We start from the raw sequence: 120,785 nt of genomic DNA, 5'->3' as shown, positions 1-120,785 counted from the left end.
TTCAGCCACCGTTATACTATCATTGACTAACAAAGCCATACCTTTCCTCTTTTATCACCTTGTCTGTTCTTAATGAAAGATCTAAACCCAGGGACCTGAAACATCCATTCCTGACCCTGCTCTGTCCATGTCTCAGTAATGGTCACAATATCAAAGTCCCAGGTACCTATCCATGCTGCAAGCTCACCTACCTTATTCAGGATACTCCTGACGTTGAAGTAGACACACTTCAAACCACACCGCCGTCTGCCAGCACATTCTTGTGACTGTGAAACCCTGTCCCTGCCTTCCCTACTCACATCCTCCTGTGCACTGGAACTACACAGGTTCTCATCCCCCTGCTGAGTTAGTTTAAACTCATCCGAATAGCTCTAGCAAATTTCCCACCCAGGATATTAGTACCCGTCTGGTTCAAGTGAAGACCGTCCTGTTTGTAGAGGTCGCACCTTCCCAGAATGAGCCCCAATTATCCATATACCTGAAAGCTTCCCTCCTGCACCATCCCTGCAGCCACATGTTCAGCTGATAGCTCTCCCTGTTCCTCACCTTGCTATCACATGGCATGACTAACAAAGCAGAGATAACAACTCTATTTGTTCTAGCTCTCTAGCTCCCTGAAATCCTGCCTTACATACCTATCCCTCTTTCTACCTATGTCGTTGGTACCTATATGGACCACAACTTTGGGCTAGTCACCCTCTCCCTTCAGGACCTCAAAGATATTATCCAAGACATCACGGACTCTGGCACCTGGGAGGCAACACACCAACCGTGAGTCTCTTTCGTTCCAACAAACCCTCTACCTGAGCCTCTACGTATTGAATCCCCAATGACTAACACTCTCCTCCTTTCCCCCCTTCCCTTTTGTGCAACAGGGACAGACTCTGTGCCAGAGACCTGCACCTCAATGTATGCCCCTGGTAAGTTGCTCCCCACCAACAGTATCCAAAACGGTAGCCAAATTCAGGCACAAAAGTGGACAATTTGATTCCCTTCGGTACTTCTCTGCAGAATTAAAGAGAATTTCACCAGGTTTACTTAATAAAGTCAAAATAATCAATTTATTCTCACACAAAATGTAAGAAAACTTAAAAGTGTGAAGACTGCTTAATATTGAAGTTGTAATCCAGAATGACAACTATATCCCTTTTCAATTCAAAATATATGCACACAAGACAAAACCCTGCAGATACCTCCATATTGTTGACTGTCCACTGTCTATCAAGCATCTGGTTGACCAAATCATATTGCTGATGGTATATACTATAGAACATAGAACATTACAGGAAAAGTATGAGGTGATTCATTTTGAAAGGAGTAACAGGAATGCAGAGTACAGGGCTAATGGTAAGATTCTTGGTAGTGTGGATGAGCAGAGGGTTCTCGATGTCCATGGACATAGATCCCTGAAAGTTGCCACCCAGGTTGATAGGGTTGTAAAGAAAGTGTACTGTGTGTTAGGTTTTATTGTTAGAGAGATTGAGTTTCAGAGCCATAAGGTCATATTGCAGCTGTACAAAACTCTGGTGCAACTGCACTTGGAGTATTGCATACAGTTCTGGTCACCGCATTATAGGAAGGATGTGGAAGCTTTGAACATAGAACATTACAGCGTAGTACAGGACCTTCAGCCCTCAATGTTGCATCGACCTGTCATACCAATCTGAAGCCCATCTAACCTACACTATTCCATGTACGTCCGTATGCTTGTCCAATGACAACTTAAATGTACTTAACATTGACAAATCTATTACGTTGCAGGCAAAGCATTCCATACCTTTACTACTCTCTCAACAAAGAAACTCCCTCTGACATCTGTCCTATATCTATCACCCCTCAATTTAAAGCTATGCTCCCTTGTGCTCGCCATCACCATTCTTGGAAAAAGACTCTCCCTGTCCACCCTATCTAACCCTCTGATTATCTTGTATGTCTCTATTAAGTCACCTCTCAATCTTCTTCTCTCTAATGAAAACAGCCTCAAGTCCCTCAGCCTTTCCTTGTAAGACCTTCCGTCCATACCAGGCAACATCTCCTCTGCACCCTTTCCAAAGCTTCCACATCCTTCTTATAATGCGGTGACCAGACTTGTACGCAATACTCCAAGTGCGGCAGTACCAGAGTTTTGTACAGCTGTAGCATAACCTCATGGTTCCGGAACTCGATCCCTCTATTAATAAAACCTAAAACATTGTATGCCTTCTTAACAAACCTCGAGGCGAAAGTGAGGACTGCAGATGCTGGAGATCAGAGCCGAAAATTTGTTGCTGCAAAAGCGCAGCAGGTCAGGCAGCATCCAAGGAACAGGAGAATCTATGTTTCGGGCATCAGCCATTCTTCAGGAATTGCTGAAGAAGGGCTCATGCCCGAAACGTCGATTATCCTGTTCCTTGGATGCTTCCTGACCTGCTGTGCTTTTCCAGAAACACATTTTCAGCTTCTTAACAACCCTGTCAACCTGAGTGGCAACTTTCAAGGATCTGTGTACCTGGACACCAAAATCTCTCTGCTCATCTACACTACAAGGATCTTACCATTAGCCCAGTACTTTGCATTCCGGTTACTCCGTCCAAAGTGAATCACCTCACACTTGTCCGCATTAAACTCCATTTGCCACCTCTCAGCCCCAGCTCTGCAGCTTATCTATGTCCCTCTGTAACCTACTACATCCTTCGTCAGTATCCACAACTCCACCGACCTTAGTGTCATCCGCAAATTTACTAACCCACCCTTCTACGCCCTCATTCAGGTCGTTTATAAAAATGATGAACAGCAGTGGGCCCAACACCGACCCTTGCAGTACACCACTGGTAACTGGACTCCAGGATGAACATTTCCCACCAACCACCACCCTCTGTCTTCTTTCAGCAAACCAATTACTGATCCAAACTGCTATATGTCCCACAATCCCATTCTTCCGCATTTTGTACAATAGCCTACTGTGGGGAACCTTATCGAATACCTTGCTGAAATCCATATACACCACATCAACCGGTTTACTCTCATCTACCTGTTTGTTCACCTTCTCAAAGAACTCAATAAGGTTTGTGAAGCACAACCTACCCTTCACTATCCCTAATCAAATTACTCTTTTCTAGATATTTATAAATCCTCTCTCTTATAACCTTTTCCAACACTTTACCAACAACTGAAGTAAGGCTCACTGGTCTATAATTACCAGGATTGTCTCTACTCCCCTTCTTGAATAGGGGAACCACATTTGCTATCCTCCAGTCTACTATTGGAAGGTCTCTGCAGGATTGTTCTACAATCTGTCGAATTTGGGAAGATAACAACCAACACATCTATTGTTTCCATGGAGACCTCCATTAGTACAATGAGATGTAGATTAACTGGCTCCAGGATTTACCTGTTTTCATTCCAGCAATTTTTCTCCTGTAATGATACTAATTTTCTTTAATTCCTCTTTCCTAATCCTAATGGGATTGACTAATGTATTTACTTCGCACATAGAGTCATAGAGTCACAAGGTTTTTGAAGAAGTAACAAAGAAGATTGATGAGGGCAAAGCAGTAGATGTGATCTATATGGACTTCAGTAAGGTGTTCGACAAGGTTCCCCATGGGAGACTGATTAGCAAGGTTAGATCTCATTGAATACAGGGAGAACTAGCCATTTGAATACAGAACTGGCTCAAAGGTAGAAGACAGAGGGTGGTGGTGGAGGGTTGTTTTTCAGACTGGAGGCCTGTGACCAGTGGAGTGCCACAAGGATCATTAGACAAAGGTCAATAGACAATAGGAGCAGGAGTAGGCCATTCTGCCCTTCGAGCCTGCACCACCATTCAATATGATCATGGCTGATCATCCTTAATCAGTATCCTGTTCCTGCCTTATCTCCATAACCCTTGATTCCACTATCCTTGAGAGCTCTATCCAACTCTTTCTTAAATAAATCCAGAGACTGGGCCTCCACTGCCCTCTGGGGCAGAGCATTCCACACAGCCACCACTCTCTGGGTGAAGAAGTTTCTCCTCATCTCTGTCCTAAATGGTCTACCCAGTATTTTTAAGATATGTCCTCTGGTTCGGCACTCACCCATCAGCGGAAACATGTTTCCTGCCTCCAGAGTGTCCAATCCTTTAATAATCTTATATGTCTCAATCAGATCCCCTCTCAGTCTTCTAAACTCAAGGGTGTACAAGCCCAGTCGCTCAAGTCTTTCAGCATAATGTAGTCCCGCCATTCCAGCAATTGACCTCGTGAACCTACGCTGCACTCCCTCAATAGCCAGAATGTCTTTCCTCAAATTTGGAGACCAGAACTGCACACAATACTCCAGGTGCGGTCTCACCAGGACCCTATACAGCTGCAGAAGAACCTCTTTGCTTCTATACTCAATCCCTCTTGTTATGAAGGTCAGCATGCTATTAGCCTTCTTCACTACCTGCTGTACCTGCAAGCTTACCTTCATTGACTGGTGTACAAGAACACCCAAATCTCTTTGTACTGCCCCTTTACCTAAATTGATTCCATTTAGATAGCAATCTGCCTTCTTGTTCTTGCCACCAAAGTGGATAACCATACATTTATCCATATTAAACTGCATCTGCCATGCATCTGACCACTCACCTAACCTCTCCAGGTCACCCTGTAATCTCCAAACATCCTCCTCACATTTCACCCTGCCACCCAGCTTAATATCATTAACAAATTTGCTAATGTTATTACTAATACCATCTTCTATATCATAAATATATATTGTAAAAAGCTGCAGTCCCAGCACTGATCCCTGTGGTACCCCACTGGTCACTGCCTGCCATTCTGAAATGGAGCCATTTATCACTATACTTTGTTTCCTGTCAGCCAAACAACTTTCAATCCAAGTTAGTACTTTGCCCCCAATACCATGCACCCTAATTTTGCTCACTAATCTCTTATGTGGGACTTTATCAAAAGCTTTCTGAAAGTCCAGGTTCACTACATCTACTGGATCTCCCCCGTCCATCTTCAGAGTTACATCCCAAAAAAATTCAAGAAGATTAGTCAAGCATGATTTCCCCTTCATAAATCCATGTTGACTCTGACCTATCCTGTTACTACTATCCAGATGTGTTGTAATTTCATCCTTTATAATAGACTCCAGCATCTTTCCCACCACTGAGGTCAGACCAACTGGTCTATAATTTCCTGCTTTCTCTCTCCCAACTTTCTTAAAAAAGTGGTACAACATTAGCCACCCTCCAATCCACAGGAATCGATTCCAAATCTATCGAACTCTGGAAAATAATCACCAACGCATCCACGATTTCTCGAGCCACCTCCTTCAGTACCCTGAGATGTAGACCATCAGGCCCTGGGCACTTATCAACCTTCAGACCTAACAGTCTCTCCAACACCAATTCCTGGCAAATATAAATTCCCTTAAGTTCAGGTCCTTCAGCCACTGTTACCTCAGGGAGATTGCTTGTGTCTTCCCCAGTGAACACAGATCTGAAATACCAATTCAGTTATTCTGCCATTTCTTTATTCCCCGTAATATATTCCCCTGTTTCTGTCTTCAAGGGCCCAATTTTAGTCTTAACCATTTTTTTGCCTTTCACATACCTAAAAAAAGCTTTTACTATCCTCATTTATATTTTTGGCCAGTTTACCTTCGTACCTCATTTTTTCTCTGCGTAGTTCCTTCTTAGCAATCCACTGTTGTTCTTTAAAAGCTTCCCAGTCCTCCATTTTCCCACTTATCTTTGCTATGTTATACTTTTTCTCTTTTAACTTTATATGTTTCTTAGCTTCCCTCATCAGCCATGGCCACCCATGCCTCCTCCTAGGATCTTTCTTCCTTTTTGGAATGAACTGATCCTGCATCTTCTGCATTGTACACAGAAATATCCGCCATTGTTCCTCCACTGTCATCCCTGCTAAGGTATTGCACATTGAACTTTGGCCAGCTCCTCCCTCATAGCTCCATAGCTCCCTTTATTCAACAGAAATATTGTCACTTCCGATTGTACCCTCTCCCTCTCAAATTGCAGATTGAAGCTTATTGTTTTATGGTCACTACTTCCCAATGGCTCCTTCACTTTGAGGTCCCTGATCAATTCTGGTTCGTTGCACAATACCAGATCCAGAATTGCCTTCTCCCTGGTAGGCTCCAGCACCAGCTGTTCTAAGAATCCATCTGTGAGGCACTCCACAAAGTGTCTTTCTTGAGGTCCAATACCATCCTGATTCTCCCAGTCTACCTGCATGTTGAAATCCCCCGTAACATCTTTCCAACAGGCCAATTTCAGCTCCTGATTCAACTTACATCCGACATCCAGACTACTGTTTGGGGGCCTGTAGATAACTCCCAAGAGGGTCTTTTTACCCTTAGAATTTCTCAGCTCTATCCACACTGACTCTACATCCCCTGATTCTATGTCCCCCCACGCAAGGCACTGAATATCATCCCTTACCAACATGGCCACCCCCTTTGCCCGTCAGTACTGGGTCTTCTACTTTTTGTTATTTACATAAATGTTTTGGATGCGAGCATAAGAGGTACAGTTCGTAAGTTTGCAGATGACACCAAAATTGGAGGTGTAGTGGACAGCGAAGAGGGTTACCTCATGTTACAACAGGATCTGGACCAGATGGGCCAATGGGCTGAGAAGTGTCAGATGGAGTTTAATTCAGATAAATACGAGGTGCTGCATTCTGGGAAAGCAAATCTTAGCAGGACTTATACATTTAATGGTAAGGTCCAAGGGAGCGTTGCTGAACAAAGAGACCTTGGAGTGCAGGTTCATAGCTCCTTGAAAGTGGAGTCGCAGGTTGATAGGATAGTGAAGAAGGTGTTTGGTCTGCTTTCCTTTATTGGTCAGAGTATTGAGTACAGGAGTTGGGAGGTCATGTTGCGGCTGTACAGGACATTGGTTAGGCCACTGTTGGAATATTGCGTGAAATTCTGGTCTCCTTCCTATCGGAAAGATGTTGTGAAACTTGGAAGGGTTCAGAAAAGATTTGCAAGGATGTTGCCAGTGTTGGAGGATTTGAGCTATAGGGAGAGGCTGAACAGGCTGGGGCTGTTTTCACTGGAGCGTCAGAGGCTGAGTGGTGACCTTATAGATGTTTACAAAATTATGAGGGGCATGGATAGGGTAAATAGGCAAAGTCTTTTCCCTGGGGTTGGGGAGTCCAGAACTAGAGGGCATAGGTTTAGGGTGTGAGGGGAAAGATATAAAAGAGACCCTAAGGGGCAACGTTTTCAAGCAGAGGGTGGTATATGCATGGAATGAGCTGCCAGAGGATGTGGTGGAGGCTGGTACAATTGCAACATTTAAGAGGCATTTGGATTGGTATATGAATAGGAAGGGTTTGGAGGGATATGGGCCGGGTGCTGGCAGGTGGGACTAGATTGGGTTGGGATATCTGGCCGGCATAGCAGGCCTGGTAGCATCTTTGGAGACAAGTCACAGTTAATGTTTTGGCTCAAGTGACCCTTCCTCAGAACCCTGGAAGGGTCACTCGACCCAAAATGTTAGTGTTAACAAGGTTCTGAGGAAGGGTCACTTGACCTCTAACATTGACTCTGATTCCTTTCCATAGATGTTACTAGGACTGCTGAGTTTTTCCAGCAATTTCTGTTTTTGATTCTGATTTATGGCATCCATAGTTTTAGAATATAGAACATAGAAAAGTACAACACAGAACAGGTCCTTTGGCCCATGATGTTGTGCTAAGGTTTAATCCTAATCTAAAACAAAATAACCTAACCTATGTACCCCTCAACTCACTGCTATCCATGTGCATGTCCAGCAGTCACTTAAATGTCCCTAATGATTCTGCTTCTACTACCACAGCTGGCAACGTATTCTATGCATTCACAGCTCTGCGTAAAGAACCTACCTCTGACATGTCCATTATAGCTTCCTTCTAACACCTTAAAACTATGACCCCCTCATGGCAGTCAATCCTGCCCTGGAGAAAAGTCTCTGGCTATCAACTCTATCCATGCTTCTGATTACCTTGTACACCTCGATCAGGTCACCTCTCTTCTTCCTCTCCTGAGAGAAAAGTCCAAGCTTAGTCAACCTCTCTTCGTAAGACAAGCCCTCCAGTCTAGGCAGCATCCTGGTAAACCTTCTTTGTACCCTCTCCAAAGCCTCCACATCTTTCCTATAATAGGGCAACCAGAACTGAACACTTTATTCCAAGTGTGGTCTCACCAGGGTTTTGTAGAGCTGCAGCAAAACCTTGTAGCTCTTAAACTCAATCCGCCTATTAATGAAAGACAAAACACCACATGTTTTCTTAACAACTTTGAGGGATCTATGTACTTGAACACCAAGATACCACTGTTCCTCCACACTACCAAGAATCCTGTCTTTAATCCTATATTCAGCATTCAAGTTTGACTTTCCAAAATGCATCACTTCACATTTATCCATTGTGAAAGATGAGATGTCTGAATATTTGGAAGTGTACGGTGAATAGGGCAAAGTCAATATGGTGTCATCAAAAGGAGGTCATGCCTGACAAACCTGCTAGAATTCTTTGAGCAAGTAATGAGCAGGTTAGACCAAGGAGAACCAATGGGTGTTATCTACCTAGACTTCAAAAAGGCCTTTGACAAGATGCCGCACAGGAAGCTACTGAGTAAGATAAGGGCTCATGGTGTCAGAGGCGAGGTGCTAGCATGGATAGAAGCTTGGCTGTCTGGCAGAAAGCAGAGAGTGGGGTTAAGAGGGTCCTTCTCAGGATTGCAAGTGGTGACAAGTGGTGTTCCACAAAGCTCGGTGTTGGGACCACAACTTTTCACTTTATAAAGTAATGATCCAGATGCATGGACTATTTTCTAAATGGGGAGAAAATTCTCAAGTGCAAAGAGACTTGGGAGTTCTAGTCCAGGATTCTCTCAAGGTAAACTTGCAGGTTGAGTCAGTTGATAGGAAGGCAAATGCAATGGTGGCATTTATTTTGAGAGGACTTGAATATAAAAGCAGGGAAGTACTTCTGAGGCTCTATAAGGCTGTGGTCAGACCACATTTGGAGTATTGTGTGCAGTTTTAGGCCCTGTATCTCAGGAAGGATGTACTGGCCCTGGAGCAGGTTCAGAGGAGGTTCATGAGAATAGTCCCAGGAATGAAAAGCATAATGTATGAGGAACGCTTGAGGACTCTGGGTTTATATACGATGGAGTTTAAAAGGGTGAGGGGGAATCTAATTGAAACATACAGAATACTGAAAGGCCTGGACAGAGTAGAAATTGGAAGATGTTTGTATTGGTAGTAGAAACTAGGACCTGGGGGTACAGCCTTAGAGTAAAGGGAAGATGCTTTAAAATGGAGATAAGGAGAAACTTCTTCAGTCAGAGTGGGGAATCTATGGATTTCATGACCACAAAAGGCTGTGGAGGCCAGGTCATTGAGTATATTCAAAACTGAGATAGATAGGTTCTTGAGTATCAAGGGGATCAAGGGTTACGGGGGGGAAAGTGGGAAAATGGGGTTGAGAAATTTATCAGCCATGATTGAATGGTGGAGCAGATTCAATGGGCTGAATGGCCTAATTTCTGCTCCTATGTCTTATGGTCTTAGAGAAAATGCACAGAGATAGATAAATCTACCTTTTGTTGCATTTTTGTAAGGCAAACCAGTCAAGGATTTATACAACTAATGGTAGGGCCATGGGGAATATTGCTGAATAAAGAGATCTAGGGGTGCAAGTGCATAGTTCCTCAAATGTGAAGTCACAGGTAGATATGGTGCTTTGGAAGAGGAGTTTGGCATGCTTGCCTTCATTGATCAGAACATTGCATTTTGGAGTTGAGACATCATGTTGCGGCTGTACAGGACATTGGTGAGGCCACCTTTAAAATACAGTTCTGGTCACCCTTCTATAGGAAGGATATTGCTAAACTTGAGAGGGGCAGAAAATATTTACAAGAATGTTGACAGGACTGGCAGGTTTGAGTTATTGGGAGAGGCTGAATAACCTGGCGCCTTTTTCCCTGGGGTGTCAGAGGGTGAGGGGTGACCTTACAGACATTTATAAAATCATGAGGGGCAGAGATAAGGTGTTTGTATTGGTAGTAGAAACTAGGACCTGGGGGTACAGCCTTAGAGTAAAGGGAAGATGCTTTAAAATGGAGATAAGGAGAAACTTCTTCAAACATCCAAGCTCTTCTTCCTAGGATGGGGGGAGTCCAAAGCTAGAGGGCATAGGTTTAAAGTGAGAGGGAAAAGATTTAAAAGGGACATGAGGGCCAACCTTTTCACATGGAGGATGTTGTGTCTATGGAATGAGCCTCCATAAGTAGTAGGGGAGGCTGATACGATTACAACATTTAAGAGGCATCTGGATGGGTACATGAATAGGAAAGCTTTAGAAGGATATGGGCCAAATGCTGATAAACTTGACTAGGTCAGATTGGCAAGGGTAAAAACAATGACTGCAGATGCTGGAAAGCAAATACTGGATTAGTGGTGCTGGAAGAGCACAGCAGTTCAGGCAGCATCCAACGAGCAGCGAAATCTACGTTTTGGTCAAAAGCCCTTCATTTTTATTTCTGATGAAGGGCTTTTGCCTGAAATGTAGATTTCGCTGCTTGTTGGATGCTGCCTGAACTGCTGTGCTCTTCCAGCACCACTAATCCAGTAGGTCAGATTGGCATGTCTGGTTAGTAGATGATTTGGTCTGTTTCCATGTTGTATGACTGTAATACTATCATGAATCTCTTTTATTGGATACGGTTGAGGTCACTTTTCCTGAGGGAGTGCAGGAGAGTTTTACCAAAACAATTCTGTTATGTTAAAGTTATAAATCACACAACACCAGGCTATAGTCCAACAGGTTTATTTGGAAGTACTAGCTTTCGAAGCACTGCTTCTTCATCAGGCAGCTGTGGAACATAGATCAAAAGATCACAGTGTCATGTAACGGTAATGATATTAGATTAGATTACTTACAGTGTGGAAACAGGCCCTTCGGCCCAACAAGTCCACACTGACCCACCGAAGCATATACCACCCAGACCCATACTCCTACATTTACCCCTTCACCCAACACTACAGACAATTTAGCATGGTCAATTCACCTAACCTGCACATTTTTGGATTGTGGGAGGAAACCCACGCAGACACGGGGAGAATGTGCAAACTCCACACAGAGAGTCACCTGAGGTGGGAATTGAACCCGGGTCTCTAGCGCTGTGAGGCAGCAGTGCTAACCACTGTGCCACCATGCGCCCACTGTATTGAACAAACCCCGATTGCTGTTAAGTCTTTAATCTTTGAGAATAGGTTGCAGGTTTCAGTTCATTGTTATGCAAATCCCAGAACTTCTTTTAAGTCACATTCTCAAGGTAAGGCATTTGATAAAGTTCCCCATGGTAGTAAGGTGTTTGATAAGGTTCCCCATGATAGACTAATGGAGAAAGTGAAGTCAAATGGTGTGCAGGGTGTTCTAGCTAAGCGGATAAAGAACTGGTTGAGCAACAGGAGACAGAGAGTAGTAGCTGAAGGGAGTTTCTTGAAGTGGTGTTCCACAGGGGTCAGTGTTGGGGCCACTGTTGTTTGTAATATACATAAATGATCAGGAAGAGGGCACTGTTGGTAAGATCAGCAAGTTTGCAGATGACACCAAGGTTGGTGGAGTAGCAGAAAGCATAAGGGACCATCAGAGAACACAGGAGGACATAGATAGACTGGAGAGTTGGGCGGAAAAGTGGCAGATGGATTTCAATCCAGACAAATGTGAGGTGATGCATTTAGGCAAGACTAATTCTAGAGCGAATTATACAATGAACTGAAGAGCCTTGGGAAAAGTTGATGAGCAGAGAGATCTGGGAGTGCAGGTCCATTGTACCTTGAAGGTTGCTGCACAGGTGGATAGACTGGTCAAGAGGGCATATAGTACGCTTGCCTTCATTGGACGGGGTATTGAGTATAAGAGCTGGCAAGTCATGTTAAAATTATACAAGACATTGGTTCAGCCGTATTTAGAATACTGTGTACAGTTCTCGTCGCCACATTACCAAAAGGATGCGGACGCTTTGGAGAGGGTGCAGAGAAGGTTTACAAGGATATTGCCTGGTATGGAAGGTGCTAGCTATGAAGAGAGATTGAGTAGGTTAGGTTTATTTTCATTAGAAAAAAGAAGATTGAGGGGGACCTGATTGAGGTTTACAAAATCCTGAAGGGTATAGACAGGGTGGATAGAGACAAGCTTTTTCCCAGGGTGAAGGATTCAATAACGAGAGGTCACGCTTTCAAGGTGAGAGGTGGAAAGTTTAAGGAGCATACATGCGGCAAGTACTTCACACAGAAGGTGGTGGGCGTTCGGAATACATTGCCAGCAGAGGTGATAGAGGCAGGCGCGGTAGATTCATTTAAGATGCGACTGGATAGATGCATGAATAGGTGGGGAGTAGAGGGATACAGATGCTTAGGAATTGGGCGACAGGTTTAGACAGTACATTTGGATCGGCTCAGGCTTGCAGGGCCGAAGGGCCTGTTCCTGAGCTGTAAACTTTCTTTGTTCTTTGTTCTTTGTAACTTCAGGTTTTATAAAAGAAAGGTAACATCTCAGCTCAGACAGTCCATTAAAGGTGTCTGTATCCCAGTCTGGTTCTATTTCCAAAGTAGAATTTAAAAGATATTACATGGACTGACTGCCTGCAGATTGTGCTTTTTGAGCAAAATAGAATGTATCTGCAAATATAATTCTGTAAATGCAAATTCACCCCATAGACTTATATGTATGTGTGCTTGCATGTGAGAGAGAAAGAGAGAGAGAGAGAGAAAGAAAGAGAGTGTGAGTGCACGAGTGTGTTTTTGCTTGTGTGCATGTTTGGTAATGTGTGTTTGTGTGTGTGTGTGAGAGAGAGAGAGAGAGAGATGGAGGACAAGCCAAGTTGATAGATGAAGGAAGGGCTGTAGATGTCATATACATGGACTTTAGTAAGGCGTTTGATAAGGTTCCCCATGGTAAACTAATAGAGAAAGTGAAGTCACATGGTGTGCAGGGTGTTCTAGCTAGGTGGATAAAGAACTGGTTGAGCATCAGGAGACAGACAGTAGTAGTTGAAGGGAGTTTCTTGAAATGGAGAAAGGTGCCCAGTGGTGATCCACAGGGGTCAGTGCTGGGGCCACTTGTTTGTGATGTACATAAATGATCTGGAAGAGGGCACTGTTGGTATGATCAGCAAGTTTGCAGATAACATGAAGATTGGTGGAGTAGCAGAAAACATAGGGGACTGTCAAAGAACACAGGAAAATATAGATAAACTGGAGAGTTGGGGGAAGAAATGGCAGGTGGAGTTCAATCCAGGCAAATGTGAGGTGATGCATTTTGGGAAGTCTAATTCTACAGTAAATTATACAGTAAACAGAAGAGCCTTGGGAAAAGTTGATGAGCAGAGAGATCTGGGAGTTCAGATCCATTGTATCCTGAAGGTTGCTGCACAGATGGATAGAGTGGTCAAGAAGACATAGGGCATGCTTGCCTTCTTCGGACGGGGTATTGAGTTTAAGAGCTGTCAGGTCATGTTAAAATTGTACACGATGTTGGTTCGGCTGCATTTAGAATACTGTGTACAGTTCTGGTCGCCACATTACCAAAGGGATGTGGACGCTTTGGAGAGGGTGAAGAGAAGGTTTACGAGGATGTTGCCTGGCATGGAAGGTACTAGCTATGAAGAGAGGTTGAGTAGGTTAGGTTTGTTTTCATTATAAAAGAGATTGAGGGGGGACCTGATTGAGGTCTACAAAATCATGAAGGGTATAGACAGGGTAGAAAGAGATAAGCTTTTTCCCAGGATGAGGGATTCAATAATGAGAGGTCACACTTTCAAGTTAAGAGGTAAAATGTTTAAGGGGGATACACGCGGCAAGTACTTTACACAGAGGATGGTGGGTGCCTGGAACGTGTTGCCAGCAGATGTAGTAGAGGCAGGCATGGTAGATTCATTTAGATTGCATCTGGATAGATGCATGAATAGTTGGGGAGGAGAGGGATACAGATGCTTAGGAATTGGGCGATAGGTTTAGACATTAGATTTGGATCGGCTCAGGCTTGGAGGGCTGTTCCTGAGCTGTAAATTTTCTTTATTCTTTGTAAGCCTGTGAGAGGGTGTGAGTGTGTGTGTGTGGGGGGGGGGGGGGGGGGGGAAAGGTGTATGTGTGTGTGTATGAGACAGTGTGTGTGCATGAGGGTCTGTGTGAGTGTATAGTATGTAAGAGTGTGTGAGTATATAGTGCAATGGGGTTATCTGTAGTGTGACATGAATCAAAGGTCCCAGTTGAGACCATGCTCATGGGTGCCAAACTTGGTCATCAGCCTCTACTCAGCCACTCTGCCTTGTCACGTCGGCTGAAGTCCGCCTTGGAGGTTGGTCACCCGAAGATCTGAGGCCAAATGTTCCTGACTGCTGAAGTGTTCCCTGACTGGGAGGGAACACCCCTATCTGGCAACTGTTGCACGGTGTCTGTTCATCCATTGTCATAGCGTCCGCCTGGTCTTGTCAATGTACCATGCCTCGCAACAACCTTGTCTGCAGCACGAGATAGACAATGTTAGCCACGTACATGGTGGATGCCTTCCCTGCATATAATGCTGGTATCCATGTCGACACTCTGAATTGTTTTGCAGTGGTTACCATGACAGGGCTGTATGGTGTTGTGGTTGATGTTGTCCTGAAGGCTGGGCAGTTTGCTGCAAACAATGGTCTGTTTCAGGTTTGGCAGTTGTTTAAAGGTGAGAAGTGGTGACGTAGGGAAGGTTTTGGCAAGGCACTCATCCTCATTGATAACGTGTTACAGGCTGTGAAGAATGTGGCATAGTTTCTCCACTCACAGGAAGTACTGGACAACAAAGTGTACCCTATCGGTTGCATCCATGTCTGTTTCCTGAGGAGGATCTTCAGATGACCATCCTCCAAGGTGGACTTCGGAATACGCAACAACCCAGAGTGGCCAAACATAGGCTGATAGCCAAGTTCAGCACCCATGATGGCCTCAACCAGGATCTTGGGTTCATGTCACACTACAGGTGACCCCACTACACTATACACACACTCTTACATACTCTCACACTCACGCACAGAACATAGAACATTACAGCACAGTGCAGGCTCTTCAGTCCTTGATGTTGCACCGACCTGTGAAACCAATCTGAAGCCCTTCTAATCTACGCTATTCCATTATCATCCGTATGTTATCCAATGACCATTTAAGTGCCCTTAAAGTTGGTTACACTACTGCTGTTGCAGGCAGGGCATTCCATGCCCTTACTGCTCTGAGTAAAGAAACTACCTCTGACATCTGTCCTATATATCGAAGGATATGGAAGATATAGACTGTAGGGAAATAGATGGTGACATCTTGCAAAACGTCCAGATTACAGAGGAGGAAGTGCTGGATGTCTTGAAATGGTTACAGGTGGATAAATCCCCAGGACCTGATCAGGTGTACCTGAGAACTCAATGGGAAGCTAGAGAAGTGATTGCTGGGCCTCTTGCTGAGATATTTGTATCATCAATAGTCACAGGTGAAGTGCAGGAAGACTGGAGTTTGGCAAACGTGGTGTCATTGTTTAAGAAGGGTGGTAAAGACAAGCCAGGGAACTATAGATCAGTGAGCCTGACCTCGGTGGTGGGCAAGTTGTTGGAGGGAATCCTGAGGGACAGGATGTACATGTATTTGGAAAGGCAAGGACTGATTCGGGATAGTCAACATGGCTTTGTGCATGGGAAATCATGTCGCACAAACTTGATTGAGTTTTTTGATGAAGTAACAAAGAATTTTGCTGAGGGAAGAGCAGTAGATGTGATCTTTATGGTCTTCAGTAAGGCGTTGGACAAGGTTCCCCATGGGAGACTGATTAGCAAGGTTATATCTCACGGAATACATGGAGAACTAGCCATTTGGATACAGAACTGGCTCAAAGGTAGAAGACAGAGGGTGGTGGTGGAGAGTTGTTTTTCAGACTGGCGGCCTGTGACCAGTGGAGTGCCACAAGGATCAGTGCTGGGCCCTCTACTTTTTGTCATTTACATAAATGATTTGGATGTGAGCTTAAGAGGTACAGTTAGTAAATAAGCAGATGACACCAAAATTGGAGGTGTAGTGGACAGTGAAGAGGGTTACCTCAGATTACAATAGGATCTGGACCAGATGGGCCAATGGGCTGAGAAGTGGCAGATGGAGTTTAATTCAGATAAATGCGAGGCGCTGCATTTTGGGAAAGCAAATCTTAGCAGGACTTATACACTTAATGGTAAGGTCCTAGGAAGCGTTGTTAAACAAAGGGACCTTGGAGTGCAGGTTCATAGCTCCTTGAAAGTGGAGTCGCAGGTTGATAGGATAGTGAAGGCGTTTGGTATACTTTCCTTTATTGGTCAGAGTATTCAGTACAGGAGTCGGGAGGTCATGTTGCGGCTGTATAGGACATTGGTCAGGCCACTGTTGGAATATTGTGTGCAATTCTGGTCTCCTTCATATCGGAAAGATGTTGTGAAACCTGAAAGTGTTCAGAATAGACTTACAAGAATGTTGCCAGGGTTGGAGGATCTGAGCTACAGGGAGAGGCTGAACAGGCTGGGGCTGTTTTCACTGGAGCGTCGGAGGCTGAGAGGTGACCTTATATAGGTTTACAAAATTATGAGGGGCATGGATAGGATAACTAGGCAAAGTCTTTTCCCTGGGGTCGGGGAGTCCAGAACTAGAGGGCATAGGTTTAGGGTGAGAGGGGAAAGATATAAAAGGGCAACATTTTCACGCAGAGGGTGGTACGTGTATAGAATGAGCTGCCAGAGGATGTGGTAGAGGCTGGTACAATTACAACATTTAAGAGGCATTTGGATGGGTATATGAATAGGAAGGGTTGGAGGGATATGGGCCGGGTACTGGCAGGTGGGACTAGATTGGATTGGGATATCTGGTCGGCGTGGACGGGTTGGACTGAAGGGTATATCTCTATGACTGACTATGACTATATCTATCACCCCTCAATTTAAAGCCATGTCCCCTCATGCTAACCATCACCATCCAAAAAAAAAAGGGCTCTCACTGCCCACCTTATCTAATCCTCTGATCATCTTGCATGTCTCTATTAAGTTGCCTCTCAATCTTCTTCTCTCTAACAAAAACAGCCTGAAGTCCCTCAGTCTTTCCTCATAAGACCTTCCCTCCATAAGAGGCAACATCCTGGTGAATCTCCTCTGAACTCTTTCCATATAGGTATTTCTATAGGTATTTAAGGAATAAAAGAATGACGAGTAAGATTAGGGCCAATCAAGGATAGTAGTGGGAAGTTGTGTGTGGAGTCAGAGGAGATAGGGGAAGCACTAAATGAATACTTTTTGACAGTATTCACTCTAGAAAATGACAATGTTGTCGAGGAGATTACTGAGATATAGACTACTAGACTAGGTGTGATTGAGGTTCACAAGGAAGAGGTATTAGAAATCCTGCAGAGTTTGAAAACAGATAAGTCCCCTGGGCCGGATGGGATTTATCCTAGGATACTCTGGGAAGCCAGGGAGGAGATTGCCGAGCCTTTGGCATTGATCTTTAAATTGTCATTGTCTACAGGAATAGTGCCAGAAGACAGGAGGATAGCAAATGTGGTTCCCCTGTTCAAGAAGGGGAGTAGAGACAATCCTGGTAATTATATACCAGAGAGCCTTACTTCAGTTGTTGGTAAAGTGTTGGAAAAGGTTATAAAAGAGAGAGTATTTATAATCATCTAGAAAAGAATAATTTGATTAGGGATAGTCAGCACAGTTTTGTGAAGGGTAGGTTGTGTCTCACAAACCTTATTGAGTTCTTTGAGAAGGTGACCAAACAGGGAGATGAGAGTAAACCGGTTGATGTGGTGTTTATGAATTTCAACAAGGTATTCGATAAGGCTTCCCCACATTAGGCTATTGTACAAATTGTGGAGGAATGGGATAGTGGGAGATATAGCAGTTTGGATCAGTAATTGGGTTGCTGAAAGAAGACAGAAGGTGGTGGTTGATGGGAAATGTTCATCCTGGAGTCCAGTTACTAGCAGCGTACCGCAAGGGTCGGTGTTGGGTCCACTGCTGTTCGTCATTTTTATAAACGACCTGGATGAGGGTATAGAAGGGCAGGTTAGTAAATTTACAGACGACACTAAGGTCGATGGAATTATGGATAGTGACGAAGGATGTTGTAGGTTACAGAGAGACATAGATAAGCTGCAGAGCTGGGCTAAGGGATGGCAAATGGAGTTTGATGCGGACAAGTGTGAGGTGATTCACTTTGGTCAGAGTAACTGGAATGCAAAGTACTGGGCTAATGGTAAGATTCTTGGTAGTGTAGATGAGCAGAGAGATCTTGATGTCCAGGTACAGAAAGTTGCCACTCAGATTGACAGGGTTGTTAAGAAGGCATACAGTGTTTTAGCTTTTATTAATAGAGGGATAGAGTTCCCAAACCATGAGGTTATGCTACAGCTGTACAAAACGCTGGTGCGGCCACACTTGGAGTATTGTGTAGAGTTCTGGTCACCGCATTATAAGGAGGATGTGGAAGCTTTGGAAAGGATGCAGAGGAAATTTACTAGGATGTTGATTGGTATGGAGGGAAGGTCTTACAAGGAAAGGCTGAGGGACTTGAGGCTGTTTTCATTCGAGAGGAGGTTGTTGAGAGGTGACTTAATTGAGACATAAAAGATAATCAGAGTGTTAGATAGGGTGGACAGGGAGAGCCTTTTTCCAAGAATGGTGATGGTGAGCACAAGGGGGCATGGCTTTAAATTGAGGGGTAATAGATATAGGGCAGATGTCAGTGGTAGTTGCTTTGCTCAGAGTAGTAAGGGTATGGAATGCTTTGCCTGCAACAGCAGAAGATTCGCCAACTTTAAGTACATTTAAGTTGTCATTGGACAAGCATATGGACGTACATGGAATAGCGTAGGTTAGATGGGCTTCAGATTGGTATGACAGGTCGATGCAACATTGAGGGCTGAAGAGCCTGTACTGCGCTGTAACGTTCTATGTTCAAAGCTTCCACATCCTTCCTATAATGCGGTGACCAGAACTGTATGCAATACTCCAAGTGCAGTTGCACCAGAGTTTTGTACAGTTGCAACATGACCTTATGCTTCTGAAACTCAATCCCTCTATCAATAAAACCTAACACACAGTACACTTTCTTTACAACCCTATCAGCCTGAGTGACAACTTTCAGGGATCTACGTCCATGGACATCGAGAACCCTCTGCTCATCCACACTACCAAGAATCTTACCATTAGCCCTGTACTCTGCATTCCTGTTACTACTTTCAAAATGAATCACCTCACACTTCTCCATATTAAACTCCATTTGTCACCTCTCAGCCCAGCTCTGCAGCTTATCTATGTCCCTCTGTAACCTGCAACATCCTTCCATACTGTCCCCAACTCCACCGACCTTAGTTTCAGCTGCAAATTTACTAACCCATCCTTGTACATCCTCATCCAGACCATTTATAAAAATGATAAACAGCAGTGGTCCCAAAACAGATCCTTGTGGTACCCCACTAGTAACTGAACTCCAGGATGAACATTTTCCATCAATCACCATCTTCCGTCTACTTACAGCTAGCCAATTTCTAATCCAAACCAATCACCCTCAATCCCATGCCTCTGTATTTTCTGCAATAGCCTACAGTGGGGAACCTTATCAAGTGCCTTACTGAAATCCATATACACATCAACCGCTTTATCCTCATTCACCTGTTTGGTCACCTTTGCAAAGAACTCAGTAAGGTTTGTGAGGCACAGACTATCCTTCCCAAAACCGTATTGACTGTCCCTAATCAAATTATTCCTTTCTAGATGCAGACCCTCTCTCATACATACACAATCAATTCAAGTCAATACACCCACACCCTCTCAGTCTTATACTCCATCACACTCTCACATTTTACCAAGCATGCGCACACTCTCTCTCACACAAGTCTAAAGGGTGAATTTGCATTTGCAGATATGTTCTATTTTGCTCAAAAAGCGCACAATCTGCAGGCAGTCGATCCATGTATTATACAAATTCCACTTTGGAAATAGAACTAGTCTAACTCCCGATTGGGATACAGACAGACTAGTCCCACACCTTTAATGCATGGTCTGAGCTGTCGCTTTGTTTTTATATAAAACCCTAAGTTATCGAGATTGCGACTTTGTAGTAGTTCGGGGATTTATATATTAATGAACCGAAAGCTGCAATACATTCTAAAAGGAAGAAAAACTTCACAGTAATCTAGGTTTGCTCAATATATCATTTCAGTTGTGTTACACTGTAAACTTTTGCTTAAATTCTGTCTCTCATGGTCCTGCCCCACAGCCACCTGGTGAAGGAGCAGCTAGTGAAAGCTAGTGCAGCTATAGACTATTACCTGATGTGTGATTTTTAACTTTGTCCACCCCAGTTCAACACTGGTTCCTCTACATCAATTCTGGTATGGTAAAACTATCCTGTAAGGACAGATTGAGTAAACTTGGACTGTGTTCTCTGGACTTTAGAAGACTGAGAAGTAATCTCTGTGACATGCTGCCCCTTTGACAAAGTTATTCGGTCCCTTTTTTTTTGAGAGGGGCTGTAAACACAGGAGTTCTGATGTGTCTGGTTTGTATGGGTTTTAGGGACCATTTGATTATAGCTAACAGATATTGCCTGAGGCAGTACTGATAGCATCAAGGGATAGTGGGATAGTACAGGAATACAACTTGGTGGTCATAGATCAGCCATGATTTCGAATTGGGGAGCCTACATAAGGAGCTGAATGACAAACCCCTACTTTTAAGACTCTCCCTGTTTTTTTGCACATTGCATAATCTATTGAATAGTGGAGCAGGCTTGTTAACCAAATATTCAACTTACGTCATAACATTCTAAAAGGCAACATAGTTTTGAGATTAAATAGCATGCAGGTAATTAGAATTACAGAAAAGTAACAGCATAAAAATAGGCCATTTAGCCCATCCTAAATGCAAAGATAGAGAAAAGAACAGCTCCTTTCAACCTATTTCCCTGGTCCATGACACCTCAGATTCCAGCATTTCAGGAGCAGATCCAGGTTCCTTTTAGATAATTTGAGAGTTTCTGCCGTAACTATCAAACAGGGGAGTGGATTCCAGAGACCACCTGCATTCCCTGCTGGTTTGAGGTTGGGGGGGGGGGGGGGGGGGGGGCGGGGGGGAAAGGGGGAGAGAAAAGAGTCCTCCCAGTTTGTCTACTAATCACCTTCAGTCTGTGCCCTCTGGTAACTGACCCCTCTGTTGTGGAAAACAGCTCTTCTCCATTCACTTTCTATCCAAGACCCTCAATTAAGTCAGAAGTCAGCCTCCTTCATTCTGAAGAAAACTCTAGTCTTCCAATCTTTACTCTTAGCTCCAATTTTCATGCCCTAGCAACATTCTTGTAAATCTCCTCTATACTCTCTCTAGACTAATTATATCCTTTCAATGATATGGTGACTAAAACTGTACACAAAGCTTCAGTATTGGCCTAACCAGTGTTTTGTAGTTCCAGCATCATATCCCTGCTTTTGTATTCGATATATTCATGAAGTAAAAAAAAAAGTCCCATATGCCTTCTTTGCTACTTTATCTACTCTGCCCTGCTACTTTCAGAGGCCAACAGAAAAGGTTATTTACTGCCTCTAGCCATGTTGTTAACATCTCATTTATGGTATCCTTACCTGTTTACCCTTCCTATTTGCATAACTTCATTTCTCCAGACTGAATTCCACTTACCACTTGTCCACCTAATCAACCAAAGCATATCAACAAAATCTCCCTAAATTGAGAGAAATCAGAGTTAGGAAGAAAATGCTGATTAGTAGACAGATGGTACTGCAATTGGTGATGGCACGCATTGCTTGCCATTTTTGGTGTAGGTTACAAAATCCAATGAAATGAATAATTTCAAATTAGTCATTCTGAATGGTCCTAGCAGATAAGTTAACAAATTCAAAAGGGGGAGAGAAACAGAGAATGAGGTCAGTTAGCGTGAAATTTGTAGTCAGGAAATTGTAGGAATGTATTAAGATAGCATTAATATCACACTTAAAAAGCATTGTATGGTTAGAACACGTCAATGCGGTTTTACAAAAGGAAATCCTATTTGACTTAGACTTTTGAAGATATAATGTTGGGATTTACAAAAGGCACTTTTTAAGCTCCCATCTATTGAAGATTATCAATGTACAATGCTAAGGGTTTTGACAGGAAGAACGTGGAAAGGATGTCTCCTTTCGGAGAATCAAGATCTATGAATCGTTGCCTTGAAATAAGGTGCCAGCCTTATTCAAGACATAGATAAGAATTAATTTGAGTGGTTGAGGCAGTGGAAGCAGATTCTTTGAATATTAAGGCAGTAGATAGTTTGATAGACTAGGACTGGGGTGAAAGATGATCAGGACTGAACAGAAATATGGAGTAATCAGGTCAGCCATGAGTATCTCGATAGGCAGAGCAGGCTTGAAGAGTCATGTTGCCAACTCCTGTTCCTAATTTATATGTTCATTTAAGGACTCTCACAAAATGTTAGTACGTAAGACAAGAGCTCACGGAGTTGGACATATTGGGCCAATTGACCTGTTTCTGTGCTGTAAGACTATTTACACAAATAGGAGATTGGACATGAAATGGGATATTTTCAAGTTGACAGGATGTAACTTGGGAGTATCATAACTATCAGTACTGGGACATCTGCATTACTCTTTTAAATGATCAATATTGATTGTAAATAGCCAAGTACAAAAAGATATTTGGAATTAATCTGAAAATGCTAAGAATACAGTTATTAAGTGTACTTAAATGGATACGATTTTTTCATCTAATGGAATCAATAGATATAAAGAGAGTAAGGAGGACAGTGCAGATTCAATCTCTCTGATTGGAGCAGATTCTTGGTTCCCAAGTTTATGACATGAGAAGTTCAGCTTCACAGGAATAGAAAATCAGTAATTCCACTGGAAAAAGGAAAAGCAAAACATACTTCATCTTCATTTATATCACTCTTATCGAAAGAAACACCAGAGACACCAAGTTCAAGCTGTGTCTTAACCAATAGCCTGGATGATAGAGGCTTTCCACCCAACTCTCCAATCAGAAGACATTCAAATTGTGCTTCCTCTCTTCCTGATATGACAACCCACCAGCTAAAAAACAACTCAGAGCTTCCCACCAGACCCAATGTTTGATCTGGAACCTGTCAAACAACTTTGTGGGATGTCAGTTACCACATGTTGCTATGCTGAGTGACATGGGGTTTTAGTATTTCCTATACTTTCCATATTTTTAATGCAAGCTGAAAATCAACATGTACAGAATTTGACCGATCTTTACACCAATAATGTGTGGAATATAGGTGGTTAACTTTTACATCACAAATAAGGATAACATTATTTTGAAACAATGCTGATTGAGGTATAGTGACATTTCAGGCAAATTGGTAAACAAATGCTTTGTAATTACTCCCAACTCTTGAAACATAATTCTCCAAATGATTTTATTGATCATTGAATCAGCTGTCACAGAATTAAGACTAAAACTAAAATGTCAATGAGGGAAATGGGAAAAGTGCAAGGTAGGAGCTTGTTGCTAAATACTTATTGAAGAGTTGATTGAAAATGGCAACTTTAAAAAGGATCAAATATTCTCACATAAAAGCCTAAAGCAATGCAAATTACATTTACATGCATCATTATTTAATATTTTACCAAGACAATTTCAAATGGTACAGAAACAGACATTCAAAAGCAATACAGCAAAGATAAGCTGCAGAACACAGCTTTCTGGCCCTAAACACTGATACTTTGGAGTCACCATTAAGACCAAGTGGCCTCGACATTATTTGACCTCTCACTAGCTTGAGGGGGGCAGTGTTACTTTCTAGTGCCACAAAGTGTTGTAGAATCAAGTTTACACATGTTTACTGCAGGTTAAGTTCTGTACAATCAAATTGTAAATACTGAGATTTGTAATTTTACATCAGGTCCTAACCACAGTACAGAAACTCACTGATTTGAGCTCATCAGTAATGCAACAGCAATTACATCATTTATGGGAACTTGCCTCCTGCAAAGCTTAAGACATTTTCACCTCAACAAATACATTACACAGTTAACTCAATAAAATACATTTGGATGAAAGAACTTGACCAATATTGATAGGATCAAGGCAAGTGCAGGTTATAGTCGTAACTCTGCCTCACTTAGAGCAGGTAGGCACCAACACATTCTAATTCCCTGGATAAGCAGCAAATAAAAACAGGAAGGGAAACAGAGGCCTGCTCAGGAAAGGATGTAGAATGTGTAAATAGCCTCTGTTTCAAAAACAAAGTTATCTAGTTCTGTGCACCAAAACAAAAATTCTTAAGTTTTGAAGTCTATCACAGAGTTAATTTATTAGAGAATGGCATGGTGTACAATTGTGAATGGCAGCAATAATTTTCAATCTATTTTCTCAATCTAAACATGGACTGTAATCAAATACTAGTGCTGGAATTTGCTTACGGGCACAATGAAAGAGAAATGTACTCGCACTATGAATGAAAATAGCCTGAACATGTGGCCACCTGGCTAGAAGAACTGACAGCAGTTAAACAGCTCACAGAGCATCTATCTTCTTCCTATTACTTAGAAGCAAGAGATCCCACTTCAGGTATTAAATCCAGTGATTGGGATTCCCTGCCCATGTTGTCCAGCAAGAGACTACCATCATAAGTGACAGCATCTTGCTGATCAATGAGTAATTCCTAATGTTTCATGAAAATCCATTTAGTGTAAAACTCATTACACGATCTGAAGCATCAGTATAGACCTCAGCACAAACATCACTGATGCAAACACTCCATAAAGATCAGTACATAGTGACTTCATTGGGCCCCATGCATTTTGAGGATAGGAGCAGAGATTTCATTCCACGTGGTCATAAGCAAATTGCGTGCTCTCTCAGTTAAGTCCGGCACATTGTCTGTTGTCATGCCTCGAGTTTCCATTGGAGGAAGAATCTGAACGATACACTTTCCTGGGAATAAAGAAAAGTCATAGAACATTCATTACTGCCACCCACTTCAGAGAGAGAGTGCGTGTGCGTGTTGGTGGGATAGAGAAGAGAAAGTGGGGTGCCCCATTTATAGTTGGGAGGAAATAGAGGGTCAATTTATCCCATAAATGTTTTTGTCTTTAAACATTAATCCAATTTTCTTCCAGGCAATGCATCCCAAATCATTGAACAAATTGCTATGTTTACACATTAGAACAAAGAAAAGTACAGCACAGATGGCCCATGATGTTGTGCCGAGGTTTAATCCTAATGTAAAATATAGTAACTTAACCTACGCACCCCTCAACTCACTGCTGTCCATGTGCATGTCCTACAGTCGCTTAAATGATCCCAAAGACTCTGCTTCCACCACCACAGCTGGCAATGCATTCCATGTATTCACAACTCTCTGCGGAAAGAACCGACCTCTGATGCCTCCTTTATACCTACATTACTCAATTCTACAATGCTAAGAACTCTTACTAAGCAGCCAGTTATTTTTAAACATGTCAAAAGACTACACTCAACAAAAGGGCTCAACTGTGGTTATTCAGTGATAAAAATAGATTGAAGAGTCAGGATGACCCAGCTCTTAAACAAAGAAACTTTGATACAAATAAACTGAATCATTTTTTTTACAAGGTTATGGAAGAAATCAAGGAAGTAGGATTGAAAATCATTAAGGCCACAACTCATTGGATGCATAAAACCATTTGTGAAAAATTAAGGGGAAGGAGTAAGAACATAGGCTAAATCAAAATAGTCGACTGCACCAACAGGGTGGTGCATGTTTCCAGTTAATGAGAAAGGCATATATGTAGACGACTTGACAAGAAGAGCACCATTCTACAGAAAAGTTGACAAGTTTAGAAACATACCGGAGGTAAATCTTTTCTCTGCCCTGTTGTAGAAGTCATTGTAAGAGGAGAACACCACTGGAATAATTGGAACCTGAAACACAACAAACCTGATTAAACAAAATTCAATAATTGTGGTCGGGATTGTTGTAAATCCCCATCAGGATCAACTTTTACAAGGCTAACAATCACCCAACTTTCCTGAAATGTAACATCTCCAAAGTAAAAGCTAAAGTAAAGAGTCACACTTGCAATTTTAAAAATCACCAAATGGCAGCAAGTTCTTTCGTTTCAAAGCGGTCTCTCAATTAAACTGGAAAGACAGAGCAATTGATTTCAGATTACAAGGCAAGTAACAGTTCGGAAGCATCATTTGGAGATGCCAGTGTTAGACTGGGGTGTACAAACTTAAAAATCTCACAACACCAGGTTCTAGTCCAACAGGTTTAATTGGAAGCACACCAGCTTTCTGAGCACTGCTCCTTCGTCAGGTGGTTGTGGAGTGCACAATTGTAAGACAGAATTTATAGCAAAAGTTTATAGTGTGATGTAACTGAAATTATACATTGAAAAATACCTTATTTGTTAATTCTCTCATCTGTTAGAATGACCATGTTAGTTTCACTTCTTTCATACGTAAATCACAAATTCTTTTTTTAAAAATTTACATTCTCAGGTGAACAATTGGTGTCAGCCCAGATAATGTATTGAAGGTGTTAGCCCCCTGTGTGCTGCTGTCTGTGCCATATTGTTTAGACTGATTCTAATCTAAAAAAATGAATTAATTGAATCTTCCATGGATTCATGCAGTTTTTGAGCAAAGTACAGTGTAACTCTGCAAGAGTTACATGCAGAGTAACTTGCAGTTATATTGTACTTTGCTCAAAAAACTGCACAAATCCATGCATGACTCCACCAACTCACCCCCTAGATCAGATTCGGTCTAAATACCACGGCACAGACAGCTGCACAGTGGGGACCAACATCCCCAACACACCATCCGGGCCAACACCAACTGCTAAAGTGCACCCAAGAATGCAACTTCCAAAAAAAGTTCTGTGATTTACACACGAAAGAAGTGAAACCAACATGGCCAGTCCAACAAACGAGAGAACCAACAAACAACCAAGATACCCCCTCAATGCATAACCTCAGCCACATCACACCACACAGCCCTGCTACAAGCTGCGTTCCACAACTGTGCTCTCCACAACCACCCGACGAAGGAGCAGCGCCACCAATCAAACCTGCTGGACCACAACCTGGTGTTGCGATTTTGTGAAAATAACCTTTACAAACCTAGAATTTCTATTTACCCATCCAAAAAAAATTATGCTTCTGTACAGAAGAGTAGTTTCAAATTAGCAGGATGCATTGAGTGGTGTGCCACAGCGATCAGTGTTGAAGTCTCAATTATTCACAATTTAACAATCCTTACTCAATGTGTAGGTAGGCTGACTCGAGGGGAGGCCATATTGGATTTGGTGCTTGGCAATGAACTATGCCAGGTGTCTGATTTCTTGGTGACAGCGCATTTCGATGATCATGATCACAACTCCCTGATCTTTACTATAACTCATGGAGAGGGATCGGAGTAGATGGTATGGGAAAGTATTTAATTGGGGCAGGGGGAATTACAATGCAGGAACTGGGGCATGTAAGTTGGGAACAGATGTTCTCAGGAAAATGCATGACAAATGTGGAGGCTGTTTGGGGGCACTTAGAGTCATAGAGATGTACAGCATGGAAACAGACCCTTTGGTCCAACCCGTCCATGCCGACCAGATATCCCAACCCAATCTAGTCCCACCTGCCAGCACCCGACCCATATCCCTCCAAACCCTTCCTATTCATATATCCATCCAAATGCCTCTTAAATGTTGCAATTGTACTTGCTGGATAGATTTGTCCCACTGAGATAGGGAGGGATGGTAGGCTGAAAGAACCTTGGATGACAAGGGATGTGGAACATATGGTCAAGAGGAAGGAGGAGGAAACTTAAGGTTGAGGAAGCAAGGATCATACAGGGCTCTAGAGGTATCCAGGAAGGAACTGAAGAATGGACTTAGGAAAGCCAGAAGGGGACATGAAAAAGCTTTAGTGGGTAGGATTAAGGAAAACCCTAAAGCATTCTACACTTGTAAGGAATAAGAGGATGGCCAGATGGAGGGTAGGGTTGATCAGAGATAGTAGAGGGAACTTGTGCCTGGAGTTGGAGGAGGGAGAGCAGGTCCTTAATGAATACTTTGCTTCAGTATTCACTAGTGAGGGGGACCTTGATGTTTGTGAAGACAGTGTGAAACTGGCTAATATGCTGGAACAGGTTGACGTTTAAGAGGAGGATGTGCTGAAAATTTTGAACAACAAAGACAGATAAGTGCCCTGGGCCAGACGAGACTTACCCAAGGTTACTACAGGAAGTGAGGGAAGAGATTGCTGCACCTTTGATGATGATTTTTGCGTCCTCACTGGAGTAGTGCCAGTTGATTGGAGGGTGGCAAATGTTACTCCCTTGTTCAAGAAAGGGAATGGGGACAATCCTGGGAATTACAGACCTATCAGTCTTACATCGGTGATGGGCAAATTATTGGAGAGGATTCTGAGACAGGGTGTATATTTACTTGGAAAACCAGAGCTTGATTAGAGATAGTCAGCATGGCTTTGAGAGAGGCAGGTCATGCGTCACAATCTTACTGAATTCTTTGAGGATGTGACAAAATACATTAATGAAGCAGTGGATGTGGTGTAAATGGATTTTAGCAAGGCGTTTGATAAGGTTCATTCAGAAAGTAAGGAAGCATAGGATACAGGAAAATTTCGCTGTCTGGATACAGAATTGGCTAGCTCATAGTAAACAGAGTGGTAGTAGATGGAAAGTATTCAGCTTGGAGCTTGTTGACTAGTGCTGTTCCGCAAGGATCTGTTCTTGGACCTCTGCTCTTTGCGATTTTTATAAATGACTGGATGACAAAGTGGAAGGGTGGGTTAGTAAGTTTGCCAATGACACAAAGGTTGGCGGAGTGGTGGATAGTGTGGAGGGTTGTTGGAGATTGCAACGGGACATTGACAGGATGCAGAACTGGGCTGAGAAGTGCCAGATGGAGTTCAACCTGGAAAAGTGCAAAGTGTTTCATTCTGGAAGGTCGAATTTGAATACAGAATACAGGGTTAAAGGCAGGATTCTTGGCAGTATGGAAGAACAACAAGATCTTGGGGTCCTTATCCATAGATCCCTCAAAGTTGCCACCCAAATTCATAGAGTTGTTAAGAAGGCGTATGGGGTGTTGACTTTCATTCGGGGGAAAGAGTTTAAGAATCGTGAGGTTATGCTGCAGCTCAATAGAGCCCTGGTTAGACCACACTGGGAATATTGTGTTCAGTTCTGGTCACCTCATTACAGGTGTGGAAGCTTTAGAGTATAGAACAGATTAAATTTACCAGGATGCTGACTGGACTGGAGTGCATGTTTTATGAAGAAAGGTTGAGGGAGCTAGGGCTTTTCTCATTGGAGTGAAAGAGGATGAGAGGTCACTTGACAGAGGTATACAAGATGATGAGAATCATAGAGAGTGGACAGCCAGAGACTTTTTTCCCAGGACAGAAGCGGTTATCACCAGGGGGCATAATTTTAAGATGTTTGGAGGGGGGGGGTTTAGGGGAAATGTCAGAGGTAGCTTCTTTCCACAAATGGTGGAATGCATTGCCAGCAGTGGTAGTGAGTCAGAGACATTAGGGATATTTAAGCGACTTTTGGATAAGCACATGGAAGATAGTACAATGAACGGTATGTAGCTTGGCTTGATCTTAGAGTAGGATAAAAGGTTGGCACAACATTGAGGGCCAAAGAGGCTATATTGTTCTATGCTCTAACAAGGGCCAACCTCTTGCGAAATTTTCATGACAATAAAGATAGGTTAGTAAGTTAACTAGCGAAAAGGACAGAGTTTGCAAATGGTTATATAGTTTGTTTAAATGAGGGAGCATAAATTTGGTACAGGGTCAAACACAGGAAAATGTGAACTCGCAAGAAAAATAGAAATGGGTGTCAGATCTTGCGGTTGGAGAGCATTTTTGTGATAGTGACTGCAACTGCCTCACATTCTACATAGCTATGGAGGAGAGAAGCAGGCACAATGGGAGGATATTTAATTGGGGAAAAGGAAACTATGATGCTATCAGACGTGAGTTGGGAAGCATGGACTGGGAGCATTTGTTCCATGGAAAAGGCAGGTGGAGACTGTTTAAGGAACAGTTGTTGCGAATGATGCATAAATGAGACAGGCAAGATGGGGTAAGATAAAGGAACCTTGGATGATGAGAGTGGAGGAGCTTCTTGTCAAAAGAAAGGAGGCAGCTTACATAAGGTGGAGGAAGCAAGGGTCTTGCTCAGCTCTAGAGGATTACAGGCAGGCGAGGAAGGAGCTCAAAAATGGTCTGAGGAGAGCCAGGAGAGGGCACAAAAAAGGCTTGACAGGAAGGATTAGGGAGAATCCAAAGGCGTTTTACACGTATGTGAGGAATAAGAGAATGATCAAAGAAAGAATAGGGCCGATCAGGGATAGCATAGGGAACTTGTGCATAGGGTCTGAGGTGGTAGGGGAAGCCCTAGATGAGTATTTTGCTTCTGTCTTTAGTAAAGAAAAGGACCTTGTCTTGTAGTGAATGAAACCACTGAGGAGCAGGTGTGCATGCTGGAATAGATAGAGATTGAGGAAGCTGATGTGCTGAAAATTCTGACAAACATTAAGATTGACAAGTCGCCAGGGCCAGACCAGATTTGTCCTCGGCTGCTTTGGGAAGCGAGAAATGTGACTGCTTCGCCACTTGTGACGATCTTTGCATCCTCGCTCTCCACCAGAGTCAAACCTGAGGACTGGAGGGAGGCAAATGTAATTCCTCCCTTCAAGAAAGGAAATAGGGAAATGCCCGGCATTTACAGACCAATCAGTCTCACGTCTGTCGTCTGCAAGGTGTTAGAAAGGATTCTGAGGGATAGGATTTATGACCATTGATTAAATGTAGTCAGCACAGCTTTGCGGGGGACAGGTCATGCCTCACAAATCTTATTGAGTTCTTTGAGGATGTTACTAGACAAGTTGATGAGGGTCAAGCGATGAACGTTTGTGTATATGGACTTCAGTAAGGCATTTGATAAGGTTCCCCATGGCAGGCTCATTCAGAAGGTTAGGAGGAATGAGATACAGGAAAATTTAGCTGTCTGGATCCAGAATTGGCTGGTCGACAGAAGACAGTGAGTGGTAGTGGAAGGAAAATATTCTGCCTGGAAGTCAGTGGTGAGTGGTGTTCCACAGGGCTCTGTTCTTGGGCCTCTACTCTTTGTAATTTTTATTAATGAATTGGATGAGGAGATTGAAGGATGGGTTAGCAAGTTTGCAGACGACACAAAGGTTGGAGGTGTCATTGACAGTATAGAGGACTGTTGTAGGCTGCAACGTGACATTGACAGGATGCGGAGATGGGCTGAGAGGTGGCAGATGGAGTTCAGCCTAGATAAATGTGAACTGATGCATTTTGGAAGGTCAAACTTGAACGTTGAGTACAGGATTAAAGACAGGATTCTTGGCAGTGTGGAGGAACAGCGGGATCTTGGTGTGCAGGTACATAGATCCCTTAAAATGGCCACCCAAGTGGACAGGGTTATTAAGAAAGCATATGGTATTTTGGCTTTCATTAACAGGGGAACTGAGTTTAAGAACCATGAGATCTTGTTGCAGCTCTATAAAACTTTGGTTAGACCGCATTTGGAATACTGTGTCTAGTTCTGGTCGTCCTATTATAGGAAAGATGTGGATGTTTTGGAGAGGGTTCAGAGGAGGTTTACCAGGATGCTGCCTGGAATGGAGGGCTTATCTTACGAAGAGAGGTTGACTGAGCTCGGACTTTTCTCATTGGAAAAAAGGAAGAAAGAGAGGGGACCTAATTGAGGTGTACAAGATAATGAGGGGCATAGATAAGAGTTGATAGCCAGAGAGTTTTTTCCCCAGGGCAGAAATTGTTAACACGAGGGATCATAGTTTTAACCTGTTTGGCGGAAAGTACAGAGGGGATGTCAGAGGCAGGTTCTTTACGCAGAGAGTTGAGAGAGCATGGAATGAGTTGTCAGCAGCAGTTGTGGAAGCGAGGTCATTGGGGATATTTAAGAGACTGCTGGACATGCATATGGTCACAGAAATTGGAGGGTTTGTACATGAAGTTTACCTTACATGAGGATCAATGGTCAGCACAACATCATGGGCTGAAGAGCCTATTCTGTGCTGTACTGTTCTATGTTCTAAAGCAGAAAGATTGTAGAATTCTAAGGTATACATGGTGCCCTAGTAGATGAATGACAAAAGATTACTTTGCTAGTACAGAAGGTGATTAGGAATACAAATGGAATGTTGCTGGTTATTGCAAGGGGAACGGTGTGTAGAAATATACATTTGAGAGTGTGGTGCTGGAAAAGCACAGCAGATCAGGCAGCATCCAAGGGACAGGAGAGTCGACGTTTCAAACAAAAGCCCTTCATCAAAAGTCGAGGTGGGGGAATAGGGTGGAATGATAGCTTTAGATGGAATAAATGTGATAACAAGAAATGATCTAGGATTGAAAGATGCAGTATCCATGAGTGGAGGTAAGAAATAACAAAGGGAAGATAACACTGGTTGGAGTGATCAATAGGGCCTCTAATAGTTACCATTCTGTAGAAAAGAGAATAAATCAGGGGATAACTGGTGGCACTAAAAAGAGTTAAATCTTCATATAGATTGGCAAAATTAAATTGACAGAGGCAGTGACAAGATTGTTTAAATGGTATCCCTAGAAAACAGTGACCATAGGCAGATTTTCAGTTTGCGAGTAAGAAACCTGGGTCAGAAACAACTGTTCTAAACTTAAATAAGGGATGAGGATAGAGTAACCTGGAATGGACTGGGGAAGGGGTTTCGCTCAAAAGACAGTTGAGGTTCAGCAGTTGACATTTTTAAAAGTTCATGACTCTCAAAGATATATAAACAACCATTGTTAACCAAGCAAGTTAAGGATAGCTTCAAACTGAAAGAGAAATCACAATGTGGCAACGGTTTGGATAAGCCAGAGTATTGGGCAATTTTTAAAAAACAAGATAACTACAAAAAGAGGGAAAATAAACTTGAGGGCAAACTTGCAAGTCATAGCAAGATGGGCAGCAAGAGCTTCTTCAAATATAATGGAGGGGAGTGAGGGGCCTAACTGAACATAGGCACCTAAGATAGAGGCTGGGGAAATCAAAGGGAATCAGGACACAGCAGAGCAACTGAATGAGCACTGTGCTGTTTCACAGTAGAAGACACTAGAGAGGAAATAAACAATTATCACTCAAGAAAGAGTACCAGAGAAATTAATTGGGCTAAAAACCAGTTGGTCTCTTGTACCTGATGGGCTGCATCTTAGAATTTTCAAGCAAGTAGCTACACAGACAGTGCTGCACTGACAGTAATCTTCCAGAATTCTTGGATTCTGGAGAAGTCCCAAGGGTTCAGAAAAGGTTTACAAGGATGTTGCCCGGGTTGGAGGATTTGAGCTATAGGGAGAGGCTGAACAGGCTGGGGCTGTTTTCTTTGGAGCGTCGGAGGCTGAAGGGTGACCTTTTAGAGGTTTACAAAATTATGAGGGGCATGGATAGGGTAAATAGGCAAAATCTTTTCCCTGGAGCCGGGGAGTCCAGAACTAGAAGGCATAGGTTTAGGGTGAGAGGGGAAAGATATAAGAGGGGCAACATTTTCACGCAGAGAGTGGTACATGTATGGAATGAGCTGCCAGAGGAAGTGGTGGAGGCTGGTACAATTGCCACATTTAAGAGGCATTTGGATGGGTATATGAATAGGAAGGGTTTGGAGGGATATGGGCCGGGTGCTAGCAGGTGGGATTAGATTGGGTTGGAGTATCTGGTCGCATTGGACGGGTTGGACTGAAGGGTCTGTTCCCATGCTGTAAATCTCTACAACTCTATGACTGAAAGAGCTGCCAATGTAAAACCCTTAACTCAAAGATGGAGGGAGCCAAGAAATATATAGGTAAACATAGGCTAGTAAGCTTAACATTAAAGAAAATGTTGCCGTCTACATAAAGAGTGTAATATAAGAGCATTTAGAAATATATAATATAACCAAACAGAGTCAGCATAGTTTTGTGAAGGGGAAATCATGCCCGACAAATTATGAGCATTCTGAGGAGTTAACAAGCAGTAAAGGTAAAGGGAATCAGAAGATTCAATATATTTGAATTTCCAAAAGGCATGCAAGGTATATATGTCAGTTATTTAATAATACCCTGTGGTGCTGGTGTAGTATATTAGCAAGACGACAGAGCTGGGAAAAGGGGGGATTCTCAGAATGGCAACCTGCTAGTGGAGTGTCACAGGGATCAGTATTGGGACCACAAACAACTTGGATGCAGAAAGCGAATGTACTATCACCAAGTTCGGGGATGACAAAAACCTGTGGGAAGACAAATGGTGAAGGTGACATGATGATCTTCACAGGGATATAGACAGATGAAAAGAGTGTGCAAAAACTTCACAAATAGAATGTAAGTGAAGAAGTGAGATTTTGAACTTTGACACAAACAACAGTGGAACTGAATATGAATTAAGTGAAGGAAGTCTAAGGAAGCTACTGCACAGAGGGATCTGGTAGTGCTCGAACACAAGCCACAAAACACTAGCACACAATTTGTGGGTAAAATGGAAGGTAAACAAAGTGTTGGCCTTTTTATTTCAAACAAATGGAGTATTTCTTTTTTTAAAATCGCAAAATCGTGATAAAACTGTATCAGGCACTAGTTCAACCATGTTGGAAATAAAAAAATCTGCAGATGCTGGAATCCAAAGTAGACAGGCAGGAAGCTGGAAGAACACAGCAAGCCATGCATCAGCTGTAACCTTTCTTCAGGACTGAGTATGGGTGTGAGGAGAGATGCAGAAAAAGGGGGAGGGGGGGGGGCAGGGTGGTGATGGGGAATAGGTGAAAACAGGTAGACGGTACGATCTGGTTGGTCAATGGGAGGAACAAATCCGGTTGGTGGCAGGGAGTAATGGAAGCGAGGGGGAGGGGCTGGGAAGGGAGTCAGGAGATGGGGAAGGAAGTTGTTTGAAATTGGAGAACTCTATGTTGAGTCCTCTGGGCTGTAGGGTGCCCAGGCGAAAGATAAGGTGTTATTCCTCCAATAGGAGCTCCCTCCCTCACCCTCCCTTCCAATGCTCACTGCCACCAACCTGATCCATTTCTCCCATTGACCAACCAGGTTGTACCCTCTACCTGTTTCACCACCCTGCCCCCACCTCCCCCTTTATCTGCAGCTCCACACCCCCCCCCACCCAGTCCTGAAGGTTTACACCTGAAACATCGACTTCTGCACTCCCTGATGCTGCTGGCTTACTATGTTCTTCTAGCCTCCTTCCTAACTACACTGGTTAGACCACAGCTGAAATACTATAAATTGTTTTTGCATTAGAGACAGTCCAGAGAAGGTTCATTGGCCTGTCCCAGATATAGAGGTATGATAAGAGGTTGAGCCTGTACTCATTGGACTATAAGATGTGACCTTAAGAAACAACAATTCTTAAGGGATGCTGCGGAGAGCTCACCTTCCCTTGTGGTACAGCCTAGGACCAGAATCTCAGAATAAGGAATTGCACACTTAAGACAGAGATGAGGAAGGATGACTTCTCTCATAGGGTAGTGAATTTTGGAAGTCTTTATTACAGGGGGATGTTGATGCTGGGTTATTATGTATATTCAAGGCTGAGATAGAAAGATTCATAATCAAAGGTTATGGAGAAAAGGCACATGAACAGCACTATTTGCTTGCTGAGAGAAGCACAGACTAAACCCAGAGAATACTCTATTGTAGCTGGGTGCTATAAGGTTACAGCATACAGACGAGGAGAGATTCTTGCACACTCCATAGATTTGCCCAACACTGCACCATCATCTGTAGACACTGCTTCTATTTGAGTTAATATAACATTTGCACATTTTAACTGATCTTACCTGTGCCTGTATGGCTAAGTGGAAAGCTCCTCGTTTAAATGGCAACATATTACCATCATGATTTCTGGTTCCTTCTGGAAACACCCACAATCTGATCTGTAGGGAAACAGGTGACATCAGAGTATTGTCAAGCTAAACATGAAAAGTATAACCTTAAAATAGGTTTATTAGCCAATAGTACCTACAAACAAGGTTAAAAATTCCATTAAATTCCCCAACCAGAATGCTGCATATATTGTTTCCTCTATTATAATTTCTGGAAAAAGATAATTGAACTAAAATATTAACTTTTCCTCACAGACAGCACAATCCATGTATTTTCAACACTGGCAATGCTTTTCTTTTGTACTTATCTAGAAATTTTCTTCAGTTACAGCACAAAACTAATATATGAAAGCCTGTACCAGGACTGTACTTTTCTTTTGAAACACAAAGAAAAACAGTTCCCAATGACAGCACAATGTCCCAAAGCACATTATAAATGAGAGGAAAACCCTCAAAAATTTGCTATTTGGAGGACAGTCAAGACATTGGGACAGCTTCCCTGGAGCAGAGATCAAAAAGGTATTTGAGATTTAAATGTAGCTTTATAAACCCCACAAGGAAAGGTAAATTCCATCATTTGGGATGCTAGTACTAAGTTTTATGAAGCAGAGAGATAATAAGAGTTACAAAACAGACATTGCTGGAAAAGCTCAGCAGGCCTGACAGCATCTGTGAAAGGAAGATAAAGTTAACATTTCAGGTCCAGTGACCCCTTCCTCAGAACTGATGGTAGCTAGGAAAATGTTGGTTTATATGCAGAAGAGAGGGGGGGGAGAGAGGAGGAGGTGGTGGTAAGGAGTAAATAATAGACCATAAGACATAGGAGCAGAAAATAGACTATTCAGCCCATCCACTCTGCTCCACCATTCAATCATGGCTGATATGTTTCTCAACTCTATTCTCCCACTATCTCCCCGTAACCTTTGATACTCAAGAACCTCAGTCTTAAATATACTCAATGACCTGGCCTCCACAGCCTTCTGTGGCAATGAATGCCATAGATTCCCCACTCTCTGGCTGAAGAAGTTTCTCCTTATCTCTGCTCTAAAAGGTCTTCCCTTTGCTTTAAAGGAAGGGAACATTCTGAATGGGAACATCTTTCCCAATTCTACTTTGTCCAGGTCTTTCAGGATTCTGTATGTTTGAATTAATTACCCCTTCATCCTTCTAAACTCCATTGAGTACATACCCAGAGTCTTCAAACGTTCCTCATATGTTAAGCTTTTCATTCCTGGGACCATTCTCATGAACCTCCTCTGAACACGCTCCAGGGCCAGTACATTCTTCCAGAGATATGGGGGTCCAAAACTGAGCACAAATCTCCAAATGTGGTCTGACCACAGCCTTATAAAGCCTCAGAAGTACATCCCTGCTTTTATATTTAAGTCCTCTCAAAATAAATGCCATCATTGCATTTGCCTTCCTAATTATTGACTCAACCTGCAAGTTTACCTTGACAGAATCCTGGATTAGAACTCCCAAGTCTCTTTGCACTTCACACTTGAGGATTTTCTCCCCATTTAGAAAATAGCCCATGCCTGTACGCTTCCTTTCAAAGTGCATGACTTTCTCACGTTGTATTCCATCTGCTACATCTTTGCCCACTCTCCTAACCTGTCCAAATCCTTCTGCAGCCTCCCCGGCATCTCAATGTTACCTCAACCTATCTTTGTATCATCTGCAAACTTAACCAGAATGCCTTAAGTTCCGTCATCCAGATTGTTAATGTATAAGTGAAAAGTTGTGGTCCCAACACTGAGCCTTGGAGAATTAGTCATTGGTTGCCATCCTGAGAAGGGCACTTTTATCCCCACTCTCTGCTGTCAGACAGCCAAGCTTCCATCCATGCTAGCACCCTGCCTCTATGGGTTCTTAGTTTACTCAGTAGCCTCTTGTGTGGCAATTTGTCAAAGGCCTTCTTGAAATCCAGGTAGATAACATCCACAGCCTGTCCTTGGTCTAACATGCTCGTTACTTCCTCAAAGAATTCTAGCAGATTCGTCAGGCATGACCCCCCCCTTGGCGAAACCATGCTGACTTTGCCCTATTCCAAATACTCAGACATCTCATCTTTCACAACGGATTCCACAATCTTACCCATGACTGAGGTTAGGCTAATCAGTCCATAATTTTCTGTCTTTTGCCTTACTCCCTTTTGAAATAGTGGTGTCACATTATCGATTTTCCAATCCTCTGGGACCCTCCCTGATTCAAGAGATTCCTGAAAGATCACTGCTAATGCCTCCATTATCTCTTCAGCTATCTCCCTTAGGTCTAGATTAGAATGGTGCTGGAAAAGCACAGCAGTTCAGACAGCATCCGAGCAGTAAAAATCGGTGTTTCGATAAAAGCCCTTCATCAGGAATCATTTTGGGCTTTTGCCCAAAACATCGGTGTTACTGCTCCTCAGATGCTGCCTGACCTGCTGTGCTTTTCCAACACCATTCTAATCTAGACTCTGGTTTCCAGCATCTACAGTCATTGTTTTTACCCATCTCCCTTAGGTAAAAACAATGACTGCAGATGCTGGAAACCAGATTCTGGATTAGTGGTGCTGGAAGAGCACAGCAGTTCAGGCAGCATCCGAGGAGCAGTAAAATCGACATTTCAGGCAAAAGCCCTTCATCAGGAATAAAGGCAGAGAGCCTGAAGCGTGGAGAGATAAGCTAAAGGAGGGTGGGGGTGGGGAGAAAGTAGCATAGAGTACAATGGGTGAGTGGGGGAGGGGATGAAGGTGATAGATCTGGGGCGGAGGGGGTGGAGGATGGAGTGGATAGGTAGGTGGAAAAGAGGATAGGCAGGTAGGACAAGTCATGGGGACAGTGGTGAGTTGGAAGCTTGGAACTAGGGTGAGTTGCAGGAAGGGGAAAATGAGGAAACTGCTGAAGTCCACATTGATGTCCTGGGGTTGAAGTGTTCCAAGGCGGAAGATGAGGCGTTCTTCCTCCAGGCGGTGGTGAGGGAGTGGCGACATTTCCGCCTTCGCATAAACCAAATCATCCACCGACATTTCTGCCACCTCCAAAAGGACCCCACCACCAGGGATATATTTCCCTTCCCACCCCTTTCCGCAAAGACTGTTCCCTCTGTGACTACCTGGTCAGGTCCACACTCCCCCTACAACCCACCCTCCCATCCTTGCACTTTCCCCTGCCACCGCAGGAACTGTAAAACCTGCGCCCACACCTCCTCCCTCACCTCCATCCAAGGCCCTAAAGGAGCCTTCCACATCCAAAGTTTTACCTGCACATCCACTAATATCATTTATTGTATCCGTTGCTCCCGATGTGGTCTCCGCTACATTGGGGAGACTGGACGCCTCCTAACAGAGCGCTTTAGGGAACATCTCCGGGACACCCACACCAATCAACCACACTGCCCTGTGGCCCAACATTTCAACTCCCCCTCCCACTCTGCCGAGGACACGGAGGTCCTGGGCCTCCTTCATCACCGCTCCCTTACCACCAGACGCCTGGAGGAAGAATGCCTCATCTTCCACCTCTGATGCCCTGGGTTTGAAGTGTTCAATGTGGACTTCAGCAGTTCCCACATTTCCCCTTCCCTCACCTCACCAGAGTTCCAAACTTCTAGCTCAGCACTGTCCCCTTGACTTGTCCTACCTACCTTCTTTTCGACCTATCCACTCCACCCTCCCCCCACCCCATCACCTTCATCCCCTCCCCCACTCACCTATTGTACTCTATGCTATTTTCTCCCCACCCCCACCCTCCTCTAGCTTATCTCTCCACGCTTCAGGCTCTCTGCCTTTATTCCTGAGAAGGGCTTTTGCCTGAAACATTGATTTTACTGCTCCTCGGATGCTGCCTGAACTGCTGTGCTCTTCCAGCACCACTAATCCAGATATCTCCCTTAGGTAAAAACAATGACTGCAGATGCTGAAAATCAAATACTGGATTAGTGGTGCTGGAAGAGCACAGCAGTTCAGGCAGCATCCAACGAGCAGCGAAATCAACGTTTCGGGCAAAAGCCCTTCATCAGGAATAAAGGCAGTGAGCCTGCAGCATGGAGAGATAAGCTAGAGGAGGGTGGGGGTGGGGAGAGAGTAGCATAGAGTACAATGGGTGAGTGGGGGAGGAGATGAAGGTGATAGGTCAAGGAGGAGAGGGTGGAGTGGATAGGTGGAAAAGAGGATAGGCAGGTTGGACAAGTCAAGGAGTCAGTAACTGAGCTGGAAGTTTGAAACTAGGATGAGGTGGGGGAAGGGGAAATGAGGAAGCTGTTGAAGTCCACATTGATGCCCTGGGGTTGAAGTGTTCCGAGGCGGAAGATGAGGCGTTCTTCCTCCAGGCGTCTGGTGGTGAGGGAGCGGCGGTGAAGGAGGCCCAGAACCTCCATGTCCTCGGCAGAGTGGGAGGGGGAGTTGAAATGTTGGGCCACGGGGCGGTTTGGTTGATTGGTGCGGGTGTCTCAGAGATGTTCCCTAAAGCGCTCTGCTAGGAGGCGCCCAGCCTCCCCAATATAGAGGAGACCACATCGGGAGCAACGGATACAATAAATGATATTGGTGGATGTGCAGGTGAAACTTTGATGGATGTGGAAGGCTCCTTTAGGGCCTTGGATAGAGGTGAGGGAGGAGGTGTGGGCACAGGTTTTACAGTGCCTAGTAAAAGGTCCAGGTAAAGTGCTACTTCAGCTGGAAGGTAAAGTTTGGGCCCTTGGATACTGGCCCTCAGCACCTTCCCCTGCAACCGCAGAAGGTGTAACATTTGCCCATTTGCCTCCTCCCTCCTCAGTAATCAAGGGGCCAAATATAACTTCCAGCTGAAGCAGCACTTTATCTGTACTTCTCACAATCCAGTCTACTGCTTGGGGAAACCCACAAAGACTACCCTGAGCTTCAGTTGCCTGCCACTTTAACGCCACCCTGTTTCCTGGGCAACATGCCTCTCTCAGGAGCTCTCTCAGCAAAGCTCAGCGCAAGCTGGGAGAACACCACCTTATTTTTCATGCGGGGACTCTGCAGCCCTCTGGTCTCAATATGGAGTTTAATAATTTTAGGGCCTGAACTCCCCCATGTCCTAGCCCCCTACCACATGCACCAGACCTTGTTATTACAGTCGGTTCTTACACACTACCCATTGTTAGCCACTAACAGCCTCCATTAACAGTTATTCACCCTCCCAGTATGATCATTTTTGTTTCTGATTTACAGCATCTGCAGTTCTTTGGTTTTTGTTTTTAGATAATAATGAGTTTTTTTTAAAAGATTCTGTCTTGTTGGACATGGTCATTGCCTGGCATTTGTGCAATGTGGATATTGTCCGTGCTTGATGCATGTCAACAAGCACTGCTTCAGTATCTGAGGAACTGCAAGTGGTACTGAATAAACACTCATAGAACATAGAACAATACAGCACAGAACAGGCCCTTCGGCCCACGATGTTGTGCCGAACTTCTATCCTAGATTAAGCACCCATCCATGTACCTATCCAAATGCCGCTTAAAGGTCGCCAATGAATCTGACTATACCACTCCCACGGGCAGCGCATTCCATGCCCCCACCACTCTCTGGGTAAAGAACCCACCCCTGACATCTCCCCTATACCTTCCACCCTTCACCTTAAATTTATGTCCCCTTGTAACACTCTGTTGTACCCGGGGAAAAAGTTTCTGACTGTCTACTCTATCTATTCCTCTGATCATCTTATAAACCTCTATCAAGTCACCCCTCATCCTTCGCCGTTCCAACGAGAAAAGGCCGAGAACTCTCAACCTATCCTCGTACGACCTACTCTCCATTCCAGGCAACATCCTGGTAAATCTTCTCTGCACCCTCTCCAAAGCTTCCACATCTTTCCTAAAGTGAGGCGACCAGAACTGCACACAGTACTCCAAATGTGGCCTAACCAAAGTCCTGTACAGCTGCAACATCACCTCACGACTCTTGAATTCAATCCCTCTGCTAATGAACGATAATACTCCATAGGCCTTCTTACAAACTCTATCCACCTGAGTGGCAACCTTCAAAGATCTATGTACATAGACCCCAAGATCCCTCTGTTCCTCCACCTGACCAAGAACCCTACCATTAACCCTGTATTCCGCATTCTTATTTGTTCTTCCAAAATGGACCACCTCACACTTGGCAGGGTTGAACTCCATCTGCCACTCCTCAGCCCAGCTCTGCATCATATCTAAGTCCCTCTGCAGCCGACAACAGCCCTCCTCACTGTCCACAACTCCACCTATCTTTGTATCATCTGCAAATTTACTGACCCACCCTTCGACTCCCTCATCTAAGTCATTAATAAAAATTACAAACAGCAGAGGACCCAGAACTGATCCCTGCGGAACTCCACTTGTAACTGGACTCTATGCTGAATATTTACCATCTACCACCACTCTCTGACTTCGACCGGTTAGCCAGTTTTCTATCCAATTGGCCAAATTTCCCTCTATCCCATGCCTCCTGACTTTCCGCATAAGCCTACCATGGGGAACCTTATCAAATGCCTTACTAAAATCCATGTACACTACATCCACTGCTCTACCCTCCTCCACATGCTTGGTCACCTCCTCGAAGAATTCAATAAGACTTGTAAGGCAAGACCTACCCTTCACAAATCCGTGCTGGCTGTCCCTAATCAAGCAGTGTCTTTCCAGATACTCGTAAATCCTATCCCTCAGTACCCTTTCCATTACTTTGCCTACCACAGAAGACTAACTGGCCTGTAATTCCCGGGGTTATCCCTATTCCCTTTTTTGAACAGGGGCACAACATTCGCTACTCTCCAGTCCCCTGGTACCACCCCAGTTGCCAGTGAAGACGAGAAGATCATTGCCAACGGTACTGCAATTTCCTCTCTTGCTTCCCACATAATCCTAGGATATATCCCGTCAGGCCCGGGGGACTTGTCTATCCTCAAGTTGTTCAAAATGTCCAACACATCTTCCTTCCTAACAGGTATCTCTTCTAGCTTATCAGTCCGTTTCACACTCTCCTCTTCAACAATACGGTCCCTCTCGTTCGTAAATACTGAAGAGAAGTACTTGTTCAAGACCTCTCCTATCTCTTCCGACTCAATACACAGTCTCCCACCACTGTCCTTGATCGGACCTACCCTCGTTCTCGTCATTCTCAGGTTTCTCACATACGCATAGAATGCCTTGGGGTTATCCTTGATCCTATCCGCCAGGGATTTTTCATGCCCTCTCTTAGCTCTCCTAATCCCTTTCTTCAGGTCCCTTCTCCAATGAACAAACATCCCCTTACAAACTTTTATGAAGAGGAGAACATCGATAAAGGAGTTGTAGGTAGGCCATGGTCAGCATCCTAAGAAACTCAGGGGCTCTTGCACAGTGTTCCTACTTCTGGGCCAGGAGGCCTGGGTACATGTCTCACCTGGTCCAGAGGAGATTCATTACATCTCTGAACAAGTTGATTAGAAAATATCTACTGTGATCATGTCCCATGTTGTACTAAAAAAAAATTATCAATGTAACCAAAACAGTTACATGGTCCTTCAACAATTTAATTGGTTAATCATTTGAATGTTGCTGGTGTGCTTTTCATCCCAAGTAGCAAGTCCAAGTAGTATGAAGAAAGACAATATTTCTTTGGCTCAAATAGTTAACAACATTGCCAATATTCTTTTATCAAATCAATTTTTGTGACAAATCATTCAATGTAGTGTGGCAGTCCCTCTATCGTGGTATAAGACATGAGTCCACATTGACATTGTGATAACACAGAATCTTTGGTTTTGCTATCACCATAAGAGGTGGCTTCCTGTTACTATGATTCAGTCCAATAAATCAATATCTAAATATAATCTGTTCCCTCATTTGAGCTAATCTCTCTGGACTGAATCTATACAGATATTGTTTTATAGGTAGCACATCTCTCCCCAATATCATAAATGGCTAAAATAGGTTTCCTGGCCTATTCCCACAAATTGATTTATAATTTCATAATAGCATTCTTAAGTCACCATGATGGTGTCACCTTCTAGAAACCCAAGTTATTAAGTACCTCGTTTTTCAATCTGATTGTTAAAGAGACAACTTTTGACTTATTTTCCAATTTGTTCTGATACACTGGTTGCATTTTCTACTTCATTAATTGCTGCAAGTACACTTTATTCCTGACTATCATATCATTTCAATGTTAACGCAACTAAAGTATTTACTACATAATTCATGTCTTTGAGTTTCTTTTCATTGTGAGAAGGACCAGTGAACCTTGATTTAATGGTTCTCCAGAGACAGATAACATCATCAATACTTTGTTTCCCGCAACAGAATTTAAAAATACTTTGTCCTTATATGCTCTAGTTTCCATTGTTTGTTAAGCACTCAATGCTTTTAACCAACTTCTCTGAAACTTTACGAGTTATTTGGAAGCATAGTCTCTAAGCTTTGGTTTATCAATTTTTCATCTCATGCTGTACTTCAGTTCAAAAGGACTAAATGCTGTGGACTTAATAAGAGAGCCCCTAACAAATAATAAAGGGATTCCTTTAGTTCAATAATTAGAACATGCTTAGCAATAAAATCATTGTCTTTGAAGTTTGATGCCATGTTTCCAGTTTCTATTATGATCAGCCTCATTCTCTTCACCTTCATTTTTAGTTCAAATTCCATAAACTCTATTTGATAACTGAATTTTCACAGCAACTCCCTTTTTCATTGGCACCTTTGCTTCCTATCCATTTCTACAGGCCTGAGATCTGGTCACAGAGTCAGGAAGCAATTCAGAATGTTCTTTTTTAAAGGTTTGTTTGTTTACAACCTCCACTGTTACTCTATTACTCTTATTGAGGCAAATATTCTTGAACGTGGCTGTCATATCCCAGAATTAAATAAATTCCTTCTATTGGCATTTGCTTCACTACTCCATTTACCAAGTCACTTTTCTCCAACTCTAATCACAAGGTTGGTTTGTAGCCTTTGTGAATACCTTTAATTAACATCTTTGTCTTCACTAATCACTCTGGAATAGAAATAGCGGTCAGAATCAGTGACTGACTTGCTGTAAAATGTCTTAAGATATTAATTTACCTTTGTTCAAAAGGGGAGGTATTTCGTTATGCTTTGAATTAAAATACTCAACTTCCAGCTGTCCGAGTCTCTATCATTATTTGTGTCACTATATAATACACATACATATAGTCACTAAGTATACACACATGACTGTCTTCAGCCATCTTTCCCTACTTAGTGCAGTTCAAGGAAATATGGTGTGTTTGTACTACTGTCTTATTATCCATTTCCTTCCCCAATGTCGTCTTTTCTAAAGATTCCTTAAACAATTCCTATTACTGAAGTCTTCCATTAACTTCCAGCCATTTAGTTTTATATAGCTCGTCTTATTACAATGAAGCATATTAATTTCAAAGTATTGTTGGTTCTGTCATTTCTCCTTTACTCTGGCACCGTTCTGCCTGTTCTCCAAACTAGTTCCTCTTCCATTGTCTGATTCTCTATTCCTTTATTTTGTAGGCTTCGTTTTCCTTTGCTCTAAGATGGCCCATTGCCAACTCGTTCTGTAATTTCCCCATCACTCTGGAGTTCAAGTATTTTTAATTCCATTTTACTTTTAATTTTTCTCTGCTTTTCTTTCCCTAATAATTCATCTTTATTTCTCTTCCATGAAATTCATTTTGTTTTTAGGTTTCTAAACAATTGTGACATCCCAACTATAGGTTTTCTTTCTTCTGACTCAATACTGGATGATCACTTGAAGCATCTCACCTTTGACATCCTCTTTTCACCTCTACCTTTAACTTACCTGCCAACCTCTGCTTAACTAGTGACAGAATCTTAAATATTCTTCCTCTTGGAGAAAATTCTTAGCAATGTTGAAAACCCTCCCCAAACTACCGTGCAATAAACTTCAAAACACTGTTTCCTTTATGCCGAGAACCATCATACACCCTTTATCTTACAAAGGCAGACAAATCTCTCAAAGTTTGTGAATCCAAAAACATCCCCATCAAGAGTCCCCAGTTGTTATGCTCCCAGTTGATGTCACTATTGGATAATTCAGACTTTGGACAGATGGTATTTGATGCTTTTCAGTGTTAATAAGATGGTCTTTTACAAACAAGCAGGTAATACTGCAGATTCAAGTTTAACATTAGAATTAGAACTGGCCATTCAGTTCCTCGAGCCTATTGCACTATTCAGTAAGATCGTGGCTGATCTGTAGCCATACACCTGCCTTTGACTCATATAGCCAAAACCCTCTGCTTAACAAAAATGTATCTATCTCCAATTTAAAATTAAGCATCAACTGCCATTATGAAAGACCGTTTCAAACCTCTGCACCTGAGAAGTCATTCCAAACATCTCTCCTGAACAGCCTGGCCCTGATCTTCATATTACTTCTACAATCCTCAGTTAGACATAAGCTTATCTTTTTCTACCCTGTCTTTTCCTGTTAATAATGTGAAGACTTTGATCAGATCATTACTTAACCTTTTAAATTAGGGATAAAATAGACCAAACCTTTTAAAATTTCTCTTCATAACTTAACCTCTGGAGTACAGGTATTGTATGTATAAAGCTCACTGCACTCCATTCAAAAAGATCAATATATTGCTTTCTATGATGTGGTGCTGAAAACTGTTTCCGGGCCAAAGTGGGGTCTAACTGGTGTTTTATATTACTATAGCACAATTTCTTCATTTTTGTACTCCAGTCCTTCTGTTATAAAGGTACGCATTCCATTAACTTTATTATTTTCTGCACCCGCTCATGACATTTTAAAGATCTATGCAGCTGAACTCATGTCTCTTTGAATATGCACTGTACTTAACTTTATATAATCTAGAAAGTACCACAATCTACCATTTTTCAATCCAAAATAGATAACCTCACACTTGCTTACATTGAGTTTCATCTGCCACAGTTTGGCTCATTCATCTCACCTATCAATATCCCTTTGTAATTTTATGCTATCATTTACATGATCTACACTGTTGCATAATTGTGTGCCAAACTTGGCTATGTCTTTCTATGCCATTATCCAAATCATTAATGAATAATGTGAATACTTGAAGCCCTAACATAGATCCTTATGAGACATCACTGGTCACATCTTACTAATTCAAGCACCTGCCCATTATCCCTATTTTGTCACCTACCACTGAACCAATTTTCCCAGCCTTGTCAACAATTGGCACACATTCATGGACTTCTCCCTTAGTTAATAGTGGTTCTTTATCAAATGCCTTCTGGGAATCCATATAAACAACATGTATAGACAGTCCACAAGAGGGCACATACGCCATAATCAAGTTACCTTCTATTTACACGTACATAGCACATGGATTCCGACTAGGTTGCTCAGAGCCAGTCCCTAGAATGAAGAGACTGAGACTCCGGTTTATCTCAGGTCAGCCAGGGCTCTCTGACTGGGGTTGTTAACCTGGGCCAATTAGGGATCTCTCACTCTGAGATCCACTTGGCCCTTGTTCCAATCACTACAACACAACCTTAATCATCTGTTCAAATAATTCAATGAGGTTAGTCATCTACAAGCTATCATAAACCCATGCTGGCTCTCCACGATGAACTAAAAATTTGCCAGATATTCAATTACCCCATCCTTGATTACAGATTCCAACGAACGATTTCCCAACCACAGATTTTAGGCTAACTGGTTTGCAATCTTTTGTGTTATGAAACTGAAGGCATGTACTGTACCTTTAAGAGAGAGTGAATGCTATTTTGCGCCAAGGGATTACTAGCACTCTCAGTCTCACAGTTTACTGGAAAATTGAAAATATGTAACATTTGGCTATGAACTAGATAGCCAAGTTATTTTGACAACAATTCAAATCTAACCAGTTTAAATTAGGACCCAGAATACTAAAACCCAACTGAGTTTGAGTTTGTTTTTTCCAAACTTAAACCAATGAGACAAATTGATGTTTGGAGTATAAAGCAGACATTTTGGAAGTTAGACAGAGAGACCAACTGCCATCGATAGAGTTTTGCTGGCAGTTACTCTATCAAAAGTACCTTTTTCATATGAAACATCTTTTCAGCAAAAGACCGAATACAACCCAGGGAAATCTTCAGCCAGAGGAAGACAGACACAGACAACGGCAGCTGCTGTGTGGTTTTGAAATTAAGTTGATGTAATTTTAATATGGGTTTTTATGGGAACAGTATATTGCTATAGAGTTGGTGGCAGATAACAAACATTTAAGAGAAATGATTTGGAGATGCTGGTGTTAGACTGGGGGTTACAAAGTTAAAAATCACAACACCAGGTTTAATTGGAAGCACTAGTTTGCGGAGTGCTGCTCCATCAGGTGGTTGTCATCTTTGATTGTCACCTGATGAAGGAGCAGCGCTCCAAAAGCTACTGCTTCCAATTAAACCTGTTGGACTATAACCTGTTGTGAGATTTTTAAATTTAAGAGAAAGGAGGTTTAGTATTGTAAATAGTTATTGTTTAATGTTCACTTTTAGAGTTAAAGAATAAATTGATGTTTTTTTCTTTAAATGTGGAATTTGGGAGTTCTCTGTCACTCATATTTTAATAGACTATAAAGGCAAAGTGAGCTTTTCTGGGTGTTTGGTTTAATTAGCAGAAGAGTTCACCACCATGTCGTAACATTTGCCATTCTTAGAAAACAGAGTGACATGCAATTTTCTAACCCAGATGGACGAGTCCTGCATTTAATAAATTGATATAGTTAGGACTTCCACTTCCTTTAACAGCCTTGGATGGGAACTGTCAGATCCTAGGAATTTGTCTCTTTTTAATTCCATTAATTTCCTCATTACTGCAATTTTATATATATGTTAATGTTGTACAGCCCCTGCCCCGATCCACTAATTCCTTGGACCTGCCAGCAAACCATCTCTTTTTCATTTGTAAATAGAGGCAAAATGATTATCCAACATGTCTGCCATTTTCCCACATTCACTGACAATATCCCCACTTTCAATCTGTAGTGGGCCAGCACTGCTCCTGACACATGCTTTCCTTTTACCATAACAGTTCTTATTGATTTTAATGTCCATTGCAAGTTTTTTTTGTCCATAATTACTTTTAAAAGCTTCCATAAATTGCTTTTCAGCCTTTGTTGGTTTATGAATTTGAATTCGAATCCCTACAGTGCCCTTCAGCCCAAACACACACTAACCCTCCTCAGAGTAACCCACCCAGATCCATTCCCCTACCACATGACCAATGCTCTTAACCCACACATCCCTGAACACTATGGGCAATTTAGCATGGCCAATTCACCTAACCCGCACATTTTGTCACATAACAAATGCCCACAGCTTCTCCAGGCTTCAGTTAAACACTTCTGTTCTGGAACACAAACTGAACTGAGGTAACCTATTTTTAACAATTCTAAATGATCCTCTCCTTTCTCAGGAGCAACAGCTGAAGTTGGATGTGCAAAGCAATGAACCCTGCAGAACTAACTTAAACAAAAAAGCTATTTTCCAAGCTTAAAACAAATTCACAATACTCTGAAAACTGAATGCAATGTACTTTTACTTTGAGCAATCAAATTTTCCCAATGTAAACAAACTTCTATCACTACCAAAACACTGACCAGTTTTCAAAAGAGATGAGGATGGGAGGAAAACTCATGCCAGTCAAAATGCTTGTAAATACTAACTTTAAAACTCTCCAACAAAATAGGAATTTTCCTTTGCAATTAATTTGGCAGCGTAGGAAAAGAGGAAGTATGTGAAAATGGGCATTAGAACAATTCCTTATAAGATTGTGGAAACTGCACTAGACAGCTATTATATTAATGGCAGTGAAACAAATTGTAGACAAGCAATTTTTTTTAATTTTAATGGCCGTTTTTTCTTTAAGTTATTTAATTCTTATTGTAATTGAGCTATTTATTTATTCTACTGCGATCATTGTGTTGACGGCCTGCTTGAAGTCCAAAATGTTAGATTATATCTTCAGACTGTTTGTAAAATATTGTTAACTGTTTAATATGCTTGTGCTGGTTCTCAAATCAGAAAAAAATGAATGCAAGATTGAAGCTCTTTAATAACAAGTGGTTTTATTTACTTACATTTTCTTTCAGCATGGTCTGAGCAGCCTCGGTCATCACACTTTTAGCATCTGTTTTTTTCTGTCGGTTGATGAAGATGATGCCAGCAAGCCAGCATACCAACCCTACAGTGCCAGCGTACATCAGCTCCTTCTTTGCAATCGCAACACAACGATCAGGAAGGATCTCCATCATGCCTGATGAACAAAACTTAGCACAATGATTTCCTTGCCTCAAGAGAATGACTATCAACAGATGCAAAAATAACATTTTATTGAACAGCAAGATCTAAATAAGCATTATAGAAGTTGCAACACAGTAGGCCATTCACATGTTATCAATACATGTTATCACCAGCTGCTACTCTATATTCTCACCCCATTCCCTGCTTTCTCTGCATTATTGCAAATTTCAGTGAAATTTTCAAAGCTGTGACCACAGCCACTTGTAATAAAATATTTAGGTGGTTCTTAGCTTTTGTAGGAAAATTACAACTCTCCCTTTTTTTTAATAATAATTCCCATAACCACTTGGTCCCGATTCACAAAAATTCTGATTCATTGAGGTTGACCTGACAACATGTTGTTCCAGGGCTTGTATTTATAGCCTTTTATTTGAACAAGGTTGTAACATTTGCAAATCTACAGTCCTCTGGCACCATCTGTGTCTAAGGAAGACTGAAAATTGTATCAATGTCTCCACAATGCCCACTCTTACTTTCCTTACTATTTTTGGGTATACCTTAGCAGCTCCTGGTGCTTTATCAATACCAAGTACCACAAACCTATCCAGGTCTCCTTTTCAATTGTAAACCTTGTGGTATCTGGACTGCATCCTTTTTACCAAGGCATGGGTAGCATCATCTGTGGGACAGACTAATGCTAATACCTCAGCTATGACCTCTCTTTCCTATAAGTATATTCAGCCATGATGGAAAGGTGCTGGTGTTGGACTGGGGTGGACATAGTTTAACATCACACCACACCAGGTTATAGACCGACAGTTTATTTAGAAGTACAAGCTTTTAGAGCTAGCAATCTGACAAAGCAGCAGCACTTCAAAAGCTTGTACTTTCGAATAAATCTGTTCGACTATAACCTGGTGTTGTTTGATTTTTAAGTAAATTTGGGGAAAGTGCTTTTTCACTGATCACTGTGTCCTGCCTGGAGGAGTGTGTCATCATTGGGTATTAGATAGTTTTTTTCTCTTTGCTTATTCACAAGGTGTGGACATCACTGACTAGACCAGCATTTATTGCCTATTCTTAACTGTTCAGAGGGCAGTTAAGCATCAATCAGACAGCTGTGATTCTGTTTTACCTGCACTTCCACATGTCATTTACATTATCTGTTGCTTCCAATGTGGTCTCCTCTACACTGGGGAGACAAGACGCCTACTTGCACAGCACTTCAGAGAACATTACCAGGACACCCGCACCAACCAACACCAACGCCCCATGATCGAACACTTCAACTCCCCCCCTCCCCCCCCCCCCCCAACTCCATCAAGAACGTGCAGTTCCTGGGCCTCCACCATTGCCACACCCTCATCACCCGATGCCTAGAGGAAGAATGTCTCATCATCTGCCTTGGGACACTCCAACCACACCATCAATGTGGATTTCACCAGTTTCTTCATTTCCCCTACCCCCACCTTACCCATGTTCCAACCTTCCAACTCGGCCGTCATGACCTGTCCATCTTTCTTCCCAACTATCTGCTTCATCCGCTTCTCTGAACTATCACCATTACACCCTGAAGAGAGGACATCAGATTCCTAAAACAGTGGGACCATTCCTTGAAGAGATCAGGCTATATCAGGACAGCAACAGGACAAACATCCTCACAGGAAAGTTTGCTAATGTTGGAGTGGATTTAAATTAGACTGGTGGAGGAGAGCTATAGATTATCGATCTGGACGAATGAACTGAGGGCAACTAAGTTTGAGTTGACAGACAGGTGGACAGACAGGTACTGTTGAGGAGTGGGTAGGCTGCAGAAGGACTTTGACAGACTAGCAAAGTGAACAAAGAAGTGACAGATGGAATACAGTGTAGGAACTTGAGGTTATGCGCTGTGATAGAAAGAATAGAGGCACGCACAAATTTTTTTCCAACAGCAGAAAGTCTTCGGAAATCTAAGTAACAAAGGGACTTGGAATTCTCTTAAGGTTAACATGCAGGTTCGATTGGCAGTTAGGAAGGTAAATACAATGTCAGCACTCATTTCAAAAGGGCTAAATTACAACAGCAGAGATGTACTGCTGAGGCTGATGAAGAGGTTATGTCTGAAAGGTCGATTCTCCTGCTCGACATGGTGTGCTTTTCCAATGCCACACTTTGACTCTGACTCCCCAGCAGCTGCAGTCCTCACTTTCTCCTAGTCAAGAAAGTAGTGAGGGATTTTAATGCAAGAAACCAGAGAAGACAGACAGATGAGCTGAGGGCACAAATAAACATGTGGGAGTACAACTACAGCCATACCCAAGACTTAGCTGAAATATGGGAAGGACTGGCAGCTCAACACCTCTGGTTATAGGGTATTCAGACAAAGATAGAGGGGGTTGATGGAGGAGTAGTGGAATTGTTGCAACATTGATCAAGGAATCAACTATAGCAGTGAAGAGGGATAGTAGCTTGGATGTATGTTTAGAGGCCATGATACAGCAAGAGCAAACATGCTACTGGACTCAAGTCTCGGTTAGGAAAAATACAGATCAACTAAAACCTATAACATGAAACAGTGCAGCACAGGAAAAAAGGCCCTGAGATCCACCATGATTTTATTGGCTATGATGTTACTCTAAACTAAACCCAACTGTCTGCACATGATCCATATCTCTTTATTCTCTGCCTGTTCATGTGTCTAAGTGCCTCTTAAACATTGCTTTCATATCTGCTTCTACCATCGCCCCTGGCAGCACGTTCCAGACACCTACCTCCCTATGTGTAAACAAAAGTCTTTCCTCACACAAATTTAAAATTCCCCCCCCCTCACCCTAAATCTATCCCCCTTAGTATTTGACATTCCCACCCTGGGGGGAAAAAAAAGACTCAGACTCCCCATCCTATACATGCCTCTCAATCTTATATACTATCAGGTCACCTCAGCCTCTGATGCTCACAAAAACAATCCAAGTTTGCCCAACCTGATAGCTACTATACTCCAATCCAGACATCATCCTGGTAAATCTCTTCTGCTCCCTCTTCAAAGCTTCCTAAACTGTGGTGACCAGAATAGCGCACACTACCAAATATGGTCTGACTAAGTCTTATACAGTTGCAAAATGACTTGCCAACTTTTATACTTAATGCTCCAACTGATGAAGGCAAGCATATCATATGTCTTCTTTACCACCTTAACGACTTGTGGTGCACTTTCAGGGAGGCATGGACTTGCATCCCAAGATCCCTCTGCATATATCAATATTCCTAAGGGTCCTCCATGTACTGTACACTTTCCTCTTGCTCTGCCTGGGGAGGTATGGCCCAGTGGTATTATTGGCGGATTATTAATCCAGAGACCTAGATAATGTTCTGGGGACATAGGTTCACATCCCACCATGGCAGATGGCGGAATTTGAATTATATTTTTAAAATTCTGAAATAAGAGTCTAATGACGATCATAAATCAATTGTCGATTGTCAGAAAAACCCATCTGGTTTATTAATATCCTGCCATCCTGACCTACATGTGATTCCAGACCTACAGTAATGTGATTGACTGTTAACTGCCTCTCTGGGCAATTAGGATTGAGAAAAAACGCTGGCCCAGCCAGTGACACCCTCATCCTGTGAATGGATAAAGAAAACAATTCTCCCAAATGCATTGTTCGACTTAAACTTCATCTATCATTTCCCTGTGCAACTTTCCAATCAACCTATATCCTGTGACAACTTCCTCACTACCCACAATTCAAGTTTTCATAAAAGCAAATTAGTACAGATGCTGGAATCAGAAACCAAAAGAGAAAATGCTGGAAAAATCTCAGCAGGTCTGGCAGCATCTCTAAGGAAAGAAAAGAGCTGACGTTTCGAGTCTAAATGACTCTTTGTCAAAGCTGCTTTGACAAAGGGTCAGTTAGACTCTAAACGTCAGCTCTATTCTCTCCTTACAGATGCTGCCAGACCTGCTGAGATTTTCCAGCATTTTCTCTTTTGATTCAAGTTTTCATGTCAGCTGCAAACTTACTAACATTTTCATCCAAATCATTTACATCTACCACAAACAGAGGCCCTGGCACTGATCTTGGCAGAACATTACTGGTCACAGATCTCCAGGTAGAAAAACCCCTCTCCACAACTACTGTTTTCTCTAACTGAGCCAATTTTGGGTCCAACTTGCCAACTCGCCATGGATTCCACACAATTTGATCTTCTGTGGCAGCCTACTTTGAAGGACCTTGTCAAATGTCTTACTAAAAGCTCTTGTACTTAAAATCCACTGCTTCACTCTTAATCATTGTCACGTCAAAAAGCTCAGTCACGTTAGTGAGACAAGATATCCCCTGCATAAAGTCTTACTGACTACCCCTGAAAAGTCTATTCTCCAAGTGCAAGTTAATCCTATCCTTAAGGATCTTCTCCAATAAATTTCTTACCACTAATGTAAGGCTCACCGATCTGTAATTTCCCAGATTATCTCCATTTCCTTTCTTCAACAAGAAAATAACATTGCCTGATCTTCCGTTTTTTGGGACCTCACCTGTGGCTAAAGAGAATATGAAGATCCAAGTGAAGATTTCTTCTGCAGCCTCCAAGCTTACTTTCACAATCAGGACTCCCGCCCACCTTCCGAGGACCCTTTCACCCAACACCAACACACTGCATCTACCTGGACACTCCATGCTGGCCTATTACCCGTCCCCGATCTCTTCATTTCCATCTGCCGCCGGGACATTAACCGCCTCAACCTGTCTACTCCCTCCCACACTCCAACCTCTCACCCTCAACGCGCAGCCCTCCAATCCCTCTGCTCCAATCCCAACCTCACCATCAAGCCAGCAGATAAAGGGGGCGCAGTGACCTTTGCACCGCTGAAGCCAAACGCCAACTCAAGGACACCTCTTCCCACTGTCCCCTCGACCATGACCCCACCCCCCCATCACCAAACCATCATCTCACAGACCATACAGAACCTCCCACCCTCAGCTTCTGACCTCAGTCCAGGAACCCCGCACTGCCCGGTTCGACCTCCTTCCGAAGATCCACAAGCCTGGCCACCCTGGCCGACCCATTGTCTCAGCATGCTCCTGCCCCACTGAACTCATTTCTACCTACCTCGACACTGTCCTATCCCCCCTAGTCCAGGAACTCCCCACATATGTCGAGACACTACCCATGCCATCCACCTCCTCCAAGACTTCCGTTTCCCCGGCCCCCAACGCCTCATCTTCACCATAGACATCCAATCCCTCTACACCCCCAACCGCCATGACCAGGGCCTCCAAGCGCTCAGTTTCTTCCTCTCCCAACATCCCCAACAGTACTCTTCCACCGACACACTCATTCGTCTAGCCGAACTGGTCCTCACCCTTAACAATTTCTCCTTCGAATCCTCCCACTTCCTCCAGACCAAAGGGGTAGCCATGGGCACCTGCATGGGCCCCAGCTATGCATGTCTGAGCCCCAGCTATGCCTGTCTCTTTGTTGGCTACATAGAACAGTCCATTTTCCGTAATTACACCGGCACCACTCCCCACCTCTTCCTCCGCTACATTGATGACTGCATTGGCGCCATTTCGTGCTCCCGCGAGGAGGTTGAGCAATTCATCAACTTCAACACATTCCACCCTGACCTTAAATTTACCTGGACCATCTCTGACACCTCCCTCCCCTTCCTGGATCTCTCCACCTCCATTAATGACGACCGACGTTTTTTACAAACCTACTGACTCCCACAGGTACCTGGATTACACCTCTTCCCACCTTACCTCCTGGAAAAATGCCACCCCGTATTCCCAATTCATCCGCCCCTGCCGTATCTGCTCCCAGGAGGACCAGTTCCACCACAGAACACACCAGATGTGTTTAGAGACCGCAATTTCCTTCTTTAGAGACCGCAATTTCCCTTCCCACGTGGTTAAAGATGCCCTCCAACACATCTCGTCCACATCCCGCACCTCCGCCCTCAGACCCCACCCCTCCAGCTGTAACAAGGACAGAACGCCCCTGGTGCTCACCTTCCACCCTACCAACCGTTGCATGAACCAAATCACCCGCCGACATTTCCACCACCTCCAAACAGACCCCACCACCAGGGATATATTTCCCTCTCCACCCCTTTCCGCCTTCCGCAAAGACCGTTCCTTCCGTGACTACCTGGTCAGGTCCACACCCCGCTACAACCCCACCCTCCCATCCTGGCACCTTCCCCTGCCACCACAGGAATTGCAAAACCTGCGCCCACACCTCCTCCCTCACCTCCATCTAAGGTCCTAAAGGAGCCTTCCACATCCAAAGTTTTACCTGCACATCCACCAATATTATTTATTTTATCCGTTGCTCCTGATGCGGTCTCCTCTACACTGGGGAGACTGGAAGCCTCCTACCAGAGTGCTTTAGGGAGTATCGCTGGGACACCCCGCACCAATCAACCACACCGCCCTGTGGCCCAACATTTCAACTCCCCTTCCCACTCTACCGAGGACATGGAGATCCTGGGCCTCCTTCACCGCCACTCCCTCACCACCAGACACCTGGAGGAAGAGCGCCTCATCTTCCGCCTCGGAACACGTCAACCCCAGGGTATCAATGTGAACTTTTTAAACAGTTTCCTAATTTCCCCTTCCCCCACCTCACCCCAGTACCAAACTTCCAGCTCAGCACTGTCCCAGTGACTTGTCCTACCTGCCTACCTTCTTTTCCACCTATCCACTCCACCCTCCCCCTAACCTATCACCTTCATCCCCTCCCCCACTCACCCATTGTACTCTATGCTACTTTCTCCCCACCCCCACCCTCCTCTCATTTATCTCTCCACCCTTCAGGCTCTCTGCCTGTATTCCTGATGAAGGGCTTTTGCCCGAAACGTCGATTTTACTGCGCCTCAGATGCTGCCTGAACTGCTGTGCTTTTCCAGTACCACTGTAATCTAGACTCTGGTTTCCAGCATCTGCAGCCATTGTTTTTACTTAGATCCCAGTCAAGGTCTCAGCAATCCCCTCCCTTGCCTCCTTCAGTATCCTAGAATAGATCCCATCAGGTCCTGAGGACTTCATTTTCTTTAAGGCACCAAATACAACTCCCACCTTCTTAATGCTGATATGCCTTAGAGAATCAACAAATCCCCAAAGTACCATCATTCATGCCTTCCTCCTTGGTCAAAACCAACATAAAACACTTATCAAGAACCTGACCCACTTCCTCTGTCTCCACACCAATTCCCTCCATTGACCTTGAGTGGATCTACCCTTTCTTTAGTTACCTTCTTGCTCCTAATATACATATGAAATGCCTTGAGATTCACCTTAATCCTATTTATCAAGAAAATTTTATGTCTCTTTCTAGCTGTCCTAATTTCTTAAAGCTATTTTCGACTTCCCCTACAGTCCTCAAGGGCCTTGTTTGATTTCTGGTTCCTAAACCTTGCATAAGCTTTCCCTTAACTAAACTCAGTATTTCTCTTCATCCAAGGTTCCTTAATTTTGCCATCCTTCTCTTTCATCCTCTCAGGAACACACTGGCCCTGAACTCTGGTCAACTGGGCTTTAAAAGCCTCCCAAAATGTCAGAAACAAAAAGAAACTGCTGGGAAAACTCAGCAGGACTGGAAGCATCAGTAGTCAGAAAGCAGAGTTAGCATTTCTGGTCCAGTGACCCTTCTCTAGATCTTTTTCAGATGTGGATTTACCTTTAAATACTGCCCCATTCCAATTTCTCCAACTACAAAATCAAATCTCAGAAGAAAGAAAAATAAGCTAGTATTAAGGGATTTTAAGTACTCAATATCAAATGGGATAGTTTCAGCGTGCAAGGAAGGAAACAAAATTCTTAAATTGCATTTGGGAAATATTTTTAGCCAGCATGTATAAAAAGCCCATCAAGGGAGGGGGATTTTGGACCTAATATTTGAAAATGAATCCAGGCAGATGGAGGAATATCTTTCAGTAGAGGAACATACTGGAGATAGTGACCATAACTCAGTTAGATTTAGGACAGCTGTGGAAAAGGATAAGGATGGACTGGGAATAAAAGTTCAAATCAAGAAAGGCTAATTTTATTAAGTCACAATCTGGCCCAGGTGTACTTGAAGCAGGTACTCCCAGGTAAAATCATGTCGAAGCAGAGGGAGGCATTCAGGAAGAAATAGTGTTACGGAAAATATGCTCCTATAAAGAAAAAGTGGAACAAAGAACAGAGAACCCTGGACATCAAGGGATATCATGATGGTTATCGAGGTCTAATATGGCAGAGTCCCTAGAGAAGTATAAAAAATGCAGGAGAATCTTGAAAAGGAAATTAGGAAAGCTAAGAGAGTGAATGAAAAAGCATTGACAAGTAGAATAAAAGGCAAATAAAAACCAAAGAGTTTTTAAAAGATATATTAAGAGCAAGAAAATAGTTAGAGAATGAGTAGGGCTCATTTGAGACCACAGAAGCATTGTGTGGAGGAAACTGGAAAATATGGGCAGAGTCTTCACAATGGGAAAAATGCTGAGGGAGGATAGGAAAAATTGCGACTGTCGGAGCTGCTCCTTTTGAGGTATTTTAGTGTTGGAAGTGATTTCCTCAAATTCCAGGAGCAGCAATACTGTCTTATATGTTGCTGCATTGTTTTGGAACTTTGGGGGGGGGGGGGGGGCCACAAAGGATCAAAACAACGGCACTTTAAAAGGAAGACAACAGAAAAAGACAGCGACCACTTGGTCAGTGAGGGAGAGAGACAACGATTTCAACACTGCCAACTGGCACAGCAGTGAATCTGTAGTTACTGCCTTTGCTGTTTGAGCTCATGTATCTCTGGACATCAGAGTGTGTCTAGGAAAATTAAACAGTGAAACGTACAACTGACCTTGGAGGAACCTGCATGGGAGAGCTCACAGCACAGAAACAGATAAGTGCATAGTTTTAAGTGTAACTTTGCTGTGAGTGGGTGGAGCAGGTTCTTCCTTGATTATGTTTTATTGGGATCTGTCTCATGGTTTATATTTTTAAAATTTAATCAAAAGTACTAAGTTAGCCTGAAGCACTGTTTAGGAGCAAAAAGACAGTACTATTTTCTGGGTCTGTAGATCATAAAGAAGCAAAGAGTTTTATATGCTCTTTCTGTAGGAGTTTACGGAGAGTTTCCACGTTACTGATGATTATGTCTGCAGGAAGTGTCTTCAGTTGAGAAGACTATCAGATCACATGGAATAGGAATTTACAAGAGGCAATAAGGAATTTACAAGAGCAAGGGGGTGTGATGGATGGCAGTTTTAGGAAGGGAGAAAGGCCATAGATACAGTTAGGTAAATGGGTTAACTCCAGAAAAAGTAGGAAGGGTAGGCAGGTAGTGCAGAAGTCTCCTGCAGCTACCCAGTTTCAAACAAGAATACTGTTTTGGAAAATGTAGGGGTGATAGACTCTTAGGGGAATGTAGCATGAACAGCCAAGTTTTTGGTATCGAGACTGGCTCTAATGTAATGAGGGGTACGTCAGGTTCAAAGCGACTGACTGTGAGAGAGGACTCTCTAGTCAGGTGCACAGACAGACTTTTCTGCAGTCAGCAGCCAAACACCAAAGTTGTGTGCTGCCTCCCTGGTGCCTAGATCAAGGATATCTCAGAGGGTGCAGAATGCTTTCAAGGGGGAAGAGGGACCAGCAGGAGGTCTTTGTACAATTGGAACTAACAACACAGGAAAGGAAAATGATGAGATTCTGAAGGGAGACTATAGAAAGTTAGGCATGAATTTAAAAAGGTCAGAGAGTAGAAACTTCCGGATTACTCCTGGTGCTACGAGCTAGTGAGGGTAGAAATAGGAGGATAGAGCAGATGAATGTGTGGCTGAGGAGCTGATGCAAGGGAGAAGGGCTCACATTTTTGGAATTTTGGAATCTCTTTTGGAGTAGAGGTGACCTGTACAAAAAGGACAGATAGCACCTAAATTGGAGGGGGACTAATACACTGGCAGAGGGATTTGCTAGAGCTGCTCAGAAGGATTTAAACTAGTACGATTGAGGATGGGACCCAGGGAGATAGTGAGGAAAGCGATTAATCTGAGACTGGTACATTTGGGAAAAAGGAGCGAGTCAAACAGTCAGGGCAGGTAGGAACAAAGCAGAGAACAAGGTAGGCCCGATAAATTAAATTGCATTTACTTCAATGCAAAAGGCCTAACACGGAGGGCAGATGAATTCAGGGCATGGTTAGGAACATGGGACTGGGATTATTGAAAAGTGGTTCAGTGATGGACAGAACTAGCAGCTTAATGTTCCAGGACACAAATGCTACAAGAAGAATAGAGAGGGGGGCAAGAGAGGAGGTGGAGTGGCGTTTTTGATAAGGGATAGCATTTCAGCTGTACTTACGGAGAATGTTCCTGGGAATACATCCAAGGAAGTTATTTGGGTGCAATTGAGAAATAAAGGGATAATCACTTTATTGTATTGTAGACCCCTAATAGTCAGTGGGAAATTGAGAAACAAATTTGTAAGGAGATTTCAGCTATCTGTAAGAATAATAGGGTGGTTATGATAGGGGATTTTAACTTTCCAAACACAGACTGGGTCTGCAGGAAAAGCACAGGATGGGTATCAGCATCCAAGGAGCAAGAGAATTGATGTTGTGGGCATAAACCCCTCATCAGTGATGCCACCATTTAAAAAAGGTGGTAAGGAAAAGCCAGGGAACTATAGGCCTGTGAGCCTGACCAAGGTGGTGGGCAAGTTGATGGAGGGAATCCTGAGGGACAGGATATACATTTATTTGGAAAGGAAAGGACTGATTAGGAATAGTCAGCATGGCTTTGTGTGTGGGAAATCATGTCTCACTAACTTGATTGAGTTTGTTGAAGTAACAGAGGATTGATGACGGCAGAGCGGTAGGCATGACCTATATGGACTTCAGTGTTAAGGGTTTAGCTGGAGAGGAATTTGTTGCGTATGTACAAGAATATCTTCTGATTCATTATGTGGATGTACTAACTGGAGAAGGAGCAAAACTTGATTTACTCTTGGGAAATAAGGCAGGTCAGGTGACTGAGGTGTCAGTGGGGCCAGTGACCATAATTATATTTGTTTTAAAATAGTCATGGAAAAGGATAGACCAGATCTAAAAGTTGCAATTCTAAATTGGAGGAAGGTCAATTTTGATGGTATTAGACAAGAACTTTCAAAAGCTGATTGGGGGCATGATCGCAGGCAAAGGAAATCTCCAGAAATGAGATAACAAGAGTCCAGAGACAGTATATTCCTGTTCAGGTGAAAGGAAAGGCTGGTAAGGTATATGGAAAACTGGATGATGAAAGAAATTGAGATTTGGTTAAGAAAAAGGAGGAAGCATATATTAGGTATAGACAAGAGAGATCGAATGAATCCCTAGAAGAGTATAAAGCAATAGGAGTGTACTTAAAAGGGAAATCAGGAGGGCAAAAAGGGGACATGAGATAGCTTTGGCAAATAGGATTAAAGAGAATCCAAAGGGATTTTTTCAATACATCAAGGACTAACAGAATAGGGTCTCACAAAGATCAGCAAGGCAGTCTATGTGCTGAACCACAACAGATGAGGGAGTTATTTAATAAGTATTTTGCATTAGTGTTTAATGTAGAGAAGGACATTGAAGATATAGAATGTGGGGAAATACAGAGGAACCTCTATTATCCGAATATTGGATTATCCGAAGGAGATCAAAGAGCTGTTTCAACCCTGATCATGTCTTTTGTTTACAGGTACAATGATTAAAAACGAACCCAGTTCACTGAGATGCTGCTGAGGACAGTCCTGGACAGTCCAGGCACCGTCGCCAAATGACTGCCCTCCCACCCACTCTTTCTCCCTCCACACTTTCTCTGGAGTTCTACACAGGGGTAAACTCTAAACCCCCTTTCCCCAGATAATCTCTCCAACACTGACCTGTACAGGGTAAAGGTGGAACCTCTCAAAACTTTGTGTGCATGCGCGTGTTATTTGGAGACTTACTCTACAAAGGCAGTAGCAGTCTTACTGTTGGTGTCCAGTCCAGCTGCCCCGGTTTGGGGGTTGGCGGTCAGGAGAAGGAGCAAAGCGGAGGCAGACGTGGTTGCGGGTACAGAGGATGGGGCTCACATGTGGTGTGCTGCTGCTTAGTCTCCTGAACAAGGAACAGACTTAACACAAAACTCTGAGCCCCAGAGAAAATCAATTAACCGAATAATCAATTATCTGAACAAAATAGTGCCCGCCCATCTCGTTTGGATAATCGAGGTTCCTCTATAGATGGTGACATCTTGAAAAATGTTCATATTACAGAGGCGGTGGTTCTGAATGACCTGAAATGCACATGTATGGATAAATCTCCAGGAGCTGATCAGATGTAACCTAGAACTCTGTGGGAAGCTAGGGGAGTGTGATTGCTGGGTTGCTTGCTGAGATATTGGTACCATCGATAGTTATAGGTGAGGTGTTGAAAGACTGGAGGCTGGCTAATGTGGTGCCACTATTTAAGGTGGTGAGGAAAAGCCAGGAAACTATAGACCAGTGAGCCTGACCAAGGTGGTGGGCAAGTTGGAGGGAATCCTGAGGGACAGGATATACATGTATTTGGAAAGAAAAGGACTGATGAGGAATAGTCAGCATGGCTTTGTGTGTGGGAAATCATGTCTCACAAACTTAATTGAGTTTTTTGAAGTAACAAAGAGGATTGATGATGGCAGAGTGGTAGGCATGACCTATATGGACTTCAGTAAGGCGTTTGACAAGGATCCTCATGAGATACTGGTTAGCAAGGTTAGATCTCATGGAATACAGGGAGAACTAGCCATTTGGATACAGAACTGGCTCAAAAGTAGAAAACAGAGGGTGGTGGTGGCAGGAATGCCACCAGGCTGGAGGCCTGTGACCAATGGTGTGCCGCAAGGATCGGTGCTGGTTCCACCGCTTTTCGTCATTTATATAAATGATTTGGATGTGAACATAGGAAGTCCAGTACGTAAGTTTGCAGATGACACCAAAATTGGAGTTGTAGTGGACAGCAAAGAAGGTTACCTCATATTACAATAGGATCTTGATCAGATGGGCTAATGGGCTGAGAAGTGGCAGATGGAGTTTAAATCAGATAATTGTGAGGTGCTGCATTTTGGGAAAGCAAATCTTAGCAGGACTTATACACTTAATGGTAAGGTCCTAGGGAGTGTTGCTGAACAAAGAGACCTTGGAGTGCAGGTTCATAGTTCCTTGAAAGTGGAGTCGCAGGTAGATATGATAGTGAAGGCGGCGTTTGATATCCTTTCCTTCATTGGTCAGAGTAGTGAGTACAGGAGTTGGGAGGTCATGTTGCGACTGTACAGGTCATTGATTCAGTCACTTTTAGACTATTGCGTGCAATTCTGGTCTCTTTCCTATCAGAAGGATGTTGTGAAACTTGAAAGGGTTCAGAAAAGATTTAGAAAGGATATTGCCAGGGTTAGAGTATTTGAGCTAAAGGGAGAGGCTGAATAGGCTGGGGCTGTTTTCCCTGGAACATCAGAGACTGAAGGGTGACTGTACAGAGGTTTATAAAATCATGAGGGGCATGGATATGATAAATAGACAAGGTCTTTTTCCTGGGGTAGGGGAGTCCAGAACTAGAGGGCATAGGTTTAGGATGGGGGGGGGAGGGGACGTGAGAGGCAACATTTTCACACATAGGAAGGTGTGTGCATGGAATGAGCTGCCAGAGAAAGTGGTGGAGACTGGTACAATTAAAATATTTAAATGGCATTTGGATGGGTATATGAACAGGAAGGGTTGAGGGGGATATGGGCCAAATGCTGGCAAACGGGACTAGATTACGTTAGGATATCCTGTCAGCATGGATGAGTTGTTTCCATGGTGGACATTTCTATATCGTCATCAGGGTGGAGGACTGAAATATTCAAATAAATTAAGAGTTCAGAGGTACTAACAGTTTTGCAGCCTAAAAGGGGATAGATAAATCTACAAGCTTGAAAGAAATGTATCCTAGACTATTGTGGAAGGATAGGGAGCAGATAAGAGGCCCTAATCGCAGTAATTGTCAAATCTGCTGGCCAAAGGGGAGGTGCTAGTGAACTGTAGAATGGTTAATGTTGTTCCATTATTCAAATAAAGAAAGAGATAGACTGAGCCCCAGAGGAAATCAATTAACCGAATAATCAATTATCTGAACAAAATAGTGCCCGTTTGGATAATCGAGGTTCCTCTGTAGATGGTGACATCTTGAATAATGTCCATATTACAGAGGCGGTGGTTCAAAGATGTTTCTACTGCCTATTTAAATACTTTCAGTAATCTACTTTCCACAAATCTCCAAGGCACAGAATTCTAGACATTTAATGCCCTCAGAAAAAAATTCAAAAACTGTATCATAAACATTGAAACACTTTACATTCCTACATCTGTAAATGAAATTTTATTTAAAACATCTTTACAAATATAAAAATGCATAATGTCAAACACTTATTTACTGTCTGGCTTTATCTAATGGCAGACATTACTTCAGTTGTTACCTGCACTGACCAGTTAGACTGGTACAGCACATGGCCCTTCAGCCTGGTGTCTGGGTTGGCACTACAAATGGGCATCTCACTCAGTACCATTACACTGCCTTTCCCCTTCACATGGTTTTATGAAAAGGAACAACCTAATTCTCTCTTGAATGTCAGGACTGAACCCACCTCTGGCAATGTCATTAACCGCTCACTTACATGGAAAAACTTTCGTGCATGTCACTTTGCTTCCTTTGTTAGTGTTACTAATTTCTTGGAAATCATGTTTCCAGATAATTGTTCATCTTGCTTGAACTCACTTCAGGGAATATTATTTATGACTGGTTTTATAGCTGTTCTGTTTTAACACTGTGGCGCTTGAAGAGTTAAGGAAAGCTTCTTACAGAATAATCTCCTCAGCATGTGCCTCAAACACCTTTGCTGAGACCTGCTAGTTCTTCTGGAAGATGGACTGAAAGAACATCTCAACATGGTATTTCCAGAGCAAACAACATCAACCAAAACTGCAGAAACAGCCAAGTGTTTAGTGACTTGCTTGCACGGGCAAGAACACCAGATTGACAGGCTTGACAACATTCAATCTTTGCCTTCAAGAATTACCACTGGCCAGCAGTGTTTTTTAAAAAAGTGCATCTCTACAGAGAGAAATCCATCTTCTTTTTCCTTTGTCTGAAGAATTATAGTCCCAAATCTTACATTACCGAAAATCTTCAGACATGGAACAATGATCGTAAACTTACTCTCTCCGATGCCTTCACATTCTTCCCAAAGTACAAAGCTCAGAACTGGACAGAATACTCACAAAAATAGATGTTTGGTATGCTTGCCTTTATTGGTCAGAACACTGGATATAGGAGTTGGGACATCATGTTGTGGTTGCACAGTACATTAATGAGACCACTTTTAGAATACTGCATACAATTGTGGTTGCCCTTCTATAGGGAGGATGTTGTTAAAAGTTGTGGGTGCAGGAAAGATTTACAAGGATGTTGCCAGGACCGGATGGTTTAAGCTCTAGGTCGAGGCCAAATAGGCTAGGGCTTTTTCCCCCCGGAGTAGAGGCTGATGGGTAACACTGTAGAGCTTTATAAATGGGTGGCATGGTGGCACAGTGGTTAGCACTGCTGCCTCACAGCGCCAGAGACCCAGGTTCAATTCCCACCTCAGATGACTGACAGTGTGGAGTTTGCACATTCTCCCAGTGTTTGCGTGGGTTTCCTCCGGGTGCTCCGGTTTCCTCCCACAGTCCAAAAATGTGCAGGTTAGGTGAATTGGCCATGCTAAATTTTCCGTAGTGTTAGGTGAAGGGGTAAATGTAGGGGAATGGGTCTGGGTGGGTTGCGCCTCAGCGGGTTGGTGTGGACTTGTTGGGCTGAAGGGCCTGTTTCCACACTAAGTAATCTAATCTCAAAAAAATCATGACGGGCACAGAATAAGGTGAATAGCCAAGGTCTTTTTCTGAGGGAGAGGCAGAGTTCAAAGCTAGAGGGCATAGGTTTAAAGCGAGAGGGGAAAGATTTTAAAAAGGTCTAAACAATCATTTTTTCAGAGGGTAGTGCATATGGAGGCAAAAACAATTACAACATTTAAAAGGCATCTGCATGGGTATATAAATAATAGTTTAGAGGGATACGAGCCAAATGCTGGTAAATGAGACTAGGTCAGATTGGGATGTCTGGTCGCACAAACAAGTTGGACTTAAAGGTATGTTTCTGTGCTGTATGACTGTGTGCAGAAGTGATTTCTGGCTCATGGGACACTTACACCAGTACAAGGAAAAATGGGATCTGTCCTCATCTGAATCATGCTGGGGGTCAGAGTTCTGGTTGAAACCATTATTAGGAAAGCAGAGAGGATTTAAACTAAATAGTAAGAGCAAAGGATCAAATTTGCAAAGATCTGGTAAATTAAAGAGTAGCATTAAGACCAAGGACAAAGATATTAATTTAGGAACTAAAAACAGTCCAGAACAAGAAGGGATCGTAAATTAAAATCTAAAATTGAATCAACAGAGAACATGAGTTCTGTACCTGACTGTTTTCAGGATTGTTTCTCAGATCATGCTCCGGAGTCAAAAATGCAGACTACATTGGACCTGGCATTGTGCAACAAGGTAGGATTAAACATCAGGCTGTTGAGGGTCAATCATCTCATCTCCCAAACAACTCTCTACAAGAGTTCCTCAGGGTAGTGTCCAAGGCCCAACCATCTTCAGCAGCTTCATCAATGCCTTTCCTTCAATTAGAGTCTAATGATGATCATGAAACCATAGTCAAATTCATACATGATTTAAGATTACAAAATGAAGCAGAACAGAGCAGCAGATAAGAATATACCCCTCACTGATGGGTTATATCCTTTTTACATTCAGTTCAAACAGACGGTCACCTGACCAGACAGCCCCGGACACACCTGTTCCTTCAGTCACTGCTGCAGCTCGGCCTTCTTGACAGTGAACCCACAAAGTGACGAGCCCAGATGGAGTCCCTACCATGCACTTCGATTTTGTGCAGACCAGCCAACGGTAGTATTCGCTGGCAGAGTCAGAGTCAGAGATGAACAACATGGAATAGACCCTTTGGTCCAACTTGTCCATTTTGACCAGAAATCCTGGATAAATCAAGCCCCATTTGGCATTGTTTGGCCCATATCCCTCCAAACCCTTCCTATTCATATACTCATCCCGATGCCTTTTAAGTGCTATAATTGTATCATCCTCCACCACTTCCTCTGGCAGATCATTCCATGCACCACCCTCACTGAAAAGATTGCCCCTTATGCCTCATATTTTTCCCCGCTCACCCTAAACTTATACCCTCGAGTTCTGGACTCCCCCACACCAGGGAAACGACCTTGTCTATTTACCCTACCCATGCCCCTCAAGGCTTCAAGTACAGAGTAGGGAAGTGTTGTTGTAGTTATACAAAGCCTTGCTGAGGCCACACACAATATTGTGTACAACGTTTGTCTTCTTTTCTGGTGAAGGATGTTCTTGCTCTCGAGGGAGTGTAGCGAAGGTTTACCAGGCTGATTTCAGGAATGGCAGGACTGACATAGGACAAGAGATTGACTAGGTTAGGATTGTTTTCACTGGACTTCAGATGAATGAGGGGGGAAATCTCAGAGACTTATAGAATTCAAACAGGACTACAGAGGGTAGATGCAGGGAGGATGCTATGCATAGTGCGTGTATCTAGAATTAGAGGTCACAGTCTAAAGATTCAGGGTAGAGCATTTAGGACGAAGGTAAGGAGACATTTCTTCACCCAAAGTGTGCTGAGGCTGTGGAATTCATTCCCACAGGAAATAGTTGATGCCAAGACATTGAATGCATTCAAGAGGCAGCGAGACAAATGGGATCAAAGGTTATGGGGAGAAAACAGGATTAGGCTATCGAGTTGGATGATCAGCCATGATTGCGATGAATGGCAGAACATACAAGAAGGGCCGAATGGCCTCCTCCATCTTTCTTCTATGTTTCATCCCTTTGCCTCCAGAAAAACAGTCCCAACCTATTCAACCTCTCCCCATTGCTCAAACCTCCAACTCTGGCAACATCCTTGAAAAACTTTTCTGAACCCTTTCAAATTTCACAACATCCTTCCTATAGCAGGAAGGCCAGAATTGCACCCAATATTCCAAAAGTGGCCCAACCAATGTCTTGCACAGCCGCAACATGACCTCCCAACTCTTGTATTCAATGCATTGACCAACAAAGGCAAGCATACCAAACACCTTAATTATCCTATCTATCTGCAACTACACTTTCAAGGTAGTTACAGTCCAAGGTCTCTGTTCAGCAACACTCCCAGGATCTTACCATTAAGTGTATAAGTCCTGCCTGATTTGCCTTTCCAAAGTGCAGCAACCTCTCAAATTTTCAAAATTAAACTCCATCTGCCACTCCTCAACCCACTAGCCCATCTGCTTAAGATCCCATTGTACTCTGAGGTAATCTTCTTCACTGTCCACTAAACCTCCAATTTTGAGATCATCTGCAAACTTACTAACCATACTTCTTTTGTTCACATCTAAAGCATTTATGAAAATAACAAAAAGCAGTGGACCCAGCACGGATTGTGACACACTGCTGGTCACAGGCCTCCTGGTTGGTGGCATTCCTCCACCATCACCCTCTGTCTTCGACCTTTGAGCCAGTTCTGTATCCAAATGGCTAGTTCTCCCTGTATTCCATGTGATCTAACCTTGCTAACCAGTCTACCATGAGAAACCTCACAGAACACCTTACCCCATATGGATCACCTCCTCAATCATCTTTGTTTTTTCAAAAACTCAGTCACATTCGTGAAACATGATTTCCCCACACAAAGCCATGTTGACTACCCTTAATCCATCCCTTCCTTTTCCAAAACACGCAAATCCTGTCCCTCAGGGTTCCCTTCAACAATGTGCCCATCACTGATGTCAGGCTCACTGGTCTATAGTTCCCTGGCTTTTCCTTACCACCTTTCTTAAATAGTGGCATCACATTTGCCAACCTCCCATCATCTGGCACTTTACCTGTGGCTATCGGCGATACCAGTATCTCAACAAGGGGCTCAGCAATCACTCCCCTGGATTCCCACAGAGTACACCTGACCAGGACCAGAGATTTATCTACTTATGTGCTGTAAAGCCATCCAAACTCTAATATGGAGATGTTTCAAGATGTCGGTACTTATTTCCCCACATTTGATACCTTCCATATCCTTCTTCACAGTAAATTACTGCCTCACAGCACGAGAGACCCGGGTTCAATTCCCACCTCAGGCAACCGTGTGGAGTTTGCACATTCTCCCCGTGTCTGCATGGGTTTCCTCCGGGTGCTTCGGTTTCCTCCCACAAGCTAAAAATATGCAGGTTAGGTGAATTGGCCATGCTAAATTACCTGTAGTGTTAGGTAAATGTAGGGGAATGGGTCTGGGTGGGTTGCACTTCAGCGGGTCGGTGTGGACTTGTTGGGCCGAAGGGCCTGTTTCCACACTAAGTAATCTAATCTAAACTAAACAATACAAGATGCAAAATACTCGTTTATTGTCTCCTCCATCTTCTGCAGCCCCACACATAGGCAGTTTTGCTGACCTTTAAGGGGCGAGGTGTGGTACTAGAAAAGCACAGCAGGTTAGGCAACATCTGAGGTCAGAGTCGAAAGGGGCCCTATTCTTTCCCTAGTTACCCTTTTGTCCTTAAATGCAATTATAGATTCCCTTTGGATTCTCCTTAACTCTATTTGCCAAAGCTATCTCATGTCCCCTTTTTACCCTCCTGATTTCCCTCTGAAGTGCACTCCTACTGCCTTTATACCCTAAAAATTAACTTGATCTCTGCCATCTATTCATGACAGATGCTTCCTTCTTTTTCTTGACCAAAACCTCAATTTCGCGTCATCCAGCATTCCCATCACCTACCAGCCTTGTTCTTCACCCTAAGAGGAACATACTGTCTCGGGACTCTTGTTATCTCATTTTTGAAGGCTTCCCAATTTCCAGCTGATCCTCTACCTGCAAACATCTGTCCCCAATCAACTTTTGAAAGTTCTTGCCTACGATCGTCAAAATTTGCCTTCCTATTTAAAACTTTAACTTTTAGATCCAGCCTATCCTTTCCCATCACTATATTAAAACTAATAGCACTTTCCTACTGACACATCCCCCTGCCTTATTTCCTAAGAGGAGAACAAGTTTTGCAGATTTTCTAGTAGGTGAAACACTGTGTACAGTTCTGGTCACGACACTACCAGAAAGATGTGGATGTTTTGGAGAGGGTACAGAAAAGGTTTATCAAGACATTTCCTGGTATGGGGGGAGTTTTAGTTATGAAGGAAGTTTGAATAAATTGAAACGCAAAAGGTTGAGGGGCAATTTAATGGAAGTTTATAAGGTTGTGAATTACATGGATAGAATGGACAGTATGATGCCTTTTTCCAGGGAAGAGGGGTCAATTACTTGGGGACACAGGTTCAAGGTGGGGGTTGGGATTTAAAAGAGATGTGTGAGGGATGTTTGTCAGAAAAAGTATGTTCCTGGCATCCATCATGTTGTCAGATGGAGGCAGACACAATAGCAGCATTCAAGCACCTGAACAAATACATGAATAGGAGGGGAAGTGAAGAAAATTTTAGAATGAAAGGGTGAAATGTGGCAGCACAGGCTTGGACTGCCAAAGGGCCTGTTCTTGTGCGGTATTGTTCTTAGGTACGTCCACATGCTGAATCAGAAAATTTTCTTGTACACACAAATTCCTTTCCACCCAAACCCTTAACACTATGGCAGTCCTGGTCCACATTTGGAAAGTTAAAATCCCCTACCATAACCACCCTATTATTCTTACGGATAACAGATCTCCTCACAAATTTGTTTCTTAATTTTCTGCTGACTACTGGGGAGTCTATACTACAATGCCAATAAGGTTTCATCCCTTTCTTGTTTTTCAGTTCCATCCAAATAACTTCCCTGACCTATCCCTAGGAATATCCTAAGTATAGCTGTAATGTTACCCCTAATCAAAAATGCCACTCCCCCTCCTCTCTTGCCAGCTTTCCTATAGCATCTATACCCTGGAACATTAAGCTGCCAGCCCTGTCCATCCCTAAGTCACGTCTCTACAATTTCTATGACATCCCAGTCCTATGTTCCCAACTTCATCTGCTTTACCCGTCAGGCCGCTTGCATTGAAAGAAATGCATTTTAATTTATCAGTCCTATCTCATTGCCAATTTTGTTGGAGGGAGGCACGATTGGGGGTCTGGAAATGAGGGGTCAGCATGGGGGGTTTGTGCTTGTATGAGGTGTGCTGCTGCCTAGTCTCCTAAATAGGGAGCAGAGTTAGCAAGTGCTCGCTGTGTCAATTCCATTGAACTAATGGGGGTATGGGGTGAAGGAGGCTTCAGCAATGCTGCAGGTCCCTTGCACAAAAGTGTGTGTCTGCTCAGAAACAAACCCCGAGACGAGAGAGGGAGCAAGGCAGGCAAAGCGAGGAAACAGGAAACTTCAGAAAACTCCAAGCCCCAGAGGAGAGGCACTGAATCAATTCACCGAATAATCAATTATCTGAATGAAATAGTGCCCGCACATCTTGTTTGGATAATCAAGATTCCTATGTTCTTGTTTGAGATGGGAACAGCCCCAGGAGACTCCTGCCATGACCTGCCTCCCTCTCCTACTTTTCCTGGAGGTAACCAGGACTGATTAGATTAGATTAGATTAGATTACTTACAGTGTGGAAACAGGCCCTTCGGCCCAACAAGTCCACACCGCCCCGCCGAAGCGTAACCCACCCATACCCCTACCCCTACATCTACATCTACATCTACATCTACATCTACCCCTTACCTAACACTACGGGCAATTTAGCAATGGCCAATTCACCTGACCTGCACATCTTTGGGACTGTGGGAGGAAACCGGAGCACCCGGAGAAAACCCACGCAGACACGGGGAGAACGTGCAAACTCCACACAGTCAGTCGCCTGAGGCGGGAATTGAACCCGGGTCTCTGGCGCTGTGAGGCAGCAGTGCTAACCACTGTGCCACCGTGCCACCGACTGTATATGTGGTTTATCTCCCTTCCATCCATCAAGCCCCCAGCTCCTGTAAATTCCTAACAGCCTCTAAGTGCCATTCCAACAGACCCATGCAACCCAATAGGATTCACAACAGGACACTTCCTGCAGACATAATCCTCAGTAACATGGAAACTCTCCCTAATCTCCCACATCTGACAGGAAGAGCATATCACTCTACTAAATGCCATATTTGCATCTTAATCATCGATAGACGCAGAAAATAGCACAGTCCTACTGTTCTTAAAACACTGCTCCAGGCAACTTAATACCTATGTTTTATATTTTTAAAAGTTTAATCAAGACAATGATTGTGAGAAGATTTGTAGCTTGGGTGCTCATTGTTGTGGTTCTGTTCGCCGAGCTGGGAATTTGTGTTGCAGACGTTTTGTCCCCTGTCTAGGTGACATCCTCAGTGCTTGGGAGCCTTCTGTGAAGCGCTTCTGTGATGTTTCCTCCGGCATTTATAGTGGTTTGTCTCGGTCGCCTCCGGTTGTCAGTTCCAGCTGTCCGCTGCAGTGGTCGGTATATTGGGTCCAGGTCGATGTGCTTATTGATTGAATCTGTGGATGTGCACATCGACCTGGACCCAATATACCGACCACTGCAGCGGACAGCTGGAACTGACAACCGGAAGCGGCAGATTCAAACCACTATAAATGCCGGAGGAAACATCACAGAAGCGCTTCACGGGAGGCTCCCAAGTACTGAGGATGTCACCTAGACAGGGGACGAAATGTCTGCAACACAAATTGCCAGCTCGGCGAACAGAACCACAACAAGACACTGATCTCAATAAAATATATAATCAAAAACCACTCTACTTACTATTGTAGCTTTACGAAATAAACAATAAGGTTACAATCTAAAAAGCCATTTAGCTGCTCCCCTGCTGTGACCTCTTCCACACAGGTTTCTCCAAGGTCAGCCGTGAATGTTGTTATTTGTTAATTTTTCTTAGATAAACGCTGATGTCCAGAGATACTTGAAAATCAAGCAGAAGTAGATGTGCAGGTTCACAGCTGGGTCAGACAGTAGCGTAGGTTTCTTTCCCTGTTTGAGTCACTCCCATGTGGTCACTGCCTTTGTCTGTCTTCCTCCTTTTTAAAAGGGCCATTGCTTTGATTTTCTTTTTAAAACTTCCCCTCACTACAATCTGAAGTGTCCATTTGCCTCAAGAGAACTACCATCATCCTGGTACCAAAGAAAACACATGCAACATGCCTCAATGACTACCACCTAGTAGCTCTGAGCTCCATAATTATGAAGTTAGTCATGGCTCACATCAACCCTAGCCTCTTAATCTGCCTCGATCTCTTGCAATTTGCCTACCAGAGCAACAAATCCACGTTGACACCATTGCCCTCGCCCTACACTTGCCCTTGGTGCTTCTGGATAATAAGGATACCTCAGGCTTCTACTTATTGACTACAGTTCCGCCTTCAACACGATGATCCTAACAAAACTAACCTCCAAACTTCAAGACCTAGGCCTCGGCTCTGCCTTCTGCAACTGCACCCTCGACTTCTTGACCTACAGACTGCAATCAGTGAAGATAGGCAATAGCACCTCCTCCACAACAATCATCATAAGGCTGCATACTTAGCTGCCTACTGTACTCTCTGTACACTAATGACAATGGCCAAATTTCATCCAAACTCCATCCACAAGTTTGTTGACGCCACCACTGTTGTATGCTGGATATCAAACAATGATGAGATAGAATGCTTGGTGATGTGGTACAAAGATAAAAACCTCTCTCTCAATGTTAGCAAAACTGAAGAACCGATCAACATGAGGACACACCTCTATCTACAATGAAGCAGAGGTGGAAATGACCGAGAGCATCAAGTTCCTTGGAGTGACGATAACCAATCTGTTCTAGACCAACCACGTCGATGCGACGGTCAAGGAGACACAATAATGCTATTCCTTCCTCAGAAGGTTAAGGAAATGCAGTATATCCATAAGACTTCACCAACTTTTACAGAAGCAACATAGAATACTTCCCATCTGGATGCATCATGGCTTGGTATGGCAACTGCTCTGCCCAGGACCATAAGAAACTACAGAAAGTTGTGAACACAGCCCAGACCATCACACAAGCCAATCCTCCATCCATTTAGTCTTCTGGCTGCCTTTTTGCAACAACAAAAGACCGCTCCCACCCCAGTTAGAATCTGTTCCAAACTCTTCCTTCAAGCAGAAGATACAAAAGTTTAAACACACATACCAACAGGTTCAAGCACAGCTTCTTCCCCACTGTTATTAGACTTCTGAAAAAATTTGAAGTTTGAGAGATCCAACCTTGATCTTGCATGATTTCCTGCACCTGCATGCTTACCTTCAGCAACTAGTGCACAAGGACACCCAGGTCCTGCTGCACACTCCCCTCTCCCAAGTTACAGCCATTTAGGTAGTAATCGGCCTTCTTGTTTTTGCTGCCAAAGTGAATAACCTCATTTATCCAAATTATTCTGTATCTGCCATTGATTTGCCCACTTGCCCAAGCTGCCCTGATCAAGATGAAGGATCTCGGTATCGTAGTCACAGTTCACCCTCCCATCCAACATGGTATTACCTGCAAACTGAGATGTTGCATTTTATTCCCTCATCCAAATCACGAGTCTCCAGACCCAGGACTTTTTAACTGCCCTCTGGGCAATAAATACTGGCTCAATTGGTGATGTCTACATCTCATTAGTGAATGAAAAAGTTATCGCTGACCAGAAACCGAACTGAGCCAGCCATGTAAACATTGCAGCTACAAGAACAGGCCAGTGGCTAGAAATTCAGTAGCATGAACTCATCTCCTGACTCCCCAGAGTCTGTCCACCACCTACAATGCAAAAGTCAGGAGTGTGATGGAGTACTTTCCACTTGCTTGAATGAGTGCAGCTCCAACAAGACTCAAGAGTTTGACACCACTCAGGACAAACTTGATTTGCACCACATCCACAAGCATCCACTCCCTCCACCACTGGCACTCAGCAAGGCTCCCTAGGCATCACTTTCCAATCCTATGACCACTTCAATCTAGAAGGACAAGGGCAGCAAATTCACAGGAACACCATCACTTGAAGTTCAAACTTATCATCTCTACTTGGAAATATTTTGCTGTTCCGTTACAAACACTCAAAATCCTAATAGTTCCTCCCAAAGAGCAAACATGGATGGCAGAGATTCAAGGCATAAGGTAACTTCCACCATCCCCAGGGCAATTTGAGATGGTCCATAAATGCTGGCCCAGCCAGCAAAGTCCACATCCAATGAATTAATCTAATAAAACATTAAATGTAGGGAGAAAATAGATAAGAGAAAACAGGCTTGAAATATAAAAACTTAAAGTGGGGGTTTCTAAAGTATTTTGAAAGAAAGTTCACAAAGTGAGCTCTCTGTGAGCTAATAATGGAAAATAACGAGATAGCAGGTGAACAAGTATTTCACATCAATCTTCACTACTGAGGATACAGGCAATATCTCAGCAGTAGCTATAAATCTAAAAACGGGAGACGAAGGGGAAGCCAGAAAAATCACAATTAAAGTGGTACTGAGCAAATTGTTAGAACATAGAACATAGAACATAGAACAATACAGCACAGAACAGGCCCTTCGGCCCACGATGTTGTGCCGAACTTCTATCCTAGATTAAGCACCCATCCATGTACCTATCCAAATGCCGCTTAAAGGTCGCCAATGAATCTGACTCTACCACTCCCACGGGCAGCGCATTCCATGCCCCCACCACTCTCTGGGTGAAGAACCCACCCCTGACATCTCCCCTATACCTTCCACCCTTCACCTTAAATTTATGTCCCCTTGTAACACTCTGTTGTACCCGGGGAAAAAGTTTCTGACTGTCTACTCTATCTATTCCTCTGATCATCTTATAAACCTCTATCAAGTCACCCCTCATCCTTCGCCGTTCCAACGAGAAAAGGCCGAGAACTCTCAACCTATCCTCGTATGACCTACTCTCCATTCCAGGCAACATCCTGGTAAATCTTCTCTGCACCCTCTCCAAAGCTTCCACATCTTTCCTAAAGTGAGGCGACCAGAACTGCACACAGTACTCCAAATGTGGCCTAACCAAAGTCCTGTACAGCTGCAACATCACCTCACGACTCTTGAATTCAATCCCTCTGCTAATGAACGATAATACTCCATAGGCCTTCTTACAAACTCTATCCACCTGAGTGGCAACCTTCAAAGATCTATGTACATAGACCCCAAGATCCCTCTGTTCCTCCACCTGACCAAGAACCCTACCATTAACCCTGTATTCCGCATTAGAATGCAGACAGACCAGTACCTGGGTCTGTGGAAGGGTCACCTGACCTGAAATTTTAAGTCTGATTTCTCTCCACAGATGCTGAGAAATTCTGCAAGTAACTCCCCTCCTGACTCCCCAAAGCCTGTCCACAACAAGGCACAAGTCAGGAGTATGATGGAATATTCCCCACTTGCCTGGATGAGTGCAGCCCCAACAACACTCAAGACACTTGACACTATCCAGGACAAAACAGCCCGCTTGACTGGCACTACATCTACAAACATCCGCTCCCTCCAACACCCTCAGGAGCAGCAGTGTGCGCTATCTACAAGAGGCACTGCAGAAATTCAAAGATCCTCAGAAAGCACCTTCCAAACTCATGGGCACTTCCATCTAGGACAAGGGCAGCAGGTGAAACACCATCTTCAAGTTCCACTCCAAACCACTCACCACCCTGACTTGGAAATATATCGCTGTCCCTTCACTGTTGCTGGGTCAAAATCCTGGAATTCCCTCCCTAAGGCCATTGCGGGTCAAGCCAAATTCTACTCTGCCCAGGCCTTTCAGTATTCTGTATGTTTCAAGTAAATTCCCCCATCATTCTTCTAAACTCCTTGCAGTACAAACCCAGAGCCCTCAAATGTTCCTCATATTTCATTCCTGGGACCATTCTCATGAACCTCCTCTGAACATGCTCCAGGGCGAGTACGTCCTTCCTGAGACATTGGACCCAAAACTGCACACAATACTCCAAATGTGATCTGACCACAGCTTTTGAGTCTCAGAAGTACATCCCTGCTTTTATATTCAAGTCCTCGCAAAATAAGTCAAATCATTGCATTTGCCTTCCTTACTATTGACTCAACCTGCAAGCTTACCGTGAGAACACCCTGGACTAGAATTCCCAAGTCTCTTTGCACTTCAGACTTGAGGATTTTCTCCCCATTTAGAAAATAGCCCACGCCTCTTTTCTTCCTACAAAAGTGCATTACCTCTCACTTTCCCATGTTGTACTCTATCTGCCACTTCTTTGCCTTATCTCCTAATCTGCTCAAGTCCTTCTACAGCTTCCCCGCCGCCTCAATGTTACTTGTCCCTCTACCAATCTTTGCATCATCTGCAAATCTAGCCAGAATGCCCTCAATTCCTTTGCCTAGATTGTTAACATACAAAATGAAAAGTTGTGGTCCCAACAGTGAGCCTTGTGGAACACCATTGGTCACCGGCTGCCATCCTGAGAAGAACCCTCACTCTCTGCTTTCTACCAGAGAGTCAATCTTCTATCCATGCTAGCAACTTGCCTCTAACACCATTACTCAGTAGCCTCCTGTGCAGGACTTTGTCAAAGGCCTTCTTGAAGTCAGGTAGATAACATCCACAGGCTCTCCTTGGTCTAACCTATTCATTACTTCTTCAAAGAATTCTAGCAAGTTTGTCAGGCATGATCTCCCCTTGATGAAATCATGCTGACTTTGCCCTATTTATCATACACTTTCAAGTATTCAGAAATCTCTTCCTTCACAATGGATTCCAGGGTCTTGCCCACGAATGAGGTTAGGCTAATCGGTTTGTAATATTTTGTCTTTTGCCTTACTCCCTTTTTAAACAGGGGTATCATGTTAAGCAATTTTCCAGTCCTCTGGGGTTTTCCCTGATTCGAGTGGTTTCTGAAAGATCATCACTAACATCTCCACTATCTCTTCAGCTATCTCCCTTATAACTCTGGGGGTGTAGTCCACCTGGTCCAGGTGGCACTTAGGGTGGGACATAGGATGGGAAAAGATGATTGGCTGGTTAACAGATCAGGTATAAATTGGTCTTTTTGAAGTCTAAAGTTGTAACATATGGTGCACCACTGGAGTTAGTGGAGATATGGAATACAATGAGGGAGATACAAATATGTAAAGGCTAAAATCTGGCAAATGGATTATATTGTGGAGAAATGCGAAACCGTGCACTTCAGTAGAAAAAATTAAAAAGCAGCATACTATTTAAATGATGATTCATCACAGAGCTTAGACACAGACAGATATAGATGACCTAGTACACAAATCAAAGCTTAATGAGCAGCTACAGCATTGCCTCTAATTTTGTTTCTGACTTTGCAGGCCTCTGAGGCACGTGTGCTACAGTGACTTCCAAAACTGGAAACAGCAGACGCCAGATTCTTGGAAGTGGAAACACTAGAATGAAGGGGGAACACCACAAAATGCAACATGCACATGTGGGGCATGCAGGCCACGGAAGAGGAAATCTGCTTCAAACATGTTATGTCATCAAATTCACAACATCACAGACTAAATAACTATTTAAAGACCAATGTTATGACTGAGTTAACACTAAGCACAAACTTTTTGTAGTTCTATAGACTCTTTGTCATAACTTCCAGAGAAAGTGAGGATTGCAGATGCTGGAGATCAGAGCCGACAATGTTGATTCCTGATGAAGGGTTTAATGTCCAAAACATCGATTTGCCTGCTTCTCAGATGCTGCTGTACTTTTCCAGCACCACACTCTCGACACTGCTCATAACTTCTGTCCACTGAGGAAAGAATTAATTTCAACTACGGTGCCATATCCAGCTGAATAACCTGCAAGTGTAATCTTATGGCTGAATGCCAATTAACTGAGACACCAAAGAAAGCTGGAGGGAATGTATTTGGCAGTAAAAGGCCATTGTGATCTATTGAAAACAGTCTTCTTGAATTACGTGAACCACTAAAAATCCAACTGCCAAACACACTTGACATTGAGCAATATTGCTCCACAATGCTTCTTATTGGCAATGTCCATCCTTACCCATCAGATCCAGTGAGCTCTGGTGATTGGAGATAATGACATAGGGACCTTTGACATCCAGATTTTCCAACCCCTTCACTTCAAGTTTAATTCCATACAAATTCTTGATGTGTTGCAAAACACTACGGACTAATCTAGAAAAATCAAAAGAAATCTGGTTAACAGAAACAGAACTTGGACAGACAAGTACAGATAGACTGAAGGGACATCCCAAAGTTGCAACTTGCATTCCAAACAGCAGAAATGGCATGGGACAAATGAAGCCAAGCAATCACAGAACTAACATATCAGATCCAACATCCACAGACCTGATATGTCCTGCTGCGAATGGCAGTGGACCACTAAATAACCAAAAGCAACTGCAGTGGTATGCAGGTGGGTACATCCATGCAAAAATCACAAGCTGAAACATCCGCACCCAATGTCACCAGAAGGGCACTTATTAACCACACACTATATCACTAACCTAAAAGCACTGAGTACTGCAGAGGTTCCAAGCCCTGACAACATTATAATTGTAATAATCATAATATCATTGGAAACCTTTGCTCCACAACTAAGCCCCTACTTTAGATGCTTCAGTACAACTACAGCACTGACAGCTACCTAGCAATGTTAAAATTTACCCAGGCATGTCTTGTACACAGAACAGGACAAATCCAACCCAGCAAACTGTCAACCTAATCAGTATTCTCTTGATTATCAGTAAAATCACAGTGATGGAAGATATCAACAACAATGCTATCACGAATAGCCTGCTCAGTGACGCCCAAATTGGGTTCTGCCAGGGCCCAACTTCTGGTGACCAGAACTGTACGCAACATTCCATCTGCGGCCTAACTAAAGTTCTATAAAGCGGCAGCATAACCTGCCTATCCTTATACTCAATGCCCCGTCCAATGAAGGCAGACATGCCATTGGCCTTTTTCATTCCATTACCCACATGCGCTGCCACTTTGTGATCTGTGGATCTGCATACCCAGATCCCTCTATGTCAATACACCTAAAGGTTCTGTCATTCACTATATACAGTAATTTCCGACTGTACTTGACCTCCCAAAATGCATCACATCTGCCCATATTAAACGCTATCTGCCATTTTTCTGCCCATGCCTCCAACTAATTCATATCCTGCTCTATCTTCTGACAATCCTCCTCACTATCCGCAATTCTATTAATCTTTGTATCATCCACAAACTTACTAGACCAGCTACGTTTTCCTCCAGATCATTATCCCAACAATTAAAGGGAGTCAGGGGGCTGAGTTGAGTATGGTTGCCATTACAAAAGAGATAGTGCTAGAAAAGCTAAAAGGTCTTAAAATTGATAAATCTCCTGGCCCTGATGGGATACATCCTAGAGTTTGAGAGAGGTAGCTGAGGAAATAGCGGAGGCATTGGTTGAGATCTTTCAAGAGTCACTGGAGTCAGGGAAAGTCCCGGATGATTGGAAGATCACTGTTGTAACCCCATTGTTCAAGAAAGGATCAAGACAAAAGATGGAAAATTATAGGCCAATTAGCCTAACCTCGGTTGTTGGTAAAATTCTAGAATCCATCATTAAGTATAAGGTTTCTAAATTCTTAGAAGAGCAGAGTCTGATTAGAACAAGTCAACATGGATTTAGTAAGGGGAGGTCATGCCTGACAAACCTGTTGGTATTCTTTGAAGAGGTGACAAGTAGGTTAGATCAGGGAAATCCAGTGGATGTGGTCTATCTAGAAGGCAGAGAGTTGGGATAAAAGGTTCTTTTCTCAGAATGGCAGCCGGTGACGAGCGGTGTCCCGCAGGGTTCAGTGTTGGGGCCACAGCTGTTCGCATTATATATTAATGATCTGGATGAAGGGACTGGGGGCATTCTAGCGAAGTTTGCCGATGATACAAAGTTAGGTGTACAGGCAGGTAGTACTGAGGAAGTGGGAGGCTGCAGAAGGATCTAGACAGTTTGGGAGAGTGGTCCAGGAAATGGCTGATGGAATTCAACGTGAACAAATGTGAGGTCTTGCACTTTGGCAAAAAGAATAAAAGCACAGACTACTTTCTAAATGGTGAGAAAATTCATAAAGCCAAAGTATAAAGGGATCTGGGAGTGCTAGTCGAGGATTCTCTAAAGGTCAACATGCAGGTTGAGTCTGTGATGAAGAAAGCGAATGCAATGTTGTCACTTATCTCAAGAGGGTTGGAATATAAAAGCACCGTTGTGCTACTGAGACTTCATAAAGCTCTGGTTAGGCCCCATTTGGAGTACTGTGTCCAGTTTTGGACCCCACACCTCAGGAAGGACATACTGGCACTGGAACGTGCCCAGCGGAGATTCACACGGATGATCCCTGGAATGGTAGGTCTAACATATGAGGAACGGCTGAGGATCCTGGGATTGTATTCATTGGAGTTTAGAAGATTAAGGGGAGACTTAATAGAGACGTACAAGATAATACATGGCTTGGAAAGGGTGGACGCTAGGAAATTGTTTCCGTTAGGTGAGGAGACTAGGGCCCGTGGACACAAGGTAAAAACAATGACTGCAGATGCTGAAAATCAAATACTGGATTAGTGGTGCTGGAAGAGCACAGCAGTTCAGGCAGCATCCAACGAGCAGCGAAATCAACGTTTCGGGCAAAAGCCCTTCGTGATGAAGGGCTTTTGCCCGAAATGTTGATTTCGCTGCTCGTTGGATGCTGCCTGAACTGCTGTGCTCTTCCAGCACCACTAATCCCGTGGACACAGCCTTAGAATTAGAGGGGGTCAATTCAGAACAGAAATGCGGAGACATTTCTTCAGCCAGAGAGTGGTGGGCCTGTGGAATTCATTGCCGCAGAGTGCAGTGGAGGCCGGGACGCTAAATGTCTTCAAGGCAGAGATTGATAGATTCTTGTTGTCTTGAGGAATTAAGGGCTACAGAGAGAATACGGGTAAGTGGGGTTGAAATGCCCATCAGCCATGATTGAATGGCAGAGTGGATTTGATGGGCAGAATGGCCTTACTTCCACTCCTAGGTCTTATGGTCTTATTTATGCAGATCACAAACAGCAGAGGTCCCAGCACTGATCCCTGTGGAACACCACTAGTCACAATCCTCCATTTCAAATATCATCCTTCCTACCCACTTTCTCCTATAACTAAGCCAGTTTTGTATTCATTTTGCCAACTCACCCAGTACCATGTGACTTCACCTTTTGTACCAGTCTGCCATGAGGGACCTTGTCAAAAAGCTTTACTGAAGTCCATGTAAACACCACCAACTGCTTTTCCCTCAGTCATCTTCGTCACCTCCTCAAAAAAATTCAATTAAGTTAGTGAAGCACATCTTCCCTTGCAAAGCCATGCTGTCTATCACTATTAAATCCACTTCTAAATGCATGTAGATCTTGTCCCGAGACGCTTTTCCAATAACTTATCCACCACCGACATATACTCAGAGGCCTGTATTTTCCAGGATTATCCCTGCTACCCTTCTTAAACAATGGGACAACATTGGTAATTCTCCAGTCCTCTGTGACCTCCCCTGTGGCTAAAGAGCATACAAAGATATCTGTCAATGTTCCAGCAATTTGCTCTCTTGCCTCCATCAATACTCTGGGATAGATCCCATCAGAACCCGGGGTCTTACCTACCTCAATATTTCCTTTTCAATAGTAACTTGACTAAGAACCTCGACACTCCCTTCTGAGATCATCCTCCATCGATTCCTTCTCTTTGGTGAATACCAAAGTATTTGTTTAGGACCTCACCTAACTCTTCTGGCTCCACACCTACATTCCCCCATTGTCCTTGAATGGGCCATATTTTAGGGTGTAGGTTTGCTCGCTGAGCTGTAGGTTTGATATCCAGACGTTTCATTACCTGGCTAGGTAACATCAGTGGTGACCTCCAAGTGAAGCGAAGCTTTGTCTCCTGCTTTCTATTTATATGTTTGCCCTGGATGGGGTTCCTGGGGTTTGTGGTGATGTCATTTCCTGTTCACGACCCTCTCTCCCTCGCAGCCCTACACACTGAGGCAAAAAAAACCCCACCATTTTGACTGGGACAACACTGGGACAGGCTATGCAAAGACATGCCAGAGAATTCCTAGAGGCCTGGCATTCCGACCACAATGCCATAAACATACACAGAGATCTAGATGCCATCTATCAACCCCTCAGAAAACAAACAGGAAATGACATCACCACAAACTCCAGGAACCCCATCCAGGACATATAAATAGAAGGCAGGAAACAACAGCTTCGCTTCACTTGGAGGTCACCACTGATGTTACCTAGCCAGGTAATGAAACGTCTGGATATCAAACCTACAGCTCAGGGAGCAAACTACACCCTGAACCTCAACCTGAGCTACAAACCTTCATAAACCTTGCAACGAGCCACTACTTCCACAGACTACCCTCTTGCTTGGTAACATATGTAAAAAAGGCCTTGGGATTCTTCTTAATCTTGTTTGCTAACGACTTTCCATGATCCCTTTTAGCCTTTCGAATTCCTTGTTTAAGTTCTTTCCTACTTTCCTTATTAACTTCAAGGGCTTTGTCAGTTCCCATTCTCCTCAACCTTATGCATGCTTCTTTGATCTTTTTGACCAAGTCATAATAGCCCTGGACATCCAAGGTTCACGTAACTTGCCATACCTGTCCTTCATTCACACAGGAATGTGCTGCTCCTAAACTCTTTATCACTGATGTTTGAAATATTTCCACATGTCCAGTGTGGATTTACCCTCAACCAACATTCTCCAGTTCAAAGTGTGGCGCTGGAAAAGCACAGTAGGTCAGACAGTATCCGAGTAGGAGAATCAACATTTCAGGCATAAGCCTTTCATCAGGAATCAGGACATTTCTGAAGGGCTTAGGCCCGAAACGTCGACTTTCCTGCTCCTTGAATGCTGCCTGACCTGCTGTGCTTTTCCAGCATCACATTTTGACTCTGATCACCAGTATCTGCAGTCCTCATTTTCTCCCATTCTCCAGTTCTTGCCAAACATTGTTGTAGTTTGCCTTCCCCCACCTTCAATGGGGTGGCTCAGTGGTTAGTACTGCTGCCTCACAGCCCCAGGGACCCAGGTTCAATTCAAGCCTGGGGGAGACTGAGGAGTTTGCACATTCTCCCAGTGTCTGCGCAGATTTCCTCCCACAGTCCAAAAATGTGCAGGTTAGATGAATTGCCCATAGCGTTCAGGGATGTGTAGTTAGGGCAGTAGTCAGGGAGGAGAAAGTGAGGACTGCAGATGCTGGGGATCAGAGCTGAAAATGTGTTGCTGGAAAAGCACAGCAGGTCAGGCAGCATCCAAGGAACAGGAGAATTGACAATTCGGGCATAAGCCCTTCTTCAGGAATAAGGAAAGTGTGTCCAGCAGGCTAACATAAAAGGTAGGGAGGAGGGACTTGGGGGAGGGGCATTGGAAATGCGATAGGTGGAAGGTGGTCAAGGTGAGGGCGATAGGCCGGAGTGGGGTGGGGGCAAAGGGGTCAGGAAGAAGATTGCAGGTTAGGAAGGCAGTGCTGAGTTCGAGGGATTTGACTGAGACAAGGTGGGGGGAGGGGAAATGAGAAAACTGGAGAAATCTGAGTTCATCCCTTGTGGTTGGAGGGCTCCTAGGCGGAAGATGAGGCGCTCTTCCTCCAACCGTCATGTTGCTATGGTCTGGCGATGGAGGGGTCCAAGGACCTGCATGTCCTTGGTGGATTGGGAGGGGGAGTTGAAGTGTTGAGCCACGGGGTGGTTGGTGCGGGTGTCCCAGAGGTGTTCTCTGAAACGTTCTGCAAGTAGGCGGCCTGTCTCCCCAATATAGGGGAGGCCACATCGGGTGCAGCGGATGCAAAGATGATGTGTGTGGAGGTGCAGGTGAATTTGTGGCGGATATGGAAGTATCCCTTGGAGCCTTGGAGGGAAGTAAGCGGGGGGGGTGCAGAGCTGGTGGGAGGTGTGGGTGCAAGTTTTGCATTTCTTGTTGTTGCAGGGGAAGGTGCCGGGAGTGGAGGTTGGGTTGGTGGGGGGTGTGGACCTGACGAGGGAGTCACGGAGGGAGTGGTCTTTTCGGAACGCTGATAGGGGAGGAGGGGGAAATATATCCCTGGTGGTGGGGTCAGGGATAAATGTAAAGTAATAGGGTTGGGGAATGGGGCTGGGTGGCTATTCTTCAGTCAATGTGGATTTGTTGGGCCGAAGGGCCTGTTTCCACACTGTAGGGATTCTATGATCTGAGCACTGCTGTTAGCCCTATCCATGAGCATCTTAAGACATAGGAGCAGATATTAGGCCATTCAGCCCATTGAGTCTGCCATTCAATCATTGCAGATAAGTTTCTCAACCCCATTGTTCCACTTTCTCTCCAGAAAGATTGATCCTAAAAGTCAGATACTACTCCTAAAATGCTCGCCCACAAACTTCATTCACCTGGCCAGGCTCATTTCCCAAATCCATGTCTAGCATAACCTCTTCCCTGGTTGGATTGGTTAAATACTATGTCAAAATATCCTCCTGAATGGTCCTTACAAATTCTGCCCCATCCAAGCCCTAGCATGAAGTGAGTCCCAGTATAGGGGAAGTTAAAATCACCCACAACAACCCTGCTGTTTTTATACCTTTCAAAAATCTATCTACATATTCTCTCTTCTACCTCCTGCTGGCTGTTGGGAGGCCTGTTATATACTACCAGCTTTGCGATTTTACCTTTCCTATTCCTGCATTCTACCCATATTGCCTCACTGCACGATTCCTCTGATATTTAATTCCTGTACTGAGGGAGGACATATCATTCCTTAACATTCAATGGCACTACTGTCACCAACTATCCACATTTTGGAGATTGCCATTGCTCAGGAAATGAACTGAAAAAGCCATAAAAATACAGTTGCTATAAGGGCAGCTCAATGACCAGGAATTGTGCAACAGGTGACTCATCTCCCAACTTCCTAAATCGTGTCAACCATCTACATGGCACAAATCAGAAGTGTAATGAAATATTCTACTCTTGCCTGGATGGGACCAAATCCATTAAGTCCAAATTCATTAACTCAAACACCAAAGTACAAAAGCAGATGAATGGGAACACCACTACCTACAAGTCATGATGGTGCATGACTTGAAACTATATCACTGTTGATTCACTGATGCTAGGTCAAAATCTGAAAATCCTCTTAAGAGCTTTGTAGGGGTACGTCAGAGTCATTCAATATGGAAACAGACCGTTTTGTCCAATCAGTCCATGCCGCCTATGTTCCCAAACTAGTCCCACCTGCTTGCACTTGGTCCTTATCCCTCTAAACACTTCCTGAGGACTTATGAACATATCGAAATATCTTTTAAACATTGTAACTGTACTTGCATCCACCACTTTCCCTGGCAGTTCATTCCCCACGTGTAAAAAAAGTTGCGCCTCGTGCCTTTTTGAAATCCTTCTCTTTCCCCCCCCCCTTAAAAACATGCGTAGATTTGAACTGCCCCACCCTATAGAAAAGACCGTTGTCATTTATCTTATCTATGCCCCTCATGATTTCATAAATCTCAATAAAGATCATCCCTCAACCTCCTACGCTCCAGTGAAAAAGGTCCCAGCCTATTTTTATATCTCAAATCCTTCATTCCTCGCAACAATCTGGTAAACCTTTTCTGAACCCTCTCCAGTTTAAGCATGTCCTTTCTTTAACAGGGAGACCAGAACTGCGTACAGTATTCCAGAAGAGGCCTCACCAACATCTTGTACAACCTCAGCATGATATTTAACTCCTGTACTCAAATGTCTGAGCAATGAAAGCAAATGTGCTAAATATGTTCTTAATCACTCTGTAATGAAGACTTCAAAGAATTATATACCTGGACCCCTAGGTGTCTGTTCTACAACACTACCTAAGGCCCTACCATTAATTGTGCAAGTCCCATCCTTTTTTGTATTAAAAAATTACAATACCTCACATTTAAACAAATTAAACTCCATCTGCTACTCCTCAGCCCATTGATCAAGATCTCTTTGTAATCTTACATATTCTTCTTCACTGTCCACTATATCACCAATTTTGGTGTCACCTGCAAACCTATTAACAATGCCTTACACTCTCGTTCAAATCATTATACAAATGACAAACAAAAGTGGACACAGTACTGATTACCATGGAATACCACTGGTCACAGACCACCAGTTCGAAAAACAGCCCTCCACAACCATTCTGTCTCATCATAAAACCAACTTTGTATGCAACTGGCAAGCTCACCCTGCATCCCATGTGTTCGAACTTTACTAATTCGTGTACCAGATACAACTTTGTCAAAAACTTTACCAAAGTCCAAGTAAACTACATCGGTCACCCTGCCCTCATTCATCTTTTCGGTTACTTCATTAAAAAAACCTCAATCAGGTTTGAGACATTATTTCTCTCACTGAAAGCCAAACTGACTATCCCTATTGAATGTTGTGGTTCTGTTCGCCGAGCTGGGAATTTGTGTTGCAGACGTTTCGTCCCCTGTCTAGGTGACATCCTCAGTGCTTGGGAGCCTCCTGTGAAGCACTTCTGTGATGTTTCCTCCAGCATTTATAGTGATTTGTATCTGCTGCTTCCGGTTGTCAGTTCCAGCTGTCCGCTGTAGTGGCCGGTATATTGGGTCCAGGTTGATGTGCTTATTAATTGAATCTGTGGATGAGTGCCATGCCTCCAGGAATTCCCTGGCTGTTCTCTGTTTGGCTTGTCCTATAATAGTAGTGTTGCCCCAGTCGAATTCATGTTGCTTGTCATCTGCGTGTGTGGCTACTAAGGATAGCTGGTCGCGTTGTTTCGTGGCTAGTTAGTGTTCATGGACGCGGATCGTTAGCTCTCTTCCTGTTTGTCCTATATAGTGTTTTGTGTAGTCCTTGCAAAAAGGACTTTTGTAGTGTACAAAATCCCATGCAAGGACTGCACAAAACACTATATAGGACAAACAGGAAGACAGCTAACGATGCGCATCCATGAACACCAACCAGCCACGAAACAACACGACCAACTATCCTTAGTAGCCACACACGCAGATGACGAGCAATATGAGTTCGACTGGGACAACACTACTATTATAGAGGTAAAAACAATGACTGCAGATGCTGGATACCAGATTCTGGATTAGTGGTGCTGGAAGAGCACAGCAGTTCAGGCAGCATACAAGGAGCAGCAAAATCAACGTTTCGGGCAAAAGCCCTTCATCAGGAATAAAGGCAGAAAGCCTGAAGTGTGGAGAGATAAGCTAGAGGAGGGTGGGGATGGGGAGAAAGTAGCATAGAGTACAATAAGTGAGCGGGGGAGGGGATGAAGGTGATAGGTCAGGGAGGAGAGAGTGGAGTGGATAGGTGGAAAAGGAGATAGGCAGGTAGGACAAGTCCGGACAAGTCATGGGGACAGTGCCGAGCTGGAAGTTTGGAACGAGGGTGAGGTGGGGGAAGGGGAAATGAGGAAACTGTTGAAGTCCACATTGAAGTCCTGGGGTTGAAGGGTTCAGAGACTGAAGGTGAAGCGTTCTTCCTCCAGGTGTCTGGTGGTGAGGGAGTGGCGGTGAAGGAGGCCCATGTCCTCAGCAGAGTGGGAGGGGGAGTTGAAATGTTGGGCCATCTGGTGGTGTGGTTGATTGGTGCTGCTGTCCTGGAGATGTTCCCTAAAGCGCTCTGCTAGGAGGCGCCCAGTCTCCCCAATGTAGAGGAGACCGCATCAGGAGCAACGGATACAATAAATGATATTAGTGGATGTGCAGGTAAAACTTTGATGGATGTGGAAGGCTCCTTTAGGGCCTTGGATAGAGGTGAGGGAGGAGGTGTGGGCACAGGTTTTACATTCCTGTGGTGCCAGGGGAAGGTTCCAGGATGGGAGGGTGGGTTGTAGGGGGGGGCGTGGACCTGACCAGGTAGTCACGGAGGGAACGGTCTTTGCGGAAGACGGAAAGGGGTGGAAAGGGAAATATATCCCTGGTGGTGGGGTCTTTTTCAAAGTGGTGGAAATGTCGGCGGATGATTTGGTTGATGCAAAGGTTGGTAGGGTGGAAGGTGAGCACCAGGGGCGTTCTGTCCTTGTTACGGTTGGAGGGGTGGGGTCTGAGGGCGGAGGTGCGGGATGTGGATGAGATGCGTTGGAGGGCATCTTTAACCACGTGGGAAGGGAAATTGCGGTCTCTAAAGGAGGAGGCCATCTGGTGTGTTCTGTGGTGGAACTGATCCTCCTGGGAGCAGATACGGCGGAGGCGGAGGAATTGGGAATACGTGATGGCATTTTTGCAAGAGATAGGGTGGGAAGAGGTGTAATCCAGGTAGTTGTGGGAGTCGGTGGGTTTGTAAAAAATGTCAGTGTCAAGTTGGTCGTTATTAATGGAGATGGAGAGGTCCAGGAAGGGGAGGGAGGTGTCAGAGATGGTCCAGGTAAATTTAAGGTCAGAGTGGAGTGTGTTGGTGAAGTTTATGAATTGCTCAACCTCCTCGCGGGAGCACGAGGTGGCGCCAATGCAGTCATCAATGTAGTGGAGGAAGAGGTGGGGAGTGGTGCCGGTGTAATTACAAAGATCAACTGTTCTTTGTAGCCAACAAAGAGACAGGCATATGGGCCCCAGCCTGTTTGTTCTTCTATTTGTTTACCTATTTGTTCTTCGACCTCACGCTCACTGTTGGGAGGTCTGTAATACAGCCTCAACAATGTGACTGCACCCTTCTTATTTCTCAGCTCCATCCATAATGCCTCACTACCCAAGCTGCGATATCGTCCCTGACCAGCAATGGAACTCCACCCCCTCTTTTACTTCCCTCCCTATGAACATTTCGCTGCCAATCATCATTCCTTTCCTTCAACCAAGTCTCCGTGATGGCAATGTCATACTCCCAGGCACCAATCCAAGCCCCAAGTTCATCTGCCTTACACACTATACTCCTTGCATTAAAATAGATGCGTTTCAGGCCACCAGCTCTTTTGTGTTCGTCTGCTCTCTGCCTATTCTTCTCTTTATTAAAGCTACCTTCATAATTCTTACAGTCTCCACCTCACTGCCTAATTGTTTTCTCTTCTGGTTCCTAGTCCCCTGCCACGTTAGTTTAAAACCTCCCCAACAGCAGTAGCAAAATCGCCCCCAAGGACATTGGTTCCGATCTGGTTCAGATGTAGACTGTCCCTTTTGTAATAGTCCCACTTTTCCCAGAACCAGTCCCAAGGTCCAACAAATCTGAATCTCTCCCTCCTACACGATCTCTCAAGCCACGTGTTCATCCTGCCTACGTTTTTCATTTCTACGCTGGCTAGCATGTGGCACTGGTAGTAATCCCAAGATCACTACTTTTGAGGTCCTCTCCTTTAACTTTTAGACTTTCCAGACTTCTCCATTACAGCCTTTCTTAAACAAAAGCACAACATTAGACACCCATCAGTGTGATGATACTGTCACTTTAAAAAAAATCCAGGACAAAATAACCTTTTAAAGAGAGGTTTAAGGAATAGCTGCCAAACTAGGTACTTGAAAATGATTTAAGTCCAAAAAAGTGCAGGTTATAGGTGAATTGGCCATGCTAAATTGTCCGTAGTGTTAGGGGCAGGGGTAAATGTAGGGGAATGGGTCTGGGTGGATTGCGCATCGGCGGGTCAGTGTGGACTTGTTGGGCCAAAGGGCCTGTGTCCACACTGTAAATAATCTCATCTAATTAAATAACTTGTAAGGCCTTTATTTTCTTTTGTAAAGTTGGAACAATGGAAACAGTGTGGCCAGCTCTCTCAAATCCAGATTACTGGACTTTGGTTTTTTTCAGTAGCTCAGCTGCTGTTTGGGGGTCTCAAAAGAGTTGGAAGCTTCAGTGAATACCTCTTGGCTGTTACACTGAATGTTCTCTTGACATTCTTTCTTCCTGGATTGGAAAACTGCATGTAAGAATCTGTGTCTGAATTTGCCTTTTAGCCAAGGAATGCGTTTATGGGATGTTACTATATAGGGACAGTTAACATAGAATGGTACAGCGCAGTACAGGCCCTTCGGCCCTCCATATTACCCTCCATTATCCGCTCTGTGAAACCAATCTGAAGCCTATCTACCCTACACTATTCCATTTTCATCCATGTGTTTATCCAATAACCATTTAAATGCCCTTAAAGTTGGCAAATCTACTACTGTTGCAGGCAAGGCATTCCACGCCCCTACTACTGAGTAAAGAAACTGCCTCTGACATCTGCTCTGGATCTACCACCCCTCAACTGAAAGCTATGTCGCCATCACCATCTGAGGGAAAAGGCTCTCACTGTCCACCCTATCTAACCCCCTGATCATCTTGTATGTCTCAATTAAGTCACCTCTCAACTTTCTTCTCTCTCATGAAAACAGCCTCACATCCCTCAGTTTTTCGTCACAAGACCTTCCCTTCGTACCAGGCAGCATTCTAGTAAACTTCCTCTGAACCCTTTCCAATGCTATCACATCCTTCCTATAATGCGGCGACCAGAACTATATGCAAAACTCCAAGTACTGCCGCACTCGAGTTGTCTACAGCTACATGACCTCATAGCTCCGAAACTCAATCCCTCTACCAACAAAAGCTAACACACTGTATGTCTTAACAACCGTATCACCGATCTATGTACATGGACATCAAGATCTCTCTACTCATCTATACTACCAAGAATCTTACCAGTCGCCTAGTACTCTATTCCTGTTACTCCTTTCAAAGTGAATCACCTCACACTTTTCCCGCATTAAACTCCATTTGCCACCTCTCAACCCAGCTCTCCAGCTTCTCTACTTCCCTCTGTAACCTGTAACATCCTTCTGCACTATCCACCACACCACCGACCTTAGCATCATCTGTAAATTTACTAACCCCTCCTTCTACGCCCTCATCCAGGTCATTTATAACAATGACAAACAACAGTGGCCCCAAAACAGATCCTTGTGGTACACCAATAGTAACTGAACTCCAGGGTGAACATTTCTCACCAACCACCACCCTCCGTCTTCTTTCAGCTAGCCAATTTTCTGATCCAAACCACTGAATCACCCCCAATCCCATGCCTCCATATTTTGTACAACAGCCTACTATGGGGAATCTTATCAAACGCCTTACTGAAATCTATATACACATCAACCATTTTATCCTTATCCACCTGTTTGCAAGTTCTTAAAGAACTCAAAGTTTCTGAGGCACAACTCACCCTTCGCAAAACCATGTTGACTATCCCTGATCAATTTACTCTTCTCTAGTAGTCATGATTTGGAGATGCTGGTGTTGGAATGGGGTGTAGAAAGTTAAAAATCACAACACCAGATTATAGTCCAACAGGTTTAATTGGAAGCACACTAGCTTTTGGAGCGTCGCTCCTTCATCACCTGATAAAGGAGCAACCCTCTGAAAGCTAGTGTGCTTCCAATTAAACCTGTTGGACTATAACCTGGTGTTGTGAGATTTTTTAACTTCGTACTCCTCTCTAGATCATCATCAATTCTATCTCTTCTAACTTTTCCCAACACTTTACCCACAACTGAAGGAAAGCTCACTGGTCTATAATTACAAGGGTTGTCTCTACTCCCCTTCTTGACCAAGGGGACAATATTTGTTTTTCCTCCAGTCTTCTGGCACTATTCCTGTAGACAATGACGACAAAGATCAAAGCCAAAGGCTCTGAAATCTCTCTCTCTGCACTGCAGAGAATTCTAGGACAAATCCTATCCGGCCCAGAGGACTTACCTATTTTCACACTTCCCAGAATTGCCAACACCTCACCCTTGTGAACCGCAATCCAGTCTAGTCTAGTAGCCTATATCACAGTATTCTCAACAACATTATCTTTTTCCCAATGTGAATACTGCTGAAGAACTTTCATTTATTGCTTCCCCAATCTTCTTGGACTCCACGCACAACTTCCCTCTTGACTGGCCCTAATCTTACTCTAACAATTCTTTTATTCCTGATATAGAAAACTTTAGGGTTTTCCTTGATCCTATCTGCCAACTTAATTAGTAATAGGTACAGTATCTATTATTTGGTTAAGTTTTCTAATCATTAAGTTCTTCTAACTTCTTTCTTTTGCTTGCATTTTAACTGCAGTGTTTAAGTAATATGCATTTTGCTTCATATAGAATAGTTTGACCAGTCGCATCACATCTGGAACATGGCACTTCACATCTACCTTTAAAATTAAAAAAAGTTAGGGTCTAGGCTACCTTCTTAAAATATTTGGAGGCAGTTTGGTCTGGTGCATAACACGAGTCCTCACCAGCTGGTTTTAGATTATACAAATATCTTTGCTCAGGGTCCTGTAAATTTCTTCCTAATATCCCACAATATCCTGGGATACACTTGATCAGGTCCTGGAGATTTATCTACCTTTATGTCTTCTTAAGGCCTCCAGCACTTAAAAGTAGTTCACATTACAGAAAAGAAAAACCATCAATATTTATTTCCCAAATTATCCAATTTCTACTATATTCTCCACAGTAAAAACCAACACAAAATGTTCATTAAATATCCCTCCCATCTCCGGAGATTCAACACAAACATGACCTTGTTGATCATTAAGGAGTCATACTGTCTGTCTGGTTGCTGTCTCGCTCTGAATGTATTTGTAAGATCTTTTGGATCATTAACCTTATCTGTCAAGGCTCTCTCAAGTTGTCTCTTTGCCCTCCTGATTTCCTTCTTAAGAATGCCCCTACACTTTATATTCTGAGATTCAGTTGATGCCAGTTGGCTACATCTAATATATGATTTTTTTTACTCTTGACTAGAACCTCAATATCTTTATTCATCCACTTACACTTAAAGCCTGACCCTTCACTCTAACAGGAACATAATAGGAGTCTTGCACTGATCAATCAGCTCTTTAACTGCAATCAACTTTTGAAAGTTCTTATTTCATGCCATTAAAATTTGCCTAACCCCCAAGAACTTCCATTTTTATAGACTTACCCTTTTACATCACTATTTTAAAGTTAATACTATTAGGATCACTTGTTCCAAAGTGTTCTACTTCTAAAACTTCAGTCATTTGCCCTGCCTTATTACCCGAAGAGAAGGTCAAGTTTTGCTTCTCTTGTAGGAAGATTTACATATTGAAAGAAAATCTTCTTGAACACATTTAACAAATTCTTCACCATCCAGGCCTTTAAAACTATGGCAGTCCCAGTCAAATGTTTGGAAAATTAAAATCCCCTGTTACAGCCTTTTTATTCTTACACATATCCGAGATCTCTCTACATACAGTCGGTTCTACTACGACACGTATTTCTTTAATGCAAATTGGTTTTAACATGACTGAAGAATTTATAGTTATTTGTAGAATTCAAACTTTCCTTACCCGTATTGGCTATAACGTGATTCCGACCCCATTAGTTTAAATGGCAAGGCTATTGTGGGATTTCCTTATAACTCGGGATTGCACAAGAACATAACTTTTGCGTTGTAATAGAATAGACTGTACTTGCTTCTCAATTTCCCTCTGACTATTGGGGTGCCTACAGTACAATTCCACCAAGATGATCATCACCCTTTCTTATTTCTAATTTCAACCCATATATTTTCACTAAATGATCTATCGGAAGTATCTTCTCTAATTACAGTAGTAATATTTTCCTTAATCAAAAATGCCATCCCACTCCTCTCTTTCCATCTTTCCCATAGTATCTAAAACTTGGAACATTGAGTACTAGGCCTGTCCACCCCTCAGCGAAGTTCTTGTAATAGCCATGACATCACAGTCCCATGCTCCTAAGCATGCTCTGAATTCATCAACCTTACCTGTAAGGCCTCTTGCATTGAAATAAATGCAGTTTAATTCTACAGAATTACTTAGTTCACCAACATGCTCGTCTTTTCTAATTAACATTCTCTTTTCTGATTCAGAACGATCCTCATCTTTCTATTTTCACTGTTACTTGGGAAGCCCCCACCCTCTAAAAACGTTTACAGGCTGCCAAAATAGAACTAGCAAATCTCCCCATGAGGATTTGGTCCCCTTCCAAGCAGGTGAAACCCATCTTTTTTGAATAGGTCTTTTCTGTCGCAGAAGAGATCCTAATGAATGCTTTCACGCCACTCAATCATGCATTAAAACAGGTCAAGGCAGCAGCTCACCCTTCCAAAGAGCAAGAAATGCTGGCCTAGTTAGTGGCATCTTCACCCTATGAATGAACAAAAAGTGACCAGCAATATTTCAGGATAATTAAATTAAAACACTAGTACTTTGACCGATAATTAACATTCTTGAATTACGTTCATTGTATTCTTTAACGATTGAGGAATCAAGGCTCATGGGAATAGGTAAAGTGGTGTGAGGCCCTGATCTGGAATGGCATTTAAAGCTTGTGGGGTTGTATGGCCTACTCCTTATGATCTATGTTCTTGAAGTGAGGACCATGACTTAACTGACCAGCATAACTGTCCAAAAGCTGCTAGTATTGCTAACAAATTCAAGACATACAGCACTTTTAAGAGCCTTTACGGATGGGAAACAGATGTGAATTAGCTTCAAACAGAGTGTATGCCGTTTAACAATCACTTTTTTTTTGGTTTTTATCTCTAAACCCAAGACAAAGTAATGTGCTGGCAGCATTTATTTCTCTACAGTAGTTGCACATATGCAGGAAAACTTCTTAAAACACTTTACTTTGCAGCAGAACAATGAGACTAATTGGATGGAAAAAGTCAACTAAACACAAAAAAGTTTGAAGAAATGTTAAAAGTAGAGCAGAAGAATGATGTACAAGCACAATACAAAATGCAAAAGCACAGTAACAGATCAAACAACCAACAGCAGGGGGCAGAAGTCATCCAGTGTTGCAGAGGTGGGTTTAGTGCAGACAAGAACAAAAAGTGACACTGACAGTATCATCGAAGAGTACAGCACAAATCTATACTGACTTGTTCGAACATCAATCTAGTCAGTCCTATGGACTCTTCTTAACTTCTATCAAGTCTCCCCTCAGCTGTTGCTACTCTAGAGAAAACAACCCTTAAGTGTCATACAAAGCTGCAACATGACATCCTGACTCTTGTATTCAATGCCCAAAACAATAAAGGCAAGTATGCAATTTGCCCTCTTTACCACCCTGTCTGCCTGTGTGGCATGGGACACCAAAATTCCTCCGCACCGCACATCGATGCTGTGCAGGGCCCTGCCATTAACTAGATACTTTTCCTTAACACAATCTCCCAAAGTGCAGCATCTCATACTTGCCTGGATTAAACTCCATCTGCCATTTCTCTGCTCACATCTGCAACTGATCTATATTCCATTGTATCCTTTGACAACCTTTTACTCTATCCACAACTCCACTGATCTTTTTATCAGCTGCAAACTTACTACATAACCCATCTATGTTTTCATCCAGGTCATTTAAGTATATCTTAAACAGCAGAGGTCCCAGTCCAGATCCCTGCAGAACACCACTAGTCATGGACCTCCTGTCAAAAAATACCATCCTTCTACCACTACTCTCTGCCTTCCATGGGCAAGCCAATTCTGAATCCAAACAGCTAGGTCACCATGGATCCTATGCATCTTAATCTTCTCGGTGAGCTTACCATGAGGAACACTGTTGAAAGCCTTACTAAAATCCATGCAAACAACATCCACTGCTCTACTCTTATTGATCACCTTTGTCACCAGCTCAAAAGATTTAATCAAACTAGTAAGACATAACATCCCCCACATAAAGCCATGCTGACTGTTCCTAATTAGGCCAAACCTTTCCAAATGCGTATAAATCCTATCACTAATAATTCTCTCCAATAGCTTCCTTACGACTGACGTGAGACTCACAGGTCTATAATTTCCTGAATTATCCTTATTTCCCTTCTTGAACAGAACAACAATATTAGCTACTCGTCAGACTTCCAGGACCTCTCCAGAGGCTAGCAAGGATACAAAGATCTTGGTCAAGACCCCCAGCGTTCTCTTTTCTTAATAATCTGGGGTAGATACCATGAAGCCCTGGGGACTTATCCATCAATGTTCTTCAAGAGATCTAACACTGCTTCTTTCTTGATCTCAATGTCCTAGCATGCTCCATACTAATCTCTGTTTGCCAGTATTTATCCCATATTCCTTTAAACCCTTCCTATACCCATCCAGATGCCTTTTAAATGTTGTAATTGTATCTGCTTCCACTACTTCCTTTGGCAGCTCAATCAATACTCGCACCACCCCCTGCATGAGAAAGTTGCTCCATAGACCCTTTTTTAAATTCTTTCCCTCTTACCTTAAACCCAATGCCCTCTTGATCTGGACTTCCCCCAAACCAGGAAAAGGACTTGACTATGTACCCTATCCATACCCCTTATGATTTTGTAAACCTCTAAGGCCACCCCTCAGTCTCCCACATCCCAGGGGGAAAACCCCAGCCTTTTCAGCCCCTCCCTTTAGCTTAAACCTCCTGTCCTGGCAACATCCTTGCAAATCTTTTCTGAACCATCACAAGTTTAGCAACATCTTTCCGCCAGAATGGTAACTAAAATTGTAATAATTGCCTCACCAATGTCCTGAACAGCCACAACATGATATCCCAACTCTTATACTCAAAAGTCTGACCAAGGAAGGCAAGCAACACCTTCCTCACCACCCTGTCTACCTGTGACTCTACTTTCAAGGAACAATGCACCTGCACCCATAGGTCTTCAGTCCAACCCCACCATTCACTAAGGCAGGTCAAGGCAGCTTTGTCTTGCATTTCATAGATCTTCATGCTGTTTCTGATCTTCGTTTTTCAAAGCAACAAAATCAATTTAAAATCCTTGCTGCATTCAGTGCAGAGAAAATTCTGGAAGAGCCGGACTTTGGGGCTGCACGGTGGCTCAGTGGTTAGCACTGTTGCCTCACTGGGTTTGATTCCTGCCTTGGGTGACTGTCTGTGCACAGTTTGCACGTTCTCCCCATGTCTGTATGGGCTTCCTCCCACAGTCCAAAGATGTGCAAGTCAGGTGAATTGGTCATTCTAAATTGCCCATAGTGTTAGGTGCAATAGTCAGAGGGAAATGGGTCTGGATGGTTACTCTTCGGAGGGTTAGCGCTGACTTGTGGGGCTGAAGAGCCTGTGTCCATACTGTAGGAATCTAATTTTAAATCAGATCACTCAGTGGCAGGATTTACATGCACAAGGAAGCGCATGTAAGCTTGATTCAGGGCAGCAGCAGGTGGGGACAACAAGGAGGGCCCAGCAAGCAGGAGGCCCTTTGGCCCAATCTCCCTTCTTCCATGCTGCCACTTTTGGATCACCCCCTCTGATGTGCATCTCCACAAAACTGTTTGGATGGGTACAATACATGCCCTGGCATATATGTTCTGATGTCAGCAAACATACCCACCACCTTTAACACAAACAGCTGGATTTCCAGCACTGGCCAAATATGCCAGCACAGTAAAACAAAATGAAATATCAATGGGATTGTGCAAGACTCACAACAGGTATAATTTACACAACATGTTACTAAACATTAACCAGCATTAACTGCCCATCCCAGTTCCCACAAGGTGGGGGTGGGGATGGGGGGGGGCAAGGGAGGGAAAGAGACCTTCTCGGTGCAAAGGGCAGGAGTTGGGGAGGTGGGGATAGATGGATAGATTTTTTGGGGGGGGTGGGGTGTGGAGAGCAGATTGGGGGGGGGGGGGGGAAGAGGGCAGGAGATGGCGGGGTGGGGAGATGGGAAGGTGGGGGGGGTGGGAAGGTGGTGGGGGGGGTGGGGAGATGGTGGTGGGGAGGGGGTGGTGGGGAGGGGGTGGTGGGGAGGGGGTGGTGGGGAGGGGGTGGTGGGGAGGGGGTGGTGGGGAGGGGGTGGTGGGGAGGGGGTGGTGGGGAGGGGGTGGTGGGGAGGGGGTGGTGGGGAGGGGGTGGTGGGGAGGGGGTGGTGGGGAGGGGGTGGTGGGGAGGGGGTGGTGGGGAGGGGGTGGTGGGGAGGGGGTGGTGGGGAGGGGGTGGTGGGGAGGGGGTGGTGGGGGGGGGTGGTGGGGGGGGGTGGTGGGGAGATGCTGGTGGGGGGGGGTGGTGGGGAGATGCTGGTGGGGGGGGGTGGTGGGGAGATGCTGGTAGGGGGGGGTGGTGGGGAGATGCTGGTGGGGAGGGGTGGTGGGGAGATGCTGGTGGGGGGGGGGTGGTGGGGAGATGCTGGTGGGGGGGGTGGTGGGGAGATGCTGGTGGGGGGGGGTGGTGGGGAGATGCTGGTGGGGGGGGTGGTGGGGAGATGCTGGTGGGGGGGGGTGGTGGGGAGATGCTGGTGGGGGGGGGTGGTGGGGAGATGCTGGTGGGGGGGGTGGTGGGGAGATGCTGGTGGGGGGGGGTGGTGGGGAGATGCTGGTGGGGGGGGTGGTGGGGAGATGCTGGTGGGGGGGGTGGTGGGGGGATGCTGGTGGGGGGGGGTGGTGGGGGGATGCTGGTGGGGGGGGGGTGGTGGGGGGATGCTGGTGGGGGGGGGGTGGTGGGGAGATGCTGGTGGGGGGGGGATGGTGGGGAGATGCTGGTGGGGGGGGTGGTGGGGAGATGCTGGTGGGGGGGGGTGGTGGGGAGATGCTGGTGGGGGGGGGTGGTGGGGAGATGCTGGTGGGGGGGGTGGAGGGGTGCGGAGATGGTGGGGAGATGGTGGGGTTGGGGGAGGAGTGGGGAGATGTTGGTGGGGGGGGTGCGGAGATGTTGGTGGGGGGTGAGGGAGTGGGGAGATGTTGGTAGTGGGGGGGGCGAGGAGATGGTGGGGGTGGGGAGGTTTTGGTGGGGGGTGAGGGGGTGGGGAGATGTTGGTGGGGGGTGAGGGAGTGGGGAGATGTTGGTAGTGGGGGGGGTGGAGAGATGGTGGGGAGACGGTGGTGGGGGGTGGGGAGCAGTAGCCATACCTATACCCTCCCTTCCCCCACTCACTTCATATTCTCCACGTCGCGGCCCCGAAACAGACAGAGTGGGATGACCGGGACAGCGAGCGCCATGATCCAGGAATAATAAAATCCCATTTTACAGTAATAACGGAACCCGGAGCTCAGCAACCACAGCAGCGGCAGCAGCAGCGGGATCGGCAACAGGAACCAAAGCGGGGCCATGGCCTGGGCCCACGGCGGGACTGACCGTCTCCCGGAGCCCGCGTCCTGGGCCTCTCTCAGGAACAGTGGAGGCTCGGTGTCGGGTTCGGGGCCCGGGCCTGTCCCGGGGGTTTGGGTTCGGGGCCGGGGCCTGTCCCGGGGGATTCGGGTTCGAGGCCGGGGGTTGAAGCCTCTCGCGCGGATTGTGCTGTTTCCGGGAGACGTCGACGAACACACATGCGCAAACCGCGCTGCCGGTGAGGGGCGGGGCCTAACTGCTGGGTTGGGTCACGTGGTCTGCGGTGATGCGTTAATTAAAGATCAGACGACACAAGGTAAATAGACCAACCACGTGATGAAGCCGCTACGCTCTAAAAGCTGGTACTTCCTCATAAACCTGTAGGACTATAACCTGGTGTTGTGTGGTTTTTAACTTGGCCATTCCTGATGAAGGGCTGAAACGTGGATTCTCCAGGCCCTCGGATGCTCCCTGACCCGCTGTGCTTTTCCAGCACCACACTCTCTATCCCAGTCCAGCCCTGGCTCCTCCACATCAGGAGATAGTGAGGAGTGTACTGCTGGAACAGCACAGCAGGTCAGGCAGCATCTGAGGGGCAGGAGGGTCAATGTTTTGGTCATAAACCCTTCAATTCGAAATGGGGGGACAAGGGGGCTAAGAGATAAATAGGAGGTTGTTGGAGGTGAGGCTGGGGGGAAGGTAGCTGGGAAGGTGATAGGTAGATGCAAGTGAGGGGTCATAGTGATAGGTTGGAGCAGAGGATGAAGCAGATAGGTGGGAAGGAAGATGGACAGGTAGGTCAGTTCAAGAGGGCGGTGCAGACTTGGAGTGTTGGATCTGGGATGAAATGGGGCAAGGGAAGATGAAACTGGTGAGGTCTGCATTGATCCTCATTACAAAAGAGAAAGTGCTGAGGAAGTGGGGAGGCTGCAGAAGGATCTAGACTATTTGGGAGAGTGGTCCAGGAAATGGTTGATGGAATTCAATGTGAGCAAATGCGAGGTCTTGCACTTTGGAAAAAAGAATACAAGCATGGACTAATTTCTAAACGGTGAGAAAATTCATAAAGCCAAAGTAAAAAGGGATCTGGGGGTGCTAGTCGAGGATTCTCTAAAGGTAAACATGCAGGTTGAGTCCGTGATTAAGAAAGCGAATGCAATGTTGTCATTTATCTCAAGAGGGTTGGAATATAAAAGCACCGTTGTGCACTGAGACTTTATAAAGCTCTGGTTAGGCCCCATTTGGAGGACTGTGTCCACTTTTGGTCCCCAAACCTCAGGAAGGTCATACTGGCACTGGAGCGTGTCCAGTGGAGATTCACAAGGATGATCCCTGGAATGGTAGGTCTAACATACAAGGAACGGCTGAGGATCCTGGGATTGCATTAATTGGAGTTTAGAAGATTAAGGGGAGATCTAATAGAAACTTACAAGATAATACATGGCTTGGAAAGGGTGGATGCTAGGAAATTGTTTCCATTAGGCGAGGAGACTAGGACCCGTGGACACAGCCTTAGAATTAGAGGGGGTAAACTCAGAATAGAACAGACATTTCTTCAGCCAGAGAGTGGTGGGCCTGTGGAATTCATTGCCGCGGAGTGCAGTGGAGGCCGGGACGCTAAATGTCTTCAAGGCAGAGATTGATAAATTCTTGATGTCACAGGAATTAAGGGCTATGTGGAAAATGCGGGTAAGTGGAGTTGAAATGCCCATCAGCCATGATTGAATGGCGGAGTGGACTCAATGGGCCGAATGGCCTTACTTCTACTCCTATGTCTTATGGTCTTATCTCATGCGGTTGGAGGTCTCATGCTGGAAGATAACAGGCATTGGGTGGCTAGGCTTTGGAGGTGGAGGAGACGCAGGACTTGCATGTCCTTAGCAGAGTCGGAGGGGGAGTTGAAGTGTTCAGCCACAAGGTTATGAGGTTGTATGGTGCGTTTGTCCCAGAGATGAAACATTCCACGAGTTGGTGTCCTGTCTCACCAGTGTAGGGGAGACCACATTAAGAACAACGGACAGAGTAGTTGACGTGTTTGGATGTGCAGGAAAATCTCTGCAGGATGTGGAAGGATCCGTTGGGGCCTTGGATGGAGTTGAAGGGGCAGGTGTAAGTGCAGGTTTTACACCTCTTGTAGCGGCAAGGGAAGGTGCCGGGAGTGGAGGGCGGGCTGGTGAGGGGCGTGAACTTAATGAATTAGTTGCAGAGGGAATGGTCTCTACGAAATGTTGATAGGGGTGGGGAGGGAAATATATCTCTCTGGTGGTTCGGTCTGACTGTAGGTGGCAGATATGATGGAGGATTGTATCCAAAGATTGGTGGGATGGAAGGTGAGGACTAAAGGGATTCTATCCTTGTTGTGGTTGGAGGGGTGGGGTTCAAGGATGGAGGAGGTGTGGGAAGTGGAGGAGATGCGCTTGACTTGTTCACTATGTGAAATGGGAAATTGCGGTCCTTGAAGTAGGAGGCCATCTGGGATGTTCTGGAGTGGAATTGCTCCTCCTGGGAGCAGAAACGGTGGAGGAATTGGGAGTAAGGGATAGCGTTTTTACGGGAGGAGGCATGGAAGGAGGTGTAGTCCAGGTAGCTGTGGGAGTTAGTGGTTTTGAAGTAGATGTCCGTGTTGCATCGGTTGCTGGAGATGGAGACGGAGAGGTCTAGGAAGGGGAGGCAGGTGTCCAAGATAGTCCGGATGAACTTGAGGTCATGGTGGAAGGTATTTGTGAAGTTGATGAACTGATCAATCTCCTCATGGGAACATGAGGTGGCTCCAATACAGTGATCAATATAGTGGAACACCTCACTTGTCCATCTTCCTTCCCAACCATCTGCTCCACCCTCCATTCTGACTTATCACCATCACCCCCACCTGCATCTACCTATCCTCTTCCAAGCTACCTTCACCTCAGCCCCAGCCCACCACCCCTATTTATCTCTCAGCACCCTGCCCCCATTCCTGATGAAGGGCTTATGCCTGAAACGTCAACTCTTCTGCTCCTCAGATGCTGCCTTCTGTGCTTTTCTAGCGCCACACTTTTTCGACATGTGATCTGAGGCTGAGCCTGACATCTGTCACCATTCAGCCTATCGTATTTGTGCTGGCTGACTCAACATTTTGATTAAGTACGACCACCTCCTCTGCCAACGCCCCCAGGGACTTACCAGCCTTGTGTAAAAAATATCTGCCACTCATATTTCCTTTACATTTCGTTCCTTTTACCTTAAACCCATGTTCCCTAGTAATTAGCATTTCTACCCAGGGAAAAAAGTCTCAGACTATCCATTCTATCAATGTATCTTATAATTTAATAAACTTCTATTAGGTTGTCCCTCAGCCTCCAACATTAAAGTGAAAACATAATTTAGAGGTGCCACCAAGGAGCAGGGCTCCAAAAGCTAGTGCTTTAAAAAAACCTGTTGGACTGTAACCTGGTGTTGTGTGATTTTAAACAAGTGAGAACACACTGAGTTCATCCAATCTCTCCTTGTAGCTAATACCCTCCAAAGCAGGCAATATCCTGATAAACTGTTTCGGTACCCTCTCCAAAGCACCCATATCTTTCTGGTAGTTTGGTGACCAGAACTGCATGCAATATTTCAAGTGTGACCTGAGTAAGGTTCTGTGCATCTGCAATACGACTTGACAATTTTTATACTCGATGCTCAGTTCTTTTTACTCCTGCACCCTCTTTACAATTGTACCACCTATTTTATAACCTCTTTCAATGTTATTCTGACCAAAGTTCATCATCTCATATTCCTGAGTATTGAACCACATCTGCCACCATTCTGCCCACTCCACCAACTTGTCAGTGTCCTTGTGGAGATCCAACTATTTTCCTCAGTTCAGAATTCTTCCAAGTTTAGTGTCCTCTGCAAACTTGGAAATTGTCCCACATACTCTTAAGATCCAGATTATTAATATATATTAGGTAAAGCAAGGATTATAATACTGACCCCTGGGGAACTCCTTGACAAATATACCTCCAGCTTGAAAAAAAATCCATTGACCATTACTCTCTATTTCCTATTGCTCTGCCAATTTTATATCCATGTTGCTGCTGTCCCTTTTATACCATGACCTACAATTGACCTCTGATCTGAGGAAGGGTCACTCAACCCGAAATGTTAACTCTAATATCTCTCCACAGATGCTGCCAGACCTGCTGAGCTTTTCCAGTGATTTCTGTTTTTATTTCTGTTGGGAGGCATTTTGTTGAATGACTTGTGAAATTCCATGTTAATCCCATCAACTTTTCCTCAAATTCCATGTTAATACTGTTAACCCCATCAACCTTTTCTGATACCTCTTCTATAAACTTCAGCAAGTTAGTCTCCTTGAGAAATATGTGCTAACTCTTTCTAGTGAACCCTTCCTTTTTCCATGGGGTTACAGGTAGACAGGATAGTGAAGAAGGCATTTGCTTTCCTTTATTGGTCAGAGTATTGAGTACAGGAGTTGGGAGGTCATGCTGTGGCTGTACAGGACATTTCTTAGGCCGGTGTTGGAATATTGCGTGCAATTCTGGTCTCCTTCCTATTGGAAAGATGTTGTGAAACTTGAAAGGGTTCAGAAAAGATTTACAAGAATGTTGCCAGGGTTGGAGGATATGAGCTATAGGGAGAGGCTGAACAGGCTGGGGCTGTTTTCTCTCGAGCTGAGGGGTGACTGTACAAAGGTTTATAAAATCATGAGAGCAAGGATAGGATAAATAGACAAAATCTTTTCCCTGGAGTGGGGGACTCCAGAACTAGAAGGCATAGATTTAAGGTGAGAGGGGAAAGATATAAAAGAGACCTAAGGGGTAACATTTTCACTCAGAAGGTGGTACGTGTATGGAATGAGCTGCCAGAGGAAGTGGTGGAGGCTAATACAATTGCAACATTTAAAAGGCATCTGGATGGGTATATGAATAGGAAGGGTTTGGAGGGATATGGGTCAGGTGCTGGCAGGTTGGACTAGATTGGGTTGGGATATCTGGTCAGCATGGAGAAGTTGGACCGAAGGGTCTGTTTCCGTGCTGTGCATCTCTATGACTATGATTGTATTATACATAATTGTTTTTAGAAGTTTGCCCACCACTGAAGTTAAACTGACTGGTCTGTAATTATTGGGATTATCCTGACAACCTTTCTTGAACTCAGCGTAGTTTGTAATTTTCCAGTCTTCTGGCACCTCCAGTGAAGAGGAGAAAGGGAAAGAGCAAAAGAATGTGGTCAGTGCTGCCAAAATTTCTACTCCATTCAAAATATTTGGATGCATTTTATCCCATCTTGGTACTTCGTGAATTTCAAATGTCAACTGTCACTCCAAGATGTCGTCTTCAAGAATTTTTAACTTTTCTAGTGCCAGAATTTCTCCCCTGTCACCATGGCCTGGGCAGCATCCTCCTTGTTTGAAATACAAATGCAAAGTATTCATTTAGCACTCATCCATATACCCTGCCTCCAAGTGCAAATCACCTTTTTGGTCTCTAATCAGCCCTAGTTTTCCTTTAACCACACTTTCAACATAGAACCTGTAAAACCTATAAAATTTGAACAGGACAAGACAGGGTAAATGCAGGAAGCATGTTCTCGATGACCCAGAAGTGCAAAATCAGGGGTCACAGTCTAAGGATGCTAGTAGGCCAGTTTGGACTGGGGTGAGAAATCTCTTCACCCAGAGAGTGTTGAGCCTGTAGAATTTTCTGTCACAGAAAGCAGCTGAGGCTAAAGTATTAAATGCTTTCAGGAAGGAGTTAAATATAATTCTTACAGCTAAAGGAATCAAAGGGTATTGGGAGAAAGTGGGAACAGGGTATTAATTTGGATGACCAGCCATGATTATAATGAATGGCTGAGCAGGCTTGAAGAGCTGAACAACCTGTTTCAGCTCCTATTTTCTATGTTTCTGTGCTCACCACATTTACAAGGCATCCTTTGTTCTAGTTGTTATTCCATGCATGATGTGTAGTTTATTACAACTTTGATTTGCTTAATAATTCATATGTAATTTGTTTATTCTCATAGAGTCATAGAGATGTACAGCATGGGTCTCAAGATTCCAAGAATTGAAATCCTGTTGATAAAATTTTAATTTAACATTGTTTGGTAAAGTTGGTGATTTTGCTTTACAGATCCTCATTGGGATTTGAACAAAATTAGTAGCTGAAGTTTGGGACGATGTGATCGAAGTTAGGCTGAAACTGGTTATGATAGTGGTGGAGGGCTTGTACCTGAAAAGTCGATTCTCCTGCTCCTTGGATGCATTTTTGCCTTTACAAACTATATGTGTTAAAAATAGAATAAATACAGAACATAGAACAGTACAGCACAGAACAGGCCCTTCAGCCCACGATGTTGTGCCGACCATTGATCCTCATGTAAGGTAAACCTAATGTACAAACCCTCAAATTTCTGTGACCATATGCATGTTCAGCAGTCTCTTAAATATCCCCAATTACCTTGCTTCCACAATTCCTTGCTCTCTCAACTCTCTGTGTAAAGAACCCGCCTCTGACATCCCCTCTATACTTTCCGCCAAACAGCTTAAAAGAATGACCTTTAACAATTTCTGCCCTGGGAAAAAGTCTCTGGCTATCAATTCTATCTATGCATCTCATTATGTTGTACACCTCAATTAGGTTCCCTCTCTTCCTTCTTTTTTTCCAATGAGAAAAGTCTGAGCTCAGTCAACCTCTCTTCGTAAGTTAAGCTCTCCATTCCAGGCAGCATCCTGGTAAACCTCCTCTGAACGCTCTCCAAAGCATCCACATCTTTCCTATATTAGGGTGACCAGAACTGGACACAGTATTCCAAATGCGGTCTAACAAAGTTTTATAGAGCTGCAACAAGATCTCATGGCTCTTAATCACAATCCCCCTGTTAATGAAAGCCAAAACACCATATGCTTTCTTAACAACCCGGTCCACCTGGGTGGCAATTTTAAGGGATCTATGCACCTGCACACCAAGGTCCTGCTGTCCCTCCACACTGCCAAGAATCCTGTCTTTAATCCTGTACTCAACTTTCAAGTTCGACCTTCCAAAATGCATCACTTTGCATTTATCCAGGTTGAATTCCATCTGCCACCTCTCAGCCCGTCTCTGCATCCTGTCAATATCACGCTGCAGCCTACAACAGCCCTCTATACTGTCAACGACACCTCTAACCTTTGTGTCGTCTGCAAACTTGCTAACCCATCCTTCAATCTCCTCATCCAGGTCATTAATAAAAATTACAAAGAGTAGAGGCCCAAGGACAGAGCCCTGTGGAACACCACTCACCACAGACTTCCAGGCAGAATATTTTCCTTCCACTACCACTCGCTGTCTTCTGTCGACCAGCCAATTCTATATCCAGACAGTTAAATTTCCCTGTATCCCATTCCTCCTGACCTTCTGAATGAGCCTAACATGGGGAACCTTATCAAATGCCTTACTGAAGTCCATATACACCACATCCACAGCTCGACCCTCATCAACTTGTCTAGCAACATCCTCAAAGAACTCGATAAGATTTGTGAGGCATGACCTGCCCCTCACAAATCCGTGCTGACTGCATTTAATCAAGCCAAGCTCTTCCAGATGGTCATAAATCCTATCCCTCAGAATCCTCTCTAACACCTTGCAGACAACAGACATGAGACTGACTGGTCTGTAAATGCTGGGGATTTCCCTATTTCCTTTCTTGAAGAGAGGAATTACATTTGCCTCCCTCCAGTCCTCAGGTACGACTCCGGTGGAGAGCGAGGATGAAAAGATCTTCGCAAGCGGCGAAGCAGTCACATTTCTCACTTCCCAAAGCAGCCGAGGACAAATCTGGTCTGGCCCTGGTGACTTGTCAATATTAATGTTTGTCAAAATTTTCAAAACATCAGCTTCCTCAATCTCTATCCGTTCCAGCATGCACACCTGCTTCTCAATGGTTTCATTTACTAAAAGGTCCTTTTCTTTAGTAAAGACAAAAGCAAAAAACTTATTTAGGGCTTCCCCTACCACCTCAGACTCTGTACACAAGTTCCCTATGCTATCCCTGATCGGCCCTACTCTTTCTTTGATCATTCTCTTATTCCTCACATATATGTAAAATGCATTTGGATTCTCCCTAATCCTTCCTGCCAAGCCTTTTTCGTGTCCCCTCCTGGCTCTCCTCAGACCATTTTTGAGCTCCTTCCTCGCCTGTCTGTAATCCTATAGAGCTGAGCAAGACCCTTGCTTCCTCCACCTTACGTAAGCTGCCTTCTTCCTTTTGACTAGAAGCTCCTCCATATCTGACCAATCAGTTGTTTCCTCTTATCGTGTCACTTCTTAACACTCTTCACAGACTGCTTCACTACAATGCTGTGGGACGACTGTGTGGCATTCACCCCATGTCTGCGTGGGTTTCCTCCCACAATCTAAAATGTGCAGGTTAGGGTAGATTGGCCATCCTGAGTTGCCTATAGTGTTCAGGGATGTGTCGGTTAGATGCAATAGGCAGGGGTAAATGTAGGATAATAGGGTAGGCGAATGGGTCTAGGTGGGTTACTGTTTGGAGGGTTGATGTAGATTTGTTGGGCCAAAGGGCCTGTTTCCATACTGTAGGGATTCTCTGAATACAGCAAAGGCAAATGTGAAATCTTACTTGTTTGAACACTGGAGAATTCCAGAGGAGAAATGGGACGAGGTGCACCAGATTGTGTTGCCAGTAGCATACAGACAGGAGATAATACGGGTAGCACATGAACTACCTGTAGAAGGTCACATAATGGTACGAAAGACTCAGGCTAAGGTACAAAAACACAAGGAATGCACAAGGATGTGGCTAACTTTTGCCGTATATGTCATACGTGCCAAACAGTAGGTAAGCCACAGGCAGTTATAAAACCGGCACCTTTGTTGCTAATTCCTGCACTTGAAGAACCTTTCACACTAGTTATAATTGATGGCGTAGGTCCCTTCCCAAGAACTAAAAGTGGGAACCAGTACTTGTTAACCTTAATGGATGTGTCTACCAGAGTTCCAGAGGCAATTCCATTACGGAGTATCAAGGCAAAAAGGGTATTAGAGTAGTTAGTAGCTTTCTTCACAATTTTCAGAATACCACTCATACAACACCAGAGTCACTGTATTTAGCACCTCAGTAATTTAATTCACTTGCAACTTCAACTGGAATAATAGCTTCTTTCTGGAGCTACCACACATCTAGAGATTTACTGTATTTGCTTTAAGTACCTTTTCAGGGTTTTTATTCCAATCTTCTGTTCTGGGACTAAGATTAGCTCTTTACTCCGAGCTAACCTAATTCACTGTATCTATCATTCACTTCTCAGAAGCGCTGCTATACAGAGCCATCCAGTTCCAAGGATTCACAGGACTGACCCACTCAAAGTCAAAAGTGAAACTAAAGTTCCTCTTCGCTAAGGGTGTTTCCCTTAAGTTTAATAAACATGCAGAACCTTTACAGGTTCATTTAGGATAAATAGGTAATGAGGAAAAGAGCAGTAATTTGTGCATGGAGCCACAGGATGTAGGTAGGGTTCTAAATAAATATTTTGTGCTGGTGTTGACTGGGGAAAGAATCTGTGTGGGTATTGAAATTATGGGGGAAGATCTATGACACAATTAAAAGCATTAGCACAGACAGAGAGGAGGTTCTGTGTTCTCCGGCTGGTTTAAAAGTAGGAAAAGGGCTCGATGAAATATATCCAGAGTTGTTGAGGGAGGCAAGGGAGGAAATAGGAGCACTAGCAAAAATTATCTCTGGCCAAGGGAGAAGTAGCTGAGGACTGAAGGACAGCCAACATGGTACTATTATTCCAGAAGGGATTAAGGGATAAATCAGGAAACTACAAGCCAATTAGTCTAATCTGGGTAGTGGGGAAACTATTGGAATAAGAACAGTCAGCGTGGTTTTGTTCAGAGGTTGTCATATATGATCAGCTTGTTTGAATTTTCCAAAGAGGTGATAAGGTGTGTAGCTGAGGACAATGCTTTTAATGTAGTTTACTTGGAATGGGAGATTGATAGCAAAGATAACAACCATGGAAATTTGGCAAATTGGATAAGATTTGGCTGAGTGGCAGGACGTAGTGGGTGATGGTTAAGACCTCTTTTACTGACTGAAGGCCTATCCATTGGGGACCCACAGAGGTCAGTGTTGTATAAATGATTTAGACTTGAATGTTAGAGGGTTGATCAGTAAATTCACAGATAATTACAAAAGTGGTGAGGTGGTGTGGGAAAAGACCTACCACCCTGCCTATTCATAATAGGTCCACACAGAACATAGGAAAGCAAACTTGGCCAAACCATTTCAAAAACACCCAGAATGCCTCAGCAGTGACCAAACAGGCTGACAAGCAAAACCAGACAGCACTTGCAGACAAGGGAATACACTTCCCAAAAACACACTAACAATACCCGGTTAACACAGCTGTTCCAAAGCCTGAGGGCTGTCTCATAACACAACAATACCAAAGCCACACAAATAACAGATCAGATGGAGAGGCACCATCAGGGACACCGCTCCCAGGACAGGACAATGGATCCTACTGTTTCAAAAAAGACGTTCTCACCTACCTGCAAAGTGGGCAGCACGGTGGCACAGTGGTTAGCACTGCTGCCTCACAGCGCCAGAGACCTGGGTTCAATTCCCGACTCAGGCGACTGACTGTGTGGAGTTCGCACATTCTCCCCGTGTCTGCGTGGGTTTCCTCCGAGTGCTCCGGTTTCCTCCCACAGTCCAAAGATGTGCAGGTCAGGTGAATTGGCCATGCTAAATTGCTCGTAGTGTTAGGTAAAAGGGATAAAGGTAGGGGAATGAGTGGGTTGCGCTTTGGCGGGTCGGTGTGGATGTGTTGGGCCGAAGGGCCTGTTTCCGCACTGTAAGTAATCTAACCTAATCTAAAGAACTGGAATCTCCTGACCCATTGATACTGTCAGGATGTTGCATTGCATCAAGAATCAGGACATTCATCCGATAACTGTTTTTCAATTGTCATTATTGTAACTGGATTACTCCATTTCCAAATACATTGTATCTTTCCCCATTTTAATCTTATTGTACAAGATTTCTATAAAACCTGGCTTCGTCCTCAGCTCGAGGAAGAGAATTCTCAGCTATCTGGACAAACTACCTGTGCTGTTTTAGCTTCGTCAATTTCTCTTCTGTGATATCGCCGTACTAATAAACTGTTTGTCAATTTTACTTTGAACTGTGCTTTGTGATCTCTAATTTATTGGGCTAATTTCTCCGACAGGTGGTGAATAGTGAGAAGGATAGTCGGAGGTTAAAGGAAGATGTGGACAGACTGGTCAGATGGTCTAAATAGTAGCAAATGGAATTCAATTGGAATAAATGTGAGTGTAGCAGTTGTAACAAGGTTATGCAGATAGACCTCACAGAATACTGTTTGGTGTTGTTAATCTGGTCCAATCAGGGAGCCCTGGCTGACAAAAAGTCAGGAGTGTCAGATATCCTGCTTACTCTGAGAGGTGGCTCTGAAGAAGCTGGATTGGTGTAAATAAAGGGTGACTTGGTGATGCAATACCAGTCTTGGTGGAGATATTTCAATGGTGATGACAATAGGCTTAATAATATAACCATGCAAAAGCGCTACCAGCTGAAACCAAACTGGACTTCAAACAGGCACTACAACTGGCTTTATCTTCGGACAATGCAGCAAGTGGAGCACATGAATTGCAGGATATTCCAATGGAATGCTAGTCTGACTAAGCTTGGGGGAATACTACTTGAGTGAAGCAATTGCGAAGCTTCACTCAGGATATATCCTGAACAGATGGACTTGAGGTCAGCTTACAGCAAAACCCCAAAACAAAGACTGAACAGTTAACATTTTCTTCAGATTCCGAGCTCGCAAACCATTGTAGTTAATGCCGGTTCGTGGATTCAAAATAGCAAAAGACTCTCACAAAACCTAAACTGAGTATAAGAACTCATAGGCCAGTATCCAGGAAAGTACACGTCCTAGGAAGTCCACTTACATATGGGTTGGAACAGTTAAATTGCTTAGCAAAATCCAAATCAGAACCAATTAAAATGGAGTTGTGAAATTATGTAGAATAACTGTAGATTGGGAGGTCTGGTTCAGTCTGGTCTGCTCATTCCACTGTGCCTTGCAATGGTGAGAATGTGGCGACTTTGGCAGCAGGGGAGGTTGGATATGGCACGGGAATCCCTGCTGTGGCAGCCTGAGCGGCAATACCCCAGAGCCCCTTCAGAAACCCAGGAGACGTGAAGGGAACAAAAGATGAACTTTGTCTTAATTATCTCCTTTTATATTTACTGTAATTAAAATGACGCCGGAGTGTGGTAACTTAAGGCTAGCATGCTCAAGCAGATGCGGACACAGAAAGGCACCATAGGCTCCAGTGGTTCTGTTCCCATCACCAGTTTGAGGTTACCATGAAGGACTCTCCTTCTCAATCTCTTCCTTCGCCTGAGGTCTGGTGACCCTCAGGTTAAATCATCTTTAATGAGAGAGCAGCCCCTAAGGTCTGGTAAGACTACAGTGACACAATGGTAACTTAAACAGTTTTTACTGCACTTTCCTAAATACAAGTGGCAATAAATTACTATTCTATTGGAATAAACTAATAAGAGGGAAAACTCTTCCCGCGCTGTCTCTGTGAGTAACATTACAAACCTTTAAAAAAACTTGAAGAAACTTCTCAGTGAACAATTTCCTAAGAATCAGAGAAATTCCATGAATAAATATTTCTGAAATTCTCATAAACTTTGAAATCTGAAAAGTTTATTGTTAGAGCAGGTCAGTTAGAGATTGTTAGAGTCTAACTGACATGCTGTTCAAACTGAGGATTTTTCATTGCTCAGCAGCAGAAATCAACATGATCTAATCAACAAGGAACTGTAAGAAACTCACCTTATTCTACTCCTGCAGTTTGCACTCTCAAAATTTGGGTTTTTTTTCCTAATTTCCATTCATTGCTCTGAAGACCTGTGTCATCTCATTACGTGTGTGTATAAATGCGTATTGTTTGAGATTATAGAAACATAGTTTAGCTCTGCATAGTAACAGTTGATAGTCATTTGGCTATGTGTTCAAAGCATATTTTGCATTTAGTAAACAAAGATTTTAGAACTGATTGAAGACACCTGTTTAAAGTCTCATTTGTTCAGTATAACAGTGAAAAAAGAGAAACAAATTGACAATTTTTATGATTAAATAAACATTCCCACTTTTGGTTCACCTCTCAGAGAAGTGGTACACTCCTCCTACTAGAATCACAGAATTTCTACTGCACACACCAAGGCCATTCAGCCCATCATGCCAACATGGGTTGTAATGCCTAGTGCCAATCTCCTGCTTTTTGGCTATATCCCACACATAATTTCTGTGTAAATAATCATCCCATACTTTCTTAAATGCCTCAATTGAACCTGTTTCTACCGTATTTCCAAGCAGTGCACTCCAGACCCTAAATATTGGCAGAGTGAAAAATGTTAATCATATCACCCTTGTTCTGTTTGCACATCACTTTAAATCTTTTTTCTTTTACAAGCAGAACAACTTCTTACCTACTCTATCCAGCCCCCTCATGATTTTGAAAACCTCAATTAAATCTCCTCTCAGCCTTCTTCACTCCAAGAAGAACAGTCCCAACTTAATCAATTTACAGTCAGTTCTGTTATAACGCTGTAGTTCTCTTCTAGTATAATCCCACGTTATAAAAATTCGCATAATGGCAGCACCATTTAAATTTATGGGGCCAGAATTGCATTATAATTAATACATGTTTAAAAAGTTCAGGTTATAGAAACATTATCCCCAGTTTGCTAATCATGTTATAGTGAATTCACATTAATGAAATGATTTATAGCAGAATGACCGATATCTTCATAACTGAAGATTCATTCTTGTTATTCTTGTAAATTGTTTCTGCACTCTCCAATGCATTCACATATTTCCAATAATGTGGTGCCCACGATTGTACACATTACTCCAGTCGAGGTCTAACAAGTGTCTTGTACAAGTTCAACATCACCTCCTTGTTCTTGAGCTCTCTGCCCCTAGTAGAGTAGAGAAGCTTTATTTGTTGTTTCTACCATTTACAGCTGGTACAATAAAAACAAGACAGTGTTCCTCCAGTTCCAGGGTGCTATAGGAACACACAGACTACATGAGAGTACAGTCATACACAGGGCAGCATAAAGTGCATAGAAAAGTGCAAAACATGCAAGACAGCACAATAATTCCTGACACGACAATAGGCACAGTGGTGGACAAATTACAATGTAACAATGAATGATCATAAATAAACATTGTTTTAGCAGCAATTCAAAAAGTTGTCCAAAAATTACAAATGGAATAAAGTGTAATCATACTGTGTTAAGGAGACTGATGGATTGGGGGAAGAAACTGTTGCAAAGTCTGGTTGTGAGAGACCAAATGCTCTGGTATCTTCTGCCAGATGACAGGAGGGAGAAGAATTTGAATGAAAGACGTGTGGGTCTTCCACAATGCTATTAGCCTTGTGGATGCAGCATGTGGTGTAAATGTCTGTAATGGAGGGAAGTCAGACCCTGATCTTCTCAGCTGTCCTCACTATCCGTTATAGGGTCTTACAATCTGAAACGGTGCAATTCCCAAACCAGGCAGTGATGCAGCTGTGGGAGTTGGACTTTCCTCAACCTACGCAGAAAGTAGGGGCACTGCTGGGCCTTCTTGGCTATGGAGCTGGTGTTGAGGGACCAGGTGAGATTCTCCACCAGGTGTACGCCAAAATATTTGGTGCTCTTCATGATCTCCATTGGGGAGCTGTCAATGTCCAGCAGAGAGTGATCGCTCTGTGCCCTCTTGAAGTCAACAACCATCTCTTTTGTTTTGTCCACGTTCAGAGACAGGTTGTTGGCTCTGCACCAGTCTGTTAGCTGCTGCACCTCTTTTTTGTATGCTGAATTGTCGCTCCTGCTAATGAGACCCACTACTGTCGAGTCATCAGCGAACTTAATAATATAATTCAATCTGAACAGCAGTGGACTGAGCACACAGCCCTGGGGGTACCCCATGCTCAGTGTGATGGCGTTGGAGATGCAGGTCCCAATCTGGACTGACTGATGTCTCCCAGGCAAAAAGTCCAGGATCCAGTTACACAGGGAGGTATTCAAGTTTAGCAGACTCAGCTTTTAAATGCAAAACTGAAGTCTATGAACAATAATCTGATGTAGGCGTCCTTCTTGTCCCAGGGGGGTGAGGGCTAGATGGAGGGTGGTGGAGATGGCATCATCTGTTGAGCAGTTGGGACAATACGTGAACTGCAAGGTGTCCAGTGAGGGGGGCAGCAGGATCTTGATATGCCTCAGCACGAGTCTCTCGAAACACTTCATGATGATGGATGGAAACACAATGGGGCAATATACGTTGAGGCAGGACACTGAAGACTTATTCCATATGGGGACAATGGTAGCAGACTTGAAGCACATTGGAACTATGGCGTAACTCAGGGAGATGTTAGAAATGTCCGTGAGAACATCTGCCAGACATCAGAGCATCCTCAAGGTACTCTGACAGGGTTGTTATCTGGTCCAGCAGCCTTACATGGATTGACTCTGCATAGAGTTTTGTAAGACACAACACCTGATCATTGGGAGGGGGAAATGGTCTTCCTTGCTGCCGCATCATTTCATGCCTCAAAACGTGCATAGAAGTTGTTCAACTCATCCGGGAGGGAGGCATCCCCAGCACAAGCAGGCATTGCTGTTCTGTGATTGGTGATGGCCTGGATGCCCTTCCACATGCTCAATGTATCGCCGCTGTCCTGAAAGGGGCTGTGTATTCTCTGTGTGGATGCACACTTTGCCTCTTTAATGACCTGGGTCAGGTTGATCCTCGCTGTTGTTAGGGCCGCCTTGTCATCTGCTCTGAAGGATGAATCATGGGGCTTCAGCTGTGCACACACCTTTGCTGTCATCCACGGCTTCTGGTTGGGGTGAGAAGTGATGGTCTTAGACACGGTGACATCGTCAATACACTTGCTAATGTAGCAAATCACCGACGCCGTGTACTCTTCTAAGTTGATGGAGTTGCCTTCAGTTGCCACCTCCCTGAATACGTGTCAGTCAGTGTGCTCAAACCAGTCTTGAGAGCAGAAATGGCTCCTGCCGGCCAGGTTTGCACCTGCTTCAGAAGCGGTTTGACACATCTGACAAGTGGTCTATATGCTGGGACTAGCATAACAGAAATGTGGTCTGAGGAGCTGAGGTGGGGCTCAGCTCTGCCCTGTATGTGTTGGGAATGTTTATGTAAACAGTGTGTTCTCCTCTCTCGTCAGAATGTCCACATGCTAATGGAATTTAGGGAGCACAGACTTGAGATTTGCATGATTAAAATCTCCAGCAACAATAAACAAAGTCATGGATGTAGGTTTGCTCGCTGAGCTGCAAGGTGCATTTCCAGATGTTTTGTTATCCTATTAATGACATCTTCAGTGGGCCTCAGCTGAAGCAATGCTGAAAATTCCTGCTTTCTGTTTATATGTTTGGGTTTCTTTGGGTTGGTGATGTTATTTCCTGTGGTGATGTTATTTCCTGTGGTGACGTCACTTCCTATTCCTTTTCTCAGGGGGTGGTAGATGGGGTCTAACTTGATATGCTTGTTGATTTAGTTCCGGTTGGAATGCCATGCTTTTAGGAATTCTCGTGTGTGTCTTTGTTTGGCTTGTCCTAGGATGGATGTGTTGTCCCAGTCGAAGTGGTGTCCTTCCTCCTCCGTATGTGAGGATACTAGTGAGAGAGGGTTATGTCTTTTTGTGGCTAGTTGGTGTTCATATATCCTGTTGGCTTGTTTTCTGCCTGTTTGTCCAATGTAGTGTTTGTTACAGTTCTTGCATGGTGTTTTTGTAAATGACATTAGATTTGCTTGTTGTCTGTATAGGGTCTTTCAAGTTCATTAGCTGCTGTTTTAGTGTGTTGGCGGGTTTGTGGGCTACCATGATGCCAAGGAGTCTGAGTAGTCTGGCAGTCATTTCTGAGATGGCTTTGATGTAGGGGAGGGTGGCTAGGGTTTCTGGATGTGTTTTGTCTGCTTGTTTGGGTTTGTTGCTGAGAATGTACCCATTCTTTTTGAACATGCGGTATAGGTGATTTTCCTCTGCTCTGCATAGTTTTTCTCTGCTGCAGTGTGTTGTTTTCCTGTAGATGCTGGTTTGAAGTTCCCCATTGGCTGTTCCCCACTGTGATATCTAAGAATGGCAGTTCATTGTTGTTTTACACCTCTTTAGTGAATTTTATGCCAGTAAGGGTATTTTTGATGGTCTTGAAGGTTTCCTCTAATTTGTTTCATTTAGTGATGACAAAGGTGTCATCCAAGTAGCGGACCCAAAGGTTGGGTTGAATGGTTGGCAGAGCTGTTTTCTCAAGAGTCTGCATTACGACTTCTGTTAGGAACCCAGATATCAGAGATCCCATGGAAGTTCCATTGGTTTGTCTGTAGGTTTTGTTGTTGAAGGTGAAGTGGGTGGTAAGGCATAGGTCCACTAGCTTGGTGATATTCTCCTTGTTGATGAAGTTAGTGGTGTTTGGTGTATGTGTCTTAGGGTCTTCTAATAGTGTAGTCAGTGATTCCTTGGCCAGGTTAATGTTGATTGAAGTAAACAGGGCTGTTACATCAAAGGAGGCCATTATTTCATCTTCTTCTATCTTAGGTGTCTTTGATGATCTTCAGGAATTCTTGGGTGGAGTGGATGGACTGGCATGAGTCTTCTTCTAAGTGTTTTAGTCTTTGGTGTAGCTCCTTGACCAATCTGTAAGTTAGTGTTCCAAGTAGCGAGACTATGGGTCTGAGGAGGGCTCCTGGTTTGTGAAGTTTGGGTAATCCGTAGAAGTGTGGATCCATCTGGTTTCATTTTTTGGAAGTTGGTCTTGTTTATTTCTCCAGATTTCTGAAGTTTTTTGAGTAGGACTATGATTCGGTTCTCTAGTTGTGAGGTTGGGTCGATCGCCACTTGTTGGTAAGTATTGGTATCTGTAAGTAGTGCGTTTGCTTTTTCAATGTAATCTCTTCGATTTAGAATGACTGTCAAGCGGCCTTTGTCTGCAGGTAGGATAACAATGTTTTTATCTTTTTTTTAGTCTTTCCAGTGCTTTCCTTTCTTTTATATTGGGTGTGTTTACTTCCTTTTTTCTGCTTAATGGTGGTGCGACTACCTGTCTGATGGTTTTTGGGTTTTTTCTGTGAGTTGGTAGTCTTTTAGTGTTGTTTCTAATGCTGCTAAGAAATCTTTCTTGTCCGCATCCTGGCAGTTGTAAATTAATCCTCTTACTAAGACAGCTTTTTTAAGTGTCTGTTATGGATTGGTCAGATAGGTTTTTTTCATCCATGCTTCTGTGTTTTCATTGTCGTTACTTTGTGTAAGTTTGTCTTGTTTTTTCTGCAGGTCTAGTTTTTTCACTTTTTGTATTTGTCGCTGACTAATATCTATGGCTTGTTGTACTGTGTCTGTCCATTCATGGTCTGTTGAATGGCTGAGTAAAGATTTTTGATGCAAAATTTCCCGATTGTATTTACGGAGTCTGTTGTGGGCATCATTAATCATTTCTGTAAACATTCAAAGACATCTCAGAAATGACTGCCAGACTACTCAGACCCCTTGGCATCGTGGTAGCCCACAAACCCATCAACACACTAAAACAGCAGCTAATGAACTTGAAAGACCCTATACAGACAGCAAGCAAAATTAATGTCATTTACAAAATACCGTGCAAATACTGTAACAAATACTACATTGGACAAACAGGCAGAAAACTAGCCACCAGGATACATGAACACCAACTAGCCACAAAAAGACATAACCCTCTCTCACTAGTAGCCTCATATACAGAGGAGGAAGGACACCACTTCAACTGGGACAACACATCCATCCTAGGACAAGCCAAACAATGACACATACGAGAATTCCTAGAAGCATGGCATTCCAACCGGAACTCTATCAACAAACACATTGAGTTAGACCCCATCTACCACCCCCTGAAAAAAGGAACAGGAATTGACTTCACCACAGGAAATAACATCACCACAGGGCATGACATCACCAACCCAAACATATAAACAGAAAGCAGGAATTTTCAGCATTGCTTCACCTGAGGCCCACAGAAGATGTTACCTAATAGGGTGATGAAACGTCTGGAAATGAACCTTGCAGCTCAGCGAGCAAACCTACATCCAAAACCTCAACCTGAGCTACAAATCTTCTCAAAACTCACTAAAACATAAAGTCAAGTACATTGAATGCTTTATTACAAACCCTTGTTCTGCTACCTTCACAGTACATATTCCTGCAGGTCCCTCTGCTAATGCACCTCATTTAGAATTGTATCCTTTATTTGATATTGTCTAATGTTCAATGCATCACCTCACACTTTTCTGCATTGAACCTCATCTACCACCTATTCACCCCCTCCAGCAACTTGTCAACTGAGAGTTATACAATCATAGAATCATATAGTGCAAAAGAAGTCTTTCAACCCATTAAGTCTGAACTGACACATAAGAAACTCCTTACCTTCAGTCTACTCATCTTTACCAGCACTTGGCCCATAACCTTGAATGTTATGATGTGCCTATTGCTGATTCAGATACTTTTTAAAAGATGTGAGGCAACTCCATCATCTACCACCATCCCATGCAGGGCATTTCAGATCATTATCACACTTTGGGTAAAAACATTTTTCCTCTCATCCCCCTAAACTTCCTGCCCCTAATCTTGAAACCGTTGTGACTGACCCTTAAACTAAAGAGAATAGCTGCTCCTTATTCTCTCCATCCATGCCCCACATAATTTACATCTTAACCAGACTGCCCTTCAATATTCACTGCTCCAATGAAAATAACCCAAGCCTATCCAACTTTTCCCCATAACTTAAATTTTCCATCCCATTCAGCATCCTGTGTGTGTGTCTCCTCTGTACCCCATCCAGTGCAATCGTATCCTTCCTGTAATGTAGTAACCAGACTGCACACTAGCTGGGTCTCACCAAAGTCCTTTACAATCCCATCATTACTTCCCTACTTTTGCAATTTATGCCTTAATTCATAAAAGCAAGTGTCTCATATGCCTTCCCCACCATACTACTAACACGCCCTTCTGCCTTCAGAGATCTATGGACAAACACTCCAAGGTCCTTTTGTTCCACAGAACTTCCTAGTGCTATGCTGTTAATTGAATACTTCCTTGTCAAATTACTTCTTCCTTACCCTATTCAGGGTTAAATTCCATCTGCAACTTATCCACTCATTTGGAATCGAAAACTTCTTGTAGCCCAAGTCACTCAACCTCACTGTTAACCACCAATCAACCTTTGTGACATCTGCAAAACTGATTAATCCAACCCCCACACAGCCATCAATGTCATTTATATGAATGGAAAATGATAGGAGATACAGTACATATCCCTGGGGTGTGCCCTGGACACTGGCTTCCAGTCACTAAAGCTTTGTCTTCAGCCTCTGTCATCACTCTCCACTTCCTACAACTGAGCCAATTTTGAATCCACTTTATCAAAATACCTTGTATCTCATGTTCATTTGCCTTCTTGATAGGTCTCTGATGTGGGATATTGTCAAAGGCTTTGCTGAAATCCATACAAA

General features: G+C 43.8%; 1 protein-coding gene across 1 annotated transcript; it reads right to left on the bottom strand.

Moving 5' to 3' along the window:
- Nucleotides 1–23,447: 23,447 nt before the first annotated feature.
- Nucleotides 23,448–100,406, bottom strand: agpat2 (1-acylglycerol-3-phosphate O-acyltransferase 2 (lysophosphatidic acid acyltransferase, beta)). Its single transcript, XM_072566152.1, has 6 exons — nucleotides 100,022–100,406; nucleotides 79,219–79,352; nucleotides 49,963–50,138; nucleotides 35,891–35,986; nucleotides 25,881–25,953; nucleotides 23,448–24,984 (listed from the first exon to the last, which is right to left on the bottom strand). The coding sequence occupies exons 1-6, from the start codon at nucleotides 100,195–100,197 to the stop codon at nucleotides 24,833–24,835; spliced, it is 807 nt and encodes a 268-aa protein (XP_072422253.1). The 5' UTR covers nucleotides 100,198–100,406; the 3' UTR covers nucleotides 23,448–24,832.
- Nucleotides 100,407–120,785: the final 20,379 nt, after the last annotated feature.

The sequence above is a fragment of the Chiloscyllium punctatum genome, chromosome 49 (genome assembly GCF_047496795.1).
Source record: "Chiloscyllium punctatum isolate Juve2018m chromosome 49, sChiPun1.3, whole genome shotgun sequence".
NCBI lineage: Eukaryota > Metazoa > Chordata > Chondrichthyes > Orectolobiformes > Hemiscylliidae > Chiloscyllium > Chiloscyllium punctatum.
The sequence above is the reverse complement of the archived record's forward strand: the minus strand, read 5'-3'. Positions and strand labels throughout refer to the sequence as shown.

What these genes read in the sequence shown, in the direction of transcription:
- agpat2 (XM_072566152.1), bottom strand. Translation starts at nt 100,197, where the DNA reads ATGGCCCCGCTTTGGTTCCTGTTGCCGATCCCGCTGCTGCTGCCGCTG. An exon ending in AGACCATGCTGAAAGAAAAT is followed by an intron (nt 35,987 to 49,962) that starts GTAAGTAAATAA and finishes GTTTCCCTACAG; the next exon opens with ATCAGATTGTGGGTGTTTCC. An exon ending in ACTTAGCCATACAGGCACAG is followed by an intron (nt 25,954 to 35,890) that starts GTAAGATCAGTT and finishes GTTGTGTTTCAG; the next exon opens with GTTCCAATTATTCCAGTGGT.